The sequence below is a fragment of the Phascolarctos cinereus genome, unplaced genomic scaffold, assembly GCF_003287225.1.
Source record: "Phascolarctos cinereus isolate Bilbo 61053 unplaced genomic scaffold, phaCin_HiC Scaffold_4;HRSCAF=312, whole genome shotgun sequence".
Classification (NCBI taxonomy): domain Eukaryota; kingdom Metazoa; phylum Chordata; class Mammalia; order Diprotodontia; family Phascolarctidae; genus Phascolarctos; species Phascolarctos cinereus.
In genome coordinates this window covers 247223490-247367668 of record NW_027555847.1, presented here as the reverse complement: position 1 = coordinate 247367668, position 144179 = coordinate 247223490, and the positions used below count along the sequence as shown (strand labels likewise).

Below are 144179 nucleotides of genomic sequence, written 5' to 3'. Positions count from 1 at the left end.
TTTTTGATGTCCTGTTGAGGATGGCTTTATTTTTTCAGTCACTTTTCAGTTGTGTCCAGCTCTTTATGACCCCATTTAAGGTTTTCTTGGCAAAGATACAAAAGTGGTTTGCCATTTCCTTCTCAAGCTTATTTTATGGATGAGGAACTGAGGCAGATGAGATTAAGTGGCTTGTCCAGGGACACACAGCTAGTAAGCGTCTGAGGTCACATTTGAACTAAGAAGATAATTCTTGCTGACTCTAGGCCAGGCGCTCTATCCACTGTGTCACCTAGCTGTCCACTGAGGATAGGTAGGTATCTGACAAAGGAAAATCCCAAACATCCTTTGCTCTAGTTTTAAGAGACCTTAGCTCCTGTTGTAAAAGAGTTCTGAAGTGCTTATGGTTTGCTTTTTGAATGAACATATTGATACATTTAGCAAACATTTACTCAGCACCCGAGTCTATAAAATGTTTAGTTGACAAATATTGGCCAACAGTAAAAAATAGATGATTAAATACTAAATAAATGATATATTGGATAAGTAACATAGGAACTCAAGTAAAATCAAAAATTTGATAAATAACTAGTATGTTCCAGTTTCAGTGGTGGGTACCAAAGTGGGGGAAAATTCTTAAAGCAATCTGAGACAGGATTCCTGCTTATAGAGTAAAGTCTCTAGAGTTTACAATCTAATCTAGAGGAGGAAGAGATTATTATGAGCTACAGAGATAAAGGAAGGTTTTATAAAGGAAGAGGCATTTGTGTGAGGTCTTGAAGTATGGATAGAACTTTGCTAGGCAGGGAGAGGGCAGCTGGGTGTCAAAGGAGATAAGAGTGCCAGACCTGGAGTTAGGAGGACTTGAATTTAAATCCAGCCTCAGATACTTACTATCTGTGTGACCTTGGGCAAGTCGCTTAACCCCATTTGCCTCAGTTTCCTCATCTGTAAAATGAACTGCAGAAGGAAATAGCAAACCACTCTAATATCTTTGCCAGGAAAGCCCAAACCCTTTGCCAGAAAAATGGGGTCACAGAGAATCAGACATGACTGAAACAACTGAAAAACGACAAGGTGGGGGAGAGCATTTTAGGCGGGAGAGCAAGAGGATTAAAATCCGAGAGGAGCTGCAGGATCTAAACTCCTTAAGGTTATGACATTTTGGTAGCTTTTTTCCCCCTTTGGTTCTTGTATCCTTAATGCTTTGGACATAGTAGATTTGGAGCCAGGAGCAGTCAGAAAGGAATTGCCCCTGCCTGCTCTAAAACTCACCTCCCTCATCTCGTAGTGAAGGGAAGGCTCCTCTGACTCCACTCCCTAGATTAGTTAACAGAGGATCTAGGTTCAAACCCCAGTTCTGCTATCATGACTTTGAATAAATCATTTCACCTCTTTAGCACTTGAGAAGAGAATATGAATTTTTGTTAATTGAAAAAATAATAATTTTAAAGAATGGTGAGGATAACAAGGCTGAGTTGGAAAGGGAAATTGAAGCAATGTAAAAACAAAATGTATCAATAAAAATTTGTCTTTAAAAAATGAGGAAGTCAGACTAACTCCAAAGCTTTGACCCTATGCCTGGTGGTTTTTCAGAAATATAGGGACTTTGGCCATTGCTCAGTGTAGAAACTGCAGACCCAGTTGTGTCCCACTCGATTCCAATTTTCACTATACCATGGGACCAAATAATTGTTAAGTGGTCATGGGATCACACACAATCGAACCAACTTCATTGACTGGATAGCCCAAATCACATGACCAAAGAAAGCAAACAAGCAATGAGAGTTGCTTTGTTTCTAGTTTCAGTAGTTTGATTGACAGCTGCTTTGGGATGAGATAAGAAAAGTTGGTGCTGAGATTTCTTAACACAAAGTGTACTCGGGGAGAAAGAAATATCAAACATATACACAGGCTCTGGGTCTACTATCCCAACTCCCTCTAGTACTGATGAATCACATCCTTAGAGTATAGGTACTACACCCCCTCAGTATTCAAGGGTTAGACCTGGGGGTGTGAGGGGATGTATTTAGTGCTAGAGCTCATAAGCCCCCACTAGTGTACTTCCTACTATGATTATCAGTTGATGCTAGATTTCATCAGTCTGTAACTCACAACATCCTCAGTATCCCCTGGCCCTGGGACCCCTCCCTCCCTCTGATTGGACAGAGTGGAAGATAGACACCTGAGAACTCCCCCCAGATGCTCTATTTAAGGAGGAGGCCCAGGGCAGCCACCTCACCATTTCCAACCTGTGTGTAGGTCTTCCTTATCTCCCAGGCTGGTACTCTTTATCCACTTCTCCCCCACCTTATTTTAATGTGTTCTCTCTGTTTAGATTGTGAGCTCTTTGAGGGCAGGGAATGTCTTTTGCCTTTCTCTGTGTCTGTCCTCAGAACTTAGCAGAGTGCTATTCCATGGTAGGCATTTCATAAATGTTTATTGACTATTGATTATATAAATTAGTGGATCTTTTCGAAAGGGGCTTTTAGTAAAGTGGCATAGACATCCTCCCAAAATCTGTGACACACTCTTTCACAAGTACATACACAGCCCAGGGGAAAGTGGGTTGACGCTTAGCGAGTACATGTGACAAAGAACTCCCAGAAGGTTTTTTTCCCCTTTTGCTAGAATTCCTCTTGGCTTTTCTGCTGGATTCTTTGTAGAGCCTTGAATCTTCATCCCATCGGTCCTTAATTCTCAATATGGATACTGCAATGGGGACCCTGCTATGACATTGATGGGAAAAGGGAAAGTCCAAAATCTTTTCAATGCTTCAAAGGTAACAAAGTCCTCCTCCTGCTAAATTAGAGGTGGAGCAGGTGCAGAGAGCCTAGGCCTGGGTCATTTTCTTTTTTCCATTCTTTCTCAAGGGCTGACTGGGTCAACTCATTCTCCTTCTCAACTAGCTAGATTGTTTTATATGCAGGGCATGAGAACAGTCCTCAGCCACTCTGAACAGAATTCCTCTCATGTCTACAGAGGTGCTAAGGCCTTTTTCAATGAAGATGTGTTGTTACTGGTTATGTTTATCAGGGAATAACATCTTATCACCTACTTTAGTTGGGGTGGGCTAATCAATTGACCAACTCAGTGTCTCCTACCCTTATATTTACTAGATTTTGGGGCACAAGCCAGAAGTTTTGCATGGTTTTTAAGTAAAGCAGAGGACAATCCAGATCTCTATAGCAATTCGTGATCTAATTTCTTATGTTCCAGTACTTAGATGCAGTCTTTGTTTTATTCTCTTTTGAAAAACTCCCCAAGGAAGACTTATATAAACTGATGCAAAATGAAGTGAACAGAGCCAGGAGATCATTGTACACAGTGATACCAATTTTGTATGATGATCAGTTGTGAATGACTTAGCTATTTTCAGTAATACAATGATCCAAGACAATTCCAAAGGACTCCTGATGAAAAATGCTATCCACCTCCAGAAAAAAAAATTGATGGAGTATGAATGCAGATTGAAGCATAGTTTTCAAAAAAATTTTCTTTGACCTTTTCTTTTTTGTGGGGTGGGGGGGGCAAGGCATCTGTGGTCTCTTTTTACAACGTGGCTAATATGGAAATAAGTTTTGCATGACTGCACATGTATAATCTATATCAAAGTGCTTTCCTTCTCAAGGGGGAAAAGGAAAGGGAGGGAAGGAATTTGGAATTCAAAAATTATAAAAAATGAATGTTAAAAATTATTTTTACATGTAAGTGGGAAAAAATAAAATAAAATATTCCTTAAAAAGAGAAAAGTCTTCAGGTACTAAAAACAAAGCATGTGCCATTCAGGAAATCCTGACATGTTTTCCTAGAGCAATCTGACTCTGTGATGTCATTTTAGGGTTTTCTTGGCAAAGATGTCATTTCCTTCTCTAGGCTCATTTTATAAATGAGTTGAGGCAAACAGGGTTAAACACAGGTAGTGAATGTCTGAGGCCAGATTTGAACTCAGGTCCTTCTGACTCCAGGGCCTGTGCTCTATTCATGGTGCTATTTAGCTGCCCTGCACAGAAGCCATAAGATGACAGATTAAGAGCTGGAAGGGGCTTCAAAGGACAAGAGTCCAATCTACTCATTTTAAAGATGAGGGTTCTGAGGTCCAGAAGAGTCACATAGGAAGTGAGTGGCAGAGCTTGGGTTTGACCTCAAGTTCCCTGACTCCCAAACCTCATGCCTTTTAATACTGTGCCGTCCTGTCTTTAAAGTTGACTAGAGGTACTATACAGTTCAGGTTTAATCAAACTAGGGAATAATTTGAAATCCTGCAGAACCGCTACGATTCCATTTCTTGTAGAGAATTTGCCAAGTAGAAACTAGGGGGATGGGGTTAGAGTGACGTGTACTCCTGGTTCATCTAATATTTAAGCACACAGACCACTGTGAGTTCCAGAAAACCTCCTTCCCTCTGAATGCCTTACACTGGTTTCCTCTCCCCCAATTCTGCTTGTCCACAAATAAAAATCATTTTTATAGAATTTTTGTAATTAAAATCATCTTTAAAAAAAAGTTGCATGGAGTAGAGAAATAATTAAATTTATTCAACTAATTGAACTTTATTGTTTAAGAAAACACACCACCATATGTATGATTTTGCTTGGCTTGAATGCCAGACAGAATGACCAGAATGGGCATGAGGTATTGCAGGAGTGAGAAAAAGAACAGAGGGCAGAGTCATCCCAGAACATGTGTTCCAGTGTGTTCTGGGGCCTCAAGAAAACCAAGTCAACTGATTTGTAGGGCTTCATATAAGGTGATGTATTGGTCAGCAAGGGCTATTCGTGACAGAGACAGGAGGGAGGAGCCTAATCTGCTAACCTATAAAACTATACATAGGTGCAGAGGTAACAATCTCAAGGGAGAATGGGAAGTGAAACTCAATCTCTGTCAGCACAAGCTAGGGTGACTGCATGCCCTTTTAAAGGTAAAAAGTCTTTTCAAGACTAGATGTGGCTGGAATTGGCTGCTCAAGGGGAGAGGGAAGGCCAAGGCATCAATTTTTTTTTTTCATACTGGATCTTTCTATAGCACTAAAATAAGAATACTGAGTGAACCTATCTGAGAAGACTTCACTTTCTCTGAAAAAATTCAGAGTTTTTTCAGCCTGAGATTAAGCAAAGCAGTGGGGGCCATCTCCAGTCTTCCTGATCTATACCTGGCCACTGGACCCAGCTGGCTCTGGAGGAGAAAGTGAGGCTGGTGACCTTGTACAGCCCTCCCTCACTCAAATCCAATTCGATAGCAAGTCATGGCATCACCTTTCTGGTGCCATTGTCATCTTCAAGAACGCAGGACAAACCGCAAGTAGGAGATGAAGTAAAAAAAAAGGAAATTGAGGTCAGACCTTGAATACCAAGGTAAGGGGATCACTTAATCTTGCAGTCTGGAGGTGGGCCAAAGTCAGATTAAAATGTAATTGGGAAATATATGACAAAATAAATAAAGATATAATAAAACATAGACATTCTATTTTTTAACTAAGCCAATATATGGCCTACAGAAATCCTTGTGGTGCTATGATTACATCTAACATTTGTATAGCACTTACTAGGCACCAGGCTCTGAGCTAAGTGCAACAATTCTGGGAAGTAGGTGTTATTATTATCCCTATGTTACAGATGGGGAAACTGAAGCAAACAGAAGCTAAGTGATTTTTCTAGGAACCCGTAACTGGTAAGTGTCTGAGGCCACATTTGAACTTAGAACTTCTTTACTTTAGGTCCAGTGCTCTATCTACTATGCTTGTACAGATATTGTTGTAATTGTTAAGTCATTTCAATTGTGTCTGACTCTTTGTGATCCCGTTTGGGATTTTCTTGCAAAGTCATTGAAGGGGTTTGCCATTTCCTTCTCCAGCTCATTTTACAAATGAGAAAACTGAGGCAAACAGGGTTAAGTGACTTGCCCAGAGTCGCACAGCTAGTAAATGTCCGAGGCTGAATTTGAACTCAGATCTTCCTAACAACAGGCTTGCTGCTGTATCCATTTCATCACCTAGCTGCCCCAAGCCCTACCTTAACTGGGTGGTTATGAGAATCAAATGAGATAACATATGTAAAGTGCTTTGCAAACCTTAGATATCCTGGCAAGTTCAGAAATGAAGAGGAGCACCATTTATTTTTTAACATCTTTTTAAACTTTTATTATAAATAAAGTTTTCTTGCATTTAATAGTCCATGACCATTTCATTATGTTACAGTCCTGCCCCTGAGTCACTGATTTGACCTGAGTAGCTCATTGCTACCCAGAAGGGAGAAGCCAGCAACAAGTGACATGTGCCTACTCACTTTCCTTGTTTGGGGAGGAGGATTTGTTGCATTAGGGTGGGACTTGATAATATCACAATGACATTATTGAGAAAGAGGCTATTTTAGTGAACTGAGAGGTGGCTTCCAAGTCAGGACAACCTGGACTCAACTCTCACAGCTGACCTAGCTGTTACTTAACCCCTCCCTGCTCCAGTGCAGATCTGCATTGTTAGAGGGAGTTTCATCACTAGGAGCTCCCTATAGCACTGAAATCACAAATGTGGGGACTGCTTCCTCCCCTCTCATTATTGCAAGACAATAATAGTTAAACCCACTTTGTGTATCTGTACTGTTTTGGGGGGCTTCAGGTGGATTTGATCTGATACAAACAATAGTTACTTAAGTTAAATATACTGGACGTAGCTTGGGTAGTTATTGAAACAAATAAGAAGACAAATTGTGAACAAAGCACAAAACCAAACCAAAGAAATAGAAAACTACAAATGGGGTTAGACTATCGTAGAGGTCTAGTCCAGTTGCTTCATGAAGAAACTGAGACCAGGAGAAGTTAAACAACTTTTCCAAGGTCACATAGGTAGTAAGTGGCAGTCAGGATTTGAACTCAGGTCCTTTGGTTCCAAAATCTAGATCCCTTTTGGCTGCTACATGCTGAGTTACTCCTCTAATTGCCTTATGTGAAATTATCTAATATGGTCACTAGCAAACCAGTGGCGAATGAAGTTATTTGTAGTTGAGATTCTGAAATGACCAAGACTAAATGGGTAAACAGAGCTATAAAATTGGAAAATAGTGAACCCGATTATTTTTACAGGTAAAGAAAATGGGACATAATGTGTTTTGCGTTAAGAAAGCTTGACAAAACTAAGACTGGCCTCATAAAGCACTTTTTTTTTTTTGGACCAGACCTTTGATTTCCCTGGTAGCTCTAGGAAGGAAATGCCTTTCACCAGTGCAGATCCATCACTTCTTTGCAGTTTATACCTCTACAATATTAGAATGTTTCCTAGGGCATTGAAGTTAAGAGGTTTGTTGAAGGTCACAAAAATCAACAATTATCAGGGGCAGAACATGAACCACGACACCTTAACTCTCTTCTTAAGCAACCGCAAAACTTAGCTGGATTATTAACATTACAAAATAATACATGCTGGGGTCCTTTAAATAATGAACTCCTTATCTTCATTTAAAATTTGATTAATCACCTAAAAGTTAAGTGTCCATATGACTTTTCAGGAACTGTATCTAAGGTTTTATTCACTGAGAGCTACACATTAAACTGCATAGACACCAACCGTTTTACAGAGTTGTCAAAAATGATGAGTGTTCTACATCCCTCACCTCATTCTGTTTGATACACAAAGCTTTCCATGGCCCCATTGGTTCTTCCTCACCAATGGTCACTCTTTCCTTCTGCCAGTCGTCCCCAGACTAAAAGTTTGCAAACATCTGCTTAGACAAAATGGACATGATGATCTCAACAACATATACTCCTAAAATCAAATAAACCAATAAATAAGAAATAAGGAGATTTTATTAACTTTCTTTAAGGTCACCTACCTCATTTTTAATGAGCATAGCCTAATGTCTTTTCTTCTCTGGCTATATCTGGCACAGTTTATATAAAGGCATATTAACTTAGACTCCGCACTTTTTAAATTTTTCAATAAGTCAAACATTTAAGGATATAACATAACTGCACTTTTTAAAAGGGCGGGACAGTTACTAAGAAAATTGTACAAACAAGGACATGCTTAAATGTCTTAAGGATGAAGGGCAATAATCTTCTTTTGATGTAGCATTGTTTGCATGCATGTGTGATGGGCAGTTAGATGGCTCAGTGGATAGAGTGCCAGGCTTAGAGTCAGGAAGACTCCTCCTCCTGAGTTCAAATCTGCCTTCAGATATTTACTAGCTGGGTGACCCTGGGCAAGTCACTAAACATTGTTTGCCTCAGTTTCCTCATCTATAAAATGAGCTGGAGAAGGAAAGGGCAAACCATTCCAATATCTTTGCCAAGAAAACCCCAAATGGTGTCACAGAGAGTTGGACACAACTGAAACGATTGAATGAGTGGGATAATTAGATATGATGCTCACCTTGTAAATGCCTTTTCCTATAGGAACTTTAGAAATATCAGTTGAAATGTTATAACACTCTAATCCTATAGTCCAGCTTCCCTTCACTCCATATCTACAAGTAGTCTTGCTTTATTTTATTTAAAGTAGCATAACTGACAAATAAAAAGATAATTTCATCATTGAAGAGAAATAATAATAATGTTAATATTTCTTTGTGCTTACTATGTGTCAGGCATTGTGCTAAGTGCTTTACAATTATCACCTCATTTGATCCTCATAACAGCCTTGGAAGGTAGTGGCTTTTATTACCTCCATTTTACAGATGAGGAAAACAGGCAAACAGAGGTTAAGTGACTTGCCTTACTTCATACACAATAGAGAAGAGAAATCTTGCGTCAGCATAGGCCATTGATAGAGGAGTAGAACCTGCTCAGTTTTAGCTTTGACAAGCTCTGGTCCAGCCTTGTGGATCCTTCCTGTCAGGGTTTTCAGCTGATCCTCAGGAAATTCCATTTTAGATGTGCACTGAGAAATGGGGGGGCAAGAAACTGGGAGGATGATGGTTTTCCCTGCATGGCTGCCAATAATGGGGATATTGATTGAGTGGACCACAGCTATTAAGTGTTGAAGGCCAGATTTGAACTCAGGTCTTCCTGACTCCAAGCCAAAGCTCTGTTGCTGCACCACCAGACCAACATTTTTTTTTAAATAACTTGAGCTAGACATGGAAAATGATTCATTGCCAACAACAAATCATAAGATTTAGAATTAAGAAGGAAACTTAGTTAGATATCATCTAGGCTGATTTATTCAAAATTATTAATGTTAATGTTGTTATTAATGTAATTATATCATTTTTATATTAATGTTGATTTATTAATATCATTATTAATATTAGTATGAAGACATTAAGGACCAGAATTACCTAAATTCATTCCACAAGTAGTAAATTTAAGCTGGGATCTGAACTGTCAATCCACATCTTTTCTGCTATCATTCTTAAGTGTCATTCTGCTATCATTCTGCCTCATTCTTAAGTAGCGTGAATTTTTTTTGGAGGTAACTGAGGTTAAGTGACTTGCCCAGGGTCACATAGCTATTAAGTGTCTGAGGCTGCATTTGAACTCAGGTCCTTCTGACTCCAGAGCCAGTGTACCACCTAGTCCCTCCTTGGGCGGTGTTTTGAAAAGGTTGGAGCTAAGGACTGGATGAGGGGAACTTTTCAACTGACCAAAAGCCACCTTGATCCTAACACTGGGGTCCTCTAAGACATCAGGTCCAGTTTGCTATTAAACCAACTATATTTTTGTTTGAATGTGAGTTCAGTGCTTCGAGGTAGTGATGTAGGTGCTTGTTTTCATCTTTTCATGGAAACTCGGTACCAAGATCCAGGAAGGAAAATCACAACCTTGGCATAGACTGGACAATCCTGGAAAATTAAACAAAGCCAAAAAAAAAGGGGTGGGGGGGAAGCCCAAAAACCTATGAAGGGTGGAGAAAAGTCAAAATGGATTTAGCTTTGTAAAGATGTTAGCTTTCTTTCTGGGCAGTACAAATAAAACATTTTGCCAGCTGGCTTCGTGGCAACCCCATCTGGGCCCAGACACATTCAGAACAGATGGACTTCTTCCTGGAAATGTAGGGCCTAGACCCATCTTTTAGAACACTGGAGCAGAATTCTTCCAAAGGTCTGAATCTGCTCCCCATTCTTTCTAACCCCATCGTGCCTTTCCCATTCTACAGCAGTGTTGCTCATGTGACCTCCCTTCAGAAAGAATGTGACTCCAGAGTGTTCTTGGCAGCCCCCGTAGATTAACTACACAGTCTTTCCTTTAGCTAATATTCCTTGCTTCTGTCTATGAGGCCCTATTTGCTACTGCGGCTGCAGCTGGAAAGCTAGGAGGGCGTCCCCTTCCCCAGGGCAGCTTGAAGTGTTTTCCTCACCTAGGGGAGAATTCTCCTTGGGTCAGCACATATCTGATATGTTAGAGACTCACCCACACCCAGATATTCCAAGCATATTCAGTTATCTTGAGGGGCTGGGAAGACAATTTAGCAAGATGTAAATAGACAACCCTAACATTTCCAAACTGAGAACAATGCCAGGGAAGCCAAATGCAAAATGAAATCCAATAATAAGTCAAGGCTGAAAATTTTTAAAAGAAAATTCTCAGAGCAGCATTGACATCAGGAGCTACAGGAACTAGGAACCCATTCCAAGACATGTTAGTCTATATACATCTGAGAGATGCTAATATTTGAGAGCACACCCACATACAGGTGCTCTGAGAAAGTTGTAAACTTTGACAGGGGAAATAATGGAGCAAAACTGACAACTCTAGTGCTGTAAGGCTGTTCTTTCCATTCACTTCAACAGGTGCTTGTGAAATATTTGTCCTGTGCAGAGCCCTGTGTCAGAGTGTTGTGAGCCAGGATACTGTTGGAACTGGGGAGGCGTAAGCTAACCTTCTAAATCCCTGGGAAAACATTGGTGGGGACTATTGTGAGCAGAGAAGCTAAGGCTCACATCTGGGGCAGCTGGGGTGAACTTTGTGCCCAGCTGGATTGATCTGGGATCCGGTTGTAGGCTCTGTGGGGAAGAAGAGAATAAAAGGGCTTTATCCATACGTGGCAGGGAATCTGCAAGATCTCGGGGGCCCTCCTTGCTAACCACTTTTAATTTCTTGGCAGGGATTTTCAGCTTCTAGGATGGCTTTTTAACAGCCTTTAGAGCTGCTTTTACTTGGAAGTATTTGAATATATTTTTATTAACTGGATTGTTTGCTTGAACCCTTGGGCTCTGAGTGATCCATTGCACCAGGTGGAGAATAAAAATCAAGGCATAGGGTCTGAGAAGGGGAACTAGGAGGAGGAGGAATAGGTTGGGATGAGAGATACAAAATTTCATTCAGATATGCTCTTTTTTTTTTTTGACATTTTGTGGATACCAATGGAATATATGGTCCAGTTAAATTTCACTCTTCCTGTATGACCTGCCCATATATTTTTCTAGTCATGTATTGGCAAGGCTAATTATATTTAATATGCAAATACAAATTTCAATTGCTATGCATGGTATTTAAAAATACCTTCCAACTAGGCAGATTGGCTAGATATAGATATATTATTCTGTGCTGGTAATAATGTCCCTGGAGCTTCTCTGTATAATGTACTTAGGTCATTTGGCTTGGTTCCATCACGGCCTCCAGGAATTTCTCATTTAAAAGCTCACCTAAAAGTTTTAACAGTAGGTGTTTGCAAAATCTGGATGTTCTACTGAAGTAATGGGAGCAATATCTCCCCATGAGTCTCTGATATAGGTTCATGTCATAGAAATGTTTCCTGCTCTTCATCCCTTTGTCCTGTGCCACTGATGACAATGAGAAATATGAACATAGTTAACCATTCCCAGGATTATAAAAGGAAAAAAAAATCAATCCTCAACAATGAGGTATACAGCAATTGCTGTCCTTGCAAAATCAAGTTATAATGATACTAATAATTTACATTGATATGGTTCTCACAAAGAAATAAATTGTTTTTTATTATCCTCACACAACAGGCTTGTGAAGTAGATATCAAAAAAATGACCCTTTCCAGATTGGGTGAGGGCAGGGGAGGGAAAGAGGCTATATTGATAATATATGTTGTTTTTCAAAGCATTGTTTATAATAAACAGTTGAATCTGCAATCTAGAAAGCCACTCCTTATCAGGGACACTCTGACCTGAGGCTCAGCCAGGAGGGAGCTTAGAGATCATTTAGGTCAATTCTCTCACTTTATAGGTGAAGAAACTAAGGTCAGAAAGTGACTTTCTTCAGGTCACATTGTAAGTGATAGTTCCAGAGCTCAATCCAATTGTTTAGTATTGATTTGGCCCAGGGAATGTCAGTTCCTAAATCTTTACCAATAAACTAATGATAATACTAATAACTAGCATTTATATAATTTACAAATTTTATATTTATATACACATTTATATAATTTACAAATATTATCTAATTTTATCAATACAACAAACCTGGGAGGTAGGTGCTATTATTATTCCCATTTTATAGGAACAAACAAGGGTTAAGTGACCTACCCATGGACACACAGCTAATAAATGTCAGAGGCAGGATTTGACTTCTGGTCTTTCTGTCTCTGCGCCCAATGCTCTATCCATTGTATCACCTAACTGCTTAGACACAAACAGACCAGCAATACTAACCTGAAGAGAAAACCCTAAGTCATCTATGGTTTGGAAGTGGAAGAGAAGCTCCTTTAGAAATAGAACATGTACTGGCTGCAATATCTGAGAAATCAGGAAGGAACAATCATAGTTACTTAAGCTAAATAGTTCTTTAATAGGAAAGATCCATATAGCAGTTGAGCGTATGGGTAGAGTAGCCAACTACATGGGAAAGTAGAACCATCAATCCAGATAATCACTACAGGAAATAATTCATATTGACTTGAACAGATAAAGTGAGTGAGAATGAAAGAGACAGAAGGAGAGAGGAAACTAACTTCCAGAAGGCTGGATCATTAAGAACTAGTTCTTATTCAAGGCAGTCTATTGCGACCAATGTATTAGTCCTATGGCTGAAACTACCTCTGAATTCATATTTCGTTCACTGGGCAATACTCCTTCCTAAACTCAAGTGATTCAATCTTTGTGGTGCCATCTTTTACTTCATTACTTATATTTGGGATTGCTAGCTCCCAGAGCTACCAAGGTCTTCACAACCAAGAATTCATCCTGATCATGGAAAGTAAGATTCTCAGAATCATCATTGCTTTTTGTTTCTAAGCTTAAATCTGGCAGTGGTCTGAGGACTCCATCATCCCCTTATTTCCCTTCTTCCTCTTTTTACTTTCTGTCATTCCTACCCATACTTGTAGCATGGCTCTTTCTGTCACCAAATATTAAATAGTGGTTTCATCCCAGTTTTGTAGCTGGGTGGTTAGACAATGTGAGGCAATGATGGGAAAACCCTATCTATGGAGACTTGAGCCTCATTTGTCCATATTTGCAGATGGAATTAGGTAACACCATATGTAGTCAAAAGAAAAAAATTGTGAGTGTGCACATTGACGCACCCACACCCACACACCAGATTTTAATACTGACTCTTCCATGAATTGTCTGTGACTTTAGGCATGTCATGTATACTTTCTGACCTCAATTTAATTACATTTAAGAGGAGGGCATTGTACTAAATGATCTCTAAAGTCTTCAAGATTCTATGATTCACACATTTCTCAGGATTACATGCTCTCTACCAGTTGACTTTTGTAATTTTCTTCCCAAGCCTTTCCCCCTTCCTCCATAAGAATAATGGCAATAGGAAATGATATGCCTTTTAGTTATTACCTCTTAGCATCCACATCACCAAGATATACAGATTAGGGGAGATATTTGGGAACACTGAGATATTTCCATTTACTCCATTTACAGCTCAGACCTAGATGTGGAATGTACTCAGATGTGGCATTCTGGTTTAAAAATTTCCTCCAAATAAGTTCCTTCATAAAAATTTGGAGTTTTTTTTTTTAAAGAGTCTTAAGGATCACCCAATCCAAAGTCTTTATTTTAGTTATTTTAAAAAGGGGAAGCTAAATTATATTTTTAAATTTGTTTATGATCAATTTTTACAGACATTGAAGCAAATTTCAAAGGTTTTTTTTTAAACAAATGATTGGAACCCAAACTGACCACATTAAAAAGTGACTTGGAATAAGGATTCTAGGACTCTTTTATTTTTGTGGGCATGCTTCTAGAAGGCTTGGCATTCCTGCAGAGGGCTATAGGTAGACTAGTCATTGCTATCCTGAAGGACTATTTTAGCTGAAATTTTCAAAACTGCTTCCCATCTAATGACTTGGACATTTGGGAAAGATACTAGGAGTTGTATTGATTATATTGACAATTGAACTTTGCTTTAGCTTAATTTGCCTTGTTGCCTTATTTAGTTAGAAAGGCAAATTTCTTCAATTGCATGTTTTTTATGTTCTCAGAGTAATTAAAAGTCTTTTTTCTCCTGCTTCTGATTGGTTTTTGATGATACAGAATCCCACTTTTTTTTTTTTCAGAGATGATATCGATTAATGGATGTTACTTTTACTTTTCTGTTTGTTAATTTTTGATTTTTTACCCAAATGTTACTGGACAAGCATATCACAGGGGATGATTGCTGTTTATCTTTCATTCTCAAAGAGGACCATGATATCAGGAAGGTGATCCTTGACATGCAATGAATTGGATTTAAGTGAGGGAGCGATGAACAGGGGATGATAGGTCTTGCTTAGATGTTTAGATGCTCTGTGTGATCCCAAGGCATATCCTTCATTTTATAAGTGGGTCCCAGAGGTATTAAGTGACTTGCCAAAGGTCATCATATAAATTTACATAGATAGTATATAGCACAAGTAAAGGGAGGCAGTGCAGGTATTTGAACCCAGGTTTTCAGATACCAAATCCAGTCCTCCTCCTTGACTGCAGGCTAATTTAGGGAATTGGGGGTTATTTGGAGAAGGAACAAAGCTGTTGTAGCTATTAAATTAGCCTGTGGTAAGATGGTAGCATTCAACCACTGAAAAAACAGCAATAAATTCTTTTGATTGACCAATTGAAGTAAAAAATTTGAATCAACATAGAATAGTTCACAAGCTGGTCCTGTTACCACTAGTTTGGCCTGTGTACCCAGAGACCTTGTCATCAAGGTTATGGCAGCAGCTGGTGAGAGAGAACCCTACATGTTGTAGAGCTCTAGCCAAAGTTTCTGTGGCTGATGATTTTCTGGAGGTTTTTTTTTTTTTCAAACAGTTTATAGATGGAGATTAGTTTGAGGCTTCACCTGCCAATCTAGTGGTCTGACCTGACTCTGAGATAAATATGCAGTAACAAGTGAGTCTGTGTTGAATCAATGTCAAGTTCCTAAAACTACACAGAATGAGTACACTGTATGCAGAAACAGATGATCATATTACAGCAGCAACAGCAGATCTGCCAGAAAGAGATTTAAAAGACACACATGCAGAACAGAGTCATTGCTGTCCTAAAAGATGCTGCCTGATATCATCTGCAACAGGTGAATGTTGATCTCATTCTCAGTAATCTTCAGGGATAGGATTTTATAACCTCCCTAGATTGTTTGTTAGAATACTTATCCGTAAAAGAATTATTTCTTCTGCTTAATTAAACTTTCTTGTTTTATAACTAAAGGATAGAATGACCATGGAAATGGAAATGGAAACGGAATGGAAAATAACCTTCCTTGTACTAATCCATCATATACTTGCATGGTCACCTTTTAAGCTTTTATTATCCTGGCTAACCAAAACCCAGCTTTTTAAATTCTTCTCATAGAGTCTATTATATGTGGACCTTTCTAGTTTCTCTTCTTTAAGGAGTTGTTTTCTTCAGTGGATTTTTGTACCTCCTTTTCCATTTGGCCAATTCTACTTTCTAAGCAGTTTTCCAAACTGTTGGTTCTTTTTTTCATAATTCTCTTGCATCCATCTTTCTTTTCCTCATTTTTCTTTTACCTCTCTTTTATGATTTTTAAGCTCCTTTTTGAGTTCTTCCATGAGATCTTTCTGGGCTTTAGACAACTTCCACTTTCTCTTTGGGGTTTTGCCCGTAGCATTTTGACATTTTTTCTTCTTCTTTGTGTCTTGGTCTTCCCTGTCACCATAATAACTTTCTATAGTCAGATTATTTTTTTATTTTTTTTTGTTGTTCATCTTTTTCTTTTCCTTCTCCCTTCCTTCCTTCCTTCCTTCCTTCCTTCCTTCCTTCTTCTTCCTTCCTTCCTTCCTTCCTTCCTTTCTTTCTTTCTTTCTTTCTTTCTTTCTTTCTTTCTTTCTTTCTTTCTTTCTTTCTTTCTTTCCCTTTTCCCTTTTACATTTGAGCTCTGTTCTCAGTGTGGTTGGGGCACTGTCTCAGGCTTCTTGTGCTAGTGGCTGCAGGCTCTGGCTGTTTACTTGGTGCTGCTCTGATGTTGCCCTGAGGCCCTCAGGGGACTCTTGTGTCTCACACTTCGATGAGGGTGTGAATTGGGGGGTGGGTTGACTGGCTCTACTGGAGGCTGTATGGGTCTGGCAAGTGAATCTCTCAAATATTCAGATGAATCTATGAACTCATCAGTTTGGAAGTGCTCTCCAGTGATCACCTAATCAGTCAGCAAGCATTTATTAAGCACTCTGTATCTATCCCAAGGGCCAGGCACTGTGCTATGTATTAGGTATACAGACAAAAATAAAACAGTTCCTGCCCTCAAAGAGCTTATACTCTATCAGGGGAGATAACATATATCAAAAAAGCACACACCAAATGTGTGTGAAATAAATACAAGGTAATGTTGGAAAGGAGGACAGTAGGATTTAGGGGGTTCAGGAAAAGCTTCACGTAGAAGAGCATACTTGAGCTGAATCCTGAAAAAACCGAGGGATTCTATGAAGCAGAGGTGAAGAAGTTGGGCATTCTAACCACGGAGACAGGAGATGGAGTGATCTGTAAGGAACAGCAAGATAGCCAGTTTGGATGGATTATGGTTTGAGAGAAGATGAGTAATGGAGGGAGGTTGGTGCCAGGACATAAAGGGCTTGAAATGTCAAACAAGGGCATTTGTGTTTGATCTGAGAGTCAATAAGGAGCCATTTGTTTTTACTGAATAGGGGAGGGAAATGGTCAGACTGCAGTTTAGGAAGATTATTTTGGCAGCTATGTGCAGGATGGATTGGCATAGGAGAGAACCTTGAGGCATGAAGACCAATTAGGAGACTGTAGTCTAGGTGAGAGATAATGGTGGGGGGGGGCTTTACTTAGGGTACAGAAAAAAGGATAAGCACAAGAGGTTATGAAGATTTGGCAAGTTAGAGATGTGGCTTGAAGGAGAGTGAGGAGTAGAGCATGATGCTGTGGTTGTGAACCTGTACAGAGAAGTTAGGAAGTGGGGTGGGTTTGGGGTAAAATATAATAAGCTCTGTGCTCTAAATCATAACCCCTTCGTGTCTGCTCAGCCTGTGTGATTCACTCAGGCCCACTGAAAATGAAAGGAGGAGGTGGGCTGTGGTGAGGCCACACAGTGACCTGAGGGGCAGAGTGTGGTTACATTGGGAAAGAGGATTTTCCCAGTGTCATCTACACATCAGCTGTGGGTACCCAGAGTTTGGTTAGGTTATAGCTGATATTTGGTATAGATTGATAGTGAGAGAGAGCCAAATAAAGGAGTGATGAGAAATAACTGAACAGGGCGGTAAGGCATGTGTTAGAGCCAAGCAACTATTATGGGGAAGATGGGTTGCAACCCATATCTCCACCCTTTGATTGATTGTACAACCACTAGGTTCATCCAATGGACCTTGGGAGTACGTATCACCCACTTGGGAAATTGCTGGTATAGATAGTGGCATAGTTCAATGGTTTCCAGCATTAGAATTATTACAGAGTCCTCAAATCCATCCATGTGTACTAAGCATATAATTTGGAGCTCCTACAAAACATATAATACAACGGCATGATGAGCATATTTTCAGTAGACTAAGTAAATAATGTCTTACCTATATGCACTACTATTTTTCAAATGCATATTGTGATGAATAAAATAGAAAACCAGAAGTCATAGTAGCTTTTTGTCATACATTTTGTCAATACATGAATACTACCCAATGGGAGGTTGAATGTGGAAAAAAAAAGGTTTTAAGTTAACAAGGGGTCCTAAAACTTGAAAAAGTTAGGAATCCATTGGCATAGTGGAAAGAGAGATCTGAAGTCAGAGAACCTGCATTTGAATCCTGCCTTTACGCTTTACTGCTTATGTTACATTCAACAACAAAGCATTGCATTTTTCTAGGGACTTGTTTCCTCATTTCTGAAATGAGTGATTTGGACAAGATAATCTTTAAAATTCTTTCTGGTTTAAAATACTAGGATTTTATGATTCCTTAAATGTGTGTGGGATGGGGTAAATTACAGACCTCTTAACTCATTAAGAGAGATGCCTTTAGAGATCAAGATAAAAGTAAGATAAGTATGATAATGATAAATAGTTTGGGTGTTTTATAGCCTGGGTGTAACTTAGATCTTGAGTTGAAAAAGAAAAATTCAGAGACCAAAAGATAATAAGATTGATATGGAGAAGCAGCAGAACTGTTGGCCAACAACTATAACTTTGAAATTAGTAGCCGTAAGGGAGAAACAGGGATATTGGAAAGAAAATGCAGCATCTCCAGGGTGGCTAGTTGACAATTGTGAATGTCTCATGAGCAGATGATATCATTACACTTTATCCCTTCAATTATAGTGATGGCAGTGTTTCCATTTGGACAATTTTAGGAAAACATATCTTTAATCTTTTTTTTTTCAATTTAGTCTAATTTAATTACCATTTTATGATATTGCTAAGTAGCTTCTTTGCCTTTTTTCAGTCAAGTTAAAAATATCTCTATGTAGAAACAATTAATTACGTAAATGTCATCATTACGGGATAATTCAGTTAGTTGATTTTGAAAACTTAAGTTTCTTAATCCTGGCTCCTTTGAAGTCCTATAAAGTCCATGGGCCTATGAGCCTTCTCATATGAGTTTTGAAAAAAAAATCTTTATGGTCTAGCAGCTGATTTTATGTTTTACATGAAATATGGATCTTCTTCATCGTTGTTTCCAAGAGTGTATCCCCTAATGATGCTGGGCATTTTCCTACTGGTGCAACTGACATCACAACCAGAACATCTGGGATATCAGGGATTTTCTTATCTTATGGACTCATTGATAATCTCTTCTCTGGCCCAGGCTTCTTAAGACCTCCATCTCCTCAGGTCCCCCCCCCTTTCTGTCTTTCCTCCATTTTCTTCCCAGCTATCCCTTCATGAACATTTTCTAGACCCATGCAACTGCTCCATGGGGCCTTTGTGAACTTTAGGGTGGCCACTTCTATGACTCAAATCTCATGGGTTCTGATTTGTGAATTGTAAACTCAACCCTTTTGGAATTGACTCTTGGCAAAATTCATCTTCCTGTTTTTATAATAATTATTCTCCAAAGATTTCTGGACATCAAGTAGCTCTTGCAAAACATGTTGTTGATGATTTAAGTGTAAGTGAAGTGGGCCATATGGATGAAATTTCCCTATAAATACACACGGGTTGAAAAATGAATGGGATGGGCCAGATATTTGGCAAAGTCTAACTAGGATTTGGTGAATCCTTTATTATTTGAAAAGAAGGTCATGTTTTGAAATGTCAGAGCATCAGGCCTTCACCCAATGGATCTCTATCATGTGAGGCAACTAAGTGATACAATGGCTAGTGCAACAGGTTCAGAGTCTGCAAGATCTAAATTCAAATCCTACCTCAGATTTTATTAGCTGTGTGACTTTAAGCAAGTCATTTCACATCTCTCAGCCTCAGCTTCCTCATTTTTAAGTTTTTAAGATATTTTATTTTTTCCCAATTACAGGTAAAGATAATTATTAACATTGATTAAAAAAAAATTTTGAGTTCCAAATTCTCTCTCCCTCCCTCCCCCCCTTCCTGAAATAGTAAACAATTTGATATAGATTATACATGTGTAATCATGCAAGACATATTTCCATATTAGTCATGTTGTAAAAGAAGACACAGATTCCCCCACCCTCCCAAAAAAACCTACAAAAAACTAAAGAAAATGAAAAATAATATGTTTCAATCTATATTCAGACTCCATCAGATCTTTCTCTGGAAGTGGATAGCTACCAGCATTTTTCATTATGAGGCTTTTAGAATTGTCTTGGATCATTATACTGCTGAGAATAGCTAAGTCATTCACAGTTGATCATTGTACAATATTGCTGTTACCATGTATAATGTTTTCCTGGTTCTGCTCACTCTACTTAGCATCAGTTCATGTAAGTCTTTCCAGATATTTCTGAAATCAGCTTGTACATCATTTCTCTTATTGCATAATAGTATTCCATTACAATCATATACCACAACTTGTTTAGCCATTCTCCAATTAATGAGCATCCCAAAAATTTCCAATTCTTTGCCACCACAAAAAGAGCTGCTGTGAATACTTTTGTACACATAGGTCCTCCCTCCCCCCTTTTTTAAATCTCTGGGATATGGACCTACTAGCGGTAATGCTCAAAAAGTATGCACAGTTTCATAGCCCTTTGGGCATAGTCCCAAATTGCTCTCCATAATAGTTAGATCAGTTCACAACTCCACCAACAATGCACTAATGTCCCAATTTAGTTTCCTCGTTTGTAAAGTGAGTGTATTGGGCTCAATGGCCTTTAAAATCCTTTCCAAATCTCAATCTATGATTCTATGAACTTCTCTGATCTAAAACAGGCAGGACCACTTCCTATCTCAAAGATTTCAGGTATAGAACAGTTGCTGACATAGAACAGGTGAACTTTGATTTCCCTTTTCTTATAGCCCTTTAGAGTTTTCCGAACACTAGGTATAAGTGTTATTATCCCTGTTTTATATATAAAGACACTGAGACTTGGAAAGGTTAAGTGGTTTGTCCAAAGTCATGTCATTAGTAAGTGGTGAAGCTGAAATGTGAACCTGACGGTTCTGAATCTTACACCCAAATCCTCCTAAGTCATCGCTCTTTCCACTATACCAATGGTTCTCAAACTTTTCCACAGGGGTGGAAACTGCAGTTTAAACAAAACTTTGGCTGAACCTTTGTAGTAAAATCCTCTGAAATGATTATTTTTAATGCCTATTAACAAACAAAATAAAAGTCATAAAAAATTTGAGGTATTTCAGGGTTCCTTGCAGCACATTTCAATAAACAGCTGCACTATGGCATGTTGCCTCTATTCTCTCAGATACTTTTTATCGTCCTGCCTAAGTGATGCACAAATATGATATTTAGCACCAATAGTACTCAACTAGCAAGCCCCCAATTTGCACATTAAAAAAACAGCTTTATTCATTCGACAAATATTTATGGAGACAAGGCCCTAGAAGCTGCCTTCAAGTACTCTTCCTCCTCAGCCAAATTCTGCCCTCCAGAGTGACATCTGCTGGCTATATGCACAAGCATATAGAAAAATCACTTTGAATAACTGTGTATGATCGTGGTATAATCAAGAACTAAAGGATTTTAAGAGAGTTTTGAAAGCAAGAGAGTTTGGCCTACCTGGCCCAGCCTTTGGTATAAAAGTTTAAACATAAAGAATGAAAGGAAGAGTTTACCAGGCTCAAAATCTCAAACTAGCAACTAGCGTATTATTTTAACTTCTTCACTGAAGGAGGCATTAATTCATGTCAGGAAGTACAACTGGGACAGGCTTAAGCTGTTATAAACTCTCCGGAGTCTTACTGAACTCAGTCTGGATCCAAGTTTTGCATCCAAATTTGGACATCCCTTGGAAATAAACATCCTCAAACCATCATGTCATATTAAACACAGTTCTGCTGAGACAATAGGCAGCTATATGGCACATTGGATAGAGTGCCAGGCCCTGAAGTCAGGAAGACTCACCTTCCTGAGTTCAAATCTGGCCTTAGACACTTCTTACTAGCTATGTCACCTTGTTTGCCACAGTTTCCTCATCTGTAAAATGAGCTGGAGAAGGAAATGACAAACCACTCCAGTATCTTTGCCAAGAAAATCACAAATGGGGTCATGAAGAGTTGGACATGACTTAAGAACTATTGAACAACAAAAAAAAAAAGCCAAGACAATATCCAAGTCTTAAATTTCCCTGTGGCTTGTCACGAACAGGGGTGACCTCCTTTAGCCAGCAGCACTGACGTTTTTGACAAACACAAAAGCTAGGGCAAAGAGAACATAAGAATATCTTGTAAATGTGAGGGCTTGGGCCTACTTATGTAATGCTGTACAAATGAGGAGAATGGTGATCTGCTGATAGACAGGCTATGCACCTAGGAAAATTTGAGTCAGGATCACCCAGAAGAATAGGACCTGAAGCAAATTATACTGGTACACTCATTCTACCCTTCTCTGACAATATTTATGGAAGAGAAATAGATAAGGTTAAAATGAACATGAAAGACAACCGGCAAAGGAGGAATCAGAACAGGGATTTAACGTGTAAGGGATTGATGGAGACAACTATGGATGAATATATAGGTGTGAGTTTCGTGTGTGTGTGTGTGTGTGTGTGTGTGTTTAAGCAAGAGGTAAGTCCATTACACATGGGCTTTCTCCTAAGTTATAGCCCACTTATCAAAAGTGTGCCAGACCTGCCCCTCTGAACAAAGGTGAGGCTGAGGAGGAGAAGGCCAAGATGGAGGGGCTTGGGAAGTGGAGACTGCTCCATTCTATATCATTCTTGTTGATAAATCAAGTAGGGGAAACAATTTAAATAAATCTGTTCAGCTTTACCAGATCGCAGATGCTCAGAGTTGGAAGAGACCTCAAGAGATGTCTGATCCAATCCATACTTAATTGAGAATCCTCTGCAATATCACCAAGAAATGATTATCCAGTTACAGATCACTGGAAGATTTCCAATGAAGAGGAAAACCACTGACGTTCATAGCAGCCCATTCTACTTGAGGTTATTTCTATCTATAAGGAAGTCTTGCCATCTTTCCAACTTTTCCAACTTTCACCTATTGGTCCTAGTTTGGCTTTCTGAGGCCAAGCAGAAAAAGCAGAACGCAGCTATTATGTGGCCCAAAAATCTTTCCTCTAACTAAATAACTTCAAGTCTTTCACCATCCTAGACGTACTTTTCTGACACCACTTTCATTCTTTATTCCTTTCCTGGCTCATTCTTGACTCTCTGGATTCTTTCTACCATGCCTCCTCATCTTGGAAGTTCACTCAGCCCCGGTGGTCCCTTACTCTTATTGAATAGTTTCTCCTAACATCTGAATTTTGAGGAAAGTGCCCAGGCCAGCCATGTCTTCTTTCCTCTCAGGTCTCCACCTCTAGACTTTCTGGGCTTTCTCTACCTCCTTCATTCCCATACGTTCCAGCTTCCTTTTATGTCTTGTCTTCTCCATTAGAACGTAAGCTTTGAGGGCAGGAACTCTCTTTCTTTTTACTTGTATTTGTATTTTGTATTTGTATATTGTTTTCTCAATACTTAGCCCAATGCCAGACACATACTAAGCACTTAATAAATACTGATTGATTTTCTATTGATCTCTCAATCTTCTGAACCCCCATATACCACTTTGTTGGTACCTGTCTTGGGACACTTAACACATTCTAACTTGAATTATATTTATCTTAAAAATTGATTAGCCCTCTATTAAATGGCAAGGTCCTTGAAGGAAAAGACTATGTTTTATTCATTTTTGTCTCATCAAACATTTAAATGCCTATACGGTGCTAGGTATTAGGATTGATACAAAGATGAGGTATTATCCTTGACCTCATGCACTTTATAATCCAGCAAGAGGGATATATCTATTATGCCTTTGGCCTCTCAACCCATTCCTATTTTCTTAAGTTTTTTTTCTTTTTTATTATCACCTTAACAATAAAAAACATTTTAATTTACGAAGAACAGAAAGGCACTCTTTCCTGACATTGGGCATTTTTATTCCTCATTTCCAACTATTGGCTGTCCTGACTTCCTGTAAATCGCAGATAAAATCTCACATTCTACAGGAGACCTTTCCCCAGTGTCCCCCAATCTTAATTCTAGTGCCTTCCTTCTCTTTATAACCTTCACTTTATCCTGAATTAGCTTGTTCGTACATTGTTGATATATAGCTTATTTCTAGGTGGTTGTTTATGTGTTGTCTCCCCCATTAAATTGTGAGCTCCTTAAGAGCAGGGACAATTTGCCTTTCTTTTATCCCTAATACTTAGCATAGTATCTGAATATAGTCCTTACTAAATGTTTATTGACTGAAAAAAATTATATAGAAAATTGTTAATTTTTATAACACTTAGATTGGCTTTTAAAATATGTTAAATTTAATTGCCCTGCTTATATTCCTTTCTGAACTTTATTTTGTTTTCTTCTGTGTATTTTTAATGTTTACTAATGCTCTTTAATTTATTTTTAAAATATCTCTATCACTTCTTACCTACTTATCTCACCTCTGCCTTGAAGACCTACCTTAGGTAATCCTTCAAAACAAAACCAATCAACACTTTGGTTGTGTCTGGATTTTATGTGTGTGTGTGTGTATGCATAAACATATATATGTATATGTACATATCTATTATATGTTTTTTTGCTTTTCCTTTAGTCCATTACCTCTCTCCCAATAGGTGGGAGGTGTGCTTCACTGTCAGTCTTAAGAAGTCATTATTGATCACTGTGTTGTTCAGAGTTCTGATCTTTTGAAGTTGTTTTCTTCACATTATTGTGGTCATTATGTACATTTTTCTCCTGATTCTGTTCATTTCACTATTCATCAGTTCATACAGGTCTTACCAAGTTTTTCAGAATTCTTCATATTGAAAATTTCTTATGAGACAATAATATTTCTACTATATTCGTATGTTGTTGTTGGTGGTCTTTTTTGAAGAGAACCATCATGTGAGTGAATTGGATTTAAGTGAGGCAGAATTGTGCACAATCATCATCCTCAGTCTCTCTTCCAGAGCCACTGAAATCCAGTGGCAAGACAAAAGTCATGATGACTGGCCACAGCCTGGGATGCAGTGGATGACCTTGGCATCTTCAATATCTGACCAAGCTCTAAGTGCATCACAGAGCCTGCTTCATCTGCCTTCGTGGCCATTGGAACAAATTGTTTTCTTCTTCTTCATAAGGCAATTGGGGTTAAGTGACTTGCCCAGGGTCACACAGCTAGTGAGTGTTATGTGTCTAAGGCTGGATTTGAACTCAGGTCCTCCTGACTCCAGGGCCGGTGCTCTATCCATCGTGCCACCTAGTTGCCTCCCTCTTTCTTCTTCTTGCACCTTCCTTTGGCTCCTTCCCATCCCAACAAACATTCTCAGGACTCCCCGTTCTTAAAATTCTCTTCCTTTACCCTCCTACCTTCTCTAGCAGAGATAGAGATCACTCTGTAGTCATTTACTTTAAAAATCTCTTGAATCACTGTATATGCCCAATGACTCCATTTCCTTACCACCTCAGCCTGGTTGAGAAGATGGTGCCATTGATCCTCCAAGGGAAATCGTATCGACAGCAGGGATTTTTAAAGCAGCTGTGACCATCCATGTACTCGAGACCAAACCACAACCATGTTGGTGGTCACATTAAGCTCCAGTTTCCCTCTTATAGTGAGGTGATGATATAGAGTAATGTGTGGTGAGCTGACTTAGAAGCCAGAAAGATGTGGATTCAGGTCCTACCTCAGACACATATTGGGTGTGTGAACCTAGGCAAATCAGCTACCTTCTCATAGCTCTAGGTGACTCTCAAAGGCTACAAATTACAGAGAAAAGTGCTGACCAGAAGGGATGGAAGTTTCCTTGCCTGGGAGTTCTTTATACCAATCAAATCCCAGTTCTAGTCCATAATCTATTGAGATGATGGTATAAAACTTTAATTCCTTGCTGTTTGGCTTCTGCACTCCCTCTCCCCATTCAACTGAAACTACAGTCACCTCTGAACTTCTAATCACAAACTACAACTTTTTTCTTTAAGTCCAAGTCTTCCTTAATATCTTTCTTACATTTGACACAACTGACAATCCCTCTTCAGGCATCACATTTTTCACATTCTCTTTTCTCTAACTGCCCCTTCTCTGTCTTTTTCATTGGCTCCTCTTCTTCTTTAGAATCCTTCATGGTGAATATTCCCCAAGGTTCTATCCTTGGTCCCCTTTTCTCTCTCTCTCTCTCTCTCTCTCTCTCTCTCTCTCTCTCTCTCTCTCTCTCTGTGTCTCTCTCTCTCTCTCTCTCTCTCTCTCTCTCTCTCTCTGTGTCTCTCTCTCTCTCTCTCTCTCTCTCTCTCCTCTCTCTCTCTCTCTCTCTCTCTTTTCATTTTCATTCTTGGTAATCCCATTCATTCCCATGATTTTAATGAACACTACTGTGCAGATAACTCTCTAACTCTAGCTCCTGGCCTATCTTCTGAGGTCCAGCTACTGACAGGACATCTCCATCTGCATATCCCACCAGTGCTTCAATCTTAATATATCTGAAAGTGAATTTACTGCCTTTATCAGTAAACCCTCTGAATTCTTGATTTCTGGTGGTGGTACCCCCATTTGATGTTTCTTGTATCTCAGATCCATAATGTTCTTGCTGATACTTAACACACCTTTACCCCTCATCCAATAAGTCCTGTCAATTTCACCTCTGAAACATCCATCCCCTTTCTGTTCCCATTGCTACCACCTTAGTGTTGGCCCTCATTATCACCCTCATTATGATTAATATTATTATTATTGCAGCAGCTTCCAGTCTCTCTCCTTTCCAACCTATTCTTAATACCTACTGTGAGAATGAGCTTCCTTCTGCAAAGATATGGTCCTGTCACATCTCTGCTCAAAACTTCCTATTAAAATGAACAGAAATCCAAGGCATCAACAACCTCATGAAAAAAATGATCCAAATAACGAATAATTCATTAAATGCAAATTAAAGCAATTCTGAAGTTCCATTGCATACCTATCAGATTGGTAAAGATGATTTTAAAGAAAGGAAAAACGACAATTGTTGGAGAGGTTTTGGGAAAATAGGCATATTAATATCTGTTGTTGGAGCTGTGAATTGGTCCAACTCTTCTGGAAAACAATTTGGAACTACTCCCCAAAAGTCATTATATTGTGCATATTCTTTGACCAAGTGACACTATTACTCCAAAGAGAATAAAGAACGAAAAAAAGGACCTCTATGTAATCTATATGTACAAAAGAAGTTTTATACTAAAAGTCCCTATTGTTCACTAAGGAAAGTTCAAATTCCTTTGCTTGGTACCCAAAATCTATCTTTGCCTGGCACTCAATTCTAGGGGAGACTGATCTCCAAAGAGAGGAGATTTGACTCTTTATGCACCCACCCCAGGACTCTGGGGAAAGACACTTGGGTTCATTTAGATCCAGCTTATATCTAAGTCCTTTCTCTAATGGGAGTGTGTATAGAAAGGTACAATGTAAATCAGGTACGGGCCGGCTATTTTTTTCCTTCATACAAAAGAACTTCTTAACATAAGAGACTCACAAGTGTGCATTAACTTAAGCAAAGAATAACATAACTACTATTATACTTTCTTTGAGAGGAGACCAGGAAACCATCAAAGCAATTTGTTTGACTGATACATCAGCGTTTCAGCCTCAGCTTGGTCCTGCACTATCCACATAATTCCCTTCAGATCCATTTCTGCTGAAAATCTTCCTGCTTTTGGTCAATTTCTCTTAATAGAGGGTAGTTGCAGAACACTTCTCCTGCTTCTAGTCAACTCTTACTGAGGGACACAAGAACTCTGGGCCTCTTAAACTCACAAGGTTGCCTTCAACACTATATACCTACATCTCAGGGTTGCAGTTTGGTCACTTATAATCTGGGGAGACTCAGATCAGGCCCCCAAGTGCTAGCTAGAATCAGGTTCACCTAAGTAGGTGAACCTTCTTCTTGGGCCCAAAGCCACCATGCTGTGAACTTCAGGTATATAATATATCTCTATCTTTCTATCCATATGTGTGTGTGTATACACATCTATCTATCTATCTATCTATCTATCTATCTATCTATCTATCTATCTATCTATCTCTGTATCATCTATCTATCTAGTGAAGCTTATCTCTGTTTAAAGTCTACTGAGTGGGTAGCTGTTCCTGGCTCAATGGCCAATCCTCTTAAAGAAGATACCTCTTGCACCATTAAAGAACCAAGGGACCAACAAGGGATTATTGATTTTTGGGTCATTTCAAAGTACCTAAGTTCTTCAGCGCTGAGTCGATTGAGCCAGGATGGCTTAATACATTCTCTGTGGAAGATATTACAATCCATCCCCCAATACATCAATATATGTCAGTAAGAGATGCCCTAAGTATAGGACCTTGCACATTGTAGATGGTAATTGGTGTCTGTTGAGTGAATGAATGAATAAGCAAGAGTGCAGGTAGCTGTCTCTTCCCATAAAATTGCTTAGGGATGAAACATAGTTTAGTGAACAAAGCATTGGCTGTACCAGTGATTGGCTTGATTTGTGTGTGTGTGTGTGTGTGTGTGTGTGTGTGGTTTTTTTTCTCAACTAAAAAAAAAAGCCAAATCATTCATGTATGCCACTTCTAATTGCTTTAAACTACAGCTGTTTGCTTTTAGAAAACAGAACAAAAGTGGATATGTTATTACTATGGAAAAGCTTACAGTCTTTGTTGAAACAGGACAGCAGCCCAGCCCAAATATTAAATCAAAACCAACTAGTGGGGGAAATGTGCCTTCCCCTTCTCCCTTCTCCACACCCCCAAGGAAGCCTGTAGTGGTTTGGGGAATTTAGGCAGAACGTTGTATTCAGATGCCTAAATCATTTTCTTGTTTGCATCTCATGATTGTGTGTGTTCTCTAGTGTTTTGGGAAAACTAACACTATAGCATAGATTACATATTTTTTTTAGACTGCTCTTAATTTATTTTACAGGAAAAGAAAACACCAGCAAATGGTGTCATTTGGTTTTGTACAACTTTTTTATTAATAAGTTAGTATATCAATAAAAAATTTTAACTTTTCAAAAAAACAAAACAAAACAAAACAAAAAACCCCAAAGCCTTCGCTCTTGAGTCAGAGGATCTGGTTTTCAAGACAGCCTCTGATCCTTATCATCAATGTGACCATGGCTAGTTCACTTAGCCTTCCTTGGCCTCAGCTTCCTCATCTCTAAACAAAGGAGTTAGGGTATATAGCCTCTGAAATCCCTTCCAAGATCCATCATCTTATAATTTCTTCATCAGATAACTTTACTCATAGAAGCAAAATACTCTTCTTACCAATGTCTTGACCACAAATCTCTTATAGTTTTTTCTGTTATGTGTCTCCATGGTTACTTTCATTAAATCATTATTTAGCAGTGTATATGACACATTTCCTCTATGCTAGATTTTCCATCACCTACCCTGTAAAGCAAGCTATCTTTTGCCAAGCTTTTTCATAGTGACTTTAGAAACAGCTAACTCCTTCCTTTTTTCCCTTTTTTCTTTGTCTGTCGCATGTTGGCCTAGAATATTAGCTATCTACTCTTAATCTTATCGTTATATTCTTGAAGACATATAATAAAATAAGGTTCTAATGTAGGAGTCTTGGTGAGGAGCAAATTATTATTGTTTTGTTTGTCCTTTGTTCTTGAAGAGGACCGGGCATCAGGGAGGTGATGCCATAACATTCAAGTAAATTGGATTTAAGTGAGGAAGGGCTGTCCAAAGTCACCAGCCTCACTTTCTTCCCTGGAGCCATCTGGGTCCAGTGGCAAGATAAAGATCAGAACACCTGGAGATGGCCCTAGATACAGTGGGAGACCTTGGCTTTCTAAGCTATAGTCTTTAACAGGTCTCAGTTTGATTGAGGCTGGAGCAAATGAAAGAGGCAGAGAGAGGATGAGTTTGCACTCTGCTTGCCTCACTGTTCAGGCTTAGAATTTGGCCAGGGTGGAACATCTTGGAATGTATAATATCAATAAGAACAATGAAATTCCCACAAACTGAGTTCACTGATGATAGTAATTTAAAAAAAAACTTTCATGGAAAAGAAACAAAATTCAGCTTTTTTTTTATACACCTCAAGCTCTAGGCACTGATGATCATCAATTTTTCCCCCTTACTGGGTGCTGCACAGTTTATAAGTTGGTGGTATTTTAGCTTCCCTCTAGGGAAGCAAAGATCCTTTTCACTGACCTTATCTGCGTGCTTGGAAAATACCCTTGGAAACATGCTTCAAACATGAGAATCCTGAGACTGACAACAGTAACTGGAGAAAGGGAAAAATAGAGGACAGGCTTAGGTTTCAGTTGCTCTAAGGAAATTTGTGGATCTTTTAAATTAGTGCCAGAAGGAAGCAAGCATGCAAGCAAGCATTTAAGAGCTTGCTATGGGCAAGTTGCACTGTGCTAAGCACTGAGGATACAAATATAAGCAGATCAAAAGATAATCCCTAACTTCAAAGGGCTTACATTCTAATGGAGGAAAACAACACACAAAAGTGAGGTGGAAAGATAGGGAGAGGGAGGATGGTTTTGAAGTCTGGAAGCCAAGAACAAGGTAGGAAGGGAATGAAGGTCAGCTTGGAGAAGGATACTCTAGGTTGAAAAGGCCACAGGGGTCGGTAGATGATCCAGAGTGAGAAGTTACAAAATACTGAGAGAAGTTCAAGGATGAGACAGTGGCAGAGGCATGGTTTTGATGTCCAGAAGACAGGCACAAGGCCAGGAAGAAGATAAAGTGGAATTTCTTTCACTTATTGATTTGAAAACTTGGACCTTTTCTAAATAGTCTAGATTTGGAGGTGGTATATTTCAATGCTAATAAATGATGATGCAGTTGAAAGAACACTACATTTGGAATTAGAGGATCTGGATTCTAATGCCAGCTGTCCCAGATGATCTTGGTTGTGGTGGAAGCAATGTCTACTAGAGTTCCATCACATAGGCTAAACTGATTTTTTTTCTAGGCACTAACCACATGTGTGGTTTTTCAGTCATATCCAACTCTTCATGACCCAATTTTGGGGATTTTCTTGGCAAAGGTACTGGAGTGGTTTGCCGTTTCCTTCTCTAGTTCATTTTATGGATGAGGAAACTGATACGAACAGGGTTAAATGACTTGCCCAGGGTCACACAACTAGTAAGTGTCTGAGGCCAGATTTAAACTCAGAAAGATGAGTCTTCCTGACTCTAGGCCCAGAGCTCTATCCACTGTGTCACCTAGCTTCCCATGTGGGACTAACATTTGCTGAAGTCCTAACCCATGAAGGGTAGGTTATTTTTCCCTTAAATGCATTGGAAGGAGGTGGAGCCAAGATGGTGGAGTAAAAGCAGTGACTCGTTTGAGCTCTCCCCCAAACTTCTCCAAATACTTGTAAAAAAATGTCTCTGAACAAATGCATTGGAACCATTCCCAACCATCCGCATTAATTGGTTCACGAATCTAAAGTGAGAAACCATTGGGTAGCTTCTTGGTTGCCTAAGAACCAAAACCAGTACTAAAAAAGTCAGGAGGGTTTCCCTCGACACCAGTGCACCTCCTTGGCAAATGCAGAGGAGGAACACACTGTATCCAACTGAATCAATACTGTATCCTTTCTGAATATCCTTTCCATGCTATGATTAAGTAAACTTTTCAAACTGTCAAATATTAGTCTGTGTCTCATTTTGCTCCAATCCTGAACCTGAACACCTGGACCAACAACATAAGTCAGGCCTAGCCCAGAACTTTGGCAAGATTGATGTTTGGCAACACAGGTGGTTAGAATGAATCCAAATGGTCTCCTTGGAGGAGGGTGAAGTAGTGCAGGAAAAGGCGAATCCTGGGTGATTAGAGGCCTCCTGCAGAACGTGGTATTCTCTTATATTCTCTTCTCTCTCTTAGGCAATTGTATGATGATAAAGAGGTAATCTACTGTGAAATATCCTTGCAAGGTCTTGCCTATTGCCTATGAATAAATTCAGCAAGGATATCCTCAGTAGGCATTTAGCTGTTGACATTCTCTCTGTTTTTTTTTGGGGGGGGGAGGTGAGGCAATCAGAGTTAAGTGACTTGCCCAGGGTCACATAGCTAATAAGTGTCAAGTGTGTGAGGCTGGATTTGAGCTTAGGTTCTCCTGACTCCAAGGCCAGTGCTGTCTCCACTGCACCACCTAGCTGCCCCTAGCTGTTGATATTCTCCCCTACTATTTTGAAAGGTATTAATCAGACCTGAATATTCCCACCCCACCCTCCTCACCCCATGGCCTCAGTCTCTTCCCCTTGTTTAGGGTTCTTATGAATTAATCCCTCAATGCCCTCTCAATTATGTAGCCTCCAGCATGGATCTCTTCTATATATTCTTGGTCTCATCCAGCTGCATCTCCTGTTTCTATGCTCTTTGATGTCATTTTTACCCCTTCAATAAGAACGTCTAAGATGGTGACAATCCAATCCAATTATAGTGACTCCACTTTCCTTGATGCTGAAGAGTTTATAATAAAAATCTTTGTAGATTAAAATATTTTTTTCCCAATTATATATAGCAGCAAATTTTAACATTCATTTTTCATAATTTAGAGTTGCAAACTTTCTCCCTCTATCCCTACCTCTCTCCCTCCATTGAGAAGACAAGCAATTTGATATAGGTTATACATGTAAAGTCATGCAAAACATATTTCCATATTAGTCATGTTGTGAAAGAAAATGCAGGTGGATAGAACACCAGCCCTGAAGTCAGGAGGAACTGAGTTCAAATCTGGCCTGAGACCAAACGCTTGACACTTACTAGCTGTGTGACCCTGGTCAAGTTACTTAACCCCAATTGCCAAAAAAAAAAATGCAGACCAAAAACCAAACAAGAATAATAAAGAAAGCAAAAAAAAAATAGTATGCTTTAATATGCCTTCGGACTCTACTTTGTAGATATTTTCCATCTTTCTTTTGTTTGTTACCTTTCTTCCCATTATATCCCATAAATAGCTTGGGAATGACTTTGTTTAATTGTGTGTATCTCTCAAATCTCTCTTCATATTTGTTCTACCCTTTATGTTTTATGAGAGAATACTGCTCATACTTCTCCATTGTCTCACCCCGCCCCCATCAGATTTTACAAATACGTAGCTTTTAAGCCAGTGTTATCCTTGGCTGATGTACCTCTCTGCTTGGCAGAGAAGTCAAGTGTTTGCTTACTAACACCCTTTTGGACTCTTTTGTCAATAATTTTAAACAGAAGCTTGACTAACATATAATAATTGCTACAACAAAGAGAACAAAAGAATCCAGAAAATTTCTTATTCATCAAACATTGGATTTAATTGCAAAAGTGGAGAGAGATGACTATTAGGGTAGCAGCACATTAGAATACAAATTCATTCATAAAATCTTATAAGGATCACAGATCCTTGAATTTATCCCCTCCCAATATAATTTTCCAGGAGGATATAAGCTCCTTGAAGGCAAGGGTGGTTTCATTTTTGTCTTAATATCCCCAGCACCTACCCCAGTACCAGATGTATAATAGGAACTTTAAAAATGTGTGTTGTGGTTAGCTAAGAGCTACAGACACACTTAGGACTCTGACTTGAGCCCTGCCAATGTTTCCTCTCACTCAGCTGAGCTCATCTGGAAGGCCTATCTCTTTGTGTAACAAAATGTTTATTATTATTATTACAATCATTTCTTCCTATGTTTAGACAAAACCTGTGAGTCATTTTATTTTTTACAATATATTTGGTTATTACATCATAGTAATTACCCACCCACTCCTTCCAGATGGAATCCTTTCTTGTGACAAAGAAAACAATAAAGCAAAAATTAAAACTAAAAACTCATTAGACTATGTCCAACAATGTAGATGGATAGATAGATGGATGGATAGATGGATGGATGGATAGAACATTTATTGAGTTCTACTATATGCCAGGCACCGTGCTAAAAGTACAGGGAATACAAATAGAGTAAAAAGAAAAGACAGTTTATTTCTTCAAGAAGCTTACATTCTTTTTTTTAATTAATTTATTTTGATTTATCAACAATCACTTTCATATGCTTTTGAGTTTAAAATTTTTCTCCCCCTTCCTCCACACCACCCTCTCCAAGACGGCTCACAATCTGATACAGGCTGTACATATACATTCCTATTAAACATATTTTCACATTAGTGATGTTGTAAGTAAGAATTAGAACCAATAGGAGGAACCACCAGAAAGAGGAAACAAAACTCAACAGAAGAGAAAAAAATAGCAAATAGTATGAAGAAGCTTACATTCTAATGGAGGGAGACAATACATAAAAGGAACCTGAAAAGTTGAGGGGGGGCAACTAGATGGTGCAGTGGATAGAGCACCGACCCTGGATTCAGGAGGAGCTGAGTTCAAATCCGGCCTCAGACACATAACACTAGCTGTGGTAACCCTGGACAAGTCACTTAACCCCATTGCCTAGCCAAAAAAAAAAAAAAGCTGAGGGGGAGGTACCCACTAAGGGGTAAAGTAAAAAAGTCTGGAGACCAAAGAGTATAGCCTAGAGAAGAATGAGCATGGTGGGGTTGAGTATTTCCTCAAATGGAGGTTCCAAAAAGGAACTCACCAATTGGAGAAGGGGGTGAAGGCATCTTCCAGGATGACGAGGCCTCTAGAGAAGAGGCATTCTCCATGGTGAGAAGTATGTTGGGGTGAAGATGGAGAAGCCTTTTGAGTCAGGAGTAGAACTGAGAGAGGAGTGAACATAGCTGGCTTGGGCATTTCCTCAAATGGAGGTTCTGAAGAGTAACTCACAAATCAGAAGAGGAGCCAAAAACATATTCCAGGGTGATATGGCTGCTGACGTAGATGTCTGAGAGATGTAGCACTGAGAGGAATTTACATGTACAACCTATACAATATTCTAATCTTGTAGTTCCCCGTCTCTCTGCTGTGAGGGAGATGTATTCTTAATGTCTTCTCCAGAATCTTCATTTCCCCCACCCCAGCACTGAGTTCAACTTCGTTTTAGTGATCTTTTCATTTGCATTGTTCTAGTCATTATGGATATCATCCTTTTAGTTCTATTTATTTCACTTTAGCAATACATACAGATCTTTCTTTCTCTGAATCCCTCATATTTGTTATTTTCATTGTATAGTAATATACCATGTTTTTTTTTTAGCTATCCCCAAATCAGAGGTTATTTACTTTGTTTCTGGTTCTTTGTTACCACAAAGAGTGATGTTATTAATATTTTAGTACATACTGGGCTTTTGTTTCAGTTTCTGACTTCCTCAGGGGTATATGCCTAGTATGGGACTGTTAAGCCAAAGCGTATAAAAATTTAATCACCTTTCTTTCATAATTAATTAAATTCATAATGGTTGGACCATCTTCACAGCTTCACTAGAAGTGAATTAATTAGTGTCTCTGTCTTTGTACAGTTCCTCCAAGATTGTTTCCTTCTTTTTTCTCTTTGCCAACTTGCATGGCATGACATTTTTGAAACCTCAGGGTTGTTTAAATGTGGATTTCTTTTAGTATTAGCACATTGGAGCATGTTTTCATGTGGTCTTTTATAATTTGAAAATCTTCTTTTGAAAGATGTTTGTTTACTTCTTTAACCACTTATCTATTGAGACATGTATCTTGGTATCATATGTGTGTCAATTCTCTGTGTGTTTTAAGTATCCAATTTTTACAGGTAATATTTGATGCAAATATTTTTCTCATGCTACTCTTTCTCTTCTAATTCTGTTTTCATTGACTTTGTGCAAAAACTTTTAAATTTTATGTAGTCAAAATTGTCTTTTTTTAATTTCCTCTTTGCCCTGTGGGTTAGTAATTTTCCCTTTAGTCACAGTTATGAAGAATACTTGATCTCTTGTGGTAATGATGATCAATTGTGAAAGACTTGGCTACTCTAATCAATACAATATCCAAGACAATTCCAAAGGACTCATGATGAATAAAAAGAGGACTGATGAACTCTGAGTGCAAATTGCAGTATAATTTTCTCACTTTATTTTTTCTTGCTTTTTTTGAAATATGGCTAATATGGAAATATGTTTTTGTATGATTTCATATATATAATTGACACCATATAGCTTGTCTTCTCAGTGGATGTGGAAGGGAGTGGGAAGGAGGGAAAGAATTTGAAACTCAAAATTTAAAAAGAAATAAATGATAAATTAAAATGTCAAAAAAGAATACTTGATCTCATTTGTTCCTTTCTAATTTTAGGCTCCATTGTAAACTTACCGTGGTATATGGTATAAGATATTAATCTAAACCTAATTTATGGCAAACTGCTTTCCAATTTCCCAGCAGTTCTTATGAGAAAAAGAGCCTTCCCCACAGAAATTTAAGTTCTTAGGGTTATAAAAACTGGCAATCATAACCGTTTTTGATAAAAATTCTAATATGAATTACATTCATCTCTGTGTTCTTAAACAGTTACACTTAAACAGTTATATGGTTAAACAGTTCTGCTTCCTTCTTCCCTACCATTTCATTGGTAACTAAGGGTTGTTGCTATGAATATCATTCATATTACTAGGAATATCATAATATTGTAGAAAGAGCATTGGGCTTAATTAATTGGAGTTTGGTGGGGGCTTACTGATTTTCACCACCTTTTAGCAGTAAATGCTTCCTAAATGGTGGTATTTACAGCAAGTCCATAGTCACAATGATAATAAATACACAAAAAAAGAAAAAAAATATTGAATTTAGTATGTAAAAAGAACTTGAGAAAGCTCCTTTTAAATGATTGTGTTTGATAACTGATAATCTCCCCCTCAAATAATTTTCTTAGAAAGGAAGAAAGACAACTAATAATTCAACAAGAGAGAGGGAGGGAGGGAGGGAGAGAAAGACAGAGGAAGAGAGAGAAATGAGAGAGAGAGAGAGAGAGAGAGAGAGAGAGAGAGAGAGAGAGAGAGAGAGAGAGAGAGAGAGAGAGGAACTTGGAAATATTTGGTCATTTTTCTAAATGTTTCAATATTTTAGATTAATTGGAGAGAATGGTAGAAATAAAAATCAGACATAACAGTGTTTTTCACTGCTGCTTTGAAAGAAAAGGGATGGTTGTGTGGTACCTTTTCAGAGTTACCGAAGAGTTGGAGAGGACACTGGAGATGGATGCCACCTTGTTAGAACAAAAATCCCCAGCACACTTTGACCAAATGATGCAACAGGTTTTGACTGTCTGAAAGACAGTCTCTCTCTGCTCTCTGCTCTTGCTCTCTGTTCTTGCTCTCTGTCTCTCTCTTTTGGAGGGGGAGGAAGAACTAAAAAGTAGGCAACTACATCAGATGGTAATAGAGAAGACAGGAGAGGGGAAGTGAGAAGACAGGAGGAAGGCCACCCCTGCTGTTTCCACCACGGTGACGGCAAAAAAAAAATCTTTTGAGAAAAAGAATTCCAAGATACTAAGACAGACTGTAGACAAGCTATGTGGAAGCCACATGGAACAGGTGTAGTGGCTGGAGCCTTCCTGTTGCTGAAATAGGACTTGTAACACCCTACTTTCCTTTCCCTTGCCTCTGACTTTCCCAGAAGATTGCAGAGTGTATCTCCAATCTATCAAAGAGAACCTCCCTTTTACTTGTATCCCTAGCATCTGACATGGTGCCTGGTATAGTAGGCACTTAAATAGTTATTGACTATCAAAAACAGTTGAATACTCTCCACTTTTGCTAATACATAAAAACTGCCAGAAGAATCCTAGAAAGTATAGCCAAAGATTACAAAGTCTTAGGCAGGAACCCAAAGGCCACATAAGGAAAGGCTGTGTTTCCCTTAATGCTCTACTTTGAAGGCAAAGGATGCAGAAGGGAAAATTCAATCTGGGAAGTGAACAAATGGCTAAGAAGAGGCAAATCAGGTTTATATGTCTGTATCATAGTTTAAGCTATAGGAGTAATAGACTCCTGGCCAGAGGTCAACTGTACCCAGCAAAAACTGATAAAAAAAATAGTACTTGTCTTGTATTTTGAAAATTTAATTAAAGGGCTTTAAACTAAAAAAAAAAAAAGGATGGGAGAGGGAGAAAACTGCTCCATAGCAACCAAGCTAGATACAATGGAGAATAGCTATAAGTAAGGAAAAAGGCAACCAAGATACTCAGAAGTTCACAGGAAACAAAATCCAAGAAAGAGGCCCAATGGTAAAAGCCATAGCCTTAAGTGTCTAGAAACATTAATGAGGATTAAGCAACAAACAAAAGGAACTAGAGATCCTAATGCAAGGAGGCAAACTTGACCTTAGGAGTATTATGAAGATTCATTGGGTTGAAACCAAAGACTCCTCTCTGGATAGGTCTACCGTATCAAAAGAAACAAGATAGGGTAACAAAAAGAGATTGGAGGGAGGGGGGACATTAGTAATGTATATCAGTTAGATATACTCAGGAAGAAATCCAGAAACTTGGTGAAGAGCATTTGGTTGAAGAGAATAGTGGGAAGAAAAGGAGCAATTTTGTCATTGGAATATACTACACAATGAGAGAAAGAGAAAATAGATCAGTTGGGGAAACAGTTCACAAGATTGGCATAGAAACATAATATTGTAATGGTGAGGGACTTCAATTATTTAGGCATCTGTTGGAGCTCTCTGCCACAAGGAGAAAAACGAAACTTTTGACAGCTATCGTTTCATCTTTCAAAAGGTGGAGGAAGGAAGAAAGAAGGAGTGGAAGGAAGAAAGGAAGGAAAGAAGGAAGAAAAGAGTCATAGATGCAACTTTTTTTAATGTAGAGAAGAGAACAGAAAGAAGGCTAAACAAGTATAGACAAGCAAGACAGCTCTGAAAGCTCAGGTTGCACTTGTATACTTGAGAAAAGCAAGCTGTGTGTAATATAGATCTGCAGTTTCATCGACAATCATTCTTTTCCTGTTCTATCATGTATATGGAAATGCCCATTCCATTTAACATTTGTTAAGTTTAGAATAAAAATAAAGCAAAACTGAAATGCCATAAAAGATAAATGAACCAACAAGGCAAAAATTCAATTCTGGATGTCATCTTTACTCCCATGGAAAGGAACCCATTCCTTCACAATTTACTTCTGGTCTCATCATTCACATGAAAAAGCTTCTCCAAAGATTCTAGTGATCTCTTAATTGCCACATCTGATTATCTTTTCTCAGTCTTCAAACATCTCAGTCCATTTGCTACATTTGACACTGTTGACCACCTTCTGCTCCTGGATACTCTCTCCTCTCTGGAGTTGTATAATACTTCTCTCTTAGTTCTTCTTCTGTCTCTTGGACCACTCCTTCTCTGTCTCCTTTCTGGTTCATCACCTATATCACCTCAGTTCCCACTCTAAACTCTAAAAATGTTTCTTAAGGTTCTATCCTTGTCGTTTGGGGTGTATATGATGTTCAGGAAGGACTGGCACCTCTGGCATGAGGGCTTGCCGAGTCCTTTTCAGAGTGCTCACTCACCTTTGGTATCCACCTGTCACCCAACTTTCACCTGTGGCTCCAATAAACTGCAGCATGTGCAGGAGCCACACTCCAGTAAACCATCTAGGCAGATGGGTTAAACTACGTTGAGGGTAGCTGACAGGCTTTAAACCCATTGGTGAGTTAAGGGAATGCTTACCCCAAACAAGTAAAGACTCCTCCTGGCGGAATGGGTGGATGAGAACAATTTGTTCCAACAGCCATGAAGGCAGCTGAAGCAAGGACTGTGATGCACTTAGAGCTTGGTAAGACATCAAAGACACCAAGGTCATCCATTTTATCCCAGACTATCACCAGTCTGCCTGACTTTTATCTTGCCTCTGGATTTCAATGACTCTGGAAGAGAGAGCGAGGCTGACAATTTGTGCAACTCTACCTCATTTAAATTCTAGTCGATTCTATACATTTCTGACAAAATAATTTTCTTTAATTACAGATCTGAAAATGCCACTGCCTTATCCAATCAATTCCAGTGGTTACTGATTGCTTCTAGGATAAAACAATCAACGCTCCCTTCCTCCCTCCCCACCTCTCCATTTAGCTTTTAAAGCTCTTCACAACTGGCCCCAACCTGTGTTTCCAGCTTTGTTGGACACTATTCTCACCCTGGAGCTCTGTGATCCAGCCAAACTGGACTTCTTTCTGTTCCTGCACGATGCTCCATTGCTTATCTCCATGCTTTCACCCTGGAAGTCCCATATGCCTGAAATGCATTCTCTTCTTACCTCTACCTCATATAATCCTTCTCTTGATTTAATGCCCAGTTCAAGCATCACCTTCTTTATAAGGCTTTTCCTGATCCCCCCAATTGCTAGTACCCTCCCTCCCAAACTATCTACTTATATGCTTTTGATATATTTGTATTTATTCACTATATATCTGTGTGTATTATATACACACATATATACACACATGTACATATATGTATTTGTTGTCTCCCCCATTAGAATGTAATCTGAGTAGGTAGGGGGAAAGCATTTATTTTTTTTCTTTAATTAATTTATTTTTAGTTTTCAACAATCACTTCCATAAGCTTTTGAATTTTACATTTTCTCCCTCTTCCTCCTAACCTCCCTCCCCAAGACAGTATTCAGTATGATATAGGCTCTACATATACATTTCTATTATACATATTTTCACACTAATGATGTTGTAAAGAAGAATTAGAACCAATAGGAGGAACCACGAGAAAAAGAAACCAAACAAAACAGAAGGGAAAAAAAGAGCAAATAGTATGCTTCAATCTGTATTCAAACTCCAAAATTCTTTCTCTGGATGTGAATAGCATTTTCCATCATGAGACTTTTGGCTATATCTTAGATCCTTGCATTGCTAAGAAGAGCTAAGTCTATTGAAGTTAGTCATTACACAACATGTGCATTGTTCTCCTGGTTCTGCTCATTTCACTCAGCATCAGACCATACAAGTCTTTCCAGGTTTTTCTGAAGTTGCCTGCTCATCATCTCTTATAGCACAATAGTATTCCATTACATTCATATACCACAACTTGTTCAGCCATTCCCCAATTGATGGGCATCAATTTCTAATTCTTTGCCATCCCAGATAGAGCTGCTATAAGTATTTTTGCAGTGGGTCCCTTTCCCATTTTTATGATCCCTTTGGGATGCAGCCCTAGAAGTACCATTGCTAGGTCAAAGGCTATGCACATTTTTATAGCCCTTTAAGGCATAGTTCCAAATTGCTCTCCAAAATGGTTGGATCAGTTCACAACTCCATCAACAATGCATTAGTGTTCCAATTTCCCCATATCTTCTCTAGCATTTATCATTGTCCTGTTTTGTCATGTTGGCCATTCTAAGAGCTGTGATGTGGTACCTCAGAGTTGTTTTGATGCGCATTTCTTTAATCAGTAGTGATTTAGACCATTGGAAAAAGCATTTATTAAGGTTATACAAATGTTGCCTCATTTGAAACTCGCAGCAACCCTGTGAGGTAGGTGCTATTATTATTCCCATTTTTACCATTGAGGAAACTGAGGCAGATAGTGGTTAAGTGATTTGCCTAGAGTCTCAGAGCTAGGAAGTGTCTGAGGTAGGATTTGAACAGGATTTATTATTTATATATATATATATATATATATAATATATATAATATATATATGTATGTGTGTGTGTGTGTGTGTGTGTGTGTGTGTGTATGTATATGTATATATGTATATAGTATCCATATACATACACACATATGATAAGGCTAGATTTGCCTATGAGAAATTACAAAGTTCTTTTAACGACTCTAAATTTCTTTCTAAAATAAAGACATCTTTTTAAGGTGATGAGGGCCTGGACCAGATATGTGTAGTGGAAGGCCCTAACTTTTATTTAAGATGGTGAATAGCCAATCTGAAGAGATGGAATTGAGTGTACATACAAAAAGCTCCATTAGAAAAGTTTGATGGCTTTCTCACCCTGGTGACCTTTGAGTGAAGAGGGCAAAAAGCCGTAAGCCTCTGGCGTTGGGGAGCCCTTTTTTCACTTAGTCACTGTGTGGCTTTAAATGCATGATGCTTTTGTTTCTTCTGTCTCTGGCATGTTTATTCTTCCTGGCTCCTTGGTGAAAGATTGAAAGACTTATAAGCAACCAGATGTCTTGCAACTGGAGTCCCTAGAATGGCAGCCTACTTGATGAGCCAGTATAGCTCTGAAGAGAGACTTACTTGATCCACTCCAACAGTAGATGAACCCAGCAGCTGAAACACTGTCCTGCAAACGAGAGAGATCCTTCTCCCACTTGAACTTTCTAGCCCGCTCTTAAAAATTATGATTAACTGAAAAGTGAGAAGATATAGTCAAGGTAGGAAGGTTAGGGTTAGTGGTTAAGACAAAGAAAGGGAAATATCTTCTATTCTTTTAAAAATTGGACTACAAGCCCCTCATAGCCTGGTTCTAATTTTTCCAACTTTGTTCCACATCATTATCCTTCACGTACTGAATTGTCCAGCTTTTTACTTTTCTTCACACTTTCATCTCTTATTTCTGTGCTTTTGTATTGGCTATCCCTCATGCCTGAAATTCACCCTCTCCTTCCTTCAACCAATAAGCATTTTTAAGCACCTACTATGTTTTAGTCATTGTGCTAAGCACTAGAGACTCAAGTACAAAAAATGAAATAATTCCTACTTGCAAAGAGTTTATAGTCTAATAGGTGTGACAAGCACCTATATGAGTATAAATGGCATTAATACAACATTAATACATGCAAATATATTTGGGATATAACCAGGTTTTCAACCAAGCCAGGGTCATTTTGTGTATGTATGCATATATACCAGATGTCAAACCTAATTGGTGGAGAGAATACTAATGCAATTCTGTGGATCTGTATCAGAGTGGAGTTGATGAGAGAACTGTTTTGGGGAAAGACACATGGGGTTTCAGATCTTCTTTGGGAGAGAAAGAAAGACCTTGGAAGCTGTAATATGTAAGGAAGACAGGGTCTTCACCATGTTCTTGATTTCTAGAGTGTTTCCTTAGAGATTTCAGACAGTCTTTCTCCTTGAGGGAGTTGAGCACTCTCTCTGAGAACTGAGCTATCTTGAGCTCAGCTAGAGAGCTTGTTCACTCTTGTCAATCTGGCATAGTTTAATCTGTAGCTTCTCTGATTTATATTTGCTAGTTGCTTGGGTAAATGGGTTTATCCACTATTCACTATTTGTAATGGTCTTTTGTATAACCAGTGTTGGGGGGAAGGGGTTAAGCTGGAATTTGTAAGCTTAAGGCTGGTGACCAGGGGAGCTGTTTTTGTTCCAAACCTATTGTACTCAGGGGCAGCTAGGTGGCACAATGGATAGAGTGCTAGCCCTGGGGTCAGGAGGACCTGAGTTCAAATCTAGCCTCAGACACTTGCTAGCTGTGTGACCCTGGGCAAATCACTTAACCCCAATTGCCTCCAAAAAAAAAATTAAAAAGCCAAACAAACCTATTGTACTCCTAGGCCATCACTATTTTTTTGGGAGTGGCAGATAGGTATGGTTCTAGTCTAATACCCTGCTTAGAGGCAAGAGAAGAAGCAAGTGCCCAGCCACACCTCTTATCCTTCTCCCCTAAAGGTGGAAGCTGCAATGTCCCTTGAAAAGGGGTGAACCAGATGAGAGCTATGTGTCTATGCATTTTAACAATACATGTGGGCATACATATCTTATATGAACACATATATCTTAAAGGGAGGGATGGCACCAGCAATTGAGAAGATCAGGCATAGCTTCATGCAAAAAATGCTACTTGAGCTGAGTTTTAAAACAAGAGACATACTTGATGAAGCATAAATGAGGAGGAAATTCATTGCAGGCATATAGGACCACTGGCATGTAGGGACTGAGACAGGAAATAGAGTGTCACGTATGAGGAACAGAGAGGAGGCCAGTTTGGCTGGATCACAGAATGCCTGAGGAAGAGTAATGTCTAACTATGCTGGAAAGATAGGCTACAGCCAAGTTGTGAAGGGCTTTAAAACCTAGACAAAGGGATTTTTATTTTCTCCTAAAGGCAACACATAACTACTGGAATTGATTGAGCAAGGCAGTGACATGGTCACATCTGCACTTAAAGAAAATTACTTTATTACTAGCTGTGTGACCCAAGGTGAGTCACTTAACTCCAGTTGCCTAAAAAAAAAAATTACTTTGGCAGCAGCATGTAGTATGCTCTAAAATGTCAGGAGATAAGGTCAGAAAGACCAGTTAAGAGAGTATTGCAAAAATCCAGACAGGAGTTGATAAAGGACTGAATTAAGGTAGTAGCTGTATGAATGGTGGAGAAGGGTTCAGATGTGAGAGATGTTGTGGAGGTAGAGTTGGCAAGATTGGGCAACTGATTGACTGTACAGGGACAGGGGAGGGAGGAGTTAAGGGAAATGGCAAGGTTATATACTTGAGGGACTGAAGGATGGTGGTACATTTGACAGAACAGGGAAGTCTGGAAGAGGAAATGGCTTAGGGGGAGAGAGAATGAGTTCTATTTTGGACCTGTTGAGTTTGACATGTATCTGGGACATCCAGTTTAACACATCCAATCAGCGATTAATGATGTAGGACTGAAGTTTAGGGGAGAGGCCAAGGCTGGATATACTTATATACATGCATACATATGCATATTTGGGTACACATATGTATTCATATTCTGTGAATTTTCTGCATAAAAATGTTGGTTAAACCCATGGGAACTGATGAGGTTACCAAGAGACAGTGTAGAGGGAGAAGGGAAGAGGGCCTCGGACAAAATCTGGGGGCACATTCACAGCAAATTAGACAGAAAAGGAATAGTCAGAGAAGTAGGAGGAGAACCAAGAGAAAGCAATATCATGAAAACCCAGAGAAGAGAGAATATCCAGGAGGAATATCAAATGCAGTAGACAGGTTGAGAAAGAGGAGAAGAGTGAAAAGACCACGGGATTTGGTGATTAAGAGATCATTGCTAACTTTGGAAAGAATGGTTTCAATTGAGCAATGAGGTGAAAAGTCAGATTGCAAAGGGCTGAGGATTGAGTCAAGAGCAAGTAGAGGCAGTGAGAGTAAAGCCAATGGCATAAGCCTTAAAAAGAAACAGGAGCCACCAAACTATACATAAGGATCCCTACAACTTGCATATTGACTTTGAAAACCACATATTAATATTATGCATATTTTATTGCATTTTTATTGATTCTGTTAAATATTTCCAAATTACATTTTAATGTGGTTCAGGCAGCACTGGGGAGTGCTGTGGGCCAATTGTGGCCTGTGGGCCATGTGTTGGACACCTCTGGTATAGACAAGTCTTTCAAGAAGCATGTCTGAGAAAGGGAAGAAATATATAAGATAATATGAGGGATGGTAATGCCAGCTGATATAGGGGGGAGACAGACAGACAGAGAGACAGACAGAGACAGAGAAAGACGGAAAGAGAGAGAGAGAGCGAGAGAGAGAGAGAGAGAGAGAGAGAGCAGATGACTGGGGGGGGCAATCTGTTAGAGAAAATGGGAAACAATGGGATCAGGTTTACCATGTAGAATGGTTGACCTTAGCAAGAAGGACCACCTCTTTGTCAGGATTGGAGGAAATGAGAAGGCAGTGGTAGGTGACTTTAAGGAGTTTTGAGATGAAGAGAGTGGGAGAAGAGGGAGCTCATATAAAATGGTCTTAATTTTCTCTCTAAGTGAGAGGCAAGGTATGTGAAGCTTGAAGGGGGAAATGATGGCTTGGAATAGCTTTTGTGGGAGTGAGATAGGGAATCAATTAGGCAGAAATGAAAGCACTGCCTTGCTGTAGTAAGGACTCATTTGAGGTTGGAGAATATGAAATTGTAATGTACTTAGTCATCACATCTATGAAATCTCCTCCAGCCACATTCAGTAGCTTTTAAGTAAGAGTGGATCAGATGAAAGTAATCCAGGGATGAGGTTTGGCAAGAGATAAGTAGTGATAGGACAAGGGCAGCTAGGTGGTATAGTGGATAAAGTGCCTGTCCTGGAGTCAGGAAGACCCAAATTCAAATCCAACCTCAGACATTTACTAGCTGTGTGACCCTGTTTGCCTCAGTTTCCTCATCTGTAAAATGAGCTGGAGGAAGAATTGCCAAGAAAACCCCAAAAGGAGCCACAAAGAGACAGACATGACTGAAAATGACTAGGGAACAAGGAATTTGGGAGCAGAGGACATATAGAGTTGAAATGGTTATTTAGTTTTTTTTTCAAGTCACCACTTAAGTGCCAACTTCTACATGAAGCTTTTCCTGTTCACCATAAATGCTAGGATCTCTTACCAACTGCAACAAATAAGCTTGTATTTATTTTGTATGTGCCCCCTTTCTATTTCTGTCTCTGTCTCTCTGTCTGTCCTCTAAAAATAGAGCTACCAATAATTTTGTGACTTGACTTGGTGATAATTTCATCCTTGAAAAGGTGAAGGGACAAATAAGGGGAAATTCTCATATAAATCTGATTCTCACTAACAAACAGCTTGCTGGAGTAAAAATGATGGGGATTCTGAGAGGAAGAAATCACTCCCTCTTAGAGTTTGTGATAGAAGACAAGAGGAAATCTGAGCATAGTCTGACTGACAGGCATCCTAGATGCCTTAGGAAAACATGTTTCAAAGGATTCAGAGGAAAGAGAGGTAGGATCCCATGGGGTGACATGCTTACAAGGGAAGTAGGTCTAGGAGGAATGGGGGATGCGCAGGAATGAAATTCTGAAAACACAAAGGAAAACAATTCCAATGAGGAGGAAAAAATGAGATTTGTCTAAAGAGATTGATATGAATGCACAGGGAACTAATCAACCAATTTGCATTTTAAAAGGAGTCATATAGTGATCAAGGATGGATGAGCATGACCCAGTTCTGTTAAAATAGTGTCAGGAGTGTTAAATTTCAGAATGATCTGGCAGAGGGAAGCTAAAGACAATAGAAAGAGGATTTTTAAAAAATCATGTGGGGAGGAAAAGGAGGATTAAAGAAGGATCTTTGCTTCGGGTGGTTGAGACAGTAATAACTGAAAACAGAGCCAAGGAGGAGCCTCTCAATTCCAGTTTCATTTCTGTTTTCTCTGCTAAGGAGGATGTGCTCTAGAAAGGACTAATCAAAAATGACTATTATGGAGTAAGCTAAGTGAGTAGTAAGAAGGTAAGTAAGGATGTAGTAAGAGAGTTGCTCTCGATGAATTCCAGGCACCTGGCCCAGATGAACTACATCCATTAGTCCTAGAAGATCTGGCAGGTGTGATCAATGAACCTGCTGTCAAAGGTATTTGAAAGATCATGGAAAACAAGAGAGGTAACACAAGATTGGAGAAGGGCAAATGTTGTTCCAATTGTGTTTTTAAAAAAAAAGGAGTTAGGGTGGGGAGAAAAGAGTCTACCAGCTACAGCATAAGTCAGTTGACTTTGATTCCTGGGGAGCATTCCAGGGCATTGTATTTGGCCCTGTGTTGGTTAACACGAAACATATCCACTCAGTGACTTGGGTAAAAGTATAGATGACATACTCATCAAATTTGCAGATGTCACAGAGCTGGAAGGGGGTAGCTAACATAGTGGTTGAGAGTCAGGATCCAAAAATATCTCAACAGGCCAGAACAAATATCTCAACAGGCCAGAGCATTGGGTTGAATCTAATAAGATGAAATTTGATAGAGAGAAATGTAATTTGGGGTGGGGGAGAGAGGTATGAGAATCAACTTCACAAGTACAAAATGGCGGATCATGGTGAGACAGCAGTGCAATGTTGTAGCCAAAAAAATTAATGCAATCTTTTGCTGCATGAAGAAAGAAAAGCTTTTAGGAATAGAGAGGTGATAGTCTTACTGTTTTTTGCTCTTGCGAGACTTCATCTGTAATATTCATGTCTGGATGCTGTGATTTAAGAAAGAAATAACCATGCTGGAGAGTGTCGAGGGGAGAGGATCCAGCATGTTGAAGAGCCTTGAGAGCATGTCATATGAGTGTTGGTTGAAGGAATTAGGGGTATAGCCTGGAGAAGAGAAGAGCTGGGGGTGAAGGGAGGGATGATAGTTGTCTAATGGAGGAGAGGTTATATTAAACATTGTTTCACTTAGCCAGTCAATAAACATTTATTAAGCACTTGCTATGTGCCAGACACTGTACTAAGTAAGCACAAGGGATATTAAAAAAAGAAAACAAGAGAAAAGAAAAAGGCAAAAGAAGGTCCTTGCCCTCAGGGAGCTCACAAACCAATGGAGGAGAAAACAAACAAACAAGTATGTATAAACAAGCTACATACAGTATAAATAGGAAATAAGATAGGGGAAGGCATTGGAATTAAGAGGGATTGTTTGGAAAAGGCATCCTGTAGCAGATGGGATTTTAGTTGGGACTTGAAGGAAGCCAAGGAATCCAGCAGGCAGAGATGAGGAGGGAGACAGTTCCAGGCACGGGCAAGAGTCAGAGAAAATACCTGGAGCCAAGGGATGGAATGTCTTGTTTGTGGAATGGCAGGGAGAGCTGTATTACTGGATTGATGAGTGTTCTGTGTGTTGAAGGCTGCAGAGAGGTCAAGGACAATGAGGATTGAGAAAAGGTCACTAGGTTTGGCAACTAAGAAATCATTGGTAACTCTAAAGGGAGGAGTTTCAGTGGAAAAATTTCATCTGAGAGAGATAGAACCAGGAGCAAGGGATGGAAGCTGGGAAAAGGCAGATTTAGGTTTGTTCTCAGGAAAAACTTCCTAACAACTTGAGTGATCCAAAGGTAGAAGAATGAGAGGCTGGGTTCCACCTCTTCAGAGGTCTTCAAACATAGGCTAGACAACCACTTGTCAAGTATGTCATAATGGACATTCCTTTTGTGTTTGGGTCAGGGTAGGTGGCCACTTGAGGTCTCTTCCCACTCTCCAATTCTGCGATTCTGTAAAACCTGACTCAATACTACAGTTAAAAACTTAAAATGACTCTGAATCTGAATGAAAAGGTAATCTCTTCTCAATATGAAATGGTATCCTTAAACTGGGCAGAACCAGTGTGTGTTTTGGAGACTAAAGAGGGGTTTTTTTGGGTGACCCTCATATTTTTTAAATGGTTAAAAAAACTATTTGCTACAGTGTTTTGGTTTTCTTAAATTTACAACATGACACTGTCCTCATTTGCATTAAAATTTTTGTCACTCCTTGTGTATTTGGGGAAGGAAAGGTATCTGAATCTTCCAAAGCTTTCTACCCTCCAATATGGAAAGATGGAAACTGTAACAATCTGGGCATTTTGATTTGTAAGAAATAAAACAAGAGACTGATTAAGAGGAACCTAGTTTTATCTGAACAACTAAAGCACAACTAAACTAAATGTGTTGGCAAATATATGAATCACTTGTAGAGTTTCTATTGCAGAATTTTTCATTAAAGTGAACTCCAGGGCTGATGTTCTGTTTTCTTCTATACATATGTTCTGTTTTCTTCTATACATAAAGGTTCTCCTCCCCATTCTGACTGCACTCTGCCCTTTTAGAAAATAGCTCTCTGTTTAGGGAATGGAAGAGTATATATCACAAATAATTTCTTTGCCTGCCATCGGGGAACAAGGGGTCAAAGGTATGTTCTCAGAGAAGCTGAGTTCAAATTTCAGCCCTCCTATTTCATATCTGTGTGACTTTAATCAAGTCACTTTATTACTCTGGGCCTCCATGTCCTCATCTGAAAAATAAAGGAGGTGGATTCGATGACTTTTTAATGCCCTTTCCAGTTCTAACACTAGGATTCAATGGTCCTATGACCTTTTAGATGCTTTCAGAGTGAAGATGAGGGGGCCTACACCAGGAGTATGCAGAGTCAGCTGAACCATCGATTGTTAAATTTTCAGTGTGAACATTTACACCTTGGAAATACAAACACTACAAATCAGGGCTTGATTTATTGTTTTGCCACTTGTCTAGACTTAAAAAAGCAATGGAGAAAATGTCAATAATGCAGATTAAACTTAAAAGTGTGTACTGGTTAAATTTCTTTTCCCTGAGAGTTGGTTGTTAAACATTTATTAACACTCTTCTGCCTCTCCCACCAACCCCCGGCCTCCAACACTTCAGAAACAAAGATTTTTTTTTGTCATTTGAAACAGTAGTTTGGGGCTTTTAGATCTCTGACATGATCTGGAAGTATACATGAGGTGGTCCATTATTGAGACTGAAAAGGGAAGATAAGATAAGAGCAGCCATTCAGTGCTGAAAACACTAATTTGAGATATTTAAGGGAGAGCTATATAGCCTAACTAGAAGTTCTCAAAGCTGTTGGTTGTGGTGGTGGTATCGTCATGTAATCCCTGCTACTGGGAGACTGAGGTTAGAGGTTCTCTTGAGCACAGGAGTTCGAGCTGCAGTGGTTAAGCCAACTGAGTGGCTGCACTAAATTTGGCATTAGTATAGTTAACCCCCAGGAATGAGGGGCCAATAAGTTGCCTAAGGAGGGATGAACTGCCTGTCCTAGGTGGAAAACCAGAGTAGGTCAAAGCTCCCATGCTGAGTGGTACTAGGCCTATGAGTAGCCCCTGCCTTTCCAGCCTGGGAGAGATTAGGAGAATCAGTCTCCAAAACAAAACAAAAAACAAACACCCTTCCCCCTCAACCAAAAACCCAAGGTTAGGTGAACCAAGGTAGGGACAACAAAAGAAGCATATGATGACATTATTAGCCCCCCTACCCCCAACCCCTCCCTCAGTTAGGATAGTAGTTTATACCTTGATACTAGGGCAGCAGCAGCAGCAGCAGATACTTCCAAAATGGAATAGGACAGGGAAAGGGTACAACCAAGATATCATCAGGGTCTTGGGATCAATGGTCTTTAGGCCATGGAAGAAGGAGGAGGAAAAGGACCACGATGGTCCAAATCTTTTAGGATTTGAACAAGTTATGCCAAATTCTTGCCATGCCTGTCATTGCTACCTTCAACAGGGCAACTCAGAGGTGCTAATGAGAACCAGGTATTTTAGGTGAGCCAGGGTCTTGCTCAGGTGATCTAATTGGTTTCCGTCTGCTAATATCTCAGTCAGGAAGGCATAAATCATTGAGGTTGCATGGAAAGTCAAAGTTTCTAGCCTATAAGTTTCTTATCAGATTCCAGGAAAAGGAGATGTGTCTAGAACAGTCTGTTGCAAGAAAGACAAGGTACTCCCTCCACCCCCAAAACACAAATAAAGAACTAGAGGTTTTCCTGGACTCTAATATTAGGGTACTTCTAAGTTACAAAAAACAACATAGGCACAGAATGTTATAAAATATTAGAACTGGAAGGGATCTTGGAAAATACCCATTCGCATCGGGGTAGTGTGATTTACTGGACCGATCTCTGGACTCAGGAAAGTTTGGGTTTCAATCCCGCCTCTGACACTTTCTGGGGGACCCTATATCATTTAATCTCCTTGTTGTTTTTCAAATACAACACTCCATTTCCTGACTCCAAGCATTTTCACTGGCTGTCCCCAAGCCTGGGGTTCTCTCCCTCCTTTTCTCTGCCTACTGGATTCCTTGGCTTCTTTCAAGTCTTAGCTAACATCTTGTCTTCTACAATAAGCCTTTCTTGATCCTCCTTGATGCTAGTGCCTTTCCTCTGTTGATTATTTTTAATTTATCCTGTATGTAGCTTTCTTGAAACTTCCCTGGGGAAGAATGCGTGGATAAGAACAATTTGTTCCAATGGCTGTGAAGGCTGAAGCAGCTGCTGTGAGATGCTGAGAGCTTGGTCAGACATCCAAGGTCCTCTTCAAAATGAAGGATGAGTGTGCATAGTTATTTGCATATTGTCTTCTCCGTTAGACTGTGAGCTCCTTGAAAGCAAGTTCTGTCTTTTGCATTTCTTTGTATCCCTTGTGCTTAGCATGGTGCCTGGAGCATAGTAGGCACTTAAGAAATGCTAGTTAACTGACTGACAGACTCCATGGCCCTTTTCTTCATTTCTAAAGAACCCAATGATCTTCATGGTCCTTTTCTAAGTTTATGTTCCTATGATCTTTTCCAGATGAGAAACCAAGATGGAGAGAGAGAAAAAGTGACTTGTCCAAGATAACACATTTAGTGCCTGGATGGCATTTCCCCATATTTAATAACATAATAGAATTATCGTCTAGACTGCATGATCTCTAAGTTTCTTTCTAGCCCTAAAATGACCTTAAGAGACAATCTGCTTTTCTTCCAAAGCCCATATTGAGGTTGAATATTTACTATATAGCATATGTTAGCTTTAAGGAACTTGAACTGGAAGAGTGTTTTCAACAGGGTATAGAAGTAGGTGTTATCTTCATTTTTAAGGACTTACCCTTTTTACTGGAAGTCTGGGCTAGGTCAAGCCTGTCTACATCACCACTAATGGTATAGAAGGTGGTGATCATTTCAGATTATGAGGAAGCATTGTCCAGTATAAATGATTTAAAGCGAAAACATCAAACACATCCATTTGCAGCCAGAGGAAATGTTGCTATACCCCCCTTGGTTCAGGGCACAAATCATGAAGTTCACTAACTGTAACTTGAGAATGTCATCCTGCTTTCCGATTTGACAGTCCTTTGTTCAAGCATATGAGAACTGATGCTCATAGGTTTTCTGTTCTTCCACTTGGAAACCGGTGTCTGAGCTCTCTGATCAATTATTAGATGCTACAAATGTCTCACAAAGCAGTAATTCCAGGTCCTGTGGAAAGAATCCTGGCTCTCACCTCAGTTTGCCAATGTAAACCCAATCTCTAGTTTGGTTAGTATCCCAAGTGAAGCAAACGTTATAACCTAAAGTAACAATGTGTCTCTGTTTCTCAGAAAAAGTACGGAATGTACATACTTTGATCCTTTCTCCGTGGGAGAGGTGTGTGTCACAGGAATCCCTCTGCTTTCCCCCAATATTATTAAAACGATTTGTACATGAATATTTTGTGTTCATGTATTATGTAGGTAACCAAGGAGAAGGCTACGCTCTTTTTCTGTACTTTGATATAGGACCAGGGACCATTATGGTCACAGAATTCAAACAGTTCTCAAAAGAATTACAAACTATTAATAACCATATGAAACATTGTTACAAATCTGTAATAATAAGAAGAATTATAATTAAAACAACTCTGAGATTTGACTTCCCATCAGCCCCTTGGTAAAGATGAAAAAAGATGGCTGTCTATCTATCTATCTCTCTGTCTCTCTGTCTATCAATAAAACAATTTGTTTAGTCACTCTGATAGGAACCTATTTCATAAATGCAAATTAAATGCAAGATTAACACAAAGTAAAAAGACTGAGATTTCACCTCAGTCCGTGCAAGTTGGTAAGTATAAAAAGAGATAGAAACAGTCCATTTGAGAAGACAGGAACTAAACAGTTAATGTAAATATGAATTGGTCTAAACATTCTGAAAGTAATTTGAAATTATACTTTTAAAAAGTGACTAAAATGTTCATACTCTTTGACCCCACTGCTAAGCATACGCATCTAGGAGGTCAAAGTTAGAAAGGTCCAATATTTATTGCAGCACTTTTTGTAGCTGCAAAGACTTCCATGGGGGTGTATGTCCAGTAGTGGGAGTGCTAGGACAAAGGTTACAGAAAAATGCAGTCATTTTTTCTTATATGATTTCAACTAGCAATCCAGAATGCTTGGGCCATTTCTTAGTTCCACCAATAGTGTTTTTGCATAGTTCCTTCAACATTGATTGTTCCCTTATCTTTCATCTTTGTCACATTTCATGGAGAAGAGTAAAACTTCAGAGTGGTTTTAATTTGCACTTACCTTGCATGTAATTTGTGTTTACAAAAGTAAACACTGAGGAATGACTAAACAAATTTTGGTATATAAATGTAATAGAGTAGTATTGTACCATTAGAAACCAAGAATATGAAAAATTCAGAGAAAAAGGTATAACAGATGTTTTGATGAGTTCAGATGCCTTCCCCCCATGGATGGGGAAGATAAGTATACACTCACTAAGAATTCTGGGACTTGTGGTTTACTTTCCTCTTCTTAGCCCTGGAGTAAATGGAAATGTCTTAGCATTTGGACTGGACAGGGGATGGGATAATACCAGTCACGGGAGTCTTTAAACTAATCTAGGAGAAAGAGAGGGATGGAGTTGAGTTATTATGGGACTGAGCTGCTGCTGGAAGAAACACTAGCAGTTGTTCAGTTGTGTCCTACTACTATTCATGACCCCATTTGGGGTTTTCTTGGCAAAGAAACTGATTTGCCATTTCCTTTTTTTTTTTAATAGATGGTCACTTTCCATTTTTGTAACTAAGGAAAGGGGATACATTTTACAGATGAGGAAACTGAGGCAAACAGGGTCAAGCAACTTGCTTAAGGGTCACACAGCTAGTTAGTGTCTGTGATTGGATTTGAACTTAGATCTTCCTGATTCTAGGTCCAGCATTCTATGCACTGCACTACCTAGCTGCCTCTAAAAACAGCAGCATGCTATTCATCAAATAATTCAGACAGACTGTTGAATGACCACCCCTTTTAAGAAAAGGGGAAAATCTGAAAAAAGTTTTCTCTCTCCAACTCCTACTCTCTTCTTACTATATCCAGGTATTATCTAGTATCTACTTCTGATTTGTTTCTTCATTATACTTCTTTATACTGACTCCAGTTTCTTTTTCACAAAAAGTTTATTGACTGTGAAACATTATATATCACTTGAGCATATTTTGGTCACATGCAGAAGGTACAAAGAAGGGAGCCTTTGGTTGTTTGACTATACAGCTTTTAAGTTACCAGGAAGTTCTTTTCCACTTTAGGATCTAGAGGCTGCCTAAAGGCTTAATGAGCAGGTATGATTTTTATTAATAATTTTTACATTTCAATTAACTTCATAGTAGGTAAAATTCCAAAGTGACCTTGGGATTCTTCTTTCCTTCTAGATCAGTTAATGATCTAATTGTATAGAAAAGGGTAGCTGATTAAATTTCCAATCCCAATGTAAGTGAGAGAGAAGAGGGACAGGGCAGGAGAGGATGGCACTCAGGCCCCTTAGACAGCATTTCTTTAACAAAAGGTACTAGAAAGGAACATATTACCTCTTAGTGCAAAGGGATAGGTATGTCTTGGGAGGATTCAACTCTTCCCCTTCTAGAAAGGAGACAAGAGGAAAATAAAGAAAGGATAACCAGCTAGCCAATTTTTCTCTCCACAGTGACACCTGCAGGTTACATGGAAAACATGAACTGAAGTCAGCAGGAGGGTGGCAGTGGGGGGAGGGAGGGATTCACACACACATACACACATATGTGTATAAATGCATATATACACATGCATATATTATACATACATACAATAACTATAACAATGTATCTGGAAAGCAGAATAAAACAAAATGTATAATTATACTGCCCAAGTCTGACCTGGAGAAGAGTTGCAAAAATTCACTCCGTTCCCATTGTTACAAAGATGGAAAATGACCAGGTGCATTTGATGCATTAGTTGGTTTTGCTGAATTTTCCCCTGTATTTTCTACATATTTTTCTTTCTATATTTTATTCAATTTTTGGAATTTTTTTCTTTATTTCTTAATCTTTGTTACAAGGAAAGGTTCTCTGGGTAGGGCGGGGTATATGCTCCATCTCTTGGCTCCAGGCATTTTCCCTGGCTGTTCCCCACACCTGGAGAACTCTCCCTCCTCATCTTTGCCTACTGCCTTCTCTGGCTTCTTTTAAATCCCAACTAAACTCCCATCTTCTACAGGAATCTTTTCCCAACCCTACTTAATTCTAGTGTCTTCCCTCTCTTTGGACATATTTGTTTGCTTGTTGTCTACCCCATTAGACTGTTTGCTCCTTGAGGGTAAGGACTATTTTGTCCCTTTTTTGGTATCCTCAGTGCTTATCACAGTGTCTAACACATAATTGGTGCTTAATAAATGTTGATTGATTTCAGAAACAAGAAGTATAAATAAAACATTAAAAGAAAAATGAAAATAAATGCCATTTGATACTGACATGACTAAATCAAGTTATAACTGGGACTCATTTTCTTCATCTATAAAATAAGAGGATTGGCCTAGAAGTGTTCTGAGGTCTCTTCTAGCTCTGACTCTAGGTCTTATGATCATGCAATATCCTCATCTTCCTCAATTTATTATTCTGTCCCAGGGATTGGGATGGTATTGGTTTGAGCAACAAATGAATAATAATAGATGATTAGTGTCTTACTCCTCTCCCTCATCAAGGAAAAGACCCAACATTGTATTAAAATCATCAAAACAGACAAAACCATGGGATGGGTGGAGGGAAATAAGACCTTCAATTCTTTTGCCCTAAACAGAGAATTCAAGCTGAGCCATTTTGTGTAGGTGACATGAGAGACATATTAGCAGCTGTTTTGCCCCTCTCTCACCCATTTTTTTTCCCCCTTGAGACTAAGAATGTTGAGCTGAGTGGAGAAGTGAGATGTGACCAGGAGCTAAGGCCCAGAAAAAATAGCCAGTGGGGAGGTGTCTGGATTATTTAGTTTATTTATTTATTATTAGAAGCTAGGAAGCTTCTAAAAACCTCATTGACTGGTGAAAAGACTGGGAAATGAATTCACTGTTTTACCCTTCCTGTGATGCTTTTCACTGTTCAGGACCCCAAGCAGTGCCCTGGATTCCAGCTCTGATTCCCATATCCCTTTTCCATAGACATACATAAATAACTATGATTTGTAGAAAGATATGGACAAGTACTATCTTGAGAAAAAGTATGCATGACTGAGATACATAACGGTGGAGATGCTACCCATATCAATGAAATCAGAGTTCTAATAAGAATTATGTGAAATCATAGGTATAAATGGTCTTTGTCTACTGGGAAAATCAGGGAAGGCTTCCTGGAGGAGCTGAGTTGCACTTTAAATGATTGAGAGAAATTCAGCAGGTTGGAGGCATAGGAACAAAGCCTGAGGAAAAAGAAGAAGATGTAAAAAAATGTCAATTTTCTCAGAGTTACTGCCTTTTTAAAATAGGGAATCTCAGAGAATAAAAGAACTCTAACTTTTCCCCCATATTCCACCAACAAAACGAAACTAAAAGGAGTGCCTAGCATACTAGGGAAGGTTGGGGATGCTGGGAAGCAATTACTCTTAGTCTTCCTCTGATGTGAAAATGAGGGTAGACAAGAAGAGAGCACTTTCATCTTTTTTTAAAATTTATTTTGATTTATCAACAATCACTTCCATATGCTTTTGAGTTTAAAATTTTTCTCCCCCTTCCTCCCCACCACCCTCCCCAAGATGGCACACAATCTGATATAAGCTATACATTTACATTCCTATTGAACATATTTTCACATTAGTGAAGTTGTAAGTAAAAATTACTCAATTATGTTTCGCCTCCCTCAGTCTCTCCCTCCCTTTCCCTTTTCTCACCCTTTAGCCTTACAGCTTCTTCCCTCCCTTCTATCCCCCCTCCCTTTTCTTTCCCCTTTTCCCTCCTACTGCCTATAGGGCAAGTTAGATTTCTATACCTAGAGCTGATTATGTTATTCCCTTCTTGAGCCAAATCTGATGAGAGTAAGGTTCAAACAATGCACACCCACTTCCTTCTTTCCCTCTGCTGTAATAGGATTTTGTGTCTTTTCCTGTAACTTACCCTTGTCTACCTCCTCCTTTCTCAGTACATTTTCTAAAATTGGACTAATCCACTTACTTGGATCTATTTAACCCACTTGATTAGCTTTTTTTTTTTATCATTACATCAGTCAACTTATATCCACCCCCTTTATGTATACTCCTTTAATGTGGTGTAATAACAATACAGTTCTCAAGAGTTGCAAGTGTCATCTTCCCTTGTAGGGATGTAAACAGTCCACCCTTATTGACAACATATTGTATCTTTCTGTCCCATTTACCTTTTTAATGTCTTTCTTGAATCTTGTACTTGAAGATCAAATTTTTTGTTGAGCTCTGGTCTTTTTATCAGGAAAGTTTGGAAGTCCCTATTTCATTGAATATCCATCTCCTCCCTTGAAAAATCATGCTCATTTTTGCGGTAGTTGATCCTTGGCCACAGTCCAAGTTTGCCTTATGGAATATCATGTTCCACACTCTGCAGTCTTTTAATGTAGAAGCTGCAAGGTCCTGTGTAATCCTGACTGTGGTTCCATGATATTTAAATTCTTTCTTTCTGGCTGCTTGCAGCACCTTCTCTTTCATCTGGTAATTTTTGAATTTTGCTTTATATTCCTTGGTATTGTTAATTTGGGATCTCTTTGAGGTGGTGACCACTGTATTTTTTCAAAGGTTATTTTACTTCTGGTTCTAGGACTTCTGGGCAGTTTTCCTTTATGATTTCCTGAAAGATACTGTCCAGGCTCTTTTTTTCATCATGATTTTCAGGTAGTCCAATAATTTTTAAATTGTCTCTCCTGAATCGATTTTCCAGGTCGGTTGTTTTACCAATGAGGTATTTTACATTTTCATCTATTTTTTCATTTTTTTGTTTCTGTTTGACTGATTCTTGTTCTCTCATAGAGTCATTAGTTTCCATTTGTCCAATTCTAGTTTTTAACAGATTGTTTTCTTCTGTTAGTTTTTGTACTTCCTTCTCCAATTGGCCAATTGTATTTTTAAGGGATTTGTTTTCTTCAGTGTACTTTTTTTCCAATTGGCCAATTGCATTTTTTAAGGACTCTTCTACCTCTCCATTAGACTTTTAAAATCCTTCTTGAGCTCTTCTAAGAAGGCTTTTGGGCTTCAGACCAGTTCATATTCCCTTTTGTTGTTGCAGATGTGGGTTTGTTGACAATGTTGTCCTCTTCAGAATTTCTGTCTTGATCTTCACTCTTCTCATAATATGAATCTATGGTACGTTTCTTTTTACTCATGGTGTTTCTTTATTCCCTGGCCTTTAAAGAGATTGAGCTCTCCTGCTGGGGAACAGAGGGCACTGACCCAAGCTTCTTGTGTTGGGAGCCTAGGTCTTGGTCACTGGCTTTGTGTGCTGGGGCCTCTTATGCTGGCAATTGGAGGCTGTAGGTTTCTGGCAGCTTACCTTGTGTTGGGCTGGAATCAGCAAGGCTGGAACTTTCAGGCAATTCTAGGTTGCCTGCTTTTCCTTTCCTTTAGCTTTCTTCAGCTCCTTTTAGATGGGTGCTGCAGGGTATTTATCTGCCTGGGGCACCTTGTAATGCTGCTCCCTCGTTTCTGCTAATGCACTGGGAGATTCCTTTGGTAGAGTGCCGAGGCACCTGGTGGTTTTCTGAGCTGGTTTCCACCAGTTCCCCCACCCTCACTGAGGCACTTGAGGTCCAGGTGTTGGTGTTTGCCTGCTCTACCACCTGGGCTTCAGGATCTCTTCCTGGGGTTCTGACAGCTTACCTGGTGTTGGGTTGGAATCAGCAAGGCTAGGGCTTTATGAAGACTTTAGGTTGCTTTCTTCAGCTCCTTTCAGATGAGTGCTGCAGGGTGCTTATCTGCCTTGGGTCCTTTGTAGTACTGCTTCCCTTATTTTTGCTGAGGCACTGGGAGACCTGTTTGCTGGGCTGCTGCACTGCTGTTTCCCGTCCTTCTAGTTCAGCTGTTCCAGGGTTTTTTTTTTTTTCTGGGGTGATATTTTCTGAGTTTTCAGATGTTGATGGGGGGGTGAGAGCGACTACCTTTTTACTCCGCCTTTACTTCCGCTTTCATCTTTTTAATGTTACAGAGAAAATAAGCCTTCAGGACCAGGGGCCACTTTCTTCAAGGGGCTCTTTCTGTGTTTCACCTGAGTTCAGTCACTGGGAAAAGCCACTCCTCTCTACCCTCCACCTTGTGCACATTTATACATAAGGCTCACAGGTGTTGAGTGCTTTCTGGAGCAAAATTACATTTGGGGAGAGGAACTCAGAATTCCAAATCCACAGAAAGGCCTCTGACTTGTACCTTCAACCAGTCTTCTGCATTACGCTAAGAACAAACTTTTCTTAATCCATTTCAGAGATGTTCGATTCTTTGATTTTTTTTTTATGATGAGCCTCATTTCAGCAAATAAGGCAAATGCCATTTAGATTTCACTTTGGAATTCATTATGTAAATTACCTTTCTAAAGGCATTTTTGCTTCGGATAACATTCAGATTTGGGTTGCATTCCCCTAATAAATGCTACAATGATGGGATGGTGAGAGAAGACGTCCTAGGAGTACGCCAGTTAGCAGATTAATCTACAAAATGATTAAGAATTAAAAGGAAAATGAGTTTGGGGCCTTTCATGCCCAAATAGATACAAAATTCTCAGTTCAGTGGAAAGATCAATGTTTGCCTACCTTTTTTAGAGTTATTAAATTATATGTATATTACATATATGCATACATATATGTGTATATATGTATATGTACACATCTATCTATATCTAATCATCTATCTCCATCTCTGTTTTTATGTATCATACACACACATATGCATAGTGACAGTACCCCAGAGATTAATACGTCTGTTTTCTTTGAGTTACCTTATGAGGCAGGTGCACTGGACAAAAAGTAAACCTGTTTGTTGAAAGGAGCCAACTGGGAGCCTTCAGTGAGCCAAAGTCCCTGAAGCCTTTGCTGGTATTCTCTGGCTGATCTTGCTGATCTGTGCATCTCAAACTGGCTTAAACCAGCCTTGTGGTCAACTGTTCCTGCTGAACATTCTGCTTCTGTGTCCCACCTGTTCTTGGAAAGGATTGTCTACTCTCCACCCTAACCCTTTCCCCAACTTCCCCTTTGTGGTTTTCAAGCATAAATTGCCCCTGCCTCCCTAGGCTGTAGCCTTTCTTGTACCTTGTACTTGGGTGCCTCGGCACTAGTGTCTAATTTTTCTTCTAATAGAACCTTTCTGTTTTCAATTCAACTTGGATTTTTTTGTATATGAGGAGTGGGCTTCACCCAGTTGACAATCTATATAGTAAGCTTCACACAGATATTGTGCCATTGGCTGTAATGGCATGCATTGGAATTAAAATAATGGACATTTGTATTTTGTTTTAAAGTTTGCCAAGTGTTTACATATTTTATTTCATTGGAGTGATTATGGCCCATGATATTGGTTTGAGCTTACTCTTGGTGAAAAATCCAATCTTAGACTCTTGAAGTCATGGCCTAAATGACCAAAGGACTTTCTTTATTAGCAACTATGGAGAAGGAAAAAAAAATCCACTGATATTTGAGCAGGATTGGATTAAATGTATGTCAACTTTTGCTTGGGTTCATGAAAAGAAAATACGGTGTCTGGAAAGGGAACTGAGTCCAGAGAGGATCTCTAGTTTCAATTAAACTACTGATTATGGGCCATTCATTAAAAAAAAATTACTTCTCTCTGTGCCTTAATTTCCCCAGCTGTGAAATGGTTTTAGGGGACATGAAAACTGTCTTCATGTATTTGAAGGATGGTCCTATGAAAGGGAGACTAAACTTGCTTGACTCTGGGAAGTAAGAGGCAAAATTTGCAGAGCAGCAGATTTAGGATAAACTTAAGGAAAAACTTCCTAACAATTAAGAACTGTTCAAATGTGCCCCTCACTAGAGGTTCTCAAGCAAATGAATCACAAACAAACTGGACAGCTTTTAAAATTACATGGTGAATTTATTTTACATACTTCAGGACAGCAGATTCTACATGATGGAGTTTTATAGTCTCATGTACAGTCCTCCCTTGTAAATGCATATAAAATGTTCCTTTACTTGGTATTTGTTAAGTTCAGGATAAAAACAAAATGAAATTATTTTTAAAGAAATGTTGAGTGATTCCTCTTTTGTATTTGAACAGTTTTATGGTTCAAAGAAGGTTGAAAAAGAACTTTTGCTCATTGAAAACTCATACAATGTAAGAATAAAGACCCATAGCTGTCTGAGATACAGATACTTAAACTGGACCTCTTTTCAGATTAGGAAGTGGTTGGAGCTGCAGAGCATTATGGTTCTTCACCTCATTTGCATATAACTGTTTTAAGGCTTAAGAGGCTCACAAAATGAACAATCGTATGGCTATTTATAGAGTATCAGATGATTAAATAAGGATTGTTGATTTCCCAGGGGAGATTTGGTGAGTTTTTGCATCATATGTGAAAGTTGAACCTTTGATTACAAAGAGGCTTTAACTTAAGCCACTGAAAATAGCATCGAAGAACCTGGCAAATGAAGATGAAGATTCAAGAAACAGCAGGGAGTAAAAGGCCAGAATTGCTTGATCTGTGTGAAGAAGACACATGTAGTGCAGTGAGCTAAAGAAGGCTTCTGCTAGGAGATTCCTGATTGTCTGAAAAGAGGCTGGAACTCATTGGATGAGAGCTTCTGTTTAGTTATTGCCCTTTGGCACCACTTAGAATTCTAGAGAGGTAAAGACTCAGATGGACATGTTGCTGTTTCCACTTCTAGTTTGAAGGGGAAAAGCAGAGGGGAAATGCAGGCTTTGCATTTGCTTTGCTGAGAGATTCATATGCTACAAACTGACTGTTCGACATTCATCACATTCTGACAATTGAAGATCTGGATGGCTTGGTCTGCCTCGCTCAGAGGCTTATCCTGAGCTACTTTGCTATGAGCTGTTTTTGACTCAGCATGCTGGTGAGGGAATAATTATCTGGGATTTTCTGTATAGCCCAGAGAGAGCCAGCCTGGTGAATATAGTTGTCTGGTTTAAAAGGAACCACTAGCTAAATTAACTTTTTCAACACATTTTTTATGGGTGATTATAAGCTAAAAGAGTTTGTAAATTCTCTGTCATTTTGAGAGTAAAACAAAAGTGGACTTACCTAGTTGGAGAGCAGTGACACTCAAAGAAGGAGCAGTTACAGTTTGCTTTGTATGGACAGATGTTCTTATTTTTTTATTTTATTTTATTTTATTTTTAGGCAATTGGGGTTAAGTGACTTGGCCAGGGTCATCCAGCTAGTGTCAAGTGTTTGGTCTGAGGTCAGATTTGAACTCAGGTCCTCCTGACTTCAGGGCCAGTGCTCTATTCACTGGGCCACCAATTTGGTCCTTGGACAGATGTTCTTAAATGGACAAATGATATCAAGGCCTTCAATCCAGAATTGTGAATTGCTGGGAGCACATGGGTTTTTCTCACTCATATATTTCCCTGCCAGATTTCTTTTAAGTGTGTGCCCACTCACTCTCTCAGGTATTGAGTGGGAAATTGTGACGTAATTTCTGTTTGGTGAGCATTAGGAATATGTTAACCCTATCACAAGGACACTCCTAAGATCCTGAGATAGTGTGAGTGTAACCATATGGTGGTGGTCCTGCTCTGGGGATGGACACCTGCCAGTGTGAGGGCAGATTGGAGTGAGTCAGCACAGAGTATTTGTACACATGCCCCATGTGAGAGGTGTGAGGTGCTACAGTATGGGTGGACACCCCCAACACATGTTATGCTAGTATTAATGATGCTATAGATGTACTTAGAACACTACTGTTCCTTGTAAAGTTTGGGAACTCTCTTTTGAGCATGTCATGGAGCATGGAGTAGAGGAACAAGAACATGTATTCTACCATAATGAGACATATATACAAAGATAAGATGAAGTTACATTTATGTAGTGTAACTTTTTATGTATGCAGTAGAAAGAGAACTAGTTCTATGTCCTAATCTTTGTTCTATCATAATTGGCTCTGGGCAAATCATGTGATTTATCTTTTAATCTCCTGGTTTCTTCATTGGTCAAATGGGATAACAATATCTGTCCTATCTACCTTATAAGTAGGTGGGTCATAATGACTTAATGAAATAATATGTAAAGGTTCTTTGAAAAACACAAAGGGCTATACAAATGTTAGTTATTGTTGTTTTCATTAGCAATAATGCTTTCATGTTTCTCATTTGATCTGTACTACTAAGGCTTATGAAAATTATATTTGGTAAAAATAATTCTGCTAGTCTAAATCCCTTAGTCTTAGGCTATTGTGAAATGGTAGTGGTCATTTTTGTCAGGCTTAAGAGAAAAAATAGTATTTTTTTAAAAAAGTTAAAAAACAAACCAAATACAGGCTAGGTGTGGTAGAACATGCCTGTTATCCCTACTATAGGAGAAGCTAGGCGGTGCAATAGATAGAACACTGGATTTGGATTTAGGAAGATCTGAATTAAAACATGAGCTCAGATACTTACTAGCTGTATGACCCTGGGCAAGTCACTTGACCCCTATTTGCCTCAGTTCCATATGAGGACACACTGGAGAAAGGAATGGCAAAACACTCCAGTATCTTTGCCAAGAAAACCCCATGGAAATAATCCATGGGGTCATGAACAGCGGAACAGAACTGAATGAATGGCCAAACGACAATGAGGCTGGTGGATCATTTACATTTGGAAGTTCTGAGCTGAGATAGGTTTAGAGCCAATTGTGTGTCCACACTAAGTTCAGCACTAATATGCTGAGTCTTTGGGAGTGCCACTAGACTGCCTAAGAAAGCTCAAACCAGAGCAGGTCAGAAACACAGCAGGTCAAAATTCCTGTGCTAATCAGTCCTGAGTGGTTGCTGTTCTTCCAGCATGGATAAGAGGGAGACTGAGGCTCAAAAAAAAAAAATTCACTTCTGCCTAGGCTTAATTCTGATTGTGCAGCCTTTCAAAGCCCACCAAAAGATTAAAAGGGGCTAAGACAAGAAAGAAATGACAAGCTGGGAATTAACACCTTCTACTCATTTTTTCCAGGCCTAGGAACATTTAAAATCAGAAGACCAGGACACCTGAAGACTGCAGGGATTGGGGTTGGGGGAAGACAGCAGAGTCCCATGTGTCTTCTCACCTCAATTTAAAGTTTCTTAAGGGAAAGGAGTAGATTTTTTTTGTCGGGTAGCTGGGTGGTCTAGTGGACCTGGAGTCAGGAAGACTTATCTTCACAAGTTTGAATGTAGTTTCAGATATTTACTAGCTGAGTGACCCTGGGCAAGTCACTTAAGCTGTTTGCCTCAATTTCTTCATCTGTAAAATGAGTTGGAGAAGGAAATGGCAAACAACTCCAGTATCTTTGCCAAGAAAACCCCAAATGGGTTCATGAAGAGTCAGAAACGAGTCAACAACAAAAAAGATTTCTTTGCCTCCTTCTATAGTCACCTGCCATTCTGTCATGCACAAAGTAAAAGAACAGAATTTGTGTATGAGTTGGAAGATGTGCTCTGGCCACATTTCTCTCACTCTCTCTTGCTCTCACATTTACTTTAGCAAGGAATATATTTTCATCATTTACCACACACTAGGTATAAAGAGATCTCATTGTCCCTGAGAACACCAAACATTCTACCCCAAGAAAATGATAAAATTACTTTTAAAAACAAAGGGAACACCCAATAAAAGAAGGTATCTGATTGTACAGGGAGCAGTATGTTACTATGGAAAAGCACACTGGTTCTGGAAGTAAAAGACTTGAGTTCAAATCTTGCCTCTGACACTTAATGTTGGCATGAGTAAGTCACTTAGCCTCAGCTTCCTCATCTCTACAAGAAGGGGATTAGACTAGATGACCCTGAAGATCTCTTCTACTTCTAAATCTATTGCCTATGATCCTATTTGCTCAGTTTTGGCAGGTAGAGAAATGGTAACCCAACAAAGCTATTTGCCAGTACTCTCCCTGTCACATCCCTTACCCCTAAAAGAATGATACATGATGCCAAGGACAATTGTATCTACTTGGGGTCCACATCACTGTTCAGGCCTCAAAGGGTCTCTCACTCCCTCTTTCTAGCTTCTTCAGCCTGCAGCCACTTGTGTTGGTCTAGGTCATAATGATTTAGAAAAATTAGAGATTATTGCTCACTTTGAAAAGAAAAGCTAGCTTAAGTTCTCCCTGGTCTTCTACATCTTTGTGGACAGATTGGTCATTGAATTACAGTAGAACATCTTTGTGGACTATGTGAGAGGAAAGCTGTCAGGGAATGGCTTGGTAATGAGGTTAATCTGTGGGATGGAATGTATTGGGAGGAAGAGCACTATTTCTGTTCTTCAGGAATCCAACATGGTTCTAGTTTCTCTGGAGAGGTGTGAATGTGCCATTGTGCCTTTGAACTGCGCCAGAAGAGACTTCTCACTGGAAATGTTCTGTTCAAAGTCGGAAAGTGAAAACATCTCCAGTTCATTCTTTGTTTTCTCACTGTGACAGGTTCTGAAATGCCCACTTTTTGGAACCACTGTGAGCACTCAAGTCTTTTCATCTAAAAGGAATATCCTCTTTTCCCTAAAGAAAATCTTTACACAAAACCTTCATATGGAACGGCACTGTCAAAAACATTATTTAATGTTCCATCTGTTGGCTCTTCTTCCCCTGCCTACCTCCCGATTCCTCTCCCTATACCCAGTCACCAATCCCTGCAAGCAACCAAAGGAACTCAGCTGCTAAATAGCAGATAGATGGAAGAGATGCCAAAGACCACTGCATGTAATAACTGCCCTTGAAACTACTTCTTCCATGTGGGTTTACTGGTGGGAATGCTGACCAATTGTTATCTTTTCTTCCAGATTTCAAAACAGGTTGTTGTGAAAGCAAGTCACCTTCACCCAGGTTGGGGTGGGGGGTGGGTGTTGGAGTGTGTTTCTGAGGGGGGCAGATTCAGGAGCCCAAGGGACTGGTGCACACTTTTGACATGGAGAAGATCTCAGTCTAGCAGCTTCTCTACTGCCTATTTTCCTGTCACTAAAAGACCAGAGTAAAGATGAGGACTTGGGGAGATTGTTCTCTTGGTCATCTCAAGTTGCCTGATGATGCCTGCTTTGAAATTATGGAGGAAATGTACAAAACCTGCTGTGAGTCTGGGGAAAAACACCTCTCCAGAAATAGTAGCCTTAGAGGTCAAAGAAACATAGTCTGCAGGGTTGTGTTGATTTTGTAGGGTCCCAATTCAGTCTGAAGATAGAATGAATTATGCCAATGACATAAATGAAATTTGGGGTCTTTTCTGGACTAAATGGTCAGAATTTATTCTCAGTCCCCCAAAATTATTTAAAGTCTGTCTTTAAAGCTCTTATGTCACATATGGAATGGATAGCCTAAGAAAAATTCTAATCAACAATGGCCAGATGATGAGAGTTTTAACCTTGACAAATTAATCTATTTAGAAGGGTTTATGAAATGGTTTCCCATTCTAAACAGGATTATTTGCATCTTTAGGAGGAAAAAAAGCAAAAAAAAAAGCATCAGTACCTTAAGTAATTTATGTAATGTACAGTGTATGCTGTTAGCACTGTCTGTATTCTATGTCTAAATCCAGCTGACTTTTTCCTGTGGCCTGATCAGCAAAAGGGTTTGTTTTTTTTTAAAAAAAATATATGAAAACTTATGTACTCAAGTTTCAAAACTCAAAAGATAGTCTTCTATGTCCTTAATTCCAGACAAATTGGGACTTCAGAGAGAGGTGGAGGGAGGGGGGAAGGAGGAAATCTTTTTCCCATTTGAAGAAATGTGTGGTAAAATATGGCAATATGCAAACCATTTTGCAACTGTTAACATTGGCAATCAATGGTTGGTAATATGGCAAGCCAATTAGAGACTAATTGTTTTGTTAATTAATTGATTAATTAATTTTTAGTTTTCAACATTCACTTCCATAAGATTTTGAATTTTAAATATCCTCCCTCTCCCTCTCCTCTCTCCTCCCAAAGACATTGTGCAATCTGATATAGACTCTACTTACACATTCATATTGAGCATGTTTTCACATTAGTTATGATGTAAAGAAGAATTAGAACTAATGGGAGGAACCACAAGAAAGGAATAACAAAACAATAAAAGAAAAAGACAGCAAATAGTATGCTTCCACCTGCGTTCAGATTCCAAAGTTCTTTCTCTGGATGTGGATAGCATTTTCCATTGTGAGTCTTCTGGAGCTGTCTTAGATTCTTGCATTGCTGAGAAATGCTAAGTCTAGCAAAGTCAGTCATTGCATAATGTGGCTGTTACTATGTACAACATTCTCCTGATTCTGCTCACTTTACTCAACATCAGTCCATACAAGTCTTTCCAGGTTTTTCTGAAGCCTGCCAGCTCATTCCTTATAGCACAATAGTATTCCATTACATTCATATACCACAAGTTGTTCAGCCGTTCTCCAATTGATGGGCATCCCCTCAGTTTCCAATAGAGACTAAATTTGTGTTTGAAATGTAATCTGTTTAGAATGTGTTTCCAAATTATGGTGGGAGTGTGATTGAATGTTTCATATATGTTGAAATTTGGGGGGTTTTTTTTTGGGGGGACTGTTAAAAGTAAACACTTTGTGGAATTTGGATTCAAATAGCACCAGCCATATCTCTCCCCCAGGCAGAGTGAATTTTTTTGTTTGTTTGTTTTACTGTAAGGGAAGAAGGTAATTTCATCAGAGAATGTTCATTCCTAAACTTCACTGAAGCTAGCCTAAAGGTTTTGTCTCTAATTTTTGAGGTTGCAGACCTGTATTTGCTGCTTGTGAACTGTCTAACAGACATATTGTCAGCTCTCTAACTTGTTTTAGTCAAAGGCAAGTTTAGAAAAATGTGAAATATTTTGAAAATGGACCACTGTGGTCTTCCATCAATGATTTGGTAGGATCTAATTGCCTAGGAAAATTACTTGGAGACTAAGATAGAGTCCACTTCCGGGAGCCAAGATGTGAAAAGGTAGTTGCTCTCATTCTCCCCTATCAGTCTCTGAAAACCCAGAAAATATCACCCCAGAAAAAAACCCTGGAACAGCTGAACTAGAAGAAAGATGGGGTGCAGCAGTGCAGCAGCCCAGCAAATGGGTCTCCCAGTGCCTCAGCAAAAATAAGAGAGGCAGAACTACAAGGGGCCCCAGGTGGATAAGTACCCTTCCACATTCATCTGAAAGGAGGTGAAGAAATCAATCTAAAGGCTTCTTAAAGACCCAGCCTTGCTGGTTCCAGCCCAACACCAGGTGAGCTGTCAGAGCCCTGCAGCCTCCAATTGTGAAGAAATCCTGAAGCCCAGGTGGTAGAACAGGCAAACACCAACACCTGGACCTCTGAGTGCCTCAGTGAGGGCAGGGGAACTGGTGGAAACCATCTCGGAAAACCACCAAGTGCCTTGGCACTCCACTGCAAAGGAATCTCCCAGTGCTGCAGGGGGCCCCAGGCAGATAAACACCCTGCAGCACCCATCTAAAAGGAGCTGAAGAAAGCTAAAGGAAAGGAAAAGCAGGCAACCTAGAATTGCCTGAAAGTTCCAGCCTTGCTGATTCCAGCCCAACACAAGGTAAGCTGCCAGAAACCTACAGCCTCCAATTGCCAGCATAAGAGGCCCCAGCACACAAAGCCAGTGACCAAGACCTAGGCTCCCAACACAAGAAGCTTGGGTCAGTGCCCTCTGTTCCCCAGCAGGAGAGCTCAATCTCTTTAAAGGCCAGGGAATAAAGAAACACCATGAGTAAAAAGAAACGTACCATAGATTCATATTATGAGAAGAGTGAAGATCAAGACAGAAATTCTGAAGAGGACAACATTGTCAACAAACCCACATCTGCAACAACAAAAGGGAATATGAACTGGTCTGAAGCCCAAAAAGCCTTCTTAGAAGAGCTCAAGAAGGATTTTAATAGTCAAATGAGAGAGGTAGAAGAGTCCTTCAAAAATACAATTGGCCAATTGGAAAAAAAATACACTGAAGAAAACAAGTCCCTAAAAACACAATTGGCCAATTGAAGAAGGAAGTACAAAAACTAACAGAAGAAAACAATCTGTTAAAAACTAGAATTGGACAAATGGAAACTAATGTCTCTATGAGAGAGCAAGAATCAGTCAAACAGAAACAAAAAAATGAAAAAATAGATGAAAAGGTAAAATACCTCATTGGTAAAACAACCGACCTGGAAAATCGATTCAGGAGAGACAATTTAAAAATTATTGGACTACCTGAAAATCATGATGAAAAAAAGAGCCTGGACAGTATCTTTCAGGAAATCATAAAGGAAAACTGCCCAGAAGTCCTAGAACCAGAAGGGAAAATAACCATAGAAAGAATCCACCAATCACCACCTGAAAGAGATCCCAAATTGACAATGCCAAGGAATATAATAGCAAAATTCCAAAATTACCAGATGAAAGAGAAGGTGCTGCAAGCAGCCAGAAAGAAACAATTTAAATATCATGGAACCACAGTCAGGATTACACAGCTTCTACATTAAAAGACCACAGGGCATGGAACATGATATTCCATAAGGCAAAGGAGCTTGGAATGCAGCCAAGGATCAATTACCCAGCAAAAATGAGCATCATTTTTCAAGGGAGGAGATGGATATTCAATGAAATAGGAGACTTCCAAACTTTCCTGATAAAAAGACCAGAGCTCAACAAAAAATTTGATCTTCAAGTACAGGACTCAAGAAGAGAAAAAAGGTAAATGGGACAGAAAGATACAATATGTTGTTAATGGGGGGGCTGTTTAAACCCCTACAAGGGAATATGACACTTGCAACCCTTGAGAACTGTATTGTTATTACACCATGTTAAAGGAGTATACATAAAGAGGGTGGATATTAGTTGACTTTGATGTAATGATAAAAAAAAATCTAATCAAGTGGGTTAAATGGATCCAAATAAGTGGATCAATCTGATCTTAGAAAATGTACTGAGAAAGGAGGAGGCAGACAAGGGTAAATTACATTACAGGAAAAGACACAAAATCCTATTACAGCAGAGGGAAAGAAGGGAGCATTGTTTGAACCTTACTCTCATCAAATTTGGCTCAAGAAGGGCATAACATAATCAGTTAGGTATAGAAATCTAACTTGCCCTATAGGCAGTAGGAGGGAAAAGGGAAAGAAAAGGGAGGGGGAAAGAAAGGGGGGAAGGGGGGAAGAAGGAGGGAAAAGCAGTAAGACTAAAGGGAAGAAAAGGGAAAGGATAATAAAAGGGAAGGGACTGAAGGGGCGTGGTCAAAAGCAAAACACTAGTGAAGGGGGAAAGGAAAAAGGAGAAAGAAAAGCATAAATGGGGGAAAGGATGGAGAAAAAGACACAGATAGTAATCATAACTGTGAATGTGAATGGGATGAACTCTCCCATAAAACGGAACGGATTGCAGAATGGATTAAAAACCATAATCCTACAATATGTTGTTTACAGGAAACACATTTGAAAAAGAGTGACACATACAGGGTAAAGGTAAAAGGCTGGAGCAGAATATATTATGTGTCAGCTGAAGTAAAAAAGCAGGGGTAGCAATCCTGATCTCACAGACAAAGCAAAAGCAAAAATAGATCTAATCAAAAGAGATAAGGAAGGAAACTACATCCTGCTAAAAGGCACCATAGACAATGAAGTAATATCATTACTAAACATATATGCACCAAATGGTATAGCATCCAAATTCTTACAGGAGAAGTTCAGGGAGTTACAGGAAGAAATAGACAGCAAAACTATACTAGTGGGGGACCTGAACCTCCCCTCTCTGCACTAGATAAGTCTAACCACAAAATAAACAAGAAAGAAGTTAAGGAGGTGAATAGAACATTAGAAAAGTTAGGTATGATAGACCTCTGGAGAAAACTGAATGGGGATAGAAAGGAATATACTTTTTTCTCGCAGTACATGGCACATACACAAAAATTGACCATGTACTAGGGCATAAAAACCTCACAATCCAATGCAGAAAGGCAGAAATATTAAATGCATCCTTTTCAGATCATGATGCAATAAAAATTATATGTAATAAAGGGCCATGGAAAGATAGACTAAAAAATAATTGGAAACTAAATAATCTAATCCTAAAAAATGATTGGGTCAAACAACAAATCATAGAAACAATCAATAATTTCATTCAAGAGAATGACAATAATGAGACAACATACCAAAACTATGGGATGCAGCGAAAGCAGTTCTTAGGGGAAGTTTTATATCTCTAAATGCTTACATAAATAAAATAGAAAAAGAGGAGATTAATGAATTGGGCATACAACTAAAAAAACTAGAAAAAGAACAACTTAAAAATCCTCAACTAAACACTAAATTAGAAATATTGAAAAACAAAGGAAAAATTAATAAAATTGAAATTAAGAAAACTATTGAACTAATAAATAAAACTAAGAGCTGGTTTTATGAAAAAACAATAAAATAGATAAACCTTTGGTTAATTTAATTAAAAAAAGAAAGAAGAAAACCAAATTACTAGTATCAAGAATGAAAAGGGAAGCTACCAACAAGGAAGAGGAAATTAAAACCATGATTAGGAATTATTTTGCCCAACTATATGCCAACAAATTTGACAATCTTAGTGAAATAGATACATATTTACAAAAATATAAATTGCCCAGATTAACCGAAGAGGAAGTAAAATACTTAAATAACCCCATCTCAGAAAAAGAAATCGAACAAACCATTGATGAACTCCCTAGGAAAAAATCTCCAGGGCCAGATGGATTTACATGCGAATTCTATCAAACATTTAGAGACTAAGATAGAAATTGAAGAAATTAAAATAGACCATTCATTTGCAAGCTCTTAAGGAAAAACAAAACAAATTGGAAGCATTGAAAATGAGAAATTGTCCCTGAACTGTTTCACTTTTGATCTAGGAAAGAGTAAAAGTTTTGCAACAAATTTCAGTTGTATAAGAAAACAAGTTCTGAAGTTGACTTGAGAGATGAGTGGGAAATAAAGATGTAAGGCAAGGGTGGGGAACCTGAGGCTTAGAGACCACATGTGGCCCTCTAGGTTTTCCAATTCGGCCCTTTGACTGAATCCAAACTTCACAGAAAAAATCCCCCTAAAAGAAGGATTTGTTCTGTAAAACCTGGACTCAATCAAAAGGCTGCATCTGGGAACTTAGAGGGCCACATGTGGCCTGGAGGCTGAAGGTTCCTCGCCCCTGAGGGATCAAACAAGTAGAAGTTAAGGAAAATGTAGTATGGAATCAGTGTAGAAAATCCATAGGAATAAAGGGAAAGAAAGTTAAAGAAAGTTGGAAACTCATCTACATTGACACAAGTGTTGGAAACTCAATTAGAGGGTGAAATGAAATAAGAGCTTTGATTTCCCCCAAAAGGGCAAGAAGATAGAACTGTGATTTTCACCCAGGTTGAGACAACGGAAAGTTCTCATCTTTGCCAGCTATCAAAATATCTAGAGGAGGCCAAAAGAAAAGGCAGGGATTTAATAAAGTATTATAGAAAGCTTAAAAGAATTTTAGATGTCAGTAAGATAAGATAGATGTGGCTGGCTTCCAAATATTTTCTTCCAATGTGTAAGAGGATATACTTAAAAGACTCATGATAGCCACAATTGTAAAAGTGGCTTTCCAGTTATTCCAGTGAAAACAATGACAAAAGGCCAAATGAAGATTGTCACCCTAAAACAGCTTTATATTTGGTTCTGTAGGTAATAGACAACCTAGCTGAAAAAAAGTTAAAACAAAGTTCTGAACCTCTTTCAATTCCATTTGAATATCCATAGATGCCTATCATTAAAAATGCCCAAATATACAAGCTTTGATTATATCTTAGTAATTGTATATACATTCTCAAGTTGGCTTGAGTCTTTTACATAGAGGATTGCTTTAATAGTTGTCAAGAAACTTTAAATTATGATTTTTCTCTTTGAGATCTCTTTCTGATAATATCAATAAATAGGTAAAAAAAAAACCTCTTTGTCTAACCTATAGACAGAAATAATCCATATCATCTACACAGTTAGGCAAGATGGAAAGAACTTGACCTGTGAATATTGAAACCCAAAGCTTGTCAGTGGTGCCTGGTTTGACTTTCCTATAGACTTGGTATATATGAGGTTAACTCCATATGGTTTGCACTGGCTTTTACCACATAAACTAATTTCTGGTAGGCCAATGTAATTAGGTTTTGTCAGGCATTACTAAATTATACTAAGCACTATTACTGCTGGGTTTGAACAGCATTATACAGGGAATATACACAAATGCCATTGCATGATTTGGAACCTGGAAAGCAGATTTACTAGAGAATCTACCCTAGAAACAATGTGGTCCATCCCTTGGTCTGTAAGCCGGACAATGTGTGGTTAGACCAGACCCCTTTTGACTTAGAATTTCCAGGGAAAATGTATTTCAGAAGCAAATGACTTCAATGAATTAGAGAGCTAAACCCAAGACAGAACAAGAAACCTATTTTCTAAATGGACGTTTCCCTGTTTTTGTCCATTTGATTATTTGTTATTGTTAAGTAATTTTTCAGTCATGTCCAACTCCATGGCCCATCTGGGGTTTTCTTGGCAGAGATGCTGGAGTAGTTTGCCATTTCCTTCTTCAGCCAATTTTACAGATGAAGAACTGAGGCAAACAGCATTGAGTGACTTGCTCATGGTCACAGCTACTAAGTGTCTGAAGCTGAACACAGCAAGATGAGTCTTCCTGACTCTAGGCCCAGTGCTCTATCCACTGCACTACCTAGTTGTCCCCAACTGTCTAACTTGTTTATTGTCCATTGTCTCTTACAGTATCTTGACCTGTTTTGAATGGTTAAGATATAAGTTGCTTAAATTGTTTATTCTTTCCCAGATTTGTTGCAGTATAATTGATTTATTGATATTTGTCATAGATAATATTCTGGATTTTATATGATTTGTTCTCCATGTTTCTGTTTCATCACCACCATAATAACACTCTGTACTATTAAGCTTCCTATTTTGCTGCCTTATTGTATTATGAACCTATAAATTGGGTAGTCCAGATTTGATGATACTTCTAATGCAGTATCAAAGAAGGGAATGGTGGAGGAAATGTAGAAAACCTTCTTGTTGTGAGTTTTGGGGAAAATATGTCCCCAGAAACAGCAGCTTTAGAAGTCAAGGAATGTAGCCTGCAGTATTGTGCTGATTCTATCTCAAAGGGAGGCTTCTAATCCATCCCTCCAAAATATTTTGATGAGATTAGAAACTAGAGACCTCCTACCCTACTAAAATGGTCTGATGAGATTAACTCCAGGGAAACACCCCTACCAGAACAAACCAGATCTTGGTTTACTCCAAGATTACTCCAAAGTTAAGGCATTCTCCCCCAAATTGCCTAGCATCTTATCTTTTTTACTCAACCACCCAGATAAGGAAAGTGGCCTTACCTGACAGACTCCTTCTGCCACCGGTCCTAAAACTGTGTAAAACCACTGAGAATCTCTGCAGAATTGCTAGCCACCTGGCAACTGCCCATCCCCTGATGTGACTTAAACCTTCTGTCTTCTACCTTTGTCTCTTGATTTATTGACCTAGGTGGGAGGAATTATTCTATAGGAAGATCTTAGGACCTCCAGGCTGAGGAATTTCCCAACAAAATCAAAGTAGACTCTCATTTCGACTGGGGAGCTCAGGGAAGAGACCAAATGTGGTCAGGCCTTTATATGCAAGCCATTTCACTTATTTGCTTTTACCAAACAGGACTCCTTTATATGTGTCCCTCAAAACTGTCTTATTCCCGTTTGTCTCATTTCTCCAGTTCACTGACTGTATTTCATCCTGTATACACATACACACTCGCACTTAGTAGCTGTTGATCAGATCAACCCTCTCAATCCTTCTAAATGACTCTCTAAGAGGAGAAGGTTAATAGGTGTTTCCTCATCTGGGAGTTCTCTATGTCAGTGGAACCAGTGAAATCACAGGTCCCAGTTCACTATCTCTCTATATTCCCATAAAACTTTAGAATTTAGTTTTGCATTGTGGCACACTCGGTTTTCCCGAGTTACTATTAATGGTGAGGGAAAAAAAGTCTCTTCCATTTGTAACCCTCAGATTCTTGAACGCTACCGAACCTCCTCCTCCTCTAGGCAAAAACATACCCTGAACGCAGAAAGAAACCAAACTTGTGAACGAAGATGAAGATTGAGTTCAGCTGCTTGGCGAACTGGACTATCTTTTCATGGTGTGAGCTTCTCATCTCGGTATATCCCTAGGTCCTCTCCGTAGAAAGCACAGCGGTCCCCTAAACACAGGGTTGAAGAAAGTTTGCGTTACATCCCTTCCCGCAGGAGACCACACCCTTTCTTCAGAACACTATAAACTGGTGTGAGGGCCATCTCCAGTTGTCATGACCTGTATTTTGCCACTGGACCCAGAGGGCTCGGGAGAAGAAAGTGAGACTGGTGACTCTGCACAGCCCTCGATCACTTAAATCCAAGTCACTTGCATGTCATGGCATCACTTCCCTGATGTCATGGTCCTCTTCCCAAACGAAGGATAAAAGAGAAACAACAAGAAGAAACTGGTCTCCACGTGTCTCCCCACCAAACTAGGACCTTGGGAAAATTTTGAGGTCTAGTTAGAGAATGGACAACCAGGAAAATCTACCCATCTCAGCACCCCTCTCTACTACAGCGTCTGAAGACAGTGTTAGGTTAAAAAGGATTCCTACCACCCTATCAGATTCCACTGCCCTTGCGCGGCTAAGCACTCCCTTCCCATTAACCCCCTCCCTGCTCTTCCCCACAACTAGCACCCTCATATTTCTCTTTTTCCTTCTCAAGCTGGGCTAGGACAGAGGAGATAGAACAAGTCGTCAGCCCCTCCTCTGGTGCTTCCCGCCTGCCTCCTCCTCCCTAGAATGAGGCCAGAGATGGGAGAGCTAGGCAATTACTTGGATCTGGCCAGTGGGCAAACAGCTGCTTTCCTCCTGCCCTGTCCCTTTCGCTAGTCAGACAGGCTAGATTAGCACTTCATTCCCTTTTCATCTCTCATACCTTTCTTGGAGGGAGAGGGAGAGAGGAAATTTTTAAAAAGGGGAGGGGTGGATTAGAAAGGATGGGTGGGAGGGGCGGGGGGGACCGCCCAGACTGGGGTGGGGCGGTGGGCGTTTTGGGGCTTCCCAGGTTTTAGGCTCGGCTCATCTCACCGCTCTTGACCATTCCATCAGCGACATGGGGGGCACTGGCTATTCAGCCAATAGCATGGGAGTCACTTACAACTCCGGCTTCTACCTGAGCCGTAAGGTGGTCGTCCTTACTGTAGTGGTGCTGAGTGCGCTACTGCTGGCTGTAGCGGTGCTTAGTTCCTTCTACGTTCGCTGCAGTCACACACCATCGCAGCCAACGGAGAAGTTCACTACGGTGACTAGAGACGTACTCGCTATCCAGTCGGTGGCCCTCAAGCAGCAAGCCGAGGAAGAGAAAAAGGAGACCAAGACTAGCATCACCCGCGACCCCGGTACCCGGCCGAGCGCCACGAGACCCTCCTGGTTCTGGGACCATCTGAGTCAGTCCACCTCCGGGCCCCTGGACCGCCCGAGCCTGTCCACCTCCGGGCCCCTGGACCGCCCGAGCCTGTCCACCTCCGGGCCCCTGGACCGCCTGAGCCTGTCCACCTCCGGGCCCCTGGACCGCCCGAGCCTGTCCACCTCCGGGCCCCTGGACCACACGACCGCGTCCACTTCCGAGACCCGGGACCACCCGACCCCGTCCACCTCCAGACCCCAACTCCAGCCCACCTCCGAACCCTGGAAGCATCCGCGCCTGCCCTCCGACGTGGTGCCCCTGCACTACGACCTGGAGCTGTGGGTTCACCTGCAGCCGGACCAGGTCGAGCAGTCCTCGAAGTCCTTCAGCGGGAGGCTCAATATCACTGTGAAATGCGTCTCCCCGACCACCTGGGTGCTGATCCACAGCCTCCGCCTAGACTACCAGGGCGCCACGGTGCTGGGTCCCTTGCCCGAGAGCCCCGGGGCTGATGGGGAGCAGCGGGCAGTGGGCCAGGTGGCGGTGAACAACTTGTGGAAGTTCCCGGAGAAGGAGTACCTGGTGATGGAAATGAGGGATACCTTGAAGGCTGGCCGCCACTACGTGCTGCAGTTCGACTTCTCCGGCTTAGTAAACCAGACCCACAGGGACGGGTTGTTCCGCAACTTATATTCAGACCAGAGAAAGATCAAGTAAGGGATAGTGTTCTCATCCCCAGTTATAGTGACTCATCCTCAGCCTCTCTTCACTGTTCCTAATTCTTTTCTATGTCCAGTTTGTTTTTCCTTTTTCCAGTGCCTCCTTCCCCACTTTTCTTCACTTTCACCACACTTCCTATATGTATTTAGTATCGGAGGACTTATGTATTCAGTATTGGAGGACTACCCCCATCTGGTCCTCTTCGCCAATCTTGCTGTCCCCGGTCTCCAGTCCAAGAACTGAAGTTCCTCCTATTCTTTCAGAGGAAGAATAAATCCAGGATTGTCCTCTCATCTCTCCCTATCCCTCTCCAGGGGGATTGCTACTTTCTCACCTTTGATAAACCTGACTTCATTCCTTCACATTTTCCAAAAGGCTACAGCTTGTCTTGTTCCTCTTCGTCCTCTCCCCACCCCAACTCCTCATAACTGTCCTTTAGACTATGGTGCTCAACCAGTTCAGTCGTGGACAGCCAGCTTCTCTCCCTTCCTGAGATTCCATCTCAGTTAAATCTGTACCTTTTTGAATCAGCTTCTTCATTCTGCTCTTCTTAGAGCACAGGTCTCTCTAAAACTGCAGACTGTCTTAGCTTTTCAGCGCTAGTCATCTGAGGAAGAGCACCTAGTTCCTATTTCTTTCACTCCACGGGCTGCACTTTACCTTTCTCTCTCTAATCTCTGACCTAACAGGCTTTTTTCCTTTAGAAATGGAAAGTGAGTTTTTACATTCATGAATACATAACCAGCTTTTCTTTGTATCCCATTTGAGATCTCTCGATTATGGCACCTTCTTGGACTAGGACGGGAGGAATCCTATCCATTTCTCTCTTTCTGAGCTTTCTGATTGCATCAATTATGCAAAGCATTTGGGGATGCAATTTATATATGTAAGATGCCAAATAAGTATTCCCCCCCACACACACTTTCACACATGCCCTCTAATTCCCTTACTCCTCACTAGTTTAGTTTTTGTGGTCTACACAAAGGCATGCCCTTTGCCCTTTTTACTAGAGAAAGTGTTCTCAGATGTCTCTGCTTATCTCTGACACTTCTGTTCTTTAAACTTCAGACATTTCTAATTAAATCTGGTCTTTTGCCTTGGTGGGTTCACAAGTTACACCTTTTGTTTTATAGTGTCTATTTTCCTTCTGCATGGTATTACGATTTTCAAAAAAATTTTTACAGGTTTCTGGATCTGAACGAATTCATGACAAATTTATGGACATGAGCCTCTCTTGAAAGTTGTAGTTAGTGTGGAATACAAGCTCTTCTAGTGCAAAAAAAAAGCGCCTTTCTCTTCACACTTAATTTCTATCACTCATTTGTTTTTAGCAATGCCTTTTCCTACTCATCTTAGAATCTGAAGTTTTGAACTAGAAGGGACTTTTGAGATCATCAAATCTAACCTTCTCATTTTACAGATGAGGAAAGCAAGAACCAGAGAAATAAATTCATACATCTAGTGAGTTCCAGAAAGGGGTTCTCAAGTTCAGGTTCTCTGACACCAAAGTTACTATTCATTCCATTAAAACATCTCCTTTCAGAAAAGTGAGGATCTGAGATTCAACTCCTATATGTAGGTTATTTTGTATATGTTTGTCTGCATATTGTCTCCCCACTGAGATTATAAACTTCTTAAGGACAGAAACTGTCTTTTGTCTCTTTTTGTATCCCCAGTGCTTAGCACAGTGCCTGGCACATAGAAGAAGCTTATTGGTTGATTGATTGGAGAGGTGAAGTGACTTGTCCAATTAAGTGTCTGAACATAGACCCTATCCTCTTATTTCCAGATTGCAAATTAAATAGGCAGTCTGTTGTACCTGTCTTCTTATTTAGTTTTGTATAGTCTAAAAATATTGTACAACAATGTGGAAGAAATACTCAGTACTTTGTGTTTTTTAGTTTCAAGGATGCTACACAGTACTCATGAGGCTTAAAGTCAGTCACTTCACTTCTTCAAAGATTCAGTTTCCTCATATCTAAGATGAGGAGCTTGGACTAAAGTTCCTTTCTGTCCAAAATTTATGATTCAAGGAATGTTTGCAAATTTTAGGTCCCCAAGACAACAAACTTGGAAATCTGAGCACAGATCACATATTAAGAGCCAGATGAGACTTTCAATTTCATCTCCAGTTCTCTCATTTTACTGATGAGGACCTTGGTGTGGGTAACAATCAAAAGAGCCAGAATCTGAGTCCAAGTCTTCTGGCTTCGAATCCAGGTTTCTTAGCAGCCAATCTACCTGTTCTTTCAAAGCTCTGCTAATCCTGGAAGTGATATTAACAGAGTATTATTGTCAAGGATTGCAAAAACTCTATTAAACACTGTATACGGACAGTGCTCTCAATAACTTCATCTCCTAAATTTGTAGGAGGTGTTCACTTACCTAACTTATTAAGGGCCAAGTATTCAATAGTTATCAAAAGCAACTCCTTGAAATCTGGCTTCTGTCCTTGCCACTTCCTAAATACTTTCTACAAGGTCACTAATAATCTATTCATTGTTAAATATGATCCTTTTTCTTTTTGGCAATTGGGGTTTAGTGACTTGCCCAGGGTCACACAGCTAGTAAGTGTCAAGTGTTTCGTTTCAGGCTGGATTTGAACTCAGGTCTTCCTGACTTCAGGACTTGTATTCTATTCACTGTGCCACCTAGATGCCCCAATATCATCCTTTTTGAATTCTCAATATCATTTGACACTGTCCCACACCTCCTCCTTCTGGATGCTCTCTCTTCCCAGTGTTTTCATGACATTTCCCTATTGTAATTCTCTTCCTGTCTGATGGATCTTTTTCACTCTTTTTTTTACAAGCTCACCAACCTCATCCATATCCTGCCCCATATATATGAGTATATCTCAGGGCTCTGTCCTGGCCTCTTTTCTCTTCTCTTTTTATATGGTCTCGGTGATTTCATCAGCAGATGACTACAAAATCTATCATCTTGCCCTTATCTTTCCCTGTTTGCTGGACAGCTCCATCAGGATATTGCCTTGGTGTCTTAAACTCAACAGGTCAAATGAGAATTCATCTTTCTCTATTAACCCCCTACACACACACACACACACACACACACACATATACACATATATATGTATATATGTATAAATATACATATATGTATGTTTACACACACACACACACACACACACACAGATTAATTCTTTGGTACAACTTCCTAGAGCAGAGAAGAAGTGTTCATACTAAGAAATCCATCTTGGCAAGAATCAGTAAAAGGGGTGGGGGAAGTACAAATAGGAGTGGTCAAACAATCCTGCTCACAACATTCTCCTACCACTATTATACTAATGATGACAGACTAAGAAAATTATGATTCTTTTCTTTGGAAACAAGAAAGATTTAGAAAGTTATGATTAAAATCTGAGGTTACTAACAGTATAAATACAGTGAACATGAATACAGAATCACTGAATCAAAGAATGTCAGATATGGAAGAAATCTCAGAGATTATATAGCCCAGCCTTCTCATTTTAGGTATTAGGAAACTGAAGCCAACATAGTCTGTGTCAGAGGTTCTTTTGATGTATTTAAGATTTTATTTTGGTCTACCAATTTGGATATACTCTTAGAGGGAATCTGGGTAATATTGGGAATAAATTTTGAACCATCCAAATGAAATACATGAATTCTGCTGAAGCACTTGTCTATACTCCTATCACCAAATGGCACCATGGTGGTAATCAATATATAGCTGTATTTATACGGTGCTTTGAAGTTTGCAGAATGCTTTACATAGATGATTTCATTTGAGTTTCACAACAATGCTGTGAAATAGTTACTACTAGCATCATTATCACTATTTTACAGATGAAGGAATAGAGGGTCAAGTGACTTGATCCATTGACACAAAGATAGTAAATGTGTGGGATCATCCTGACTGCAAGTGCAACACTCTATCCAATATGTCAGGTTGCCTCTTAGTAGAGTGTATGCATTTTAAGTTGAGGTGACTAAGTGGTATGAAGGAGAGTATGCTGTGCTTGGAGTCAAGCTGCCTCAGATATCGAGCTATGTAGCCATATGTAAGGGCAGCTAGGTGGCACAGTGGATAGGCCTGGCCAGGAAGACACATTTCAAATCTGGCCTCAGACGTTTACTAGCTGTCCCTGGGCAAGTCACTTAATCCTGTTTGCCTCAGTTCCTCATCTGTAAAATGGGCTGGAGAAAAAAATGGTATCTTTGCCAAGAAAACCCCAAATGGGGTCACAAAGAGTCAGACATGGCTGAAAAAAAATGACTGAACAACAAAGCCATATGTAAATCATTTGACCTTAATTGCCATTGTAAAATGAAGATAATAATACTTATGTCCCAGCATGATTGTCAGGATAAAATACTATATGTAAAGAACTTTGTAAACCTTTAGAAAAGCTATATAAATATTAGTTATTATTCTCTGAAACATGATTTGTTCAATAAAGGATCAGGTCCAAAATCTTTTGAAAACAAATGATAAGCAAACATGACTCATCACTGGGTGAAACATCTGGCTATATTAAGCATTTTGATTTTGGGGTGTGGTGTTGGAATTTTTTTTTTTGACAACTTACTGAAAAGTCTTATTTACTTCTTTGCCAATGATGTTGTTTACCGATGATGTTGTTTAGGCCTTGCTAGACAAGATCTTTAGGCAACCGAGTTCATAACGTATTTGGACTCACATACCTTAATTTATACTCATTTTTATGTGGTGGGAGAGTGATCCCTAAGGGTTTCTTGATGTTGGATCAGATGAACCCTATGATTCTTTCCAGCTTCAACAGTCTGTGATTCTATGATTTTCTGGCTTCCATAGCAAGGAAGGGAGACCATAATGAGAGAACTTGGCAATGTAGCACTAAACTTATGGGAGAGAGCTCTTTCTGCAATAAGTTCTCCAAATTTCATAGGATTGAGATCTAGAAGGGACCTCAGATATTACTAATTGGAATCTAGACTATGTCTCATTTTATAAAGGAGGAAACTGAGGCCTCTCTATAGAAGTGAAATGAGTTGCTTAAAAGTTCCATAAGTAGTAGTAGCCAACCCAAAATTCAAACTCAGATTCTAAATCCAATTGACAATCTTGGCCCTATCTGTTTTTGTTGTTCAGTCTTGTCCAATTCTTTGTGACCACATTTGGGGATTTCCTGGTAGAGATAGTGGAATGATTTGCCATTTTCTTCTCCAGCACATTTTACAGATGAGGAACTGAGGCAAACAGGGTTAAGTGACTTGCCAGGATAATAGCTAGTAAGTGTCCGAGGCCCAATTTGAACTCAGATCTTCCTGATTCCAGGCCTGGCACTATATCCGCTGCCCATATTCATCTGTTCATGTCAGATGTAATGCAGGTTGGTCTGGTGCCTTAAGTTCAGAATTGAAATGAAACACTTGTAAATCATCTAACTGTTAACAAAACAAGGTTTATTTAGTCATAGCATGGGGAGGGATGCTCACTAAGGGTACAACACTGATTCAGCTGAGCAGTTTCCCTGTCTCTGCTTTGGCCAACTGTGATGGTCTTTTGGTCAGAAGCCTGAGGGAACTGCTGCTGACTGCTTTTGTGGTGGGTTTTTGTACTTAGGCCACCTGGAATCTACCCCGGTGTTTCAAGTCTTAGTCTAGTCCATCTAAACCAAGAACTTTGGCCAGTTTCGACATATTATATAACTATAAAGAGTGTAATATGCTTATTCCATGTAACAAATATTACATTCGGTGTGTGGGTTTTTTATAGTTCCTTTGTTTTTTCTTTAGGTTTTTGTTTCATCTGGGGCCATCTCCACTTGTTCTGATCTATATCTTGCCACTGGACTCAGATGGCTCTGGAGGAGGGAGTGAGGCTGGTGACTTTGCACAGCCCTCCCTCACTTAAATCTGATTCATTTGCATGTCATGGCATCACCTTCCTGATGTTATGGTCCTCTTTGAGAATGAAGGACAAACAAAAGATTTTATATACAGAAACATTCTAAAGTTCGGGATGGTCGGCCTTGGAGTATATTTGCATAGATGTGTGTCTTTGCAGGACAAGAACTGGTGGAAAGGGAACTCTACATATTTTTAGTCCCAGTATTACAGATAAGGAGATTTAGGTTCTCCTAAATCTAAATCGTAATCTAAAATCTAAAAAAAGAGATTTTATGGCTTCCCAAAGACACATGGCTGTTAAATGGCAGACCTGGGACTAAAATCTAACATCTAAGGCTTCTAACTCTGAAGCCAGTGCTCTTTCCATTATGCTAAGGCCACTTCGAAGATACAAGTACATATCCTCTAAATATGTTCTCTTTCCAATTTTTCACTGATAATAATGGTAATTGTAGCTAATAACAACTTGATGGTATATAGTAATAGTAATGATAGATTATGCTGATTTAGAGTTTAAAGTTTTACAAAAAACTTTGCATCCATCCTCACCACAACCCTTCAAGGTAAGTACTTTCATTATTATTAATCCTCATTTATGGATAAGGAAACTGAGGCTCAGAGAAAGGACATAACTTGCCCAGGGTCCCACAGCTAGCAAGTGTCCATTTGAACCCAAGTCTCTTCTGACTCCAAGATAGCAGAAGATAAATATTTCCCACCAATATGGTTCATTCCAGGGCTCTGATTGCTTCTCAATTGGAACCAACATTTGCCAGAACAATTTTCCCTTGTTTTGATGAGCCAGCTATGAAAGCAACCTTCAATATCACAATTGTTCACCATCCTACTTATGTGGCTCTTTCCAACATGCCAGCCCTAGGTAAGGAATGCTTCTTTATAATTTTTGTTTCTTATTTTGTAAGAACATTATGATCATTTCCCTAGAGAGTGTACATTTCTAATAATTCACCATGGCATTATATCGAGTGAGCCACTAAACAAAACTTCAATGAAACAAAGATGGATTAACAAATACTAGCAGGAAATGGTGGGTTGGGTAAGTGTAAATGTATGAGAGTTTTGAAATAATTCAGTTGTGCAACGCTATTGTTGCCTACTATTTGCAGATATTCCACAGGTGGACCTGAGAAATGTAGGTGACCACATGGTAGACTTCCTTTATCACAGTCTTCACAGATGCCAAGGATATGGTCAGAATTTAGTTCTGGGTTTGCATGAAGCTGGGAAATGGTATACTGTACTTGCCACACCCATTTCTGCCTTGAAATGGACCTTGGTTTGGGTCTTAAAGACAGGCACTAGATTTCTACCAAGACAGAAGCAGCTGAGCCACACCTACTTATCTATATCCTTTGGGCATGGCATCTATTTCAAACGCTGTTAGAAAGTGGCTAGTCTGGAAACCAGCAGAATTATATGTGTATCTGAGGATCATAGATCTAGAGCTAGTATGAACCTTAAAACCTCTAGTTCAACCCCTTCAGTTTACAATTTCTGGAGACCTGAGAAAGTTATGTAACTTGCCCAAAGTTACAAAGATAGGTGTTGAAGAGGCTCTGATTCAGGCTTTGCATCTAGAGTCAACACTCATTTCACTGTGCCATGCTGTTCTAGTTTTTAGCTTTCGTTGGTCTATGATTAACATCTATGAACCCACATTGGTAAAGGATGAGGAAAGAACCTTGCTAAACCATTGGGATAGTATGAGAAGAGGCCAGGTAAATATTAGCAGGGGCAAGTGAGAAAGGAGAAATTACTCTCATGACTCATATTTTGTGTTTTGTGTTGTCAGTGTGCTAAAATAAATGACTTTCTTTAGCCATGTCTGAAAGAGAAGACGCAAACAGAAGCAAATGGATTGTTACCAGCTTTGAAACTACTCCCCTAATGTCAGCATATATAACTGCATTTGCTGTGTGTGACTACAATTATGTCAACGGAACTGAAAGGGGCAAGGAGGTAAAGTTTTTCAAGAAGTAGTAGCAACGCATGCCGACTGTAGATATGTCAAGCCATTCTTCGTGCTCAGGGCAACCAATATATCTTGAGTCTGTTTCTAATACTCCCTTGCCTTGTATATCTCCTAGTTCTCATCAGGTATGGAATCCTGCGTTAGTCCTTCTCTTTGGCTTGGGGGTGGGTGGGATGGTCAGGAAAGAATTAAGGGCATTAAAGAGCTACTACCCACCCTTCAACTTCAGGTCACTACAGACAGTAGTATAAATTGTTGCCTTGTAGTCATCACACATGTTGACTATACACCACACAATGCCACACATAATTTTGGTTTGATTGACTGATGCCCTGAGCTGAAAAACCAGCAAATGCTACTCACAGCAAAGGTATGAAACTCGAGGCTGTTGGACCTGGGCCAGCAAAACTCTAGAGTGCCTCTGGAACCAGATTAAAATGTAGTTTGGAAATGTTTACCAAAGCAAATATAAATACAAAACAACATAGATGAGGTTAATTTGAGGTTTTCTAAGTCTATGCTACCTGGTTCCATTTCTATTTGAGTTTGCCACCACCTTCTTAAAGGCTCATATTTGTATCTCCAGTGCTTGGCAAAATGTCTGGCACATACCAAGCATTTACTAAGTGTTTGCTTGTTGATTGATGTGAATGTCTCCATAGAGACTACTTTTCAACCAGAGGGCATCTCATTAATCCTACATGCTTACTACCTACTAAGGTATTTTTGAAATTCACCGGCTGGAACCATAGAATTTTCAAATGAAGCCTCTAGAAATGCAATTAAGATTTTAGGGGCTAGTTAGTACAATCGATTAGAGGCTGCTGGTAATGCGGTCAAGAACTTGTGTTCAATTCTCATGCAGGGGAGTTGTTGGGGAGAAGGAATGGAAGTAGATTTGCTGGTGACCCTTTCCTAACTTCCAATGAACATAAATTGTTTTACTCAATTTGCTAATTGTCACCTTGGGAAAAGCAGACAGCCTGGACTTGAATAATGAGATTCAAGATAGTGTCAGTGGTTGAGGTGACCTAAGAGAAGCAGGAAATGAGTATGGCAATGTAAGCCCAAGAGAGCTAGCGGTCAGCAGGAGGGCCCCACACCAAAGTGCAGCAGACAAGAAACAATGACCTGCACAGGTTGAGTAGCTCCGTTTAGAAAGAGAAGGTTAAAAGACAGGGGCCACCGAAGACAAACATCATCTATGTCACAATTTTGTCTGGAGCTAGTCTTTAATCAAGGAATAAGTTTTCTAAAAAGAGAATAACATAATTATAATGTACGAATAAGTCTTCTTCAGAAAATAAGAGGAAGCCTGGTAAAAAGGATTAAAGAGTTGAGTTCAGATATAGGAAGAACCTAGATTCCAGTCGGGACTCCGATCCATACTTGGCTTTTTGACTGGACAAATTACTTAACCTCTCAGTGCTTCAGGCAACTTGCAATTGCAGAGAAAGCTTGCAATTGCAGAGAAGATACCAACCTGAATTGAGAGGAGTTTTCTCCGACTCTATCTCCTTTCTCTGGTGAGGAAAGTGAAATTAGCTGAGAGATTGCATACATGTATAAGTGCTCTTGGATTTTATGCATATCTTTAAATGCATCTATTTAAATATTTTATTTTTTTCCTTAAGAAAGGGAGGAACAACATTCTCTCAAAGTAGCATCACAGAAAACAGGTTGTCATATCAAATCCAAACAGATCATTTGTCTTAATTTCGGCTGTTTTTTTTTTTTAGGTACGGATTTGGGCTCGGAAAGATGCAGTTGCTGAAGGGGGAGCAGACTTTGCTTTGACTCTTGCAGGCCCTATATTCTCAAAGCTGGAAGATGTACTTAATGTTAGTTATCCTCTTCCAAAAATAGGTGAGAGAATCTTTCTGTTCTAAGTTGCTTTTTCAGGATGGATGCACATTGGTCAAGGGCCAAGGAGAAGTACTAAGGGACTTGCTGTGGCCCATTGCCACCATTTTCCATTTATTTCAGGGCTGATCCCTATGGAGATGCCATCCTCAGAGCCTTCAGAAAGCAGCTTAATCACAGGGATCATGTCTACTTCTGAGAGACATCATGGTTTAATGAAAAGGGCCTTACAAAGGGAGTCAGAAGCCCTGGGTTCCACTCTTGTCCCACTATGTGGCCTTGAACAGTCCATTTTATGGGCCTGTATGGGCCTCAACTTCCTTATCTGTAAAATTGAAGTTGGGTTTGATGATCTCTAAGGTTCATTCCAGTTTTAAAACTGTATTCTGTGACGTTTATTGTCAACCAGTGAATAAACATTTCTTAAACACCTAGTATATGTAAAGTACTGTTCTAAGTGCTGGAGATGCAAAGAAAGGCAAAAGACAATCCCTTCTCTCCAGGAGCTCACGGACTAATGGGGAGATAACTTGCAAAACAACTAGGTACAAATAAAATATATGGAGGATAACTTGGAGGTAATCAATGGAGAAAACATTAGCATTAAGGGACCAGGAAAGGCTTCCTGTACAAGGTGGGATTTTTGTTGTAACTCGAAGGAAGCCAGGGAGGCCAGGAGGTAGAGATGAGGAGGCCTAGTAAAGCCTCGTAGTCATTCCTTAGCACCCTCTCTCTTGCACTCTTAATTTATCAGCCTGACTGATTACCCTTTACCTGCCTCATTCTATTGACTTTCTTTTCAACCCTTTGTCATGGTGCTTAGGCTAGATGCTAATGTTCCAGCGCACAGAATTTAAAGCAAGATCATCTAATCTAACCCCTCATTTCATAGATCAGGAAGCTGATGCCTAGAGAAGTGATCTATCTAGTCACACAAATAGTATTAGAGCCAGAATTTGAATCCAGATCTTCAGACTCAAAATTCAGCAATATTTCCTTCTACGTTGTAAAAGTAGAAATCACGTGTTTCCATTAATTTCTACAAAAATGTTTATGGAATACCTTCAGATTGCATAGCACAGGATTAGAAATTATAGTGTCTATTTCTCTGTTCTCACAATTTAAAAGAAAAATGAAAATGGTAAATATTTTGTGTTCCACATAATATTTGAATAAAGTCATAATTAAACATTTTTTCTCCTACAGGATGTTACAATCTTGAAGTTAGACCCAAAATATAGTTCATTAAATTCAGTGTTATGATTGCAATTCAGAGGCAATAGAGACTTTGTACAGGGCAACAATTGCCAACGTGATTGATTCGCACAGTACAATAGGGAACAAATAAGAAAATAATATCTTGTTATTTCATTAGGCAAAAATAATGAACATTGAATAAACAAAATAATGAATGTGAAATTCTTATAATGTATGTGCAAGAACAAAATTTTGCATTTTTTAAGAGGCAATGGTTTAATTTTTTTCCTTCAATGTAATTCCACTTAGATCTCATTGGGTTTCCTGTTTTTAACTCACAAGCAATGGAAAATTGGGGACTGATAACATTTGATGATTTTGTGTTGGTGCACGGGAAGGACGACTACCCAGAGAAAAAAACCATCATTTTGTGCACTGTCGCACATGAAATTGCACATCAGGCATGTGGTAAAATGTTCTTTTAAAATTTCATCTGAAAGTATTCTACAGAAGCTTTACAAAGAAAAAAGTCACTATGTAACAGTTACAGAAGTTGGAGTATAATCAGTGCTTTCATTTGTGCCTTATAAAATTGGGATTGGCAATGTCACTGACAAGACTTTATACTCCACTTAAACGTATATTTATTTCTGAATTTCCAACTGACCACACAAATTTTGGTTAAGGAAAAGTAACTTAAGCGAAGTTAGAAAAATGTGTTTGTTCTTTCTAAACTCCATCTTTATAAGAAAGTACATTCAGGATGGCTGTTGACCTGAATCTAATTAGAAGTATTAAATAGTTATAGACTTTTACCCTTCAGAAAATGGTATAGGGGTGGAGGGCAACAGATTTATAAATGTCTATAAATTAATCCTTGGGGTTCTGAAAGACGAGTAGAATCTTGTCATTGTGCCATTATGCCTCACGGTGGTTTTAGAAATTTAGTTGTTTTTCTTTTCTTTTTTTTTCTTTCTTTCTTTCTTTCTTTCTTTCTTTCTTTCTTTCTTTCTTTCTTTCTTTCTTTCTTTCTTTCTTTCTTTCCTTCTTTCTTTCCTTCTTTCCTTCTTTCCTTCTTTCTTCTTCTTTCTTTCTTCTTTCCTTCTTCTTTCTTTCTTTCTTTCTTCTTTCTTCTTTCTTTCTTTCTTTCTTTTCTTTCTTTCTTTCTTTCTTTCCTTCTTTCCTTTCCTTCTTTCCTTCTTTCCTTTTTCTTTTTCTTTCTTTCTTTCTTTTTCTTTCTTTCCTTCTTTCTTTCTTTCTTTCTTTCTTTCTTTCTTTCTTTCTTTCTTTCTTTCTTTCTTTCTTTTCTTCGGGGGGTGGGGCGGTTACCAGCTCAAATTCCCACCCAGACCTTTGTTCATAGAACATTAAGAACAGTTTTTCAGTGAATCTTATACCTACTATGAACGTGTTGCCTCCCTAAGAAGGTATGAAAAGTAGTGTGTGGATGAAATTATAGATGACATAGCTTTCAATAAGGTAGCAATACGAAGTCTAATCAATATCCCCAAATTTTCATGTATATTGTTATGGAACCCAAACTGCCAGATATTAGTGTATTACATCTCTTTTTAGGAATTTGATTACATGTCACAAGATGAATTGGCTGGTATGGAAAACTGCTTTATTCTCTCCCTAGTTGTATCTATCATCTGTTGACATTTTCTTTTTTGTTAAGTGCAAGAAGAAAATAATTATAGGTAAGCCCCTAATATTTATAATGGGCAGCTAGGTGTCACAGTGGATAGAGCACTGGACCTGGAGTCAGGAAGATCTGAGTTCAAATCTGGCCTCAGACACTTACTAGCTGTGTGACCCTCGGCAAGTCACTTAACCCCTATTTGCCTCAGTTCCTCATTTGTAAAATGAGGGCACACTGAAAGAGGAAATGGGAAACTATTCCAGTATCTTTGCCAAGAAAATCCATGGAGTCTCATAGTCAGACATGACTGAACAACTGAACAACAACAATATCCTTCATGCAACAGTTATACAAGTTTGCGCATATCACAGATCAACTAATGTCTCTTGAAACATAATATGTACAATAAAATAGCCTGATTTGTGCCATAAAGTAAGTTTCTACAGTTCCCCAACATCAGTTCTATAAAGGGGTTCCATTGTGCTTAACTTCTTAGGAACTACTCTTAAATATAATGGAGCAAAATGTTGGTATAGAGGAGAAAGAGCTGACCCAAGAGTCAGGAAGACCTGCGTTTAAGACCTGTTTTTGACATATACTGGTCATGTGACTATGGGCAGGGCACTTAACCAGAGTGGCTCAGACAGCCCTCTAAATTGCAGACTTAAGACACTTGTCTGCAAAGTATAATAAGTTGCTGATATTCACCAGTGAAAGGAGTCTTTGTATCAGGATATCTGTACACCTAGGAAATCACAGATTTGAACAAAAAAAGAAAATAAAAGTTAAAAGGCAGGGGGTGGGAAGTGGGTCCTGAGAAAGGATGTACTTCAAGAATATTTGATTTAAAACCTATCATTTTTAGATAAAAATTTTAAAAAACTTTTGGACATGCTTTTAAAAATGTCCAGATGTCAAGGGAATCTTTTTTTTTAAAGCAATAATCACTACAAAGTTACTCATTACTGTTATCTTTAAAACATATTGATAACATAGGGGGTTTAAAATTGCATTTTTAGGTTCTTTCTACTTGCCAACTAAAGCCAAAATATTTCTTGATGTTTTATATATATATATATTGAATGTAAGAAAATACAAAGAGACTTGAATATGAATAAAATGTAAGAAAGTTTTTTTCTTTGTCTCCATTTTTAAAGTGGTTTGGAAACTTAGTTACCATGAAGTGGTGGAATGATATTTGGCTCAATGAAGCATTTGCAAGTTATTTTGAGTATTATATAACTAAAAACATCGATCCTCAAATATTGAAAGTAAGTATTCAGTTCATTTTCTGAGTATTTGTTGAAGTTACCAACCTATAAGTTTATTAAAATCTTAAGACTATTTTCATCCTATCTATATTACATAAGTATATATGAATAGCCAACAATACTACATAATTTTGAAATTTTTCTACCATATTGATTAAATAAATTCTCTTGACCATGTAAATCTAATGTGTTCAATAATAGCTAACATGTACATTACTCTTTAAAGTTTATGAAGTGCTTTACAAATATTATATCAGATCCTCACAACAGCCTGGGGAAGTAGATGTTATTATTATCTCCATTTTACAGATAAAGAAACTGAGGTAGACAGAGAGTAAGGGACTTTCCAAGGGTCACATAGCTAATAAGTATCTGAGGACAAATTTGAACTTGGGTCTTCTAGACTCTAGGCCTGGTGTTCTATCCATTGTGTCACCCAGCTGCTTCAGTCCTGCCTCTGATACATACTAGCTGTGTGACCCTGAGCAAATCACTTAACCTCTCATGGTTTCCAGGGAACTTCTAAAAGTATAAGTGGCAGAAAAAGTCCCAACCTGTAGAAAGAGTTCCCCCAGTGGGAGTTCCCATTCTCAATGAAGTCATAGGTACGTTAAAAAAAAAAAGAAAAGAAAAACACAAAACATTTTTACTATGTTATTGTTGTATCTTAGTATGAAATGGTTTTAGTGTGTACATGATGAAGTCAAATTGATTTATTTGTATTTCACTCATCAAAAATATACTACAGTAATATATTATGAGACAGGCTTGACACCCTAATCTATAGCCTTTTCTCAGGTCTTATCCTCACTCCTTTTGGACTTCTTTTTTTTTGTTCATTTGACTCTGTTCCACTCCTTTTGTTTTGGTCTGGGCCTAACTCAGGTCACTCCCCTGGTAGGTTAGATATTGAACAAAATGAGACACTTCTAAGTCATTCAACAGTTAACAAAATATTTACTCATCTCTGTCAGGAAAAGGATATTCAACATGGATAGGCATTGAGGGCACCTCAAGTTGATTCAGCTGAGAGAAGGACCTGGGTTGCCCATCATTTTCCTCTGGCCAGACATCAGAGAAAGCTCCGGGCTCCTCATGGATGTTCTGTATTCTGGTGACCAGGAAATGATGTCAACAGCCTGAGCCTTTAATCCCCTGAGCCAACCATGTTTTGGGGATGATTTTAATACCCTTTAAGGAAAAACTAGCCTAACTTGCATGGAGGCAGAAGTGAGGATATTGCTCCTACCACACTCTCCTTCCTTAGCTTCTTTAATACTAACCTCTCTGAATCTCTTACACTGATTTTAACTCTTTTTCCATCTCCTTTTCTGGATCCTCTTCTGCCTCCTGCCTTCTTACTGTGGAGTCTTCCAAGATTCAGTCCTCGACCCTTTGTTCTTTTCCTTTGCTGGATCCTCTTCCTTCTCTTCCTTGAAGATCTTTGGTAAGTTGCCTCCTCCTCTCCTTGTTTCACAATAGTTGGGAGTGGAAGGGGGGAAGATAATGAGGGCCTCAACTAACACAGTGTCTGTGTGAGTAGTTAAGGGATAGACACAAGAGATGCTGTAGAGATAGAAGCAACAAGATTTAGTGAGTGAATGTGGGATGAAGAAGAGTAAGCAGTCAGAGATGATGCCAAGGTATGAAAAGTGGATGACTGCAAGGATAGTGGTGCCTTGAACTGAAATAAGGAAGTTGTAAAAAGAGATGAGTTTTGTCAGGGAAAGATAATGAGTTCTGTTTGGGATTGTTGAATCTAGGGGAGATCAAGCTTGAAGTGTTCAATAGACAATCAGTAATGTGGGCCTGGAACTCAAGATAGACACAGGAGCTTGAGATAAAGGTATAGCAATCATTTGCATAGTGACAATAATTTAGCCATTAGAGACAATGAGGTCAAAAATATGAGAAAGCATAAACAGAAAAGAGAAGAAGGACCAGAATAGAGCCTTAGGGTATACCTATAGCTATGGGATGTATGGACATATAATGAGCCAGCAAATGATAATGAGAAGTAGTGACCAGACAGGTAAGAGTAGAACCAGGAAAGAATAGTGTCATAAAATCCTAAAGAAAAGAAATATCCAAGAGGAGACATTAGTCAAAAGTGTCCAATGCAACAGAAAAGGCCAGTTTTGCAATTAATTAGTAACTCTAAAGGGAGTAGTTTTACATGGCTGTTGACTACTTTTATTTCTTCCTTAGAAAACTGCCTGTTTATATCCACATACCATTTATCAATTGGGGAATGGCTTTTATTCTTGTAAATTTGAATTAGTTCTTCATATATTTTGGAAATGAGACCCTTATCAGAGAAACTTTTTTTTTCCTTTTTGGTGAGACAATTGGGGTTAAGTGACTTGCCTAGGGTCACGCAGCTAGTAAGTATGAAGTGTTTGGTCTGAGGCGGGATTTGAACTCAGGTCCTCCTGACTTCAGGGCCAATGCTTTATCCACTGCGTCACTGAGCTGCCCTGAAACATTCTTGAAGAGAGTGCATTAGTAGGTGTCCAGATAGTTAAAATTCCTTTTCACTGTAGTATTCTATGACGTATTTTTTTCCCCTAAATTTTCTATGTTCTATTTCCTAAATTTTTCATCTATTTCCTCTTCTTGCCTAGGGAGCTAAGGTATACCCCCTGAAACCTACTGCGTCTCTTATTACCTGTTAATCCTCACACAAATGCTCCCCTTCATATTTCTCCCCTTAAGGGAGAAGATATATTCATATGAGCATATAATCTTAGTATATGAAAGGCAGTATAGCTAGGGTTTTGAGCCAGAAGACTTGGCATTTGAAACCTGCCTGAGACACCTAGGTAGCTTGTGTGATCAGAGCACTTCACTTAATCATTCAAAGTCTGTTTCCTCATCTGTAGGTATTCTCTCAAGATTGTTGTGAGAAAAAGTCTTTGCAAACCTTAAAGTATTATGTAAATGTGAGCTATTAACAATAATAATTCACACCTTTTTATCTACTTTGTTCTTTTTCTATGATATCTAGATCAAGATCCAAATTACAGTGCTGAGTCCTATCCTACCAGATGTATCTTGGTGGTTTTTTTTTTTTTTTGGTGAGGCAATTGGGGTTAATTACTTGCCCAGAGTCACGCAACTAAGTGAGTGTTATGTGTCCGAGGATGCATTTGAACTCAGGTCTTCCTGACTCCAGGGCTGGTGCTCTATCCACTGCACCACCTAGCTGCCCCTTGGTGATATTTTTTGAGATCAAATTGGCATCCTTGTATGACTTGAAATCACAGATTTTATTCACTTATATATTTTTTCTTAAGAATCACTGGTGCATTCATTTGCTCTTCTTCTTTCTGTATTGTATCTAGTGCTCTCTATGTCTCGATATTTATATGCCCTCTATATCTATCTCTCTGCTTACTCTCTAGGCTTGTCAAATCTACATAGGGAGTTTTCTTTCTTCCTTTCCCTTTTTTGGGTGTTATTCATAAGACTCCAGACAAATATTTTTATCAGTCCTTGTTTAGGTACACTCCATCTCTTGCCAGGAACCCATCATTCCTTTATCTTAAGTTGTCTTCCAGACATTCAAATCTCATTCTCATACAGCAATCTCAGTCAATTTTCATTTTCCAGATCTGTTGCTCTTTTGTTCCCCCTATATTTAATCAATGGCAGTGATAAAAATATCACCTGTACGTTACAAGACCTTCAGTTTTGTTTTTGTTTTTGCCTAGGGCTTCAATATTATTAGCAATACTTCTTATGTTCCTTCTAGTACAGGGGTTCTTTACCTGGGGTCTACAAAACCTCAAGAATTCTGTGGGTAGATTTGGGGGTGGGGCATGAACTTAGATGGGAAAAAATTATATTTAAATTTTTGCTCTCTGACTGAAATTTAACATTTCCTTCAATTATTGTATCTATAGACTTAGCTAGACTGCTAAAGGGAGTCCATGACATGAAAAAGGTTAAGAACTTCTATTTTAATAATATCATTCCCCCCCTTTTCCTCCTCTCCCCTCTCCCCCAAATCACCAGAAGTGGGTAGTGAGTTTGACAGTTCTAGGAAGAGACTCTCTATCCCATCTTGGATACATGACCCAAGAATACCATTGACTTCCTTGTTGTTTATATAACAAATGGTCAATCAATAGTTGCCTTAATATCCCTCTGCACAGATTCACCAGTCACTACCAAGCTCCTGTTGAAATATTATTGGGTTACCTTTCACTTGATGGTACCTGTGGGTCCATGTGGTTATTCCTGCTTTGTCTGGAGATGATACAAGAGACTCATACCTTTGATATGGCTCCCAATGTCTGATGGCATCTTTCCCCCGTTCTTTCTTGTTTCACAGTCTTCTACTCTTTATCCTTCTGAGACAAAAATCCCCTCTGCCTCTTGTCTTCTTTGTTTCCTGCCTGAAATACTTCATCTATTCTTTCAGGGAATGCTTCATTCTTCCTGATAAACTGAAGCATAGAAAAAGCATTCTTATATCCCTTTTATTTTCTCCTCTAGAATAGAGAGCATTTTACATACATATATACAGAATAAATTAGAGAAAATCATCAGAGGGAAGGCACTAAATAATAAGTTAGTTCAGGAAAGACTTCTCATACAGGATGGGATTTTAGCTGGGACTTGAAGGAAGCCAGGTATACTCTCTGCCAGTCACAGCCCTCCAAATTTGCTTGAAGTGAGCTTGATAGATCTTCATCTTCTTTCTTCTTGTTCTTTTGGCTAATCCTTGTGTGTGGTTAACTGCTGTGCAAAACTACCTATTTGCTAGATATGAGATGTAAATATGGTGAGATCCACCTGCCTTGATTCACTTTGCTCTTTGTTTCTAGATATTTCTTGGCCCTATTGGGGCATCACCCTTAATTTATTTAGCTAATAGATGCACAGAAGACGTAAAGACACACGCGATAACATTTGATTACTTAATGAGATCTAAAAACCATTGTTCACTTTGCTACCCTTCTCTAGAATCTTGTTTTTCCTTCCTTTGATGTTGATATTTCTGGCCCTATTTAGGAGGAGAAGAGACTTTATTTAAGAGGCTTACTAGAATTTCTAGGACAGAGAAATAATTATTTATGTATGATACTCTAACACTCAGCGTTTTATTCCCTCCCAATGATATCACTTTCTGGCTACACTTTAGAAACTTTGAACTCATGTTTCTTGGGGCTAACTCATTTTTTACTTTTCAAGTTTCAGAATGAGTTCTTTTATTACTCTTATATGAGAACTATTTTCAAAGAAGATCATGGGACCATGTACCGAACTGTATCCACAGAAGTAAAAAACTACACAGAAACAAAAGAAATAGGTGAACTCTTTGACCTATATATTTATAAAAAGGTAAATGAAATTATTTATCTCATTTTGTTATGTGCTTATTAAAAAGACTGGTTAAAAGATGGGTTTGATAGTTCACAGAACAAATTGGCTACTGTAAAATTTTCATTGCAGAAGGTGTACCTCATGTTATGCAATAGTTGACCTCCTGACAAAGTTAGGAACAAACTGATTTTTTTTTTGTAAATATAATCAATAATAATAGCTAATATTTTATAGTGCTTTAAGGAATAAAAGGCACTTTACATGTGATATCTCATTGGATCCTGACAACAACCATGTAAGATAAGTGCTATCTTTATCCTTTTTTTACACGTAAGAGAAGGGGGCTAAAAGCAGTTAGGGGACTTGCTTAGGGACACACAGCTAGTAATTGTCTGAAGCAGGATTTGAATTTGTCTTCTGGACTCCAAGTCCAATTTTTTGTGCACTACACCATTTAGCCCCCTTACAGAGTACCTATTCAATATGTACCTCACACTAGTTATATATGTTCTAAAGCAGCTTATTTAAAGGACGTGTATGATGAATCCTTTTGTAAGGTAGACAATCTTTTTATCATGTCAACAATTACCAACTATTTTGCCATTTTTTTTATTCTAGGTTTTCTTTAAGTATAGAACACTTGAAGTTTAAACTTCAACTCAAGGATAGCTTTAGATCACTTTTCTAGCATATTTATTTTTTAGATAATATGGACGCTGTGAGGGAAAATAGAATTCATTTTTAGCATGTGCTGAGTACTTAGGCATTTGATTATATTTATAAAATGACTCTTGTTGGTTCATAAATACTTAATTTTATTCAAATAATATGTCCTGATTTTCTTGTGCTTCAGGGAAGTTGTATAGTTCGGATGATGTCAGATTTTCTTGGTGAGAATCTGTTCCTTAAAGGACTGGAAGTAAGTCTGGAAAAACTAAAGCTTCCTAAAGAGAGAATGCTACTTTTTAAAAAATTTTTTGCATCTATTATCATTCCTTTAATCATAACTTCCATTTCTCCACAGTCATATTTGAAAACATTTGCATTCTCAAATTCTGAGCAAGATGATCTGTGGAATCATTTTCAAATGGTACTTTTTCTTCTTTTTTACTTACATAATCTTTAATATGTCCAGTGATTTGTATGCTGTATTCTGTGAATGAATGAATGAAAAAAACAAAACATTCATTAAGCTCTTACTATGTGCAGTGCCCTGTGTACTGGGTGGGGGTATAAACAGAAAAAAATAGGACAGCCTTTACTCTCTAGGAGCTCACATTCTAATGGGGAAGATAACATATGGATGGTTTTACTTGTAAGTTGGATAGAAAATTCCTATGGTCCTAGGAGTAGCAATTTGGTATGGTGCAGTACTCTAAGATCCAAAAGTGTGTGGAGTTTTATTTATAACAAAAGACTATAGGAGAACAATATCAGGGTGTATATGAGGAAAGACTACTCAGCACTGACCATTCAAGAAACCCAAGGTCTGAATCCAGATGTAGGGTTTGGCATAGAACCTAGGCCATTGATGTGTGGTAAATGTTGGGTAGGATAGCAAAGAAAGTTCTTAAAGAGGATGCTTTGCTAAAGGTTATTATTACATCATATTTGTATGATTTTGTGTTTTTAAAAATTAGGTTCTAGACAACCAGACTGAAGTTCTCTTGCCAGCATCATTAAAAAGCATAATGGACAAATGGACACACCAGAGTGGATTTCCAGTTATAACATTAGATGTGTCTACTGGCATGGTCAACCAGAAACCATTTTTTCTCTCTGATTATAAAAACCAGATGACTCCCTACCACAAGTATATTGGCTTGACCTTCTTTACTTTATCTTTCTTTGGGATTGAGTTCTGCTCAGATGGAAAGCTGGTGCTAGAGATGAGAAAGGATTACCCTTATTAAATACTGTGTACCCCCTTGGGTTTTGGAGGCAGTTGTTTGTTACTCTGTAGGCCATGGGGTGGGACCCTCTCCCTGCAAGGCTAAACATTGTTAGCATGCGTTTGGGGTTGAAATGTAATTCTTCCCTTGGGGTCAATGCAAAGTGAAGCTAGAGGCATAGAAATCAGCTTAGAACTTTACTTGTATCTCCTCCTCTTTCAGACAACATATGGGGGTAGAGGCAGCAGGGTAGAGAGATAAGAGTGGCCACAGCTTACTTTTGCTGAGATACAAAAGGTTCTCAATGAAAGGAGGTGCAAAAACTAGTCTTTCTTCCCAGAACACTATTCTAAAGAGTAATAATGAGGCTGCAGTAGACAAATGAAGAAAAGAAGACACAGATGATTGGAATTTGAATAAGTTCATTACCATTTCTTGAGCTGGGTTTTGTTTCTCAGTTTCAATTGTTATAAAATGGTTACACTACCTTATCTGCCTTATCTGCATCCCATAGAATGTGAAATAGGCAGATATTACCTGTGTTGTTTCTTTAAGACCTCTCTGTAAAGGAACAGTAAGATCTTTGAGAATAGGTAGAAACCTTAATTATAGCCATCCAAATTAGCTGAGTCCCATAGAAACCTGGAGAGTAGGAATTTTAATAAGAAGACAAAATCTATAAAGTACAATTAGTATATTTCTTCAGAAGATTGGCACTTATTCTTTTGCCATTGGAGAAATTATTCTGTTCTTATTCTGTTCTTATAAGTGAATATGGGAAGGCCTATTGAACATTTTTCAGATTTATAGAGAGTTTTTCAGGCTGATAAATATTTTGAAGCTATTGGTGAGACTGATTTCTTTCTTTTCTTCCTAACTAGCTCTGCACTTTTTTTTTGTGGTGGTGGGGGAATCTAATTCAATTTCATTCAACAAATATTTGGGGGGAACCTAGTGCATGCAAGGTACTATAATGGGATACAGTGATGAATAAGATAGATTTCCCTGTCTTCAAGTATCTTACAAGCTAGTTAGTTGTCACAGGTGTTTTTGTGTATGTCAGCAGTTAATTGGCATCCTTCAGGGAAGCCAGCTAGCTGAATATGTAGCATAAACCCCATTTGGAAATTAACCTGCAAAAATCCTATGTAAATAGCTTTCCTAACAGTGTCCTTAGTTGGTCTTCTAGCTTATAACTAAGTATGACAAAGTATAAAATCAGAAGAAGAAAGTGGAATGGAATGAGAGGCAAGAAGGAAATACAAGTAGAAGGCAGGTTGCTTTGGCAGAAGGATAAGAATATCATGATAGCAAAGGTCAGGCAAGAAGAGCTAAAATTTGGAGACCTGTCTTCTCTTTCAACATTTTATTTTATATTCATTAGGAATGCATTTTATTTTATATGAAAATTAACCAAATATTCCTTTTTCCTCCGATAAGCAACACATGGACTGTCCCCATTACTTGGATAAAAAGTGGAATTGTACAACCATTAGTCTGGCTAGATAAAAGCAGCAGTAAGTATCTTCTCTTCCCCACTTTTTTTTTTTTTTAAAAAATAGTTCATACAGGGGCAGCTAAGTGGTACAGTGGATAGAGCTCCTCCAGCCTTGGAGTCAGGAGGACCAGAGTTCAAATCTGGCCTCAGACAAATGATACTTAATAGCTGTGTGACCCTGGGCAAGTCACTTAACCCTGATTGTCTTACCAAAAAAGAAAAAATTAGTTCATATACATAAGTGAAGCAAATAAAAATTTGAAGTCAATTGTTTTTGGAAAATATTTCATTTGAAACTAAAATAGCATGTAAATCTGCAACTTTAATTGAAAAGTAGTGTATATGAAAAAAAAAAGACAATTCAATAGAGAATTTTCTATTTTAATCAAGTAAGAAGCCCATTGAGTTACCAGCTCTGCTGTCTTTGTTTTGGTACATCTGTGGTTTACAACTGACGATGCATAAATGTACATACTCAGATACTGATGAGAAACTATGTTTAACAACATATTTAAAAATCTACTTTTGCAGAAGTATTTCCTGAAATGCAGCTATCAGATTCAGGACATGACTGGGTGACTTTAAATTTGAATACAACTGGATATTATATGGTTAATTATGATCAGTTGGGTTGGAAGAAAATAAACTTATTGCTTGAAAAAGACCCAAAGGTAAGAGATCAACTTTAACTTTTTGTACATTTTAATTATTTGCATAAACAGTGTGTTCTGTTCTTTTATCTGTTGGAGGCTAGGTAGGAGTTCTTACCCTGGGGTCTGTGAACTTAAAAAAAATTCTGATAACTATATTTCACTAATTTGTTTCCTTTGAAATCCTATGTATTTTATTTTTACAATTTAAAACATTATTCTAAGAAGGAATCTATCAACTTGCACCAGACTGCCAATGGCATGATGCCATGACACAAAGTTAAGAACTCCTACTATATAGGAATATACCTATGGGGGATATTGTTGAGCGAGGAGAATTTGTTTTAGTCCCCTGACAGTTGATTTCCTCTTGACCTTGTGAAATGGCTTTTACAGTTTTTTCCTTCAAAATTTATTGACGTTTTAGTTGGTTTTGGATGTGATTTCAGTAGTTTGTAATGAGGCAGCTAGGTGGCGCCAGGAAGACCTAAAAGTTCAGATCCAGCCTCAGATACTAGCCAGTCACTTAACCTTTGTTTCCCTCAGTTTCCTTATCTGTAAAATGGAGATAATAATAGCACTTACCTCCTAGGACAGAATAAAATAAGAGAATATTTGTAAATTCATAGTATTTGTAATACTACAAAATTTTATAAATTTATAAAAATAATTGCAAACCTTACAGTTCTACATAAATGCCAGGTGTTATTCTTTGGATTTAGATAGGATCAGACTATTAAAAGACTGTTGACAAAGGAGCTTTTTATTACTCTAACTCATCAGAATTTCCACTATTTGAACAGCTGCAGAGCCTGGATTTACATGTAGCCTCTAGCATGACCCAACTGCCCCCTATGTGGTGATGGTTGGTGGTATAATAGAGCAGACCTACACAAAATTGTTTTCTTTCTACACAGAAACAATGGAGATGAGAGATTCTTTTCCCACCCACCCCATTTCCTGAGACTTATTCTACCCCCTACTCCTCAAAGATAATAATAATTACTATTCATTTATCAAGTACTTTATGGTTTACAAAGTGCTTTCCCCATTAGAAAACCCTTGTGAGGGAGATAGTGTGCATATCATTTTATAAATAGAATACCTCAAATGTGGACACAAGTTTCTTGGCTCTGTATCTGGCCTTCTTTGCACTTGACTCTATTACCTAGAAGTATCCCAAGAGACTCATTTAGGAAAACAAAACAAAACAAACTTCTTAAGAATTAGAGTTATCTCGGGGCAGCTAGGTGGCACAGTGGATAGACAGTGGCTCTGAATTCAGGAGGACCTGAGTTCAAATCCGGCCTCAGACACATAACACTTAACTAGCTGTGTGACCCTCGGCAAGTCACTTAACCCCATTGCCTAGCCAAAATCAACAACAACAAACAACAACAAAACAAAAAGAATTAGAGTTATCTCAAAGTGAAATGAGCCTCTTTAGAAGTGGTAGGGATAAGATGACTGATTGTAGGGTATGTTATAGGGAGCATTCCTTATAGGGCTAGGGGTTGGACTAGGTAACCACTAAGGTCTAAACTCTAAAATGTGTGATTCAATGAAATTTACTGCATTGAAAATTTTATTCTAAACAACCTGGTCTTTTTTCTATGTAATCCTCATTATAGATACCAATGAGGATGGGCTATTTGTGAAAGTGCTGTATTTTAAAATTTGAATGACTGATAGTCTTAATTTTATCATGAAGTTTTATCTTTTTGATGCCTTTTGTTTTTTAATCACATTAATTTCTGAATATATCCTTCTTTTCCTAAATAACAAACTATTAAAGTCAAAGATCAAAAGAAAGCAATTTGGGAAAGCTAACTGAGACATTGACAGTTTCTGACAGTATAAGTGATATTCAACATCCAGAGTCCTCCACATCATCAATGAAGGGTGAGAGGTAGATTTTCCCAGCTCCTCTTGGGAGTTAAGCTTAGTCATTATAGTCACACGACAGTCTGTTTCTTTGTCCTTTTTTCTTTTCATTCCATTCTATTATTGCTGTGACGCGTATTGTGTTTTGAGGTTTGCTTACTTTCCTCTGCTTTGCTTCTTATGTATTCCCATGCCTCTCTAGTTTTTTTTTATACTTCTTTCTTACAGCACGGTAACATTCACTGTATTGGCTTAGTTGGCCACCCCCCAACTGATGGGAACCTACTTTGTTTCTACTTCTTTGCTTCCACAAAGAAGTATTACTTCTAATACTATTAATATTGGGGTATATACGGGACCTTTCTTTGTGTCTTTAATAGTGTATATCCAATCTCTGGTTTAAAAGAGATAGACATTTTAGTCACTTTCTTTAGCTTAATTGCAAATCTTAATGTATTTTTACTGAAGTTGAAAAAAAACACATAAAATCTCATTAGTTTTGAAAGCATTCATCAAAATTGTGAAACATTTATTAATTTATAAAAGCATTCCTCTCCATGAAAAACTGGTCGTTGCATTACTGGTTACTTACCTTCAATAGTCAATTTTTTTGTTGAAGAACTCAAATGAAATAGTTTATTTGAAAAACACAATTAGATGAACAAATGAATAATAGGAAATGGAGAGAAATCTGCTTAAGGGTTTCCATATTTCTAATGAATATTGAATGTAAGGGGTGGCACAGTGGCTAGAGCATTGAGCCTGGAGCCGGGAAGACCCGAGTTCAAATCCAACCTCAGACACTTACTAGCTGCGTGCCGCTAGACAAGTCACTTAACCCAAGTTTCTTCATCCGTATAATGAGCTGGTGAAGGAAATGGCAAACCACTCCAGTATCTTTGCCAAGAAAACCCTAAATGGGCTCACGAAGAGTCAGACATGACTGAAACAGATTCAACAACAACAAAATTGAAGTAAGAAATGTATGAAATGTTATCACTGCTAGCTTGTCTTTAAGCTGTAGTGGATCAGACCAGAAAAAACAAGCTTGACTGAGTCAATTGCTATCCTTTCAAGTCAATTCAACTCATCAGACGTCTACCTGAATGCTCACAATTTAACCTAGCACTGGCCTGGTACTTATGAAGGAGCAAAGACAAGAAACAAATAAGGCTTCTGCCCTCCCAGAGCTATCAGTTGTATATAAGATAAAACAAATAAGAACGTGATTAAAGTTTATTCCAAATGCAAATAAAGTACAACGAGTGCTTTCAGGAGAGAAACTTAAAAGAATATTAGGAAGGGAAATTTGTTAATATCTGTGCTAGGTTATTTGGAGAAAACTGGTGGGTGACACTGAGCATTTCCATTTATTAAAGAAAGACACTCCCTGCCTCCCCCCCAGTGACATCGAAGCATCAATTCACATGAGAACCTGACCTTCTAGAGCCCAGCTGGTCTACTGTTTCCCCAGGTGGCAGATGATAAATGCTCACATTTCAATAGGACTTCCAGGTTGTTGTTGCTATTATTCTGTTGTGTTGGATGCTTCAGGACCTCATTGGACTATGTCCATGGGGTTTTCTTGGCAAAGATACTGGAGTGGTTTGCCATTTCCTTCTCCAGTGTGTCCCCATTTTACAGATGAGAAACGGAGAGGTTACATGACTTCCCCAGGGTCGTACAGCTTGTAAGTATCTAAGCCAGGGTTTGAACTCAGGTCTTCCTGACTCCCGGCCCAGTGCTCTGTTCACTGTGCCATTTAATTGCCCCCTTTCCAAGCTGACAAATCTCTCTCATAAAAAACAACCCAGTGAGAAAGTGCAAGTACCATTTCTATTTCGAGTAAAGGATTGTATGTAGAATGCTTTGCAAACCTTAAAGTGCTATGTAACAATGAACTGAGACAGAGAAAGATTAAAAGACTTCCCATGGTCACAGAGCTAGATAGAGCTCAAGGTGGGATTCAAACCCAGGTCTTCTCACTCAGGTCCCGCATTCTTCCTACTGCATAACATTGTTCTACTCCCCCATAATATATATTGATGAAATCACCTTGGAAATAAGCACCCTGAAAATGATTGCATGATCCAACTAACGGGCCAGTTATTTCAAGTAGCATTTGGTATGATTAATCAACAAGTATTCATTGTGCATCTCTTAGCTTAATTTGGACAACCTATTGAATTTCATTGTAATAATTCACATTTTTATATAGTACTTAAAGTTTTTCAAAGCATTTTTCTCACAATCCTTTCATGTACATACCTACCACTGAAGTCTCAAAAAATAGACTTACTGATTTATTTTTCAATAAGATATGCAGGGTACATATTATCACCCCCCTTTTACAGATGAGGAAAACTTAGACCCAAACATCACCTAGCTCATAAATGGCAGGGCTAAGACTTCAACCCAGGTCCTCTGACTTTTTTTTTTCTTTTTGGTGAAGCAGTCGGGATTAAGTGACTTGCCCAGAGTCGAATACCTAGTAAGTGTCAAGTGTCTGAGGCCAGATTTGAACTCAGGTCCTCCTGACTCCAAGGCCAGAGCGATATCCACTGTGCTACCTAGCTGCCCTGGTCCTCTGACTTTTAAGACCAGTTTTCTCTCTATGATGCCGTACTAATGATACAATCACTTATTAAAAGCAAACACAATACATGTTTATTAAGTATTAAGTGACATTTAAAAAGATTGATTTTCTTCCTGAACAAGTTTTGTTCTAACTCTGTAATTTCTGTTTTTATACAGGCTATTCCAGCCACTGACAGGATGAAGCTGTTTGATGATGCCTTTAGATTGTCTCAGTGAGTATTTTTTTAGGGGACCTTGTTTAAAAAAAAGATTTACACTCTCATGTTTATTTCCTAAAATACATAACTTTTAACGGTTTCAATGAAGATGACATTTTTTGGTTATATTGGCATTTTGTTGTATGAAAAATTATTTGAAATAAGGGGGAAATACTTTGTGGCTAAGAAAAAAGAAGTGTTAAGAGACCATTGTCATAATGGCATTTGTTTATGGAACTTGACTTGTATTTCCCAAAATGTTACAGGATAATACTGTAATTTTATTTAAAGTATATGGTGTTTTTACCTGATAAAGTAGTGCATGCTTAGATATTGCAAGGTTCTGTGAGTTCACCTATGTGGATAGTCCTTCTATCAATGTATATTGGCACCCCTCTATATCTTAGTAGAAAGTCTTCGGGACTTATTGTTTGTTACAAGAAATCTTCATTTTGGATACAACTCTCTGTCATTGAGCTTCTCCTAACATGTCTGGATTGATCCTTGGAAGACAGGCTATCTCCAGACAGGTACATAGAGCTTTTCCAACTTGGTAGGAAGACTGAGAATAATTTGTGCTTGCTGGCATATTCTGTGATAGCTAAGGGTCATCTTTGTGCCATGATGAAATGTTGAAGTAGGACTTCAGTAGAAGAAAACAATACCTATTCAAAATTAAGAGAATTTGCAGTAAAGAATTTGGGATTTAAGAAAGATTCCCCTCCCCAACTTGACTTTTTTTTTTCTACTGACATATCACTTAAATGAGTAGTCCACATTCATTGCTTCCATTTGCTTATCACGTTAACTCCTTGAAATTTGTTATCCTTTCATATCACTCTCCTAAAACTATTCTAGTTGAGTTAGAAATGATGTTACCAATCAACAAGCACTTATTAAGTACTTTTTTGTGTTTGAAGTATAGTGCTAAGTACAGGGGATGAAAAAAAAAAAGCAAAAACAATCTGTACCCTCAAGGAACCTGAAATCTGAGAACAATAGCTAGCACCTATTTAACTCTTTAAGCAAAGTGCTTTACAAATATTATCCCATTTTATCCTCATAACAATCCCAGAAAGTAGATGCTATTATTATCTCCATTTTACATATGGGAAAGCTAAGGCAGACAGAGGTTAAGTGATATACAGGGACACACAGCTAGTAATTGTCTAAGGCTAGATTTGAACTCAGATCTTCTTGACTGCACTTTCCTACTGTGCCACCTAATCTAGTGTGGGAAATAGCATGTACATAACCAGTTATACATATGAGACAGATACAGCAGATGGAAGGTGTCTTTAGAGAAGAGGATACTAGCAGGTAGGGGACGTGGGGGAGGCCTCCTACAAGCAGGTTGTGCTTGGGCTGAATCTTAAAGGCAGCCAAAGCTTTCTAAAGGTGAAGGTGAGGAGGGAGAGCATTCCAGAAATGAGGGACAGCCAGTGCAAAGGCACAGAGACGGAAGAGGGAGCACCTTGTATGATTATAGCCTAGTTACACCTAGTCTTTATCTCTAATCTATTCTGTCTTGACCTATTTGCAGCATTTGATATTCGTGATCACCGTTAAAAAATTTTTATTGATGCCTTTTGTTTATACATTAGAGTCATTCTTGAATATGCACCTCCCTTGCTCAGTGAACTTTCCCTTGTAAGAAAGAAAGAAAATACAGTAAAGGAAAATTAAGACACATTGATCAATCTGACAGCATTAGCAACATCCCATGCTCACAGCACCCCCACATCTCAAATGAAAGAAGGGAGATAAATTTCCTTATCTGTTCTGCAGGGCCAAGATCTGACTCCCCCTACTTGAAACTGTTTCCCTTTTTTCTGGACTGGGCCTGACTCAGGCCATTCTCCTAATAGTTTAGGTTTGATATTAGTACAAAAGGAGACACTTGTAGGTCATTCAACAGTTAACAAAAAAGCAATTTACTCATCCATAACAAGAAAAGGATAGACATTGAGGAGTTACCTATTGTCATCTACCTGCCAGGCATCAGAGTGCCTGGAGCTCCTAGTGGCTGCTTTATACTGAGGTGATGAGGAAGTAACATCATCAGTTTAAACCTTTAGGCCCCCAAATCAACCACATCTCAAAGAAGGTCTCAAGACCCTTAAAAGAAAAACTAGCCTAACTTGCCTGGGGGGAAGGGTTAGGATACTGTTCCTAATTATGCCTCCCTAGGCTTCCTTGACATTCTGCTATCCTGACTTTCCTATCTCTCTGACTTCCTTCTATTGTCTCTTTTGCTAGTTCATAGATTCTAGTAGAGTGAAAATTGGAAGGGAACTTAGAGACTATCTGGTTCAAACCTTTACTCAATTGATGAATCCCACCTATAACAACAAGAATAATATCTCATCCAGCGTCTTCTTTTTAAAAAGTATTTTTATTCATTTCATTGGGTAGCAGTGGATAGAGTGCTGGGCCTAAAGTCAAGAAGGCTCCTCTTCCTGAGTTAAAATCTGGCCTCAGATACTTACTAGTTGTGTGACCCTAAGCAAGTCACTTACCTTGTTTGCCTCAGTTTCCTCATCTATAAAATGAGCTGGAGAAGGAAATGGCAAACCACTCTAGGATCTTCACCAAGAAAACTCTCCAAATGGGATCAGACACAACTGAAAACAACTAAACCAGAAGAACAACAAATTTATTTCCCAATTACATGTAAAATATTTTAAACAATCATTTTTTAAAATGTTGAGTTCTGGGGTAGCTAGGTGGTGCAGTGGATAGAGTGCTGGCCCTGAAGTCAGGAGGACCTGGGTTCAAATCTGTCCTCAGACCAAACACTTGACACTCACTAGCTGTGTGACCCTGGGCAATTCACTTATCCCCAATTGCCTAAAATAAATAAATAAATGAATGAAATGTTGAGTCCTAAATTCTCTTCTTCCTTACCATCCCTCCCCCTTCCTTGAGAAGGCAAACAATTTGATATCGATTACACATTCACATGTGTAATACAAAACACATTTCCCTATTAGCCATATTACAAAAGAAAACACAAACAAAATGAAACAATAAAGATGAAGAAAGAAAAGTATGCTTCAATCTGCATTCAGAGTTCATCAGTTTCTCTCTGGAGCTGGATAGCATTCATTTTTCATCATAGGTACTTTGGAATGTCTTGGATCATTGCCTTTATCAGAGTGAAGTCTTTCACAGTTGATTAGCCTTAGAATGTTACTGTCACTATATACAATGTTCTCCTGATTCTGCTCACTTCACTTTACATCAATTCATATGTGTCTTCTCAGGTTTTTCTGAACCATCCTACTTATCATTTATTATAACATAATAGTATTCCATCACAATCATATACCACAACTTGTTCAGTCATTTCCTAAATGATGGGCATCTCCTCAATTTCCAATTCATTGCCACCACAAAAAAAGCTGCTACAAATATTTTTGTACAAATAGCTTATTTTCCCTTTTCTTTGATCCCTTTGGGATACAGATCTAGTAGTGATATTGATAAGTCAAAGAGTATGCTCTATCCACTTCGCCACGTAGCTGCCCTCTGCCCCCAGCTTCTTCTTGAAGACTTTTAGTGACAGGGATTCACTAACTAGCTCCTCAGGCATCTCATTCCACTTTGGTTTAGCTGTAAACTCTAGGAAGTTTTTCTTACTTTGATTCAAAATCTGCCTCTCCTATCTGTTGGTTTTAGTTTTCTTTCCCAGCATTAAGCAGAAAAAGTCTGATCTCTTTTCCAAAACATTAACTGACGATTATTATCACTTCCCCCTTTAGGGTTTCTCTTCTTTAGGCCCAATACCCTAGTTCTTCTTTAGGCCCAATACCCTAGTTCTTGCAGCTAGTCCTTGTTTGGTATGGTTTCAAGTTCCCTCAACATCCTTACTGTGTCCCTCTGAATACCCTCCAGCTTGTCAGTGTTCCTTCTGAAATGTGCCATTCAAAACTAGATGCAGCATCCCAGATATGCCTTTCACTATTAGAATGTAAGCTCCTGGAGAGAAACATCTTAAAATGTTTCCCTAGACAAATAGACTCAGATTGCTAAAGCAGGAATTTTGTCCAATTCCTTACAGATGAGGAAACTGGGACTGAGAGAGGTGATATGACTAACCCAAGGACAGCACAGGTAGAATGAAGTGACTGGTTGACTAAATAGCTTTTTGTGTCCGCAAAACATAACACATACATGTGTTATTAATTGAGAGATTTATTGACATCATCCATGTACAGAGGCACTCTCCTTGGGAGGAAGGCTGGAAATTATAGTTTGGGAGATCAACATATGCATGTGTATCCTATATTTTCACTAGATTGATTAAAAAGAAGAGAGAGGACAAAACATCAAATTAACAGCACAAACAGCATAAAACCACAACAGAGAAGGAATAAAAAGAATGAAATTGAGAATTTTAAAAAAAAGATAATTATGTACAAAAATGTAAAATGAACAATCTAACAGAACACCAAATACAGATCTTTAGCAATATAATTTCAGAAAAGGAAATTGAACTAGGTATAAGAAACTACCAGAGGGAAGGGGAGGGGGAACAAAAACAATAATCTTGGTCCAAATGAATGTGTGGGTGAATCCAATCATACTTTTAAAGAATAATGTGTGTATTTAGAAAATTACTTCCAAAACTTAAGAAAGAAAGCACTCCACTAAATTCCTTTTAAGAGACAAACACAGCTCTAATGCCTAAATCATGAAGGGATAAAGCAACAAACAAAACAAAAATAAAGTTTAAAAAAAACTTCCAAAAATTATAGGTTAATATCACTATTGAATATCAATTCAAAATTTTTAAATAAAATCCTAGCAAAAAGACTGTAGCAATATGTAAAAAAAAGTATTCACTATGATCAGTTTCATTTTTGCTAGGGTTCATTTATCCTAGTATTATTTATACTATCTATACTATACAAAGATGATTCAATTCTATATGTTCACAATAGAATTCATCATTTTTTCCCTCAAAATGCCTAACAACCTTCCTATTTTCCTTCATAGCATCACTATTCTTTTAATCATCCACATTGGATTTGGATGATTAATTTTTTTTTGTTTACTCAAAAGAGCAGAAATAAGAGATATGTACAGATAGGAAGATTTCAGTCCAGTGTAAGGAAAGACAGCCACAAGCGTACAGAATGTAGACCTGAAGTCAGAAAGACTTGAATTCAAATGCAGCCTCAAACACTTACTGGCTGTGTGATCCTGGGCAAGTCACTTACCCTCTGTCTGCCTCAGCTCCCTCAACTTCGAAATGGGAATAATAATACCACCGACCTCCCAGGGTTGTTGTAAGGATCAAATGAGAGAATATTTGCAAAATTAAAGTGCTGTGTAAATGATAGCTATCATCATCATCATCATCATTAGTATTCCTGATGAAACCATTAGAACATAGGATGAACCATTTAGAATCCAGATGATTATTTGTCAGGGATGTTGTAGAGGGTCATCCTGTTTAGATCCATGAATTGGACTAGACGACACATTCTGAGAAGCCAACGTGTAACATTCAGTGATTCTTTAAAATGGAAAAGCTCCACTTTCAGGCCCAATAAGACGATGCTTGTCTGTCAACAGAAAATGAACCTAGTTAAGCTCAGAGAGGTTCATTCTCCAGAATTTTTCCTATCAGCTGATTTTTTTTCTTGGCCGTAGCAATTTATGCAAACTCTGCTAATTTATAAAGGAGTTGTGATCTGGGTGGCTAAGGGAATGCTCACATAGCTGTTAAAGTCCTCATTTCACAGGTTGTTGAGGGGGCAAAAAACCATGTACATGAATATGTTTTGAAACACATTAAAGGTATATGTGATTTTCATCTATGATTATTAAGGAAAATACAATTAGTTCAGGAATAAGGAGGTTTTCCTGTTGATTAATGTCATATTAGGCTGCAATTTTCTGTATTTCTAAGAATTTTGACTTCCTAAGTAAAAAATTGAAATACAAAACCTGCCCACAATATTTGTTGAGTTATATTTTGCCCATACTTTTTTTCTCTTTAACTCTGGGTTTTTTAATTATTTAGACATCACAACAATCATTAGCATTTATATAATAATCTAAGGTTTGTAAAGTACTTACCTATTTTATCTCACTTGATAGAAGCGTTGAGAAAATGTGGGAGGAAAATATTTAACCTAACAAGCTATTTTTTTTTCTAAATAAAACAGGCATGATTATATTGAAATTGAAACTGTCCTTGAATTAACCAAGTACCTTGCTAAAGAAGAAGAAATCATAGTGTGGAATACAGTTTTGAAAAACTTACTAACTTCTAATATATTTGTCAATTTGAACAGCCACAATATATATTCCTTATTTAAGGTAACAGTTCTTTGATACACATTAACAGTTTTCTTATGCTACTCAAGCTGGCATGTTAGTGGCAGGTCATTCTCAAGGTGACTTCTTGTGGTTCATATTCCTTGATTTCCTAATAGAGTCTACCAAGGCTAAATAGCACCCTACCCCCCCCCCCAAAAAAAAAAAACTTTGGTAGAGGACCAAGTTGAGTGGAAAATATGAGAGGGATATTATTGAAAGGTGACCATTCTGGGAACTTGATGTCCTGACACATGTCTTAGATTATACCTCTTAGAGCCATAATATGTAGTAGGATATCATTTCCCTTAGAGCTAGATGTAGATTACTAAGGATTGCTGTCTCTTAAAACTAAAGTTCAAAATTTTCTACTACATTTTTTAACAAGAGAATTACAGTTAGTTATTTCATGAAAGTTCCTAACTTAGTGCTTTTCTTGGAATCTACTTAACTTGCTTTTAAGAATTAGACACATAGATCAAAGGGTCTAGACTATGAACAAAGAACTATAAGCCCAACAGTTATAAAAACAATTTCCTTTCTTTTGTCTCAAGATGGCTTCCAGGCTGTTTAATGAGTATAAGCTTCTTAACTGGCTTTATCTATAATCAATAAGGAAGAGCTTCCATTTAGTGGAGAATTCAACAGGGATGGAGAAGTCAATGCTAGTCAGTGAGTCAGTAAATATTTATTTTAAGTACCTACTTAACACGGTGCCAGGCACCGTGTTAAACACAAAGAAAGACAGAGGCAAAAGACAGTCTCTGCTCTTAAGGAGCTCAGAATCTAAATGGAGAGACAACATGTAAACAACTATGTATAAACAGGTAATAGGGTACATAGGATATAATCACCAGAGGGAAAGCACTACAATCAAGAGAGATTAGGAATCCCTCTTAGTATCCCAGATTTAGAGAAAGTTATTAAATTTAGTGTCCTTAGTATCATGATGGAGGACATATTGGGAAGAACATTTGAACCATTATGATTACTTAACACATTAAATAGAAATTTCTGAAGAAAGAAATATCAAACCTTTAATAATCTGACCATCATCTTTTTTGGTAAAAAGGTAATTTTAGGCAAATTCAATATTGGCTGCCAGCAGTAATATCTTTTCTTCTGTCATTTTAGAAATATTTATTAAAGAGACTTACCCCAATGTGGCATATTTATTCAACTAAAATTCGTGAAAATAAATTACAAGATGACACTATGAGTATGTAAGTATTATTTTAAGTATAGATGATTGAATGAAATGACTGATTTTAATAGGCAGCTCATATAGTACATATATTTATTGACTTGAATGAGTATCACATACATATGTAATTAATAGATTCGTTGACAGCCATCCACAGAAGCACTCTTATTGGGGGGAGAACCCTGAAAATTTATAGTTTTGGAGATAAAGGTATACACATAAAAGTGTGTTTTCTACACATATAAACCTTGGACTATTGAACCACAGCCAGGAAGTATATACACTCCAAGTTGTTTTTCAAGTAGTAGTGATGAATCATGTGGAACAGGAGTATGAGTTCATAGCAAAGTGATATGGTGGGTAAAAAGACAGTTTGGTAAAGAAGGCAAAGCTTGTATGTGAGAGAGTATATAGGTAAGTGATTTTGTAGGGGAAATGGTGAGAAGTAAGCAAAGATTATATGACCATAGATTTAGAGCTAAAAGGGATTTAAAAAATCATCTAGTATAACCCCATCACCTTACAGATGATAAAAACTTAGGTCCAGAGAAATTGTGACTCACTCAAGGTCATACAAATTTAGTTAGTAATAAGTAGCCAAACTGGGATGTGAACTCTGGTCCTCTGATTCCAAATTTAGCACTATTTCCACTGTTAGTTGAAATATATGTTGTTTAACGGAAATGGTCCATTTTCACAAGGCCAATTCTTTGTCTCACCCCTCATCCCAGCTCCCAAAAAGAGCTGGAAAGTCAGGCTACATAAGCTACATTGGTCATGCGTTATGGATAAGATTATGAATAGGGGACGGGAGGGATAGGAAAAGGAGACTGTGCATGCTCAGACAGACAGAAGAGCTCTGTACATGGCTCTGAACATGCATTTATTTGCAAAAGGAGTGAATCGTGTCAGGCCAAGGTGGACTCTAGTAGAGAGTGTAGTATTAGTGAATTTGCTGAACACTCATTTTTAGGTTCCCTTTCCTGTCCCCATTCTCCTTAACACCTCTAACCTTGGCCAAGAAAAAAAGAATAAAACTAAGTTTTAAGTAAAGTAGGAAAGGACTTTAGTTTTTAGAATGTTGTCTCAGATACCTGATATACTTTATATATAATTCATTTTTTAAGGGGAGGGAAACTGAACTAACAACAGATGTGGGCTGTTGGGGAAGGGAGAGAGAGGGATCAGCAATTCATTGCTAACTTCCGAAAAATACTAGTCTTAGAGTTTTGTTTTGTTTTGGTTTTGGTGTCCCAGACTCCCTCAATAAATATTTGCCCAAATCCTCACCATATTTCTTATTCATAAGTCTGTTTCTTTTTTTCTTAAAGTTGATATTATTTGAAGGTTATTTTGAATTATTCATCCTTTTATTAAATTGCATTCTTAGTTGAAAGGAGAACCTGGTAATGTAAAATGAACTGTTTTTCTTGTGCTTTTCTTTTAAGAATATCACTGAGAAATGTATTTAGAGCAGCATGTTGGTTGGGACTTGAAGACTGTCTACAGCTGTCAAGGGAAATTTTCTTGAAGTGGATGAATCATTCAGAGACCATTAAGTAAGAGTAATATTGTAATTTTCTCCTAAATGGTTGTGCTACTTTGACACATTCCATTATACTTATTTCTCACTTCCCCAGCCCTGTAATCTAGTTATTCTCTTTTCAATTGGCTAAATTAGTGTTCCATGATATGCAAGTTTGGAAATGAGCCAATGAATTCTCCATCTCTCATCTAGTATTCTCTCTTGTGTCTTACTAATATTCTTGGTGTTAATTTATATACTGATTTAATTGGTTTGATCCCAGTGTCTCTGCATCCTGCATCACTAACCACTCGCATCAATGTTTCAGACTGTGATTATAATCTTCCAGAGGGCAATGATTCGATCTATGATATTTTCCTTCTTCAGGATTTAACACTGTGCCATGAGTGATTAGACACAAAAAAATGCTATAAATAGATAAACACTATAAATAATCAATATTTGTAAATAAATACTTGTATTTACTCATACAGGCAATTTTTGAATTTTGTTTTTACCTGGATTATTCTAATAGACTGTTTCTAGTGCCTCGTCTTGCCATTTATTTGCTATTTCTCTCTTTCTTGTGTGCTATACAGATCCATCTTAAGAATGTTTCTTAAACACCATGGTTTCTTGTTTTCTAAACCCTATATTTCATTGATGACCAATTCTCTTATGTTCAGCTTTAATGATAATTCTAAACCTTCTTTTTCCCTGTCCTTTCTAACTTTATCAAATATCATGCCTCTAAATTACTTTGTTTCTTCTTACCGTAATGTCAACCTCATGACAACTTATGGAAGCAAATAATTATGAGATATGTTATATATTATATCTTACAGAAACTCTAATGTCATTAAATATGAAGTTATGTGTTACGGTGTTGCCATGGGAAGCGATAGAGAATGGGACTTTTTGTTGAGTGCTTATGAGACCGATGCACTTGAAGGCAATAGGGATGCAGTGATAAATTCAATGTGCTGCAGCAAAGATCCATGGATACTTTATAGGTGATTATTATCAGTTTATCTCAAAGGTTCCTAAGGAAAAAAAATTATTTTAGTAACATCATTCCACTTTCCAAAAAGGAAAAATAATTGAACCCACCAAATCAGTGGTGAAGCAAATATGTGTGTTTGGGCACTGCAAGATGCAGTACATTTTGGAATTTTAAAATTACACAACAAATTCCATTTATTTATTTTAATAAATAATCAATTTATTTTTAATTTTCAACATTCACTTCTACAAGATTTTGAGTTTTTAATTTTCTCCCTCTCCCTCTCCTCCCTCCTCCCAAAGACAGCATGCAATCTGATATAGGCTGTACTTATACATTCATATTAAGCATATTTTCCCATTAGTCATGATGTAAAGAACAATTAGAATTAATAGGAGGAACCACAAGAATGAAACAATAAAACAAAACAACAAAGGAAAAAGAGAGCAAATAGTATGCTTCCATCTGCATTCAGACTCCATGGTTCTTTCTCTGGATGTGGATAATATTTTCCATCATGAGTATTTGCAGTTGTCTTAGACCTTTGCATTGCTGAGAAGAGCCAAGTCTATTAAAGTCAGTCATTGCACAGTGTGGCTGTTATTGTGTGCAATGTTCTCCTGGTCCTGCTCATTTCACTCAGCATCAGCTGATATAAGTCTTTCCAAGTTTTTCTGAAGTTTCCTGCTTATCACTTCTTATAGCATAATGGTATTCCATTACATTCATATATCACAACTTGTTCAGCCATTCCCCAATTGATGGGCACCCCCTCAATTTCTAATTTTTGCCACCACAATAAGAGCTGCTATAAATATTTTTGTACATGTGGGTCCTTTTCCCGTTTTTATGATGTCTTTGGGATACAGACCTGGAAGTGATATTGCTGGGTCAAAGGTATGCGCAATTTTATAGCCCTTGGGGCATAGTTCCAAATTGCTCTCCAGAATGGTTGGATCAGTTCACAACTCCACCAACAATGCATTAGTGTTCCAATTTTCCCACATCTTCTCCAACATTTATCATTGTCCTGTTTTATCATGTTAGGCAATCTGATAGGTGTGATGTGGTACCTCAGAGTCATTTTGATTTGCATTTTTCTAATCAATAGTGATTTAGAACATTTTTTTCATATGACTATAGATAGCTTTAGTTTCTCTGTCTGAGAACTGCCTAGTCACATCCTTTGACCATTTATCAATTGGGGAATGATTTGTATTCTTATAAATTTGACTCAGTTCTCTATCCATTTTAGAAATGAGGCCTTTAGGGGGCGGAGCCAAGATGGCAGAGTGAAAGCAGTGACTTGCTTGAGCTCTCTTCCAAACCACTCCAAATACTCATGAAAAATGGCTCTAAACAAATTATAAAGCAGCAGAACCCACAAAAAGACAGAGTGAAACAAATTTCCAGCCCAAGGCAACCCGGATGATTGATCAGAAAGGTGTATCACGCCAGGCTGGGAGCGCAGCGCAGTGTGGCTTGGGTGCACAGATTGCAGCGAACCTGGAGCAGGCCTCGGAGGACTGAATCACAGGCAGCTGTGGAGGTTTCCAGACTCCTCAATCCATGAATGCCAAAAACAACTTAGAAAGTCAGTGGGAAAAGTCTGTTTCTGTAGGTGCTGAGACAGGAAGGTGGAGTTTCAGCTCCATTCCCCAAGATTGTGGCCCTGGGGGGGGGGGGAAGGCAGCTGTTTCCTGAGCTTCCAGCCCACAGACTGAGGGGGAATTCAGTGGCTGATCAGAGAGGGACCGCAGGGATCTCTTTGCCAGTGCTGAGGCAGGAATCTCTTGCTTTGCCTGTGTTTGGATCTGGGTCACAGTTCTGGGTGGCAGTGCTGGGGTGAGGAGGGGAGTGCTGGCGTGGTGGAGCTTGCAGTGGCTGTGGAGAGGAACCCCTCCTCACAGTTACAGGACAGAAAGGAATACTTGTGGTCACAGGCCAGGAAAGAAGTAAACACCTCGCTCCTTATCATAGCACCTTGGAAGAACTGAAAATTTACAGGTCCCTACAAGTATCTCTGAAAACAGCTACACAAACCCCTGAAGCTTGGGACAATACATTCTCCACATTGGAAGCAGACTTTACCTTAACAAAGAGTTTAAAACTCAAGTAATTGGCTGGGATCATGAGCAAGCAGCGCAAAAAGAGTCAGACCATAGAATCTTTCTTTGGTGACAAAGAAGATCAAAATATACAACCAGAAGAAGACAACAAAGTCAAAGCTCCTACATTCAAAGCCTCCAAGAAAAATATGAATCAGTCCCAGGCCTTGGAAGAGCTCAAAAGGGATTTTGAGAAGCAAGTAAGAGAAGTAGAGGAAAAACTGGAAGAGAAATGAAGTGATGCAAGAAAATCATGAAAAACAAGTCAACAGCTTGCTAAAGGAGACCCAAAAAAATACTGAAGAAAATAACACCTTAAAAAACAGCCTAACCCAAATGGCAAAAGAGGTCCAAAAAGCCAATGAGAAGAATGCCCTAAAAAACAAAATTGGCCAAATGGAAAAGGAAGTCCAAAAGATTACTGAAGAAAATACTTCCTTAAAAATTAGAATGGAGCAATTGGAAGATAGTGACTTTATGAGAAATCAAGACACAGTAGAACAAATCCAAAAGAATGAAAAATTAGAAAACAATGTGAAATATCTCATTGGAAAAACAACTGACCTGGAAAATAGATCCAGGAGAGAGAATTTAAAAATTATTGGACTATCTGAAAGCCATGATCAAAAAAAGAGCCTAGACATCATCTTTCAAGAAATTATCAAGGAAAACTGCCCTGATATATTAGAACCAGAGGGCAAAATAGAAATTGAAAGAATCCAGAGATCTCCTCCTGAAAGAGATCCCCAAAGGAAAACTCCTAGGAATATTATAGCCAAATTCCAGAGTTCCCAGGTCAAGGAGAAAATATTACAAGCTGCCAGAAGGAAACAGTTCAAGTACTGTGGAAACACAATCAGGATAACACAAGATTTAGCAGCTTCTACATTAAAGGACCGCAGGGCATGGAATATAATATTCCGGAGGGCAAAGGAGATAGGATTACAACCAAGAATCACCTACCCAGCAAAACTGAGTATAATCCTTCAGGGGAAAAAATGGTCATTCAGTGAAATAGAGGACTTTCAAGCATTCCTGATGAAAAGACCAGAGCTGAATAGAAAATTTGACTTTCAAATACAGGACTCCAGTGGAACATGAAGAGGTAAACAGGAAAGAGAAATCATAAGAGACTTATTAAGATTGAACTGTTTACATTCCTGCATGGAAAGATGATATTTATAACTCATGAGACCTTTGTCAGTATTAGGGTAGTTGGAGGAAAAAAATTATATGTATTATATGTAGATAGATAGATAGAGGGCACAGGGTGAGTTGAAGATTAAGGGGTCATATCTGGAGAATAAAATTAAGGGATGAGAGAGGATTATACTCGGAGAAGAAGAAAGGGAGAGGTAGTGGAGGGGAAATGGGGGAAGGTGAGAGGGAATGAGTGAATCTTATTCTCATAGGATTTGGCTTAAGGAGGGAATAACATACACATTCAATTGGGTATGGAAATCTGTCTTACCCTACAGGAAAATAGGGGGAGAAGGGGACAAGGGAGCAGGGGGATGATAGAGAGGAGGGCAGATTGGGAAAGGGGGTAATCAGAAGTAAATACTTCTGAGGAGGGACAGGGTCAAAAGAAAGAATAGAATAAATGGGAGGGCAGGATAGGTTTAAGGGAAATAGAGTTAGTTTTTCACATGTCTACTATGGACGTGTTTTGCATAACTGCACATGTATTGAGTTGCTTGCCTTTAAATGAGGGTGGGTGGGGAGGGAGGAAGAGAAAAAATTTGATACCTAAAGTTTTAAAAACATGTTTAAAAAAATGTTTTCACATGCTACTGGGAAATAAGAAATACAGGAAATGGGGTACAGAAGTCTATCCTGCCCTACAGGAAAATAGAAGGGGAAGGGGATAAGAAAAGGGAAGAGAGATAGAAGAGAGGACAGACTAGGGGAAGGGATATTCAGAATGCATGCTGTCTTGTGGTGGGGGAAGGGGGGAGATGGGGTGAAAATTTGGAATTCAAAAATTTGTGGGAGTGAATGTTGAAAGCTGAAAATAAATTTATATTAAAAAAATGAGACCTTTATCAGAGACACTTGTTTTAAAATTTTTCCCCCAGTTTTCTGCTTCCCTCCTAATCTTGAATGCATTGGCTTTGTTTGTGCAAAAACTTTTTAATGTAATAAAAATTATCCGCTTTACATTTCATAATGTTCTCTCTCTCTTGCTTGGTCATTTATTCTTCCCTTCTCCATAGATCTGAAAGGTAAACTGTTCCTTGCTCTCCTAGTTTGCTTATGGTATCAGTCTTTATATGTAAATCCTATACCTATTTTGACCCTATCTTGGTATAGGGTGTAAGATGTTGGTCTATGCCCAGTTTCTGCCTTCCTCTTTTCCAGTTTTCTCAGCAATTTTTGTTAAATAATGATTTCTTATCCCAGAAGCTGGAGTCTTTGGATTTATCAAATAGTAGATTAGTATGGTCATTGACTATTGTGTCTTGTATACCTAACCTGTTCCACTGATCCACCACTCTATTTTTTGGCTAAAGCCAATACCAAGTAGTTTTGATAATTGCTGCTTTATAATACAATTTAAGATCTGATACAGCTAGGCCACCTTGCATTTCTTTTCATTAGTTCCCTTGACAGTCTGGACAAATTCCATTTATTTAAACAAAATATTTAGGATTTGTTTTGAATTTTTTATGTGCACATTTGACAGGTATATGGAATATGCTTTAGATGCAAAATTGTTTACTACTGAAGCGCCAAAGGTCATTGAAAATGTGGCAAACACTGAAGTCGGACGGCTTGTAGCAAAGGACTTTTTAATCAGCAATTGGCAAGCTGTACTGGAAAGGTAAGTTAGGAATTAGTGGGTTCTACATTGTTTAGGTCATTGGTTTCATGTGGGAAGCTCTACTCTAGATTTGTCCCAGAAATCCTTTGAAATGATTAGAGAAAAATTTGGCACATTCTTAACCCACCACAAGTTGGCAGCATGAAAAAGGGGAAAAGCCCTTTTTTTGCCTCTGACTTGGCTTCGTTCTTTGTGACATGGATTCAACATGCCCTACACTGTGCTTTGGGGGCTTAGCAGGTATTTGTCAGTGGATTTTTCTAGTCTGGACCATTGTGAGGAGAAAAGGTGTTCTTTGTGAAGTGGTTGTAAAAACAAATGCATTGCTTTGTAAATTACAAAATATTTTTAGAAAAGAGAAAATATAAATATGTTAAACATACTAAGTATTAAATGTATTGTAATATACACATTTAGTAAAGAGTGGTATTTTAGGATAGATTGTGTAGCTATACTGTGTGCAAAGCATGAGTTAGTGTAGTGCACTCAATTGGGTATGGAAATTTATCTTATCTTACAGGAAAATAGGGGGAAAGGGCATAAGGGGGGTGGGGATGATAGAAGGCAGGGCAGATTGGGGGAGGGAGTAATCAAACACTTCTGAGGAGGGACAGGTTCAAAAGAGAGAATAGAATAAACAGGAGGTGGGATAAGATGAAGGGAAATATAGTTAGTTTTTCACAACATGACTACTATGGAAGTATTTTGCATGGCTACACATGTATAACCTGGAAAAAAAAAGACTTAGTGTAGTGGATAGAGAGCTGGCCTTGGAGTTAGGAAGACCTGAGTTCAAGTCCTGTCTTTGATAGATCCTGGCTTTGTGGCCCTGAGCAAGTTACTGAATCTGTAAGTATTTCAGACAACTCTCTGTGAGTGTAAATTACAGAACAACTGCTGCTCTACATTAGTGAAGGAAGTTTTCTCACCAGGCATTCACTACACAAATGAAATTATAGGTCTGGACCAGAAAACTGTACAAAGCACATTAGTAATGCTAAATGCTAGGAATTCAGTGATAGTGACGCCAAAGACCCTGTTCTCAAGGAGGAAACAATCCAATGGGAGAAAGATGTGCAAAAATGACCAAGTAAACAAAGGCCTTGAGGTGGGAGAGGGCAGGATGAATACTGAAGTTGGAGAACAGGCCAGTTTGGCTGGAACATGTAGTGTATGAAGTTAGTAAGGTGATATAGGACCACAAGCAAGGCTTGTTGTCCAATTGTGGAAGGCTTTGACTTTAAGGAAAAGGAATTCACAGTTTATTTGGTAGGTGAAAAGAAGCCATAAAAGTTTTTAAAAAGGGATTGATGGAATCAGTCAATAAATAATCAGTAAACCTTTTAGTTAGCACCTAGTATGTGCCAGACTGTGTGATAAGAGGTATTTGAATATTATCTCATTTGATCCTGATAGCAACCCTGGGAGGTTGGAGTTATTATTATTCACATTTTAAAGTTAAGAAAACTGTGGCAGAGGTAAAGTGACTTGCCTAGGGTCACACAGCTAGAAAGTATCTGAAAGTTAAGAAAACCATGGCACAGCTAGGAAGTATCTGAGGCCATATTTAAACTCCGGACTTCCTGGCTTCAAAACCAGCACTCTATTCACTGTGCCACTTAACTGCCTCAACTAGGAAAAAGAATAAAATTGCAGTTTTATAAAATTGGTTTCCTTTTGAAAATCTATGTATTTTCCTTGATGCATTTGAAAACATCTTTCTGAGAAGGGCTCCATAGGCTTTGCCAGACCGCTAAAGGGGTCCATGGCACAAAAAAAGCTTGAGAATGATGCCTAATGTTCTGTTGAATCTAGCCTTTCTAACCTTAGCTATGGTGGTCCTTATACAACATTTCACATTGTGGACAGCAATACTCTGAGTCTGTTAGAGCTTGTGCTCAGATGACATAGTTTTGTTTGTTTGTTTGTTTTAAGATTCATTAATTTATTTTTAGTTTTCAACATTCACTTTCCCAAGAGTTTGAGTTCCAAATTTTCTCCCCATCTCTCCCCTCTGCCTACCCCAAGATGGCATGAATTCTGAATACCCTTTCTCCTAATCTGCCCTCCCTTCTATCTCCCTCCCTGCTTCTCTTATCCCCTTCCTCTTCTATTTTCCTATAGGGCAGGATAGATTTCTATACCCCATTGCCTGTATATCTTATTTCCCAGTTGCATGTGAAAACAATTTTTTAACATTTGTTTTTAAAACTTTGGGTTCCAAAAGCTGACATAGTTTTGGATAACCCCAGGTCACCTTTGGGCCACCATTAGACATTGGAAAAAGACTTCAGTGGAGAAAAGTACTGTGTACAGTTATGTGTGTGTTTAGGAGCATAATGGAATGTCTGTGAGAGTCTAGTAAAAGGGATAGAAATATAATTCATGACCTTGTGAGCTTTGTTGAATTGTTGAATAATTTCTGCAAAGAGGGAGAGCTCATGGGAAATCCTCTAGTTTCATCTGAACATAGGACTTGGAAAGAATCTTTTTTCTTTAGACAAGTTGTCAGGTCTTATTTCTCCACTCCCCGCACACTTCTAGAGTGTGGAGTAAATTAGGATGCTTATTTTAAGAGCCTGATGCATTTGGCAGAGCCATAGTCATGATTATCTGGACTTTTTTATTCTGTGCCCTTGGGCCCCCCTCCAGCGATCAGCATTTGAGAAAGTGCCCATCACCTCAATCAGGCTCTGCTCTTAACTCTCTGGACTTTTCCACTTCTATCATAGTGGCCCCCCCTCCAATTGGTTAGTTCCTACTTAGAACCTCTATTTGAGGAAGTGCTGAGTCCTGCCATACTCACTTCAAACCTGACTCTACTCTTGACTATTCAGATGTTTGCATTTTTGCCTCACAGGGTTTTATGAGCTGTCTTTCCCTATGAAATATAGCTCCTTGAGGATAGAGACTATCTTTTTTGCTTGTATTTGTTTTCCCAGCACTTAGCAGAATGCCTGGCACATGGTAAACTTTAAATAAATGCTTTTTCTATCTGTCTGTCTAGCCAGTTAGTCTTCATCAAAGAACCACAGAGCTCCCCCCATCCCTCCTGTCTCCCCCCCCCCACACACACACCATCCCCCATCCTGGCTGTATGATTCACTCTTTTGTCAATCCCTGGCCTATGGCTATAAAGGCACTATGAATGATCTATTCTGAGTAGAGTCCTGCAGAACACAAATATGGACTTTGCCAGTGCTTCAGAACACTCTAGGACCAGGCATAGACTAGATGTGGCTAGCTTTTAAGAGTTTATTATTAAGTATTACTTGGGCCCAGGCAGAGGAATTTAGGAACATTGTTAAAGTCTCATATATTCTTTGGAGTAGCCATCATGTCATAACAACTTTTATTTACTGACATGTTCAGTAACATCCAGATATCTCATTCTCCCTCAACCAAAGTGACAAAGCATGTTCAGTTTACTAATGAAAACAGTGAGTCATTCTCTCTCATCTGGGAGAAAATATTGCCATCCAAGGCTTCCAAACTCCTCTCTCTCTCTCTCTCTCTCTCTCTTTTTAAAGGAATATTACTTGTTTTCCTTGTTGACAATTTCATCAACCTGTTCCAACTCTTATTGTTAGAGTAAAATGGAGAATTGAGAAATTATTTGGGGATTTTAATTAAAAACAAGGGCCAATCAGATTAATTTGAGCTCCCAAATAATCTCTTTTCCTTCAGGACAGGTTTATTTGTCCTTAATTATGCAGATAATTAAGAGAGGCCAAGTGAGAGAGTGGGTAGAGGTTTGGCCTTGGAGATGAGAAGATGGAGGCTCTAGTGCTGGGGCTGATACATTGGTTGTGGGACCTTGGCACACTCATTCAGCCTTTCCTTGCCTTAGGCAATTTTCTAAGACTGTAAGTTAAGGAATTGTTGCCACAGAGTAGTAGAAGCTACAGTGTAGTGCCCCACACTGATGAAATAAAAGTTTTGGAACCACATGTATTTGTATTTTGGAAATACAAAATTGTCCAGGTAATTTTTCCAATTCTTCACTTCATCTGGGTGTATTGGCAGAGGTTTGGAGTTTTGTTCATCTGATTGGCAATTTTAAAAAGAATGATTGCATTTTGATATGTTTTATTTTATGCATAAAGTCCTAACAGTTCAGTTTTTGAGATCATATAACTATTTCTGAAATAAAGCAGTTGTGCTGAACTGCAGGACAGACTAGAGACTTGTAGTATCATTATATTAACTTCATTCTAATTTATCTTTCTTTTTTTAATGCATCCCAAAATCTTGTGTTTGCTTTTTAAGCCATAGGACACTTTGGGCAGGTGTTAACTATGGCAACCTGCTATTATCTTTTATTGGATTCTTTTGAAAATTCAGAGATGTCAATCTGCATGAGACAGTTCAATTAGGTGTGCCTTATTCATTTCCATGAAATTAGGTGTTCTTTGTGAAGTTTATTTTGCTGTAGGGAAGTAGACGTGGACTCAGTTAAATAGGGAGGTGTTAAAATTTGGCTTGAATGGTATACCAGGACTCTAGAGTCTCTGATACTTGGAGACCTGTGTAAAGATGGGTTGTGGTGAACTGAGCCAACCACAACTTTGGATCATAAAATCCTGCTGCTGAACTTTACGTAGAAATACCCACTAAGTTGCATGGTATTTGTGACACTTTTCCTGACACTAATTCTGAGAACATATTCTAAAATGATTATGGTAGTAAGCTCCCAGACAGAGTGTACAAAATTAGGACCTAAAATTTCACGCAGTGATTTACTTTTGACCACCACCTCCCTCAGTCCTGCCTCCCTTCTATTAGCCCCTTCCCTTTTCTTCCCCTTTACCCTTATTACTTCTTCCCTACTTTCTATCCCCACTCCCTTTTCTTTCCCCTTTTCCCTCCTACTGCCTATAGGACAAGTTAGATTTCTATACCTAACTGATTTAAACAAGGGTTAAGCAATGTTCATATCCCTCCCTTCTTTCCCTCTGCTGTAATAGGTTTTTGTGCCTTTACCTATAATGTAATTTACTCTTGTCTGCCTCTTCCTTTCCTTTTCTCTCAGTACATTTTCTTAGATAAGATTAATCCACTTACTGGGATCCATTAACCTACTTGATCAGATTTTTAAAAAATCATTGTCAAATCAACTTATATCCACCCCCTTTATGTATACTCCTTTAACATGGTGTAATAACAATATAGTTATCAAGAGTTATAAGCGTCATCTTCCCTTGTAGGGATGTAAACAGTTTGCCCTTTTTAACAACATGTTGTATCTTTCTGTCTTGTTTACCTTTTTATGTCTCTCTTGAATCTTGTATTTGAAGATCAAATTTTCTGTTGAGCTCTGGTCTTTTTATCAGGAAGGTTTGGAAGTCCCCTATTTTGTTGAATACCCATCTCCTCTCCTGAAAGATCATGCTCATTTTCACTGGGTAGTTGATCCTTGGTTGTAATCCAAGCTCCTTTGCCTTATGGAATATCATATTCCACACCCTACAGTCTTTTAATGTAGAAGCTACAAGGTCCTGTGTAATCCTGACTGTGGTTCCATGAAATTTAAATTGTTTCTTTCTGGCTGCTTGCAGTATTTTCTCTTTGACCTGGTAATTTAGGAATTTGGCTACTATATTCCTTGGCTTTTTCAATTTGGGATCTCTTTCAGGAGGTGATTGGTGGATTCTTTCTATGGCTATTTTACCCTCTGGTTCTAGGACCTCGGGGCAGTTTTCCTTTATGATTTCCTGAAAGATACTGTCCAGGCTCTTTTTTTCACTATGATTCTCAGGTAGATCAATAATTTTTAAATGATCTCTCCTGGATCAATTTTCCAGGTCAGTTGTTTTACCAATGAAGTATTTTATGTTTTCATCTATTTTTTCATTCTTTTGTTTTTGTTTGACTGATTCTTGCTCTCTCATAGAGTCATTAGTTTCCATTTGCCCAATTCTAATTTTTAGCAAATTGTTTTCTTTTATTAGATTCTGTACCTCCTTCTTCATTTGTTCAATTGTATTTTTTAGGGACTTGTTTTCCTCAGTGTACTTTTTTTCCAGTTGGGCAATTGTATTTTTTAAGGACTTGTTTTCTACAGTTAATTTTTGTCCTTCCTTTTCCAAGCTATTGACTCTCTCTTGCATACCTCTCATTTCTTTTCCCATTTTTTCTTCTGCCTCTTTCATTTGACTTTTAAAATCCTTCTTGAGCTCTTCTACGAAGGCTTTCTAGGCTTCAGACCAGTTCATATTCCCTTTTGAGGTTCCAGATGTGGGTTTGTTGACAATGTTGTCCTCTTCAGAATTTCTGCCATGATCTTTGCTGTTCTCATAATATGAATCTATCATACGTTTCTTTTTGCTCATGTTGTTTGCTTATTTCTTGTCCTTTAAAGAGATTGAGCTCTCCTGCTGGGGAGCACAGGACACTGACTCAAGCTTCTTGTGTTGGGAGACTAGGACCTGGTCACTGGCTTTGTGTGCTGGGGCCTCCAATGTTGGCAGTTGGAGGCTGTAGGGCTCTGGCAGCTTACCTAGTGTTGGGCTGGAATCAGCAACACTGGAACCCTAGGGGTAGGATTGGGTAGTCTGGCCCCTGTAGGTTGCCTGCTTTTCCTTTCCTTTTGCTTTCTTCAGCTCCTTTCAGATGGGTGTTGCAGGGTGTTTATCCACCTGGGGCCCCATGGAGCACTTCACGGAGTTTTGCTGAGGCACTGGGAGACTGCTGTAGAATGTCGAGGCACCTAGTGGTTTTCCAAGCTGGTTTCCACTGGTTCCCCTGCCCTCACTGAGGCACTTAGGCATCCAGGTGTTGGTGTTTGCCTGCTCCACCACCTGGGTTTCAGGATCTCCTCCCGGTATGCTGAGGTGGGGCTTTCTGCTAGCTTGCTGGGACGCCTCCCATTCTGTACTGCTTCCCTTCCACCAGGGCAAGAGGGGCCTTTTCCATTAATCCCTCAAGCTACCTGGGCTACTGGACTGCTGCACCCGTATTTCTTCTGGCTCAGCTGTTCCAAGGTTTTTCCTGGGGTGATATTTTCTGGGCTTTCAGAGGTTGATAAGGGAGAGTAAGAGTGACTTACTTCTTACTCCACCATCTTGGCTCCCAGAAGCAGAAGCTTCATTCAGTGATTTGAATATTGGTTGAGTATAAGTTGTCTTTGGCATGATTTGAATACCTCTGTACTTTTTAACAGCTTTGTCAGGTTACTGAACAGGAGGCACAAGGCAGTATTTCAACCACTGTATTTAGAGGGAAAGTGAGAGTCCAAAAGCATGAAGATGAAACATGACACTTGTGGCCAGGTAGAGAGGTGATGAATTTAAAATGAAGAAAGAGATATACATTTTCAGATGTGGCTAATTTGGGAATTTTTTTTTCCAAAGTATGGAGCTAATGTGTTGAGGGTTTTGTTTTTGTTTTTTATTTTTGAACATTTTTTTTTGGTGGGGGGAATGTAGCAGGAGAGACAGATTAATTTTAAAAAAACAACTTTTTACTTGAAAAAATAAAATTTAAAAAGAGAGAAAAGGGAAACCAGCATTTCAAATGAAAGGGAAAATTGACTTTTAAGTGAATAATGTTTTTTTCTCTTATACAATTATCTTTATGATAACTCAAAACCTTAGAAGATCACATATGAACAGGGCTTCATTCATAGGGAAGTTGATAAGAGATATACCTCTTTGCAGTTGGAAGATGAGGATGAGTTGAAGGTTCACTTTTATCACACACATGCTTTGTATAATGTCATTTTGCATTGTATAACTTTCCCTGTTGCTGATTGGAATCTCATTGCTTTGTAGGTTTGGAAGAGAATATTTATTCATTCTAGCTGATATTCTTGCAAAACCTATATTCACAGAGTCACAGGTCCAAGAAGTAAGTATCTTGAATAATACTGTGGTGGTAATATTAATAATGGCTATAGAGCAATTAAATGTTTGCAAAGTATTCTGTGTGTGTATGTGTGTGTGTGTCTGTGTGTAGAATACTTCATATATAATATCTCATTTTGTCTTCCTAACAGTCTTGAGAGGTAGGTGCCATTACATTATTATCTCCATCTGTAGATAAAAAAAATGAGCCTGAGAGAAGTTAAGTAATTTGGCCAGGGTCATACAGTGGTGTGAATTGAATGCAAGTCTTCCTGACTCCAAGTCCAGTACTTTATTTACCTAGGCCACCTAGATGTCTGAGAAATATGTGAACTGTGAAATATGATGTGGAAGGGAAAGGAAGGAAATAAGCATTTATTAAGCATCTGTTATATGCCAGGCACTGTGCTAAGTGCTTTACAAGTATTGTCTCATTTGATCCTCATTTGGTGGCTATTTGGAGACTTAGATTTTACAATTTTTAAAAAATGGTGCATTACATATTAACAGACACGTATAGCACTTTACATATGTTATTATATCATTTGATCTTGAAACAACTGTGTGTGAGGCGTATTTATCTCCATTTTACAGATAAGGAAACTGAGCCTAAGAGGTTTTCACTTGGTCATAGTCACAGCTAGTTAAGTGTTGAAAGCAAAATTCAAACCCAAATCTCTCCTGGCTCTACATCTAAAACTTTTTCTAGAATACTGTATTAACTCTCAAAAACATGAATATTGTGATGTTCCAAAATGCTTGTGACTTCAGTGGCACTATTATCCCTGACAGGAAAGTGATTATAATTGTTACTTATTATGCCCTTGATCTAAATAAAACAAGAGCTTTCTATATTCTGAGAGTTTGGGATATAGTTCCAACTTGAATCTATTCATATTCCCTGAAATAGAATAGAGACCAGCTCTGTGATTTCATTGGCTTCTGGGTAAGGAAATTCTTTCTATCAATGTGTAGGTTGGCACTTGCCTTTCTAGGCTGAAGATAATTATCCTTGCTAGGGAAAACGGAAGCAAAAGTAGTTCTATGTTTATATTAAAATATACAATTTTTGTTGTTTTGTTATTCAGTCATGTCCATTTCATGGACTTTGTCCATGGGGTTTTCTTGGCAAAGATATTGGAGTGGTTTGCCATTTCTGTCTCCAAACTATAATGTATGATAATACTATAATAAGCATAAGTTTATTCTTAAGGAGCTTCTCTTGAGTAATAATTAGTTTCATGTGTTTGCTCTATCCAGTAACCATCTCTAGAAATATCTGGATTTTTCTTTTTTTAGCTCACCTCTGAGGTGGTCAGTCATTTATCTCATTAGCTAGGTGGCACAGTGGAGAATGCACTGGACCTGGAGTCAAAAAGACTCAAATCCTGTCTCAGACACTTACTAGTTGTGTGACCCTGGACAAGACAGTTTGCTCTTGATTAAGTGAGGATAATAATAGCACCTAACTCACAGGTTTGTTGTGAGGATCAAATTAGACAACAGATGTAAAGTGCTTTGCAGATCTTAAAATATGATATAAGAGTTAGCTATTATTGTTCTCAAAAAGCAAAAAGTTCTTAATAAAATTTGAATATAAGGCACATTTATTATAATAGGTAAAGAATAAAAATGGAATTTGCATCTAAGCCTTAGTTAAGAAAAGAATGATTATACTTAGAGTCCCTTCTTCCCTGAGCATCAATTTCCTTTCCCAAATAAACATCGACAGGGAAAGTCCCAGTGACATGAATGGAGTGGTGAGCTTTGTTGAAAGTGGGGTCTTCCATCTTCTGGCAGTTGCTTTCTGTGGAGATGCAGATTACTTGCTTCCTTCAGGCATCATCATGCGTGATTTTTGCCCTTAGCACAGGATAGACAGAGAGCAGAAAGCAGCTCCCATATGGTTCTGCTTGTTTCAAGTCCATTTTACCACCTAGCCAACAGCTGACTGGCCTTCACTGGCTGGTTCATCCTTCCAATGAGTCACCATGACTCTCATACACTATTGCCATGCCAGCACATAGTTGTTCGTCCTTTGCTCTCAAAAAGGACCAGTGACAACATGAGGGTGATGCCTTGACTTGATTGTGAACTGAATTTAAGTGAGGCAGAGCTTAAGAAAGTTGTCAACTTTACTCTCTCCTCCATGTTGTCCCTCCTTCTGCCCAACCTCGCCTACCCTACTCCATCAGCTCCTACCCAATGTTGTCTACTCATACCCTTAGGCCTATTGCACTCTGAGAAACTAAGTCCTTTAGTAGAGGGCTCTTTCTCCGTTCACCTTGAAAGGGAGAAGAAAGAGGAGAGAACACTCAGTGGTTTACAACAAACAGACTTAAGAACAGAGATTCACCATCTCTATGCATACTTCCTGGCATATAACAGGTGCTTAATAAATACTCATTTCCTTCCTTCTACACCAAGTAGGAAATTAGATTGAGATTATTGATTGATTGTATTTTCTCTTCTAGTTAGAACAATTTTTCGGTAACATGCTAGGAGAGGAAGCCAGGATTGTACTTCATGAGCACTTTCAAGCAAAAATGAAGGTGAATCAGCAAAATGACAGGAAGATTGCTCGGATTGCTAACTGGTTAAAGAAAAACATGGATGATTAACCACCACAAAGTGGTTTGCTCCCATTTTTATTCTTCAATGTTCTGCAGTTAGCATGACTACACATCGTAGTGTCAGAAGAGTACACCTTTCCTGCTCTCAACCAAAGAATCCTGTTTTGGCTTTGGTGTCCTCTAGGGTATACTAATGATTTTGTCAACAAAGAAGACAGGAAAAACCATTGTTTTGTTCGATGGTGATCCAGGGAAGATTTTCATTGGCAATAAACTTGTAGAATTTTTTAAAAAATGAATTATAGACTCTAAAGAGTCCACCTTTCCTGCTTCCAACCAAAGAAGCCTGTTTTGGATTTGGCATCCTCTAACTCAGGGTACACTAAGGATTTTATTAATGAAAAGGACAAGAAGAACCATTGTTTCATTCAGTGGTGATTTCAGGGAAGATTTTCATTTGCAATAAACTTATGGAATATTTTTTAAAGATTATTTTAAAAATGAATCTAAGACAGTCTGTTCTCGTCTGTTTTTAGTTTCACTGGAATTTTAAAACATTGGATTGGCACTAATGAAAAGTACATTGTTTCTGTAGGGAAATAAATGTCAACAGTCTTTGGTGGGGGGGTGGGGCATGATCTAGATGTCTCCTAGGAGCAATGCTAGAAGCAATAACATGACAATGTTGTGTAACATTCACTGCTAGTCAGAGATGCCAGAAGGAATAGGGAAGCAAAATTGGGGAAGAAAGCATGAAAGAGATTATGGCATGTGTGTATGTGTGTGTGTGTGTGTGTGTGTGTGTGTGTGTTTAGAGAGAAAGACATATCTATAGAGAGGTATATAAAGGTGCATATTTAATTTAACTTCTTTAAAGGTAGGAATGGAAGTTGTTTGGTTCATCAGTATCCTCCCCACCTTCACCTCTGGTAGAGTGAATGTAGTGAGTGCTTAATCAACGTTAAAGGACTTAAATTCTTTTTTCAAAGAACACTTCTCTTACCCTCTGCCAGTAGGTCTACATTCCATTTCATTACAGAATTCTTGGTGTCTCTAGAGATACCCTGCGAAAAAGTGTTCCCAAAAATAACACTAAATGAAGACCATGGGGCACTGGGTCATTATCTGTGAATTCAACAATAGGGAGAAAATTTTTCCAATAAAGATACGTGGACAATAGAAATCATCGGGAAGGATGTGAAGATTTGGGCCTGTCTTCAGGAAGAAGCAATATCTTAAAGTAGTGCAACCGCCTACTGCCATCCCCCACCAAAAGATAAATATAAATGTATGTGATAAATGTCTAAATAGCCATATGAGACAGCGTGATGTAGTAGATAAGGGTCTGCCTGGTGATCCAGGAAGGTCTAAGTCTAAGTCCAGTCTCTGCCACATCCTAGTTGTGTGGCTCTAGGCAAATCACTTAATCTGTCATTTACCTAGGCAATTCTCTAAGACTATGTTCAGGAACTTGAAGAAGATACATAATCAGAAAACAGTTTTAAATGATTATTTTTTTACCTGGTCAAATTGAATACAAATAGGTAACAAAGATGTAGAGTTTCAGAAGGGACTTTAGATGCCATCTAGCCCAACTCGCTCATTTTATAAGTGAAGGAACTGAGCCTTAGAAAAGTTAAATGACTTACCTAGGCTCACACAGCTAATAAATATCAGAGGTAGGATTTGAAACTAGATCTTTTTGGATTCAAGTCCAACCTTCTACCCACTGCCATGCTGCCTCCCATAATTCAAATGATCTTGCATTGTACATTTTGCTTTAAGTATAGATAATCACTCTGGTTTGTTATTAAATTAATTTAGTTATACCCAATAAAAATAGGATAGTGAATAAAAGTTAGTAATTAGTCTTTTTTTTTTTGGTGAGGCAATTGGAGTTAAGTGACTTGCCCAGGGTCACACAGCTAGTAAGTTTTAAGTGTCTGAGGCTGGATTTGAACTCAGGTCCTCCTGACTCCAAGGCCAGAGCTCTATCTACTGTGCCACTTAGCTGCCCCTAGTAATTAGTCTTTACTCTGTATATTATACATACATATTTCATACACACACACACACACACACACACACACACACACGCTTATATATAAAATTTAATTACATGTAGTGTTCCTACATGTACATAGGGATAAAACTATCTTCTATCTACCTCAGAGTAGTGTTATGAGGATTACTGAAATGTAATATCTGTAACAAAAAATCTTCAAGAGAGTTCAACAAAATGACAGAGCAAGTAATATTAAGTAAGTTTGGTTTTCCTGCATCATTTCAAAACAAAAAATGTCAAAGAAAGTCACACAACAAAATCAAAAGAGGGGAAAGGAAAGAAACCCTCTAGGAAAGACCAGGAAGGGGAAAACTAACAGACCAAAGAAATGAGTAAAGAAAAAAGACCAGGCATAGTGGTACATGCTTCTAATCCTTGCTACTGGGAGAGGCTGAGGTTTGTGGAACACTTAAGCTTGGGAGTTCTGAAGTACAGTAGGACTAAAGCTAATCTGGTGTCCACCCTAAGTCTAGCACAAATATGGTGAGCCCTGAAAGTGGTAAGGGGAACCAGGGTACCTAGGGAAGGGTGAACCAGACCAGATTGGAAATAGAATAGATCAAACTTCTGTATTAGTCAGCAATGGAGTTAGGTGTATGATTAGCTTCTGCACTTCAAACTTGGGAGAAATATGAAAACCCAGTGGGAAAGAGAGAGAAAAAGAAAAAAACAGGCTATAGTTTGAAGAATAATTGCTATGAGGTAAAAGGAAGTAATGAAAAGTCTCCAGAGGTAATAAGACAGTAACAACAATTACATCTCTAAAAGAGAAAATTGCTATATGGGAACCTCCAGAGTGACTTAGAATTATGATAAACATAAAAGAAAATGTAGCACCTATAAGATTGGAAATAAGATCAGTGAAGGAAGAATTTTAAAATGATCATGAAAATCTACAATGTAGAAAAGATCATGGACAATCTCAACAAGCCAGTATATTCTATGTGGAGCACAGTGCCTTAGGCAGAACAACAACAACACAAATGTAGCAACAGAACAAACAACAGAACAAAATTTTTCAACGATAAAACTAATAGAAAGTTTCAGGCCTCTACTAACAGGAATAAAGTTTAATGAGACAATAGAGAATTGTTGGTCTTCAAGAAACAGAACAAAAGAATTTGAATACCAAATGCCAGGAAATCAGGTAAGAAAATTACCCCAAAGTGTCTGAAATAGAAAGCAGAGTAAAAATCAATAGAATTTATAGAGTATTGATAGAAACTCTAAGTTTAGATCACCCAGAAATGTAGTCATTAAGTTCTGGAGTTTCAAGACTGAAGAAAAATATTATAAATAGCCAGGAAAAAGTAATTCACATAATAAAAGCACCATTGGCAATTCTATGAGATTATTCTTCAGTGATGAGAAATCAATGAAGATTGATTGTAATGCAATATATCAAAAAGCACAGAAAATTGCCCTGTGTACTAAAACTCCCTATCTTGCAGAACTGAAGGAATTATTCTTCAGTGAGGTTAAAAAACTTAATTTTATTCCTACAACAGGACAAGGCCTTTGGCATTCAAAGTGACCAAGCTGCTACAACTTCACAGGGCTACCTAGATTTGAATGCAAATAATGTATAAAGAATGACACAATACTTACATACTCTAATGAAGTGATTGATAATACAGTGGTTTTCATATCATACCTGGTATAAAGGTCTTTGAAAATATAAAGACTAGGAATGCAAGGAAATAGATGGAACTAGATTATCTGAAGGATTAAATGACAAGGTTTGGTTGGGAGTGGGGAAGGGTAAGAAGATTATTTCTTGAAATGATATGCCACAAATAACGTAATCAAAGAGATAGGGGGTATAGAAGAGAATGTTTTCCAAATCACCCTCTTATATGGGCTACATTAGAAAGGACAAAAAGGAAAAAAAGATGTCAATACAAATAGAATTTTAAGATCTATTTTTTGCATGAAGAGAATGGGGTATATAGCTAGGTGTTAGTGCAATAAGACTGGACCATTAAACAAGTGGTAGAGTTATTGTATTAATGAAAAGAAAAAAAATCATCAAAAGATCTAGTAAAGTGGAAACAAATTTAACAATTATTACTTTGAATGTCAATGTACTGAATTCACCAAGAAAAGGAAGTAAATAGCAGATTTAAAAATAAAACAAAACCCAACAATTTGTTTAGTAAAAGAAATATATCTAAAACATGGGACTAAGAGTCAAAGTGAAATACTAGAACAAAAGTCATGCTTCCATTAAAGTTAAAAAAAAAAGTCCAGAAGTTGAAAACATGATTTTGGAGAAGGCGATATGAAACAAATACCATTAAGAGACATGCTGGAAAATAACACTCTCAAAGGGACCATTGTTAATGAAAACTATCAATATTATTTAATATTACACTGATTAGCAGAGTAACCAAATTATTAAAGGAAAAGCTAGCTAAAATGAATAAAAACCTCAACAGTAACGTACTAATCCCAGGTGACTCAAAAAAATCCTCTGTGAAAGAATGATAATCCAAAAGAAATATAAACAAGAAGGAATTAAAGAATATATTGGATAGACTTACATATACTTGGAAATTGTAATTTTGGTGGCGCAATGGATAGGGCACTGTCCCTGGAGTCAGGAGGACCTGAGTTCAAATCTGTCCTCAGACCAAACACTTGACACTTACTAGCTGTGTGTCCCTGGACAAGTCATTTAACCCCAATTGCCTAAAAGAAAAAAAAACAAGAAAAAGAAAAACAAGAATTTTGGAGAATATACAAATTTCTTGGGTTCCCACGGGACTTGGGCAAAAATTGATCACATGCTAGGAAACAGGATTCATAAACAAATGCAGAAAAGGAAAAAATTTTTAACATATGCTTAACAGATCATAATAAAATAAAGATTATAATCAATGAAGAGAAAATATGATCAAGAGAAGCAGATTTAAATGAAGCTTAAAAAATAACAATCTAAGGAATGAGTAGCTCAAAGTTTCACTAAGCAGTGAAACAAAAATTATGTTGAGAATCACAGTAGTGAGACAACATACCAAAAGAGAAGAGACATTGCTGAAACAGTCATTAAATGAATGCTTATATCAGTGAACACCTATATTAACAAGGGGGAAAAAAGAACTAACAAATTGGAGCATTCATTTAAAAAAACCTGGGAAAAAATTAATGTTCCAAAGACAAGCACAAGAGATTTTCAAAATTAAAGATAGAATTGAGGATACTTTAAATTGAATTAATATTAGAGCTTTTAAACAACAAAGTATCACAATTGATAAAAGTATTATTTGATTGGGAATTCACAATAGATGGAAAGGAAATAAAAAAAGTTGTGCAAAACCATTATGTCAAATTATATGACAAAAAATTGAAAACTTAGAAATATATCTGTAAAAATAAATCACAAAATTAATGAAACAGGAAAAAAATGAAAACCTGATCTAAGAAAGAGAAATTGAACACGATAAAAATGAATTACCAGGACCTTCCCAGTCTAAACAGATTTACAGGCTACTTCTATGCAACATTTAAAGATAAATCTCAAGGGCAGCTAGATGGCACAGTGGATAGAGCTCCGGCCTTGGAGTCAGGAGGACTTGAGTTCAAATCCGGCCTCGCTTGACAGTTGACACTAGCTGTGTGACCCTGGGCAAGTCACTTAACTTCCATTGCCTCACCAAAAAAACTAAAAACCAAACCAAAACGAAAAAGATAGATTAAAGATAAATCGCTAAGCTACATAAACTGTTTTCAAAAACAAAGAAGACAAGGCAACCTTTCAAAACCTTTCTATGTCTTAGAGTATAATGGGGGTGAGGGCAGGAGAGGTGGTAAGCATGTGCAGCATGCTCAATTATACATGAAGATGATGGGGAGCCTGTTTACAGGAAAAGCCTATTGAACATGTAATAGAAAGACATAGGGAGCAGGTCTGCCTGCTAGCCTAGAAATTCCAGATTATTATGCACATTCCAAAAGTAGGTTCCAGTCTGTTTTGCATGGAGATAGTATCAAGTAAACATGGTGAGTATTCTGTGGTTGCTCACCAGCCCCTTCCTCAACACCCCTTTACAACAGCAATACATAGAATCATGGAATTGGAAGGGGTCTCAGAGACCATCTAGTCCAGTCTGTACCTGAGCAAGAACCCCCTCTACAATATCTATAATATGTAGTGATCATTCCTTTTTTAGAAATCTTCTAATAAGTGGAAACCTATGGTTAGGATTAGGGTTAGGGTTAGACCATTCAGAGTTGGGGTTAGAATGGCAGACCATTCAACTTTGGAATAACTCTAGTTACTAGAAATTTCTCCTTCACATTTAACAGAAATCTATCTCTATTATTTCTGCCCATTGCTCCAAGTTTTGCCTTCTGGGACCCAAGCAGAATGTGTCTAGTTCCTTTTCATTTGATGGCCCTTAAAACACTTGACAGCTATTATGATACCATTAAACTATCTCTTCTCCAGGATAAATATGCCCAGTTCTTTAAACCAGTTGTCACAGGACATAATCTTGGAGACTTTCACATTCTGGGCCTGGAGTCAGGAAGACTCATCTCCTGAGTCCAAATTTGGCCTCAGATACTTATTAGCTGTGTGACCCTGGGCAAATTGTTTAGTCCTGTTTGCCTCAGTTCCCCATATTCAAAATGAGCTGGAGAAAGAAATGGCAAACCACTCCAGTATCTCTGCAAAGAAAACCCCGAATGGAGTCACAAGGAGTCAGACATGACTGAAACAACCGAAAAACAACAAATAACTGTCTTTTTTAAAAACATAGTGCTGTTTAGCTACTCTCAGTCTTGTAAAAATAACTTTTTGCTTTTTAAAAAATTATTTTTATTTTCAGTTCCAAATTTTCTCCCTCCCTTCATCGCCTGCCCTATATATTGAGAAGTAAAGAAATATGATACCCATTATTCATACATAGTCATGTCAAACATATTTTCACATTAGCCATGTTGCAAAAAATGAAGAAAGTTAAAAAAGCCTTTCAATCTACACTCAAGACTTTAACAGTTCTTTCTCTGGATGTGAATAGCATTTTTCTGTCACAAGTTCTTGGATTTTCTGTGGATGAGTACATTAACTAGAGTAATTAAGTCTTTTACAGTTTATTATAATTACAATACTGCTGTTACTGTGTACAATGTTCTCCTGTTTATGCTCACTTCACTTTACATATGCCTTCCCAGGTTTTTCTGAAACCATCCCCTTCCTCATTTCTTATAGCAGAATAGTATTCCATTGCAATCACATACCACAACTTGTTCAGTCATTTCCCAATTGAAGTATCTACCCTCAGTTTCTAATTCTTTGCCACCATAAGAAAACTGCTATAAATACTTTTGTACTTATGGTATTTTTTCTTTTTCTTTTATCTTTGTGGTATAGACCTAGTAGCAGTATTGCTGGGTGAAAGGATATGCACAATTTTATAGTTTTTTTGGGGGAAGCTAGGTGGTACTGTGAATAGAGCACCAGGCCTAGATTCAGGAAGACTCATCTTCCTCAGTACAAATCTGGCCTCAGATACTTAGCAGCTGTGTGACCCTAGTCAAGTCACTTACCCTACTGGCCTCAGTTTTCTCCTCTGTAAAATGAACTAGAAAAGGAAATGGCAAACCACTGCATTATCTTTGGAAGAAAACTCCAAATGGGGTCACAAACAGTTGGATATGACTGAAATGAATGAATAACAAACAATAGAGTTCTTTGGGCACAGATCTAAATTGTTCTCCAGAACTATTAGACCACTTCACAACTTCACCAATAAATAGTGCATTATCATATATATTTTTTTCATGTCCTCTACAGAATTTGTCATTTTCCTTTTCTGTCATGTTAGCCAACCTGATGGGTATAAGGTGATACCTCAGAGTTGTTTTAATTTGCATTTCTCTAATTATTAATGACTTAGAATATTTTATATTACTTGATAGCTTTGATTTCTTCTTAAAACTGATTGCATATCCTTTGACTATTTACCAAATTGAGAATAGCTCTTATTTTAAAAAATTTTGTCTTAATTGTTTATATATGTAAGAAATGAGACCTTTATCTGAAAAACTTTCTGTAAAAATTTTCCTTCAGTTTAATGCTTTCCTTTTAATTTTGGCTGCATTGGTTTTGTTTGTGCAAAATATTTTTAATTTAATGTAATCAAAATTATGCATTTTATCTCTTGTGATCCTCTCTGTCTCTGGTCATAAAATCTTCCCTTATCCATAGATTGATAGGTAATTTTTCCATCCTCCCCTATTATGCTTATGATATCACACTTCATGTCTAAATCATGTATTCATTTTGAGATAATCTTGGTATATTATATGAGATGTTGGTCTATGCCTACTTTCTGTCAGATTGCTTTCCAGTTTTCCCACCAGTTTTTTGTCAAATAGTTATTTCCCCAATAGCTGGGATCTTTGGGTTTATCAAACATTAGGTTAACTGTAGTCATTTACTTGAGTACGTTACATACCTAATCTATTCCATTGATCAATCATTCTATTTATTATCTAGTTATTATTGCTCAGGCATTTGAGTTATGTCTGACTCTTCATGACTCCATTTGTTGTTTTCTTGGCAAAGATACTGGAATGGTTTGTCATTTCCTTCTCCAGCTCATTTTGCAGATGAGGAAGCAGAAGCAAACAGGGTTAAATGATTTGCCTAGGGTCACACAGCTATGCCTTGAGGCCAGACTTGAACTTGGGTCTTCTTGTCCAGGCTTGATGCTATATCCACTGTGATACCTACATGCCCTCTCATCTAGGACCAGATTGTTTTTGGTGATTACTTCTTTTTAGTATAGTTTGAAATCTGGTACTGCCAGGCTGCCCCTTCCTTGATTTTTTTTTTTATTCCCTGATATTCTTGACCTTTTGTTCCTCCAAATGAATTTTGTTATGGCTCTTTTTTTCTCACTCTAGAAAATAACACTTTGGTTGTTTGGTATGACATTGAATAAGTAAATTAATTTAGGTAGCATTGTCATTTTTATTATATTGGCTCAGCATACCCATGAGCAATTAATATTTCTCCAATTGTTTCGCTCTGTCTTTATTTGTGTGAAAAGCATTTTGTAATTGTGTTCAGGTTATTCTTATGTGCATTGTGCAGATAGATTCCCAAGTATTTTATACTATCTACAGTTATTTTAAATAGAATTTATCTTTCTATCTCCTCCTCCTGGGTTTTGTTAATAGTATATAGAGATGGTGATGATTTATGTGGGTTTATTTTATATCCTGCAATTTTGTTACAATTGTTTCAACTAGTTTTTTAGTTGATGCTCTAATGTTCCTTAAATATACCATCATATCATCTGCAAAAAGGAATAGTTTTGCTTCCTCATTGTCATTCTTATTTCTTCAATTTCTTTTTTTTGGTCTTATTGCTATAGCTAGCATTTCTAGTACAATATTGAATAATAATGGCAATAATGGACATTCTTGTTTCACTCCTGATTTTATTGGAAAGGCTTCTAGTTTCTCCCCATTACAGATAGTTTGTTCTTGGTTTTAGATATATTCTACTCATTAGTTTAAGAAAAGCTCCATTTACTCTTATGCTTTCTAGTGTTTTTGATAAGAATGGATATTGTATTTTGTAGGCTTTTTTCTTTATTTATTTATACAATTATATCATTTTTATTGTTTTTGTTACTGATATGGTCAGTTATGCTTGAAGTTCATTCATGGTACAAATCCAGCCTGATCATAGTAAATGATCTTTGTGATATATTGCTGTAATCTCTTTTCTAGTATTTAATTTTTATGTCAATATTCTTAGGGAAATCAGTCTATAGTTTTCTTTCTCTGTTTTTGCTCTACCTAGTTTTGGCATCAAACCATACTTGTGTCACAGATAGAAGTGGTAGGACTCCTTTACCTATTTTTTTTCAAATAGCTTATAGAGTATTGGAATTAATTGTTCTTTAAATGTTTGGTAAAATTCACTTGCAAATCCATCTAGTCTTGGGATTCCCCCCCACCTCCCCCCACCAAGGAGCTCATTTGTGGATTGTTTCTTTTTCATTCCTATGATACGGTCATTTAAATATTCTTTTTTCTCTTCTATTAATCTGAAAAGCTTATATTTTGGTAGACGTTCATACATTTTATTTAGGTTGTCAGTTTTATTGGCTTATAATTGGACAAATAGCTTCTAATAATTGCTGTAATTTCATCTTCATTAGCTATGCACTTACCCTTTTGTTTTTTGCTATTGATAATTTGACTTTCTTTTTTAAAAATTAAATTAACCAATGGTTTAATTATTTTATTTTTAAAAATAAAACTGTCCCCTAATTTTGTTAGCATAATTTTTTTAAACTTTCAATTTTTATTAATCTCTCCTTTGATTTTCAAGATTTCTATTTTGATGTTTAATTGAGGATTTTTAATTTGTTCTTTTTCTAGTTTTTTTTTAGTTGCATGCACAATTCATTGATCTGCTCTTCCTCTCTTTTACTGCAGTAAGTGTTTAGAGATATAACTTTTCCATAAGTACCGCTATGGCTGGATCCCACAAGTTTTAGTATGTTGTTTCATTGTCGTCATTCTCATTAATTAAATTATTGATTGTTTCTATGATTCGTCCTTTGACCCACTCATTCTTTAGGATTAGATTACTTTTAAACTGTGTTTCTATGGCTCTTTATTGGATGTAATTTTTATTTCATTATAGTTTGAAAAGGGTACATTTAATATTTCTGCTTTTTAATATTTGTTCATGAACTTTTTATGCCCTGATACATAATCCATTTTTGTGAGGTGCCATATACAGCTGAGAAAAAGATATACCCTTTTTAATTTCCCCCAGTATTCTCCAGAGGTCTATTGTATCTAACTTCTCTAAAATTCTATTCAGCTCCTTAACTTCTTATTTATTTTATGGTTATATTTAGCTAGGTCTGAGAGGGAAAAATTGAAGTCTTCCACTAGTACAGTTTTACTATTTTCTCCTGTAATTTATTAAACTTTTCCTTCAAGAATTTGGATGCTATGCCACTTATATATATGTTCAGTATTTATGTTAATTCATTGTCTGTGGTACCTTTTAACAAAAATTATTTTCCCTGAACAACTCTTTAATTAGGTCTATTTTTGCTTTTGCTTTACTTGAGAGTATGATGGCTACTCCTGCCTTTTTTATTTCAGCTGAAGCATAGTAGATTCTGTTCCAGCCTCTTATTTTAACTCTGTGTGTGTCTTTCTGCTTTAAGTGTGTCTCTTGTAAAGAATATATTGTTGAATTCTGGTTTCTAATCCATTCTGCTATCCTCTTCTCTTTTGTGGATCAATTCATCCTATTCATATTCACAGTTGTGATTGCTAACTGTGTACTTTCCTCTATCCTATACTCTTTTATTTATCTTTCCTCCCTTTTTTTACCCTGTCCCCTCCCTAAAAGTCTGTTTTGCTTCTAACAACTGCCACCCCTTAGTCTATCTTCCCTCTTATCATCCACCCCCAATTTCTCTTAGTCACTTCCCCTCTACTTCCCTATTGGGTAAGATGAATTCCTATACCCAGATATCAATGTGTGTGTATTATCTATCTATATCTATATCTATCTATCTATATGTATGTATGTATGTATGTATGTATTTTCCCTCTTTGAACCAGTTCAAAGAGAGGTTCAAGCATTGCTCACTCCCTTCCCCACTTCAATTTTCCTCTCCATTGTAAGAACTCTTCCTTGATCCCTCTTTTAGGTGAAATAATTTTCCCCAATCTTTCTCTCTTTTCTCCTTTCTCCTAGTGCATTCTCCTTTTCTTACCCTTCAATTTTTCTTTTGAGATCATCCCAACATAATGCATTCATACCCAGGACTTCTGTTTAAGTAAATTTCTTCTAATTGCCCCAATAATGATAAATTTTCCTCATGATTTCTCACTCATGTTTACCTTTTCAGGCTTCTCTTGAGTCTTTTATTCGAATCTCAAATTTTCCATTCAGCTCTGATCTTTTCATCAGGACTCCTTGGAAATCCTCTATTTCATTAAATATTCCCTCCCCACCCCATAGGATTAAACTCATTTTTGCTGGGTAGGTTATTCTTGGTTGTAATCTCAACTCCTGTGCCTTCCAGAATATCATATTCCATTCCTTCCAGTCCTTTAAAGTGGTAGTTGCTCAATCTTATGTGGTCTTCACTGCGGCTCCATGGTATTTGAATTCATTTTTTCTAGCTGCTTGCAGTATTTTCTGCTTGATCTGGGAGTTTTCATTTTGGATCTCTTTCAGGAGGTGATTGGTGGATTCTTTTAATTTCTACTTTGCCTTCAGGTTCTATGATATCTAGGCAGTTTTCTGCAATAATTTCTTTTAAAATGATGACTAGCCTCTATTTAAAATTATGGTTTTCAGATAGTACAATTATTCTTAAATTACCTTTTCTCAATCTATTTCCCAGGTCAGTTGTTTTTCCTATAGGATATTTCATATTTTCTTCTATTTTTTCCCATTCTTTTGACTTTGTTTTACTGTTTCTTGATGTCTCATGAAGTGATTAGCTTTCACATGACCAATTCTAATTTTTAAGGAATTATTTTCTTCAGTGAGATTTTGTACCTCTTTTACCATTTGGCCAATTTGATTTTTAGGGAGTTCAGTATGTTTTGAACCTCGTTTACCAAGCTATTAATTCTCTTCTCATAATTTTCTTGGGTTGTTCGCATTTCTCTTCCCAATCTTTTCTCTATTCCTCTCTGGCCTGGTTTTCTGATTTTTATGTCCTGATGCTTTCTTAACCAGATCTGAAGGCTTGTAAGTTTTTAGTGCTTCCAAGGTGGTGTGATCTGGGGAGAGGTCTGGTCACTGCCCTCCTGGATTGTACCCTGATCATTACTTAGGTAGGGCCTCTTTTTGTTCATGACTGCAACTTCTCTCTGCCATGGAACTGTGACTGGGAATGGGCTAACAGGTAATGGAGTTGTCAAATGATGCTCAGTCCTCTGCCCAGTGCTAGTACGGAGGTCTCTTGTAATTTTTCTCTGAACAGGTGTTCAATCCTCTTACCATCCTTCGTGCTAAGTGCTCCTGGTATCTCTGATTCTGCTGCTGCCTCTGTGGTCTCCAAGGTCCACAAGCAGGTGCTGCTTCAGTGCTCCTAGTCAGCCAGTGTCTTCAGACCTCTCTTTCTGTCTTCCTCAGATGCCATCGGCTTGAAAAAATGATTCATTGTGACTTTTATTTTGTTGAATATCCACTTAGAATTTTATTTGATGCACTTTAAAAAGTTGTTTAGAGAGGTAGGTTGGGAAAGATTAGCAAAAATGCTCACTTCTCTCTACTATCTTGACTTCACTCAAGATGACCTTTTTTTGAACCCAATTATAAGATTTTAAACTTATCCA

The 144179-nt window shown here is 38.3% G+C and overlaps 1 protein-coding gene across 1 annotated transcript; it reads left to right on the top strand.

Moving 5' to 3' along the window:
- Window positions 1–76398: 76398 nt before the first annotated feature.
- LVRN (laeverin) lies at window positions 76399–131270 on the top strand. Its single transcript, XM_020967295.2, has 20 exons — window positions 76399–77458; window positions 84076–84218; window positions 85179–85318; window positions 87071–87197; window positions 88701–88852; window positions 91191–91304; window positions 96504–96653; window positions 97489–97554; window positions 97660–97725; window positions 98276–98448; window positions 99968–100044; window positions 100557–100696; window positions 105314–105369; window positions 111534–111687; window positions 112819–112907; window positions 114337–114447; window positions 115259–115426; window positions 120211–120348; window positions 128121–128196; window positions 130667–131270. The coding sequence occupies exons 1-20, from the start codon at window positions 76452–76454 to the stop codon at window positions 130811–130813; spliced, it is 3294 nt and encodes a 1097-aa protein (XP_020822954.1). The 5' UTR covers window positions 76399–76451; the 3' UTR covers window positions 130814–131270.
- The last annotated feature ends 12909 nt before the right edge of the window (window positions 131271–144179 follow it).

Excerpts from the sequence above, each read along its gene's own strand:
- LVRN (XM_020967295.2), top strand. The coding sequence starts at position 76,452 with ATGGGGGGCACTGGCTATTCAGCCAATAGCATGGGAGTCACTTACAAC. Across the intron at positions 77,459-84,075 it reads TCAGACCAGAGAAAGATCAA|GGCTCTGATTGCTTCTCAAT; the intron begins GTAAGGGATAGT and ends GGTTCATTCCAG. Across the intron at positions 84,219-85,178 it reads TTCCAACATGCCAGCCCTAG|CCATGTCTGAAAGAGAAGAC; the intron begins GTAAGGAATGCT and ends GACTTTCTTTAG.